The sequence below is a fragment of the Chionomys nivalis genome, chromosome 13 (genome assembly GCF_950005125.1).
Source record: "Chionomys nivalis chromosome 13, mChiNiv1.1, whole genome shotgun sequence".
Classification (NCBI taxonomy): domain Eukaryota; kingdom Metazoa; phylum Chordata; class Mammalia; order Rodentia; family Cricetidae; genus Chionomys; species Chionomys nivalis.
Window position 1 is genome coordinate 34,876,670 of NC_080098.1, and position 111,788 is coordinate 34,988,457.

The 111,788-nt window shown below is 45.5% G+C and overlaps 2 protein-coding genes and 1 pseudogene across 3 annotated transcripts; 2 read left to right on the forward strand and 1 right to left on the reverse strand.

Annotated features, from left to right (window-relative positions):
- The first annotated feature begins 5,045 nt into the window (after positions 1-5,045).
- Ero1b (endoplasmic reticulum oxidoreductase 1 beta) lies at positions 5,046-43,807 on the forward strand. Of its 2 annotated transcripts, XM_057786910.1 has the most exons (16): positions 5,046-5,324; positions 14,600-14,719; positions 18,915-18,998; positions 21,158-21,199; positions 21,899-21,981; positions 22,527-22,600; positions 26,773-26,893; positions 26,998-27,044; positions 29,357-29,368; positions 31,731-31,757; positions 33,625-33,717; positions 33,857-34,103; positions 34,931-35,000; positions 35,553-35,639; positions 37,016-37,149; positions 41,079-43,807. In XM_057786910.1, exons 1-16 carry the CDS (start codon positions 5,223-5,225, stop codon positions 41,137-41,139), a joined length of 1,404 nt encoding a protein of 467 aa, XP_057642893.1. In that variant the 5' UTR covers positions 5,046-5,222; the 3' UTR covers positions 41,140-43,807. The 2 variants fall into 2 exon arrangements, with proteins under 2 accessions (XP_057642893.1, XP_057642894.1); XM_057786911.1 differs by lacking the exon at positions 21,158-21,199.
- A 5,262-nt stretch (positions 43,808-49,069) lies between these two features.
- Positions 49,070-81,760, reverse strand: Gpr137b (G protein-coupled receptor 137B). The gene is made up of 7 exons (XM_057786912.1): positions 81,279-81,760; positions 61,730-61,779; positions 56,751-56,973; positions 54,352-54,501; positions 52,916-53,044; positions 51,125-51,249; positions 49,070-49,488 (listed from the first exon to the last, which is right to left on the reverse strand). Exons 1-7 carry the CDS (start codon positions 81,645-81,647, stop codon positions 49,377-49,379), a joined length of 1,158 nt encoding a protein of 385 aa, XP_057642895.1. The 5' UTR covers positions 81,648-81,760; the 3' UTR covers positions 49,070-49,376.
- Positions 81,761-88,709: 6,949 nt separating this feature from the next.
- LOC130886132 (60S ribosomal protein L7-like) lies at positions 88,710-102,108 on the forward strand (annotated as a pseudogene).
- The last annotated feature ends 9,680 nt before the right edge of the window (positions 102,109-111,788 follow it).

Consider the following 111,788-nt stretch of genomic DNA (forward strand, 5'->3'; position numbering starts at 1 on the left):
CTTGAGAGTTACAGGAAATAAAATCATGGCTTACCATCTGTCATATTTGGATATAAAATGTCCCCAGAGGTTCCTTCAGTTGAATCCTTGGTCAGATGGTAGCATTGTTTTGGGAGGTTGCAAGTCCTTTAGAAGGGGACCTGGCTTGAGGAAATCAGTTTCTGGTGTGTGTGTTTGTGTGTGTGTGTGTGTGTGTGTGTGTGTGTGTTAAGCGAGGGGAAAAATGGGTCTTATAGCCTGATGTTTCTTTTCTTTGTCTCCTAATTCACTGAGATATGAGCACACAGCCTCACACTCCCACTACTACAGATTAGAGCCTGTCCCCCTGCTTCTGTGGATCTCCCTAGCCCCATGATGGACTAACTTGTTTCCCTTGTTGCTTCTTGTTGGGTATTTGGTTATAGCAATGAGAAAAGTAATATATCATCTGTACTAAGATTGATTCTCCCACAGAATTAACTGTAATCTATCCCAACCACATCAATGAGAAATCATCACTGTTTGCCCTGAAGGAGTTGTACTAATTGACAAAGCTGGCCCTCACCCTTCCCAGAATTGATCTGGAAGGCTCATGTATTTCTTCTACTTAAAAAGATAATTTTCCTTCTGCTTAGTTCCAGATAATTAGGCTTGTCTAAGCCAGGTGGTTTGTAAATAATGAATTACATTATCTGCAAGAACATAATATTGCTACGTTTGGCTGGCCAGTATCCTGATGTATACTTTTCAGTGTACCTGAAGACCAGGACATCTGAGACGATTTAATGGATGTGTGAATGCAAGCCAAGGTAAATAAAAGTGAATTGAAAGCCAGACCTGATGGCACAGGCTGCGATTCTAGCTACTCAGGAGGCTTGAGGCAGGAGAATTGAAATTCCATGGCCTCTTTAGGCAACTTAGCAATAAAAAATAAGGGAATTGGTGAGATGGCGCAGTGGTTATCAGCACTTGCTGCTCTGACTGAAGACTCCAGCTCTGTTCCAAGCATCCTTATATAATCTCCTGTAATTCCAGTTCCGGGGGGGGATCTGATACCTTATTCCGTCCTCTGCAGACATGCACAATGTGCACAAAAAGTAGCCACATACACGTACATGTAAATACAAATAAAAATTATTTAAAAATTAAAATATGAAGAAGAGTGGGGATATGGCTCAGCAGCAGAGCACTCGACTAGCACGTGTGAGGCCCGAGGTTCAATCTCTACCACCACAGGGGGGAAGAGGTGAATTTGTACGACACACACAGTTATAGAATGGCTTCCTGAGGGAAGCAGTTATCGCTTCTGCGTGTCCAACCTCTTTCCCTCTGTTAACAATGGAAGAGTGGGTCTTGCTCTGCATCTGTGCACCTAGCCTCTTCCCATTCTTTGTAGTCCTGAGGGCTTGTCAATATTTTTTGTGCTCTCTGTTTCTCTTTTTTTTTTTTCTCTTCCCTTCTGTCTTAGTTTGGGTTTCATTTGCTGCAATGAAACACCATGACCAAAAAGAAAGTTGTGGAGGAAAGGGCTTATTTGACTTACACTTCCAGATTGGGGAAGTCAGGACAGGAACTCAAATAGGGCAGGATCCCAGAGGCAGGAGCTGATGCAGAGGCCGTAGGGGAGAGCTGCTTACTAGCTTGGTTCCCCTGACTTTCTCAGCCTCTTTCTTACAGAACCCAGGATCAGCAGTCTAGGGATGGCACCACCCATCATGGACTGATCACTAATTGAGAAAATGCCTGACAGCTGGATCTCATGGAGGCACGTCCTCAACTGAGGCTCCTTCCTTGGATGACTCTAGCTTGTGATAAGTTGGCACCCAAAACCAGCCAGTATGGCCTATCTTAGCTAAATTTGAGGGATTTGAATGGGAGAGAAAATGACAAAAAGTAACTGGAAGCAGTGAGTCAGTACAATGGCCATGTTCTGGAAAAGGCTAGCCAGTAGTCCCTACTCCTCTTGGTCCCTGAATTACACCCTGATGGACTCGCCTTTCTAGAGCCGTAAGGGGTGAGGCCTTGTTCAATCCCGTGAGTTGTCATTTTTTCTCTACTTACTATTATTTTTCTTTTTAAATTTAGTTGGATCTGAATTTTTCCTATACTTGCCATTAAAGGAATGTGGTTAGGCCTTCCTGTTTCAACTTCCAACCCCATCATTAGGATGGGAAGTTTGAAACTGAGGATGATAGGTAGGAAGTAAGGTTGGCATCATAGAGGCAATGCCTGCCCGAATGCTGGTTGCAGTGTAGTTGGTTTTAAGAAAAGCAGAAGTAACTTTCTCTCGGGCCCGTGGTGTTGGCAAGATGGGCAAGTGTTGTGGTCTCCGGACTGCCAGGAAGTTCCACAGCCACCGACGGGACCCGAAGTGGCATGATAAACAATACAAGAAAGCCTACTTGGGCACAGCCCTGAAGGCCAATCCTGGCGTCCGCTTTAAGGCTGTTAAAGTAGCCAATGTGTCCCTTTTGGCCCTGGACAAGGGCAAGAAGGAAAAACCAAGATCCTAAATTCTGGCAATGGAAGCACAGTAATAAATTTTCCTATTCTGAAAAAAAAAAAAAAAGAAAGAAAGCAGAAGTAAACAGCAAGGTAAAACTGTGGCAGCAGCTCGTTCTTCACAATCTCCTCATACTGCTCATTACAACAAACACGCAAACAGACCAGAGCACTGGTCAGCGTGACCCTCAGTACCTTCCTTTCTCATGGGAAGCACCTATTTCTGATTTTACTCACCAAGAGGGGAAAATGTCAAGTTTCTGAGCTGAAAGACAAATACTGTGTTCCATGTGACTCCATTATAACTTTTGCAAACGTTTATTGATTACTCAAGTGTTTCTTCAGTGACAGAGACCCTGAATTGCTCTGAATGATAGTCATAGCTTCTGCCCTTGATAGCAGATATTAAAAACTTGAGGTTTTAAAATAGAGCAATTTACACTGGGCGGTGGTGGTGCACGCCTTTCATCCCAGCATTCCAGAGGCAGAGGCAGGCGGATCTCTGAGTTTGAGGCCACTTTGGTCTACAGAGCAAGTTCTAGAACAGTCAGGGCTACACGTAGAAACACTATAAATATAAATATAAATAATAAATAATAAAATAGTACAGTTTATAACTAAAAAAAATTATGGCCATGTTCTATGATGTTACCAAGACCAAATGAAGCACAAAGGAGCTCATGGAAAGTCCCCCTGCATATCCAAAGCACAACAAAATGAGAAGCATAGAAAAAGACAGCTTTTTTTTTTTTTTTTTTTTTGGTTTTTCGAGACAGGGTTTCTCTGTAGCTCTGGAGCTGTCCTGGAACTAACTCTTATAGACCAGGCTGACCTCAAACTCACAGAGCTCTGCCTGCCTCTGCCTCCTGAGTGCTGGGATTAAAAGTGTGCACCACCACCCACCCAGCTAAAAGAAGCTTTGAGAAGCAAGTGGAAGTTGGTTGTGTAAGAAGGCCTGATCCAGAGTGGAAACAAAAGAATGGAGGAAGAAAGGACCAAGGGCGCTAGCTAGCTTCATGAGGAGACTGTGGAGTTGCAGGGCCTTGCACTTGGTCCATTGCTGTGCTGCCATTGTCTTGAAAGTTCTCACATTTTTCAAAAAGAGTCCTTGAACTTCCATGTCTAGCTGACCCTACAGATTACGCAGTAGGTCCGGAGGAATCCAGTATGTGAATACTCTCTGAAAGACACAAAGCAAGGCTGGGTTGATCAGTGGGCAGCCACTAATTAGTGTCCCTGCCCTAATCTCTGGAGCCTGTAAATGTGAGGTGGGAAAAGAATCTTTGAAGATGCGATGATTAAAGATTTTGAGATACAGAGATTGCCTGGATTGTCTGGGTGAGCCCCACACAATAGGTCTTTATCTGCAGGGGAACTAGAGATAGGGTCAGAAAGAACATGGCAACGGAAGCAGGCTATGCCACTGTGTTATGTGAAGTCCTGACTCTAGGATGCAAGTGGTTCTAGAAAAAGTTCTAATGGAAAAAGCAAGGAAATATGATTCTCTCTAGAATACTGCAAACAAATGCAGTACTGTGGATTCATTTTGAACTTTTGGCTTCCAGAATGTAAGATAATACATTTGTTTGTTTTCAGCCACTAAATTTCTGGTCATTTGTTACATCAACAATGACAAATTGATACATGCTACCTAATGTGTTTCCTAAAACCCAGGGATATTGACAAAGCTAGCGGTTACCATTTATCGAATACTTCCTATTTGCTAGGCACTACAGGAAACCTATGTACATAACCTTACATAGTCCTAGGACAATATTTGAGGTGTAATTAAGACCACGAGACTGACTTTGTGGTATTCCTTGGCTCCCGACTGCCAGGGTACCTTTCCATCTGAGCTGCAATGCTTGTAACTAACTAGAAGGTAGTAATTTTAGAATAGCCCACGTCGCTTCTAGTTTTTCTGTGCCTTTATCCTGATTCTTCCTTTTCGCTGTGTGGGTTTGGTGTTCTCTTCATGCTTTAAAGTGCGCTATAGATTTTCCGGTGCTAGTAGAGGAGTGGGGGAGACACCAGGCAATGGCATTCACTTCTGGGGCGTGCGACACGAAGGAGGCGCTGAAGCCACCTTGACAAGATGCCAGGTGGTTTTAGGTAACTACAGAGGTGAGAAAGGAGGCAAAGAAAGCTCTTGGGACAGCAGGTTAAGATCTTGCCTATTGAGAATGTCTTGACTCCAAAAGGACAAGCGGTGACAAGGAACAACCGGCACAATACCGGAAGCCCTGAGGGCCCCCCAGCCTCGTTTTCCAGAGCAACGAAACAGACGCTTCGTTGCCACAGCCTACCCCTAAAACAGTACTCGCTCTCCCGCCCGCTCTTGGGTGTTTTGGAGCCCTCGTGGTCCCGCCTCATTGGCCGCCGCAGAGCCCCGCCTCAGAGAGGCAGAGCACCTCCCAGCCCGTAGTTCTCCATTTTCAAGGCCTCCCGGGGCGCGTGAGTGGGTGGGAGGGGGTGGGGATGCCGGGACTACGACTCCCAGAAGGCTTTGCACAGAGGGCGTGATCACAACTGAGGACGCCGGGGGCGGAGCCTCCTGGGATGAAGCGGGGGCGCGCAGCGCTGGTACATCAGTCGCTGCTGCTGGGGACCGTAGAGCGTTTCCATCCTGAGGCCGGCGCGCAGACCTCGGGTCCTGGAGGCTCCCAGTTCCCGGGCACTGCCTCCAGCCGTCGTCATCGCGGCGGCCCGCCGTTCCCCAGCTCCGAGCGGCCGAGGTCACCATGAGTCCGGGGTTCCGCCGGGCCGTCGCCGGGCAGGGGGCGGCGGCCGCCGTGCAATTGCTGGTCACCCTGAGCTTCCTCCCAAGTCTCGTCAGGACCCAGGTAAGCCGGAGAGGCGGGAGGCGGGGGACGGGCCGCGCCGGCGTCGCCCAGAGGCCGAGGGGAAGGTACGAGTGGCTGGTCAGGGACTGAGAGAACCGCACCGGCTAGTGCGGGAAACGTCTATAAAGCGCGGCTGGCGCGGGGACGCGACACGCGTGGCGGAGGCAGACGGAAGAGGAAGATGGTGACGGCCAGTAAGCGCTAGCGGCTTTATCGTTGTGATGGTGACGGGGAGGAAAACCTCGGTGTCTTGAGCAAGAGGCGGGGGGGGGGGGGGGGGGCACCTTTTCCTCTGGAGATGTCAGGGAGGCTGTCCATCCTTTTCCTGAGAGGACTAGAGGGGGAGAGGGGGACAGGTCTTCACTTCCTTGAACTTGTGTACTAGAGATTGCTAGGCTTTACCCTCCTTATTATTGCCCACCTGTCCTACGTATGCAAAGTGGCGTTGCCAGGTGAGCCCACTTAAGGACACTGGAGGGTCAGGGCCCCTCGTAGAAAGGCTTGTTCCCTGGAGAGTCCGTTGGACTTTAGGGTTGCCTCGATGAAGTGGATATTACTGTAGAGTTCTCTGTATGCTAGAAAGTCCAGGGTTAGCTGATCTCAGTCTCTTGCCTTGAAGAGAGGTAGGTTTGTTGCTTTTTAAAGTAAGATTTGAATAGGTTGCCAGATGCTGCTGCATTTTGTCTGCACCTGCCGCAAAGTGTTAGCTCAAAGAGCCAAAACTGAATCAAAACAAGTGTCTCAGATGGCCTGGTAATGAGGGGCATGTAGTTTGAAGCAATTAACGCTCATTGCTAAAATAATAATAATTGTAACTATGAGGGTAACCATGTAAACATGTTTTTCTAACTTTGTTCTTGGTGTTAAAATGCTGAGCACTAATTCCTAGAATGCTTGAATATTCTGTTTGTGTCCATATGAGTGTTCTTTAAATGAATAAGTTGATTTTAAAAAGAAGCAACAGCTGGGAACAGTGCTGCACACCTGTAACCCTAGCACTCAGGAGGAAAAAAAAAAAAACAGGAGTGCCACAGGTTGGTTGCTAGCTTGGTCTTCATTCAAGTTCCAGGCTAACCAGGACGGCATAGAAAGACCCACTCTCAAAAAACTAAACACCGAACCAACCAGGTGTTTAACAAAGAGAAACTCTTTGTTAAACGTGGAGTTCTCTGACCCCCTTCGATATATTCTGAGTCCATCTGGAACTGAGCAAGGAATAAGCATTTTAAACAAGCCTTGCGAGTGTCTGTAATGAAGTTGTTTTTCCCACTACGTCTTAACCTGGTTTGGAAAACACTATGATAGAATTCTGGATGTATTTACTAGACTTAGCAAAAATAAATTTCCCAGGCCATCAATAGCAAAATTATTTTCTAGTTACTAGTTTATCAGGTTTGAGTGGACCTTACATTTAGATGTTTTTATAAAGTCTTATTTCTCATTTTCTTGCTTAATATGTCATATTTTAATTTGTATTTATATACTTTATCACCAGTCTGGAAGCTTCACTTAAGGTTTCTCCAGCTACCAATAATCATACTTATTAGTGGTTTATAATGCACCTGTAATTCTATTTCCTTATATCCAGGTGAACATATATAGCTCAACAATTAAATATTATTGCATTTCAATGTATCACTGTGCTAAAAAGTCTACAAAAGTGTATGTATATTTTGTTTTCAGTGGTTTGGTATATAGTTTTTAATAACATTTAGTATATAGTTTTTAATAACATTTAAGTGTAACATGCTTAATTATATATTACATTTTATTTGGTTAAGGCTGTGATGGTAAGTGAATTTCAGAGAGCTTAATTGACTTGTTAAGTGACATAAGCTGGGGCCCTGATGGAGCTGCTTCTGCTCTACACAGTAGTAATTGGCATACTTGCTTCAGAGTATAGAGACGCAGTGACCAGAAAATCAGAAAGTGGAACTAAGACTTTTTTTTTAAACTTCTCATGCATCCTAAACTTGGTAAGGAAAAAAAAAGAAAAACCCATAAAGATAAAAGGAAGAAATTAGAACTCTTGAAAAACACCTCTGTTCTCAAGAAATCAAAGTCGTTTAAGGAAATGAGTACTTTGCCTTCTATATTGAAAGCAGGAAAATATTCTTGACCATGTGAAAGGGTGTTCATTTGTATGTCTCATGCCCCATTTTCTTATAAATGAAATGCAAATATGATTCATGGCATGTTACATACGGTTTTCCTGTAAAAGGATATTTCAGTCAGATATATTTGAAATCCTTTAAAATGCCCATCTGTGGTGGCCTGAAATGAAGAAACACACAGCTCCCCACCAAATGGAAGTCAGAAATGTGGGCCTCATAGTGTCTAACTCCCATTACCTCAGGGTGTCTTTTAACCCCAAAGATCAAGCTTCTAGTCTCACAGCTTCACAGGGTGTGGAATGGTAAGAAATAACAGTAGTGTCTTCCCTAAGCTCCCCCCCACACACACACACAAATCCTGGACCCTAAGAGCTACATTCTTAGTGTAAGCGTGAATGAGAAATGAGTCCCATTTTGAGTAAAGGGGAAAACAAAAGAACTTATTAAAATAAAGGGATGAAAACTCAGTTGAGAATCTATGAGCAGCCTTCACAGGCCTTTTCAGGCAAAGGTTGTACCACTTGTGTGAGCTAGGATAAGCTTTGGTTAGAAGTTGAATTCACAGCAAGCCCAGGTTCATGTCCCCCAAGTTACCAGAAAAAGCAAATATCTCTTCCTCCTAGAGAAGTGTATTTTCAACTCAAGGACTTAAGATTTTTTTTCAGAGATAGTGTTCAGTAGAATAAACAGCTAACAGTGTGCCAAAAAAAAAGTAATCACCGAAACCACAAGGCAAGAGGGCACCGTGAATCAGATACAGATAGTCCCTGTGTTATGATGCTTGGATTTACAATGTTTTTTTAACTTTACAAATGTTAGAAAGCCATACCTGTTGGTAGAAACTACTTCATATTTTGATTTTTTTCTTCTTCTCTGACTAGCTACGTACTTTCAGTGCTGGGCAGGAACAGAGAGCCACAGTCTTGATCAGCTATGCCAACACAAGGGCAAACGACTGTACACCCCAAGTTGTGCCCTGTGTTTCTGTGCGATGATGTATGGCAGGCTGTGTGTCTTAACTGAGTTTCCGTTTGATATTTTTTGTTTTAGTGGGCTTATTAGGGAAGATTTCTCATAGGAAGTTGAGGAATATCTATAGTAGAAACACCAGAGACAGCCGGGTGGTGGTGGCGCACGCCTTTAATCCCAGCACTCGGGAGGCAGAGGCAGGCGGATCTCTGTGAGTTCGAGACCAGCCTGGTCTACAAGAGCTAGTTCTAGTTCTGGGACAGGCTCCAAAGCCACAGAGAAACCCTGTCTCGAAAAAACAAAAAAAAAAAACACCAGAGACAGGAGACAGTAAATGACTTTAGGTTCTGAAATTTTTAGGTAAGTAACTTACTATCAGTTTTAATGTATTTAAATAAAAAACCACATAGAAGTATGAAAAAAACAGATATAAAAGAATGACCAGAATATCAAAAATAATGAAATTGAAGTTTTCAAAGTAAAATTTAAGCCAAGTGTAGTGGTGTGTACCTATAATCTCTCTCAAGAGGTAGGAAGCAGGCTCAAGGTATCAGTTAGGTAGCTGGTTCCTTCTTAGCCTGAGCTGCCTCGGACTCTGTCTCAAAAAAAAAAAAAAAAAAAAGTAAAATTTGAAACTCAAAGGATGAATTAAATAGCTGATTACACCCAGCTGAAGAAATTTAAATTACAGATTTTTCAACTTAATCCTTCATCATCTGCTCTTCCTTCCTAACAAAGGAGAACTTGCTATAGAGTAATCGACTTTTTTAACTGGTTTCTGCCGGCTGTGTGATTGTTGGTTACAAGCGCGGATGAGTCACGTGTGCTCTTCTATTAGGGGCCATTTCTTCTTTCCCACTCAAGGGAATGGGTCCCTTCATGTCTTCTTTTTTCCCTAGGTCTTTAATTTTTCCTTCCCCTAATGGGTGCTGCTTACTGTCATCCTATGATCTCGTGTTCTTGGGATTGAACTCTGGTCCTCATCAAGCACATTACTGATTGAGCTACCTCTTCCTCCTTTTTAAAATTCTATAGCTAGAAAAATTCTCGAGTTGTTTCATTTTCTCCTGTTCTGTTTAGCCTAACTTTAGTCTTCCTGTTTTATTTAGCTTATTCGTTATAGTCAAACTCTTCTGCTACTACCCTGAAACTGCTCTCTTGTCAAGGTTGCCATGTCTTTATTGTCAATACATTAGTTGTGAAACCTCAGGTTTTACCTATCAGCAGATTTTTTTTTCACAGCTCAACTCTAACTCTTTTAAGTACTTATTTCTTGCTAATACTCCTGGTTGACTTCATCTGTAGTGGGCTGGTCAATCATTAGAACACTCTGCCCTAGAGTTTCAGGGTTTGTATCTTGTTTATCTTACCTAGATGTTAAAAACCCATCTATACCTTAGTTTCAGGTTTATGTTTGAAGACAAGAAATCTCAGTTCTAGATCACCATATCCAATTTTTTTTATTTGCCAGCATTTACATTTGGATGTCAAGCATCTCAAACTTCAGAATCAGAAAGCAATGAATGTAGTACATTAGGACAAAAATCCACTACTCCCTCACCTCTGTGTGGTTTCTTGATTGGTAAAATTTAAATCATAGATTAATATTAAGTATTCAGGAGGGCATGTCTCAACGTTAGCTCCTGATCATCGGTGGTGAGATACTAACTTGATATAAAAACTTTGGAAGTCAGCCTGCTGTTCCCCTGTAAAGCTGAACGTGTACTTTTACACCCAAGATTAACACCTTAAGAAACTCTTGCACATGTATCCGAAGATATATGTACAAAGATATTTGTGACCTTTGCTCTTTAGTCAAATTTATAATCAATATGGAATACATTTGTTTCCTATTTGCTGCTTTAACAAATCTCTACAATTTATTCACTAAAAACAATGTAATTTTTTAATCTTATAGTTTTGGGGGCCAAAAATTTGAAAATGAATTTTACAGTGATAAAATTATGACATCAACAAGGTGGGAGCTCTGGAGGGTGTAGCTGGGAACTGTTTGTACTTCTGTCAAGCTTCTAAAGGCATCTTTATCTCTGGCTTGTGACTTCTTCCTGTATCTTCAATGTCAGTACTGTATCCTCTTCTCATTTCTCCTGCCTCCTCCTGATTCTGCTAACTATTTTTTCCCCTGAGTAATATAGTATAATCTTCATGCCTTAAGATCTTAATCACATCTTTATGTTTTCCTTTTTTAATTTTCTGTGTCTATGTGCACACATGTGTATACCTGCTTGCCACAACATGCATGTAGAGATCAGAGAAGCTGGTTCTTTGTTTCCAACTTTACATGGATTCCAGGAATCAAACTCAAGTAACCATGTTTGCCTGGCAAGCATCTTTAACCCACTGAGCTATCTTACCTGTCCCTGATCACATCTGTAAAGACTCTTGCTTTATAAATCAATATCCTCTTAAGATTAAGTTTGTGAACTGGATAGTGGTAGCACACACCTTCAATCCCAACACTCAGAAAGGCAGAAGCAGGTGAATCTCTTGAGTTCGAGGCCAGCCTGGTCTACAGAGCAAGTTCCAGGGCAACCAGGGCTACATGGAGAAACCGTGCTTCAAAAAACAAAATAAAACAATAAAAGCAACAACAAAAAGATTATATTTGTGAACTAGAATCTTAGGAATTAGGACTTACATACCCCGGGCTGTTCTTCCTTCTGCATGGAGCAAAATAGAATAGATAAGCTGTTGGTCTTCATACTATACAGCATTTACAACAGGAAAGGTGAACGAGCTAGCTACAAATAAAACTCACTCTCATAGATAATGCCAAAGTAAAAATGTTAGCAAAAGCAGCACCTTGCAGAAGAATTGAGAGGAAATGATACTAATATTATGAACATGGGAATTATTTATGGATGCATTACAAAAAAATAGATCACAACAGTAAGCTTGATTTTAACCTCTTAGGTAGATGTAATTGAGAAGGAACTTCAAGGATACAGGCAATATTCACATCTACATTTCAAAATTTTGGTGACATAGGTTTTATCTGAGTAGTCTTTAAAAGTTACAGGTATGTATTAACAGCAATTTATCCTTCTTACAATGAAAATGGCGTGTGTATGCATACATGCATATGGAGGCTAGAAGTTGATATCAGGTGCCATCAATCTCTCTCTACCTTATATTTTGAGATAGTCTTGATGAAGCTGGAGCTCATCAATTCAGTGAGACTGGCTGACCAGCAAGCCCCAGGACTCCTCAGTCTTTGCCTCCCTAGTGCTGTCTCCCTAGCTTATTATGATATATTGGGGATCTGAATTTAGACGTTTATGCTTGTGTGGGCAGGCATTTTGCTGACTGAGCTATCTTTCCAGCCCCTGAAAACATTTAAAGAAAATATGATGGTTTACAAACCAAAAGTTTTCCGTTTCAAAAAACAAAAAAAAAATAACTAAGAAAGAACAGTTATTACATAAAGGGTTTTTTGTTTTCTTTTGGGGAGCAGTCTTTCTTTGTGTAACCCTGGCTGTCCTGGAACTCACTTTGTAGACCAGGCTGGTCTTAAACACAGAGGTCCACCTGCCTTTTTCTCCCAGGTGCTGGAATAGAGTCGTATACGACAATGGTAGTTTGAATAGCTGTGGCCCCATAGACTCATATCTCTGAATGCTTGGCCCATAGCGAGTGGCACTATTAGTGATGTGGCCTTGTTGGAGGAAGTGTGTCCCTGTGGAGGCAGGCTTTGAGGTCTCATATATGCTCGAGCCACAACCAGTGTGACAATCTCTCCTCCTGCTGCTGCATGATGTAAATCTTTCAGCTCCTTCACTAGCACCATGTCGGCCTGCCTTGATGATAATGAACTAAACCTCTGAAACTGTAAGCCAGCCTCAATTAAATGTTTTTCTTTATAAGAGTTGCTGTGGTCATGGTTGTCTCTTCACAGCAACAAAACCCTTACTAAGACAGCCACCAATACCTGGCTTAGAAAAAGTGTTTTAAAAAGCAGATATACACACACACACACACACACACTCACACTCCTAGATACCTGTCACTTGAGAACCTAGAAATTCAGTGAAATTTGGAGTTAGAGGATTCTAGGAAGTAGGGTGTTAAGTGCCGAATTTCCAGAGCCCAAATGCTGGACAGCCGGCCCTTGTTCTTCATGTAAAGGTAGCATTGCTGCCTCCATGTGGGAGGGAGTTGAAAGAGACACTTCTACTTTGGGAAAGAAAAAGAATTGGCTAGGTCTTCTACTTCCATTCACCACTTGTGTGTCTCCTTCCATCCAAAGCCTTCATGAATGGAACTTTTTGTTTTTGATTTTCGAGACAGGGTTTCTCTGTTTAGCTTTGGCACCTGTCCTGGAACTCACTCTGGAGACCAGGCTAGCCCCGAACTCACAGAGATCCACCTGCCACTGCCTCCCGAGTGCTGGGATTAAAGGCGTGTGCCCCCACTGCCTGGCTATGAATAGAACTTTTAATAGACAGAGTCCCATTCTGGTTTTTACTTAAAACCTTGAACTGAGATGCAAGTTGTTGTGCAATTGTAGGAAATGATACAGAGAAGTGCTACGTTCCCTTTACCAAGTTATCACAAAGATAACATCTTGTAAAGGTAGACTACAGAGTTAGAAACAGGACATTGCCATTGATAGAATGATTTGTATTTTCCTGACTGTGTACATTATTTGTGTGTATTCATATTTGTATTACATTGCAGTTTCATGCATTTACCACCATAGTGAAAATATGGATCAGGGTAATCACTTCAGTCATCTATGCTGTTCCTGTCTCCCCTCATCATTATCATTTCATGTGTGTTTGTGTATGCACACTTGTGTGTGAATGTATGAAATGTATGTGTTTCAAGCATCTATCCTGTTCCTAACATCTTTGTGTGTGTGAGTGCTTGTGTGTGTGAGCACATGTGTGCATGTATGCAATGTGTGGGTGTAGACACTCACTTCAAGCATCTATCCTGTTCTACCATCCTTATTTGTGTTTGTGTGTGTGCATGCATGCACAATCCACTTGTAGGTATGGACACATGCAGACATCAGATGACAACTTTTGGGAACTGGTTCTTTTTTTCCGCTGTGGGATCCAGGGTTTGAACTCCGGTATCAGGCTTTGGGGAGGATTTTTACCTGCTGAGCCGTCTCACTGTCTGTTGCCTTTGTATTACCACACTGTCTTGTTCCCATCCCAGCTCTTATACCCTACCCAGTCCCTGAACCCTGGAGACTAGCACACTTTCCACCATTCCTAACACTTTTCAGAACATTCTGTACATGAAACCATAAAATAACTTTGGGGAATGCTGTGTTTTACTTAGGATTACTATAGAGAATCATTTTTAATAAAATTGAAGAATGGCTCATGGAATTTTTTGGACTCAGAATTTACCTCTTATATACCTGTTTCTCTTTTTGGCTTCATGGGTATTCTGAGTGGTGAGGAAGAACAGACTTTAAAGCCTAATAGATTGGTAGTTAAGTTCCATGGGTATGTAAACAATTGTTGTAAGCTTGTTAAACGGTAATTCCTTACAATGAGGGTCATAATACCTTATTTGCAGGATAGTTTTAAAGAGTCAATGAGATGACACACTAAAGCTCTTACCACCATGCCTAGCACATAAATGGCAGCCAAAAAGAAAGATGCAGGTGGTCTCAACAGTGGCATTACAGGCTGTGACTTCTAGGTTAGTCTGGAATCCAGTGGCTACTTGCATTTTTATTGGTGGTTAGGCAGAGGAAAGGCAGAGAAGTGTCTCCTGTTTTGAGCCCTGAAAGGTTGGGTATTTCAAAGTAGATAATTTGTAATTTTCTTGGTTTTTGTTTTGTTTTTTATATTCAACTGTCATAGTTAAAAAGTAACTGCTTTAATGTTATGAATCTTAAAAGTATTTTTTACAGTTATTTCGTGTATTGTTGGGGGCTGAGTATACATGAGGCATGGCATGCATACAGAAGTCAGAGTTTTAAGAGTCCGTTCCCACCTTCCACCATATGGAGGGAGATTGAATTTAGGTCGTCAGACTTGGCAGCAAGCACTTTTACCCTCTAGACTCTTCCATTGACCCTAATGTTATGAACCTTAATCAGTAAAACTGGTCAACTTGAATGAATAAATTTTTTAGAATAATAGATTTATTAAGGTATAAACATTAGTAATTTGTCTATCTTGTAGTTGATACATTTGTACATTCTAGGTGACTGGAGTTCTGGATGATTGCTTGTGTGACATTGACAGCATTGATAACTTCAACACCTACAAAATCTTCCCCAAGTTAAAAAAGTTACAAGAGCGAGACTATTTTCGTTATTACAAGGTAAGATGGAAAATTTTAATTCTGTTAATCCAAAGATTTCTATGTAGTTATTTGCAGATGTGACTGTTTTATTATGTTTTTCAAAATAAATCTTTTAAAAATGAAATTTTATAAAAGCATCATAGTGGAAAAATGATTTTATTACATACCAAGAATCTGCACCCCCTTCACTTTTCTTTCAGTTTTGATTTTGAGATGGAAGACTCCTCCTTTACAGATGCTTCAAATGCCCACATGGACTTCGTCAGCCTCTGTGAGCATAGGTTCTGTGATCTGGACCGAGCTATCCAGGCTTCGTTGTATGAATTTTTTACTCTTTTGGCTTTTTTCGGGGGCCCACCATCCAGCTCCTAAATAAATAACACACAGAGGCTTATTCTTAGTTATGAATGCCCAACCTTAGCTTGGCTTGTTTCTTGCCAGCTTTTCTTAAATTAACTTTTTGCCGCTGGGCTTTTATATTTCTTAATTCTGTATACTCTCTTTACTTCTTTCTCTGCTTGCTGGGTAGCTGGCCCCTGATGTTCTCTCCTTGTTCTCTCTTGCTCTTCACTTCTCTGTTTATACTCTTGGCCTGTCAGCCCTGCCTATCCTTGCTACTACCTCGCTATGGCCTGTCAGCTCTTTATTAGGACCTTGGCGTTTTAGACAGGCACAGTAACAGATTCACAGAGTTAAACCGATGCAGTGTAAACAAAAGTCACACGCCTGAAAATAATATTCCCCAACAAGGCTTCAGTGGGGCATCGTGTTTGTGTAAGGGGAGTGTCGTAAGCAGTGCAGAGTAACAGACTGTCACTGGCATGCTTTGTGGAGGCTGCAAACCAAGAGATGTTACAAGGAGGATGCACCCTCATCGTATTTCTGTGGAATCTGTTTTTTAACCTAGTATGAGCTCTAGCGCTGCTGGAAATACAAGAAAAGCAATAGCAGTCTTCTAACTATGTCAGCAATCAGAACTCAAAGAAACAATTGTAGTTATACATTTTTAAGGAGAAAATGGTGTAGTCTAGGGAATTAAAAACAATTATTAGTGTATATTCATTGTACGAAGCAGTGGGCTTCTTGATGGCCTTTTGGTTCAAATACAGCACGTCCTTTGACCATATGCACTCCCCTGTTCCTCTAGTCCCTGTCCTCTGTGTGCGCTCACAGAATCTACTTGACAAATAGATATTTCTGGCACTAGCTCTGTAGACCAGGCTGGCCTCGAACTCAGAGAGATCCACCTGCCTCTGTCTCCCAAATGCTAGGATTAAAGGCATGCCCTACCATCGCCCAGCTACAACTACATTTTAAAGCTATGCCTGACTTTACTGTGGTCTTCTTGTTCTCAGAATTTAGTTGGTATATAATTTTCATTTTAATTTGTTCTAAAATTTAAACATGGTTTCCTTTTTTATCTTGATTCTGAATATATTATCTTAGCTCTTTAAATATTTTTGAGGATAAAAAATGTAGTCTTTTGGCAGTTGTAAGTTGTGTTTAAAAGATAAATTAGAAAATTACAGATTTGGAAACCCATTCCTTTGCCCACAGATACCAAGAATATCCAGAAAGGAATGAATGTCTCTCCTTTGCACTCCTAACAGAGTTTGTACAGTTGGTGAATCTATGCCTACACTGTGGCTGATCTTTAGGCATTTTTCATACAAATAAGACAGGTGCTTTCTGAACATGAAATCCCTGACAGTATGTGTAGCTGCTTCCTTCATAATACTAGAAAAATCATATGAAATGGTTAAACATACCGGTTTCATATAGTTGAGTCTAATAAGTAGAAATTGTGGGTGCTGTCAGAGACCGCCTTCGTTTGGGTGTCACAGCCTCACTCACACCTCCTTTTGGGTATCACATCTTCTGGTTTTGTATCCATACAAAGCCTGGCCCATTGAGGAATTGAGTATTTGGATGAATGGCTATCTCGTTTACTCTTCATATGAAAATTTCATTATCCACATTTTTAAAATGAAGAAATAATAGGCCCAAGTATCCTAAGTAGGGCACTCGTGTTGACTAAAAAATAGAAGTTTGAGAAAATAATTAAGTAGTTTACAAATTGAAAGACAGACTGAAGTAGTGCACTTCAGGGAAGCTGAAAGTGGAGCAGACGCTAGTGGCATTATCTTTAGGATACCACCAAAACTGTGGTGGTTCTAGACATTCAGGCAGGCACTGTTCCGCTGAGCTGTACCATCAGCCCTGCACCAAACTTCCAGGCCACATTAGCTGTTTTCCCATATTTTTTCTTCTTTATACAAGAGTCAAATTTCTGGAGGAGAAAATGATTGGTCTAGGTTGTCATGTGATACCTTTACCAAAAGAAGAAAGTATACTTTGGGTAACAGTGCCATTCAGAGACACGAGGAATGATTGTTTGTCAAGGGAATTAGAAGACTGCTACAGAAGAAGGAAAAATGAAAGTTAAGTAAGCAAAAATAACAGAGTTGATTTCAACACATGTGCAGACTTGGGATTCAGCCAACAAGGAGGTAGATGCAGCCGCTCACCTTCTCAGCTAGGCAATTGTCATATTGATGGCTTTGTGACAGACAGCCTCTAGTCTTAGCACTGTGGGTACAGCAGTGAATAGGGCAAAGCTTTGTTCTGCTTGGAGAGACAAACAATAAGTAAATAGACAGTAATGTCAGACGTAAGGTGAGTGCTGTGGAGAAGAAGCAGGGGAGGGTAAGGGGTATAGAGAGTAGCCTTGCTTTGATGAAATGGTCAGGAAAGAATGGTGTTTATGCTAATGTGATATTTGAGAAAGACCTTCCTAATGTGAAAGTGTGAGTTGTGGTAAGATCTGCAGAAAACATCCCAAGGAAATTGATGAGTAGATGTAAGAGTTCTGACACAGGAGTAAGTTTATTTGAAGAATTAGACCACAGAAGCAAGTGAATGAGGAGTAGGATTGGAGAGGTAGGTAGGTCAGCTTTAAAAACATGAGCATGTACACATGGCACATACACAAACATGTATACAAACACACAGAAACCATACAGCAATATATTGGGGGTGGTTGCATTCTAAGTACTACTTTAGAGGGTCTAGTCAAGGCCTGCTGCTGTTGAGAGACCTGAGTAAGGTGGAGAAAAAGCCCTCTGTAGGAGCAAAGCAGATAGAGAATGGGCAGTATAGAGGCATTGGGACTCCAGGAACCCAGCATGTCAAGCAGAAATGTAGTGTAATAGATGAGGGAAGGAGAGGCAGATGCCAGTGGTTACAGAGTAGGGCTTGTAGAGCTGCTGCAGGCTTGGATTTGCTCCAAGGGAGATGAAGTTCTGAGCAGACACTGGTAGGGACTGTCTTGGTTTTGATGTAACTGTTGCTGTGTGCAGAAGGTGGAAAACTATTGCTGTAGCTTAGGCAAGAGGCAAGTGAAGGTGGTGGAGGTGGTAAAAAGTAAGAGAGGAAACAGAAAACGTTGATTTTTAGCTTGGGCAATAACATCTGCAAGTCCTGTTGGATTACCAGCTTCCTGTTGTATGAAGAATTTGGAAATCGGTATTTACCTTTTGACCTCCGTCATTTTGGTCCATTCTTTACCCACTAAAAATGGTGGAACTGGTGGTTCTTCATTCTTAGCACCACAAAGCTCTCCACTGCTGTAGCCAAGTACACATGCCCACCACCTTCATCTTCCTAAAGTATGACTGCTTCAGAGGCTCCATCCATCAGCAGCACTACTACAGAACTCTGGGTTCTCCTTTGAAACATGTACTACAATGTGCGATTATTTGATTTCTCTTTTCTTCAGGATATTGTAAGTCCTAGGGAGAGAAAGCTCTCTTTTGACTTGAGCCTAACCTGGTGTCTGACAGATAGCCAGTGCTCAGTACGCACTGACTAAGTGGGTGTGGGAACCCCGATGCTAAGGTGACCGCAGGTATTTGGGGAATGCTAAGGTCATTCTAAAATGCTGCCCAATGACAACTGTGCTTCAGATGAGCAGTGAATTCAAGCTGCTCCTCTGCTCCAGTGTCAGAGAACCCTAGTCATTTTGTTTTAAAAGTTAACATGCCACCCAGGTGCCTGCAAAGCTGCAGTCATTTAATATGTGAGCTGTGTATGCACCACAGGGTCAAGAAGCTCGTCTCTCCTCATTGCTACCACGTCACCATAGTGACACTGGCAAACATTCTGTAATTATCATACCCAATTGCTAATGTTGATTTTTTTTTTTCCTCGAAAGGTTAATCTGAAGCGACCATGTCCTTTCTGGGCAGAAGATGGCCACTGCTCAATAAAAGATTGTCATGTGGAGCCCTGTCCAGAGGTACAGTAATTAAGAGTATAATAACGGAGGGGGGCTTCCTCATGGGCTTTAAAAATATCACAACCCTGTATCCTTGTGTTTGGACTTACCAGCAGACTTCATAGGCTTTCAGCTCGTATGACTAGACTCCTTGAAAGATGAGTTGAGGGATTCTTGTGTCCAGTGGTGTTGGTGATGGGGTGTGGACGTAGTCTTGATTCTAAAATGGGAGGGAGATCTGAGGATTATTCTAGCATTAGACCTGCAGTGGGCTTCATTGATCTTGTTTCATAGGCAAAAAGAGAAGTTCAGGACCTTAAATGTCACATTTAAAATGGGAATTTCAGTGCATGAAGTGAGCCATGAGTAAAGTCCAGCCTAGAGTAAAGTTTCATTGCTTTTTTTTTAACCTTTAAAAATATGTTTACTACCATATAAATAAAACATAAACATTATCATTCCTACCAAGATAATGTTACATTTTAGGGGGATGGGGGTGGGGTTTGTCTGACACACACACACACACACACACACACAGGAACCTACATTCTCACACATACTAGGCAGGTACCACTGAGATACACCCCAAGTTCTGATACTTCAGTTTTGACACATAACATAATTAACTTAAAATGATTCTCCCTCAATAACAATTAGTTTTAAGCTATAATTTAAATTTTCAGTTCTTTTCTTACCAAATCAGGCTAGTTTGTAAGCATTGAAAATAGTTTTTTGAAAGAGCGTCTGGACCACTGTCATCCTAAATGGAAGATTTTTGCAAAACTATCTTCTTTTTCAACAAGATAAGATGTTCATGGAAAGTGATCTTAGCCGTGCAGGAAAGATCTAAGAACGGTCCAAGCATCCCATGGACATGTTATCCAGATCCCCTGGATGCACACGGTTCCTTGTTTGCTGTACTCCCTGAACCATCTGAGCATGCTGCAGGCTGGTCCTTTAAGTCTGCATGCTCTAAATACTGCTGTATTCCTTAGAAGCAAGACTTTTTTTATATATAACATTAGCAAAATGAACTAAATCAGGATATTAATACCATTCTGAGCCTCATTTTGATAGACATTAGTCACATATCATTAGCTGACTACATACTTGCGCTTTGTAGCTTGTCCATCCAGTCAGATTTAAGTACTGCATTTTGTTGTCCGGTGTCTTCAGTTTCATTTTCTCCAGAACAGGAGCACGTTTCCTTAGCGCGGTAGGCAGCGCATCAGTCTCATAATCTGAAGGTCCTGAGTTCTCTGCAATGGGAGCCAGGTTGTTTTGTTTTGTTTTTCATTTGGTGCTAGTGCTGAGATCAGAACCCAGGGCCTGTACAGGCTGAACAAGCACCTTGCCACGGAGCTACACACCCAGGCCTGCATTATTTGGCTTTGTTTTTGTTTGAGTTAGGATCTCATTATATAGCCCAAGTTGGCCTGGGAGTCGATATGTTCCTGCCTCAGTCTGTGTCATATAGCTAGACCTGACTAATTTGACTTTGATACTCTGTATCTGTGTGTGTGTATGTATGTCTGTCTGTCTGTATCTGTGTGTGCATTTGAATTTTTGAAGGTAGGTTCTTGCCCTATAGCCTAGACTGGCCTTGAATTCATGGCAGTCTTTCTTCCTCAGTTTACTGAGTTTTGGGATCACAAGTATGAACCGCAGTGCTGGCTGGCTCATAATAGGTTTCTAAGTTGAGTGTTTAATTTGTAAGTTCAAATGATCAGGTACTTTCCATCTGTAGTGCATTATAACCTCATCTGTGTTACATTTCTAATCAGAAATGTAAATGAGTTTTTTATTGAAAAACTCAACAGAGACTGGAGAGATGTTTCGGGGGTTAAGAGCATTTGCTGCTCTTACACAGGTCCTGGCTTTAGTTACCAGTACTCACATGGTAGCTCAGAGCTATCCATGTCCACAGTTCCAGGGGATCAGTGTCTGTCCTCTCTGGCTGCCACAGACAGTAGGCATGCACATGGTGTTCATGCATCTAGGCTGCAAAACACTCAAACACATAATGTATAATTTTTTAAATAGAGAAGTCAAACATAGGAAACAAAGTAGATCAGTTTCTTTTTGTTCCCCTTCTTTCCCTCCATAGCAGCCATCCCTTCTGATTGTCTTCTAAGTAATGTTACTATTTTTCTAAGTAATGTTACTATTTTTCTTTTAAGAGTAAAATTCCAGTTGGAATTAAAGCTGGGCGTTCAAATAAGGTAAGTTACTTTTCTTCCTTGAAAATTTCTAGATACTGGGGGCAATAGAGAGCCATGAATTTAGCTGAGAATGGATCCACTTGGCCTCAGAATTCAAATTATTAACTCTTTTTTTAATATTTATTTATTATGTATACAATATTCTGTCTATGTGTATGCCTGAAGACCAGAAGAGGCGCCAGACCTCTTTACAGAAGGTTGTGAGCCACCATGTGGTTGCTGGGAATTGAACTCAGGACCTTTGGAAGAGCAGGCAATGCTCTTAACCACTGAGCCATCTCTCCAGCCCCCGACTTCATTGTGAGCACATGATAGTTTCCCTAGTCCTGTAAAGAGAAGTGGGATGCTGGACAGTAAGGTCTGTGTATCTCAGCATTTTAAAATGATACAAACACTAAGATGATGTAATATAAAAAAATGTTTCCTTGGGATATGGCCTAAGTTGAAGACTCCGTTCTAAGGACTTACATGTCTGTAAAACTCTAGATACATATTTATCCAGTTTCTTTCCCAGATGACATCATCACAGCACACACATGCTAACTGTTGTGGCTTTTTCTGCCTTTGCTCACTTAATAGGTACAGATTCAGGCCTTGTAAAAATCCACAGTAAGGATTTTCATGATAGAACACGTCAGCATTAATAGAGTCTGCTAAAGAAGAGCTAATCACTCTCACTTTGTATGAATTCTCTTGTAGTATTCACAGGCGGCAAACAATACCAAGGAACTGGAAGACTGTGAGCAGGCCAACAAGCTGGGTGCCATCAATAGTACATTAAGGCAAGTTTAATTGTACTTAGTTTGTTAATATCAGTGACTTTTTTTTTTCCCCAAGGCATGGTTTCCCTGTGTAGCTCTGGCTGCACTGTAACTCACTTTGTAGAACAAACTGGCCTCGAACTTAGAGCTCTGTCTGCCTCTGCCTCCCAAGTGCTGTGATTAAAGGTGTGCATCACCACAGCCCAAGTCATGATTTTAATATTTGGGGGTTCTATAAAAATAGAATAACTTGAATTTAAAGAATTCAGAAAATAAGCTGATCTTCTATTTTAGAAAAAAAAACATTACTGCAGTTTGTATGTCAGTTGTGGTGGTGACCTTGAGTGCTAACAAGGGCTAATAATCATTTCAAAGTAGTTAGGAAGTATAAACAACTCATTGAAATTGATAACTCTGTTTTTCACATGACTTTTTTATCATTCCTTCATTTACTACTGCTAGACTTTGTGGCATCTTCTGGAGAAATGGTCTCTATTTTTGTTCATTAGAATACAATGTTAACATTTCAGGTCCAAATATAATTTTTTTATTCCTCCTTCCCGTAGTAATGAAAGCAAAGAAGCATTCATTGACTGGGCGAGATATGACGACTCACAGGATCACTTTTGTGAACTTGATGGTAATAAAATAAGTTTCATCTTCACTTTAACCTTAAGCCTTTTCTGAGACACTTAAACTGTTGAAAATATGACCTAAATTAGTGTTTAACACTGGATCTCTCCCTGTGGAGACCTTACCATTGATACTGGCATTAATTGAGAGAGTTGTGTTTGAGGCCCAGTGCTAAGTGCTATAGATATTTCTTTCTGATCTTTATAGCTTCCTTAGTAGATTGTATACTGTTCCATGGCAGAGAAACTTTAGCCTCAAAAAGCAAATAAATTGCCCAAGATCATATAATAGCAAGTGGCTGAGACATGATACAGTTCTAGATCTGAGTCCCAAACCTGTATGAACATTCCAGCATGCCATATCCCATGGTCCTTCACATCAGATTACTTGGTTCTGTGAACAGGCCATAAAAATTTGGTGGAGGTCTCAATAAACCATAACGATTCCTGCAGTACTAGAGAGGACTCTGACTTGACTTCCTCGTAGCCCTCTCTTTCCAAGCATCCCTTAGAAGGGCACATGGGCAGAAGCGGTCAGACAAGTAACTACTGCCTCTCTTAGCAAAAGAAAATTACACAAATTGCCTGAGAATATTTCCACTGTGCTGTGCATTCAAGTCATTCATTTGGCCTCTCTTTCGTTTTTAGTGCAGAGTTAACTTGTGGGAAGTAGGAAAGAGCATGAGGCTCGACCTACATGGAAATGGACGGCAGAAACTTCCTAAGTCCTTTAGGGATCTAAGGTGGTCATACTGCTTTGTAATGATTGAAGAGGATTCCTAGACTGTCTTAGTTTTCTGTTGCTGTGGTTTAAAAAACAAAACAAAAAGTCTACGAAGGCAGCTTATACAAGATAACATTTTTAAAAAGCACTTAATTGGACTTAACAGTTTCAGAGGGCTAGAGCCCATGGTGGTAGAGTGAAGGCATGGTGGCAGGAATAGCTGAGAGCTTCCATCTTGATCCTCAAGCACAAGGCAGGGAGAGGGAATACCAGGAATGGCTGGAGTCTCCTGAAACTTCAGAGCCCACCCGTGACCCAGATCTCCCACGAGGAGGACTTGTGCTGTAGCAGAATCAAGATGAGGACTGAGGCGAAAGTGTTGCCGTGATAATCTAGATGTAACACATACAGAAGCAGAGCAGCGTCCTCATTGTGATGGGTGGAACTGATGGGTTGCCAGAGCCACCTTCTGTGAGTGGAAGCACCTCAAGTCGTTGTCGCTGTTCTTTTGTTTGCTCTGGTTGACACTCAGGTATGTTGAGTACTTAACACCAGAGGCATTTCTTAGGCCACAGCTCATGCCTGTGATCCTTGTGCTTGAGATACAGAGGAGGGAGGATCAGAAATTCACAGTCGTTCTTGGCTGCATAGAAGTCAAGTCTATCCTGGCTATGTTAGACCTCATCTTAAAAAGATGAGCCAACTAAACAAAACCCACTATAATCATTTTTTACATTAAAAGATTAAGCATGATTATTTTAGAGATTTTCGTATTCTGTGACTGTATATTACACTAAAAGAAGGCATTTCATAAAATTCTACTCAGAGTTAGAGAGATGGCTCCAGGATTTAGCCATACAGAGCTTAGTGCTAGGATCTGAGTTTGAATCTCCAGCACTCACATGAGGTAGGGCATGGTGAACAGTAAGAACCTTATCTCAAGGTAGAGGCAGAACAGGCAGCCGAGGTTACCCTCCGATGTCTACGTGGCTAGCATGATATAACAGAAAAGATAGCCGTTGGATAGCTTATCAACCCCCTTATTAGCATAAGTTAACAAATACTACCCATTCCATGATTTTAAAAAGTATTAAAAGATTTTTAAAATGAAGGAAAACCAAGAACAAAAGTTTTATTTAAGGAGTTTTTTTAAGCTGATGTAATTTGATTATACACCTTTTTAAAAGTTTCCTTAAAACACTTTATTAGATGATTTGTGTGTGTGCGCGTGTGCACGCATACACACATCTGTGGACTTTACACATGCTAGACAAGTATGCATTCACTGAGCTACATTGCCTGACCCACTAAAATATACTGTAAATTGTCATGGTTTGCTGTCAGAATCTTCTCCCTTTATAGTAGGGTGGGTTTTCTGTGGTGAGCAGATTGGTGTTAGTGTCGCCCACACATTCATAGCGTACCCTGAACATGTTTAGTTTCACATTTATACACTCAGAGTATGTATGTGTGCACGCATGTTTATATCAGAGAACACATTAATGACCTTCAGTGGTATTTAAGAAGTTTTATATATAACTAACCTGTTTTACAGATGAGTTTAAAAACTGCTAAAAGAAATTAAAAGTACATAACTGGGGCTGGAGACGTGACTCAGCAGTTAAGAGCACTGGCTGCTCTTCCTGAGGTTCCAATTCCCAGCACCCATGTGGCAGCTCACAACTATCTTAGCTTCTGCTACAGGGTATCTGACACCCCCTTTTGGCTTTTGTGGGAACTGCACATGTGTGGTGCACAAACATACATGCAGGCAAAATACCCATATATAAAGATTTAGAAATAAAAGATACAGAAGTTAGAAATAAGTGAGGCAGGCCATTCTGTTCCTGCCCTGGCCCTGTTCCCTTGAAAATACCCAGTAAACTTATCTTTTGTTGTACTCTTGGAAAAAAGTAGAAATTAAATAATAAATTTTAGCAATTCTTATTTAATTACAAAAAAAGGGGGAAAAACATACTTTTTTTCCTCTTAAGGTTTGTGTTTGTTTTGCAGGTATTAAAAACCACAACTTCACCAGTTCCTGTACCAATTAGCTACTTCCTGTATTTTTTTTTTTTTTTTTTTTTTTTTTGGTTTTTCGAGACAGGGTTTCTCTGTGGTTTTGGAGCCTGTCCTGGAACTAGCTCTTGTAGACCAGGCTGGTCTCGAACTCACAGAGATCCACCTGCCTCTGCCTCCCAAGTGCTGGGATTAAAGGCGTGCGCCACCACCGCCCGGCTACTTCCTGTATTCTTATACCTAAAAAGAAATGCTTTTTAAGACCTCATGACTTGGGGCTGGAGAGATGGCTCAGTGGTTAAGAGCATTGCCTGCTCTTCCAAAGGTCCTGAGTTCAATTCCCAGCAACCACATGGTGGCTCACAACCATCTGTAATGAAGTCTGGTGCCCTCTTCTGGCCTGCGGACATACACACAGACAGAATATTGTATACATAATAAATAAATATTTTTTAAAAAAAAGCCCTCATGACTTGAGGTTTTATTTTTTTTTTTTTTTTTTAATATTTATTTATTTATTATGTATACAATATTCTGTCTGTGTGTATGCCTGCAGGCCAGAAGAGGGCGCCAGACCTCTTTACAGATGGTTGTGAGCCACCATGTGGTTGCTGGGAATTGAACTCAGGGCCTTTGGAAGAGCAGGCAATGCTCTTAACCACTGAGCCATCTCTCCAGCCCCCGAGGTTTTATTTTTTTTTATTAGGGTTTTTTAAATTAATGACATCAATTCAAATTAAATTGCTTGTGAGTTTTTAATATCTAGTTGTAACTTGTTTCTTGTGCCTAATTTGTGTAGTGCAATATCTTTGGGATTAGGGTTAGAGATAAAACCTTGCATTCTGTAAAATCATGTTTCCATTACCTGTTTTATTCAGTTCATTTAATAGTAACAATTTGTTGTTACCTTTCTATTCCTCCTCCATCATGATAGCAGGTAGCCCTCAAATAGGCTGTTTAGTTGCCAGCTTCCCCTGTGATTATGGGAATCGTAGTCATTGAATAGCTAATGGATCTTGTTCCGTGACAGAAAAATACAATGTCAGGTAGGAAAGGAAGAGGAAGTTTAATGACCAGAGCATTCATTCTGTAGAGAATAATGGAAAAATCTTTGTGATAGAAGATGTAACAAAATAATGTTTCCTAGTCTTTGTTGAGATAGGTAATTATAGAAAGAAAAGAAATCACATAAATCTGATGCTATTTCTTTTTATTCCTGGGTGGTTATAACTAAGGTAGAGATGTTGCATTACTTGAGTGAACTTTGAGATGTCAAAGAAAGGAAAAAGTTGTTCTTTCCTCTCTTGAGTAACTTGTCCAAGTTGTACAAATTCAGGGTCAAGTGCGGTCACGGGGGTTAAGCACGCAGCAGTGTGAGCTGGAAGTGACGTGTAGGTGAGTAGTGACCCTGAGCCGTCTTCCTGCTGTTCCTGGCAGATGAGCGCTCCCCTGCTGCGCAATACGTGGACCTGCTGCTGAACCCAGAGCGGTACACTGGCTACAAGGGCACCTCGGCATGGAGGGTGTGGAACAGCATCTACGAAGAAAACTGCTTCAAGTAATGGAGGGCGGAGAGGGAGAAGCAGATGTCTGTTTCTGTTGGGAAATGGGATGTGTAACAAGCCAAACCGTTTTACAGCTGAGCTTTCTGCTCTTTTCCAGGCCTCGATCTGTGTATCGTCCTTTAAATCCTCTGGCACCCAGCCGAGGTGGGTTTTCCATACATTTCATGCTTTTTCAAATTGAAAAAAAGTAAACCAGCAATTTTATATTTTAATTTTAGTGATTAAAACAAGCATGAGTTAATAGACTAGATGTCTTCTGGTCTTAAGCTAGGAGCCTGGTTTTAGGATGTGTTGTTCAGATTTCCTGAGAAATTTCAACTTTGGAGGCTCAGGTCCTGCCCCACAGCAGTAAATTAAGAAGAGAGAGAATGAGGGCCTTGTCCCCTGTCCCCATTTTATTTTTATTTTATTTTTGATTTTTTTAAGACCAGGTTTCTCTGTGTAGATTTGGAACCCGTCCTGGAATTAGCGCTTGTAGACCAGGCTGGCCTCAAACTCACAGAGATCCGCCTGCCTCTGCCTCCCTAGTGCTGGGATTAAAGGCATGTACCACCACCACCCGGCCCCTGTCCCCCTTTTTAAACACTCTAGTTCAGTGGTTCTTAACTTTTAGTTCCTCATGTTATGGTGACCCCTCCCCAACCTCCATGTTTGAGCAGAACTTAGTCCAGAGCACATGCTACTGAGGTTGCAGTACCAGACAAACCTACTGTAAAAACATAGCTATTTAAGGTACATGTATGTATAGCTAATGTGCTGTTCAGATGGTGTAGCATGCTGTGGTCAGTGGGGACATCTTCATCCTCTTATCTAGGCGCAACTAATCCCTGGGATTGACCCTGTAGCAGACCTCCTATTCCAGAGTCCAGGCCAGGACTGAGTTAAAAGTTGAAATGCCTAAGTAGATTTATACCTTGGGCCCGAGACCTGAGTAGATGTGGAGTGGTTGACATAAGCACTGCTCTTAGATGATGACTCTGTCAAGGCAAATGCTATTCTCCAAGCTCGTTCTGAAACGGACTGGCAGAAGTTGGGACTGTGAGCAGAGTGGCCATGACTTATTTTTTGTCTCTTGATGTTTATGTCATAACTTTTATGTTTTCAACTTCGATGTCTTAATTACACAAAATGTTTTAAAAATTGACACTGCGGAAGCTGTATAAAGGACAGAAGGCCATCCCTCCTTCAGACCTTTTCTGTGGTGACTTTGTTTCAAAGTAGAAAATACAATTGTTTAACAAAAGATGTCAAATCCAAAGAAACACTTACCATTTATCATAAACTAGACTAGAAACTGTTACAAAGATGAGGAGAGTAAAAAAATCAACAATGCGACTAGGGAAGGAGGAAAAGAAAAAATAGGAGACCATTAAAGACAAGTGGAAGCAGTGAGTATGGAAGCAGCCAGTTTGGGCCGCTAAAGGAAGCGCAGCTCCCGCTGACAGATGGGGCTAGAAGGGCTCTCTACTGATGTGGCGGTAGAGGGCTCTGCCTGCTCAGCATTTCTTCCACTGTTCCTGAAGTAGTGCCAGCTCTAGGCTTCTTTTTTTTTTTTTCCTTCCTTCCTTCCTTCCTTCCTTCCTTCCTTCCTTCCTTCCTTCCTTCCTTCCTTCCTTCCTTCCTTCCTTTTTTTTATATGGTTTTTCGAGACAAGATTTCTCTGTAGCTTTGGAGCCTTGAACTCAGAGATCCGCCTGCCTCTGCCTCCCAGGTATTGGGATTAAAGGCGTGTGCCACCACCGCCTGGCAGCTCTAGGCTTCTATAACTATTTTTCCAAAAGTCTTTGAGAAACAACCTTTTTCTGAAAAATAAAGTGTTCTACCAGAATCTGTCAGGCAAAGGCACAAAGGTGAGCAGCATGGAGCCAGCTCAGCTCTTGGGCCTTTCCCCCTGCAGGAGAGTGTCGTTGACTCTGTCTGAGCAAAAGGGTAGTGATCTAGAGAAGTCCCAAGCACGGAGACTGAAGGGTGTCTGTGTATTGATAAGCACTGAGCCTAGCTGCCTCTGCCCACTTCAGTTGCTTCCTGATCTTTTAATGTGCTGGAGATGGAAACTAGGGCTTCGCGCACACTCACATTTTATCACAGCTGCATCCCCAGCTCCTCAGAGTTTCATTGAGCCACCACCCCAGCCTAGAACTCACCTTAGAGACCAGGCCTGCCTCAGCCTCCCAAGTGTCTGGGATTGTGCAGTGTCACCAGGCCCAGCTTCTTCTCCCTTGTCAGTTTCTTCCTGTCTCCTCCTCCCTCCTCCTGTTTGTTTTATGGAATGTGGGAATCTTGCCCTCTTTGGCCTGCAGACAAGGCTCATATTTGCAGGATGCCTGCAATAGTGATCAGAGTTCATGGTCCAGTGAAAAGTTTAGCAGGGAGGATAAGCTGTGTGTTAACATTAGTGGGACTGAATCTGGGCAGGGTAAGGCACTTTGTAATGTCCTTTCTCTTTTCTCCTCTAGGGGAAGATGACGGTGAGTTGAAACTTGTGTTTACTTCAACCATGGAAGGAACCTTTTTACTATTAACTTTTGGTGTTTTTCTTCTTTTCACCAAATGCAGGTGGCTTAGCCTTTTTTTTCTTCAGAAATGAATGGTGACCAAAAATGAGATTTTTTTTAATAATGAAGTTGTCTTAATGTTTTTTTTTAAAAAAAAGCCTAGAAACCATTTTACCATTTTACTTAAATGTTTAGTATAGAAAGTCCACTTCCCCATTTTCTGTTAACAAAATTTTGAAGGTTGGTGGTAAAGATATTTTCTGCCAAGCTTGATGTCCTGAGTCCATCCCCAGGACCCACACGATGGTGGAAGAGAGCAGATCCCTTTAGCTGTCCAGGGACTTCCACACAGCTGCGGCACTCAGGACCCCACCCATGTACACTATGGATAATTTGTTTAATCTATGTGAAGATTCTGAGGGAATGTAGCAAAGTTATTTTTACCAGATAATTTGTGACTTCTTTATTTACTTATTGACTTTGAAAGTTACATTCTCAGTTTTCAACGTAGTGCTTAATCTCATAAACACTAATTACTAGCATTTGGCTGCAAAACAGCCAGAAAATTATTTCTTTTTTTTTTTTTTTTTTTTTTTTTGCTCTCTCCTTACCTGTGTTCAGTAACATTGTGCAGACTGGGAGGATGTATAAAATGCACGCCTTCCCTTTGTGAGCCAAGGATGCACAGAGGAAAGCAAATGCAGTGCACAACCAGCACAGCATCATAGGGAAACTCAGACCCCAGCAGGTGTGACTCAGTAAGTACACACCGACACAGCAACATACAGAAACTCAGACACAGACCCCAGCAGGTGTGACTCAGTAAGTACACACCGACACAGCAACATGCGGAAACTCAGACACAGACCCCAGCAGGTGTGACTCAGTAAGGGTGCAACAAAGCACCTTATGTATGATGGGACATGATGAGAAAAGCTTCCTGGAAGAAGTGGCCTGTGAGGTGAATGCTGAAGTACAGGAGCAGGTATAGAGCAGTAGAACTGGCTAGTGCAGGCTTGTCGGAGGAAATGCATGAACCTGAGAGCTGAGCAGTAAGTGCCCTGTGACTGGTCTGCAGTGGAAAGACTGAAGTCGTTAAAGGGATGGGTTAAGAGGCCTCGTCTGTCCAAATGGGAGCTAGCAGTGGAGGTTAAGGAAGTGGGATGGTAACAGCCCTTAGCAAGGGGAGGAGGAGGTACTGCAAAGGCTGTTGGCTGTTTTGTGGTGGAATGGGGAGCACTCAGGAGGCAGAGGAGCTCCCGGGGCTTATCCCTGAGACTGGGCAGGACCTCTGGGCGAGGTTTTCTGTCATCCTCTCAGAAGTACAGCAGCACTTCCCTTTCTTTTTCCCTTCCTAACTTGGGAGAGCATTATTGAGCCAGAAGCTTCTGTCTTTTAATGACAAAATTTTGTACATTTATCAGCAGTGTTTGGAAGCATGTGTCATAGGGAATAGCTAAACAAGATTAGTGTTCTCTCTCTCTCTATATATATATACATACTTTTTTGTGGCAAAAACCACTTGAAATCTCTCCGCAGTTTGTAAGAACACAACACATTGTTGCTAACTCTAGTCAGCATGCTGTATAGCAGACCTCTGGTTTAGACAACTCACTGCTGCTGTGGAACCCAAGTTCTGTGCTCCTTACCACCTTCCTCTGGGTCCCAGGAGATGTCTTAGGTCCCATACAGTTGGGTCACAGTCACTCTAAGCAAGAATTACATTGAAAGTTATCCTTTGAAGTTTACTCTTAGATTGTTGAGGAAACACACCTAGCTTTATTGGCTTAGGAAAAATTGAGTAATTATAACTTAATTTTTGTATTTATTGTTTGCTGGTATAATACTATGCTCGTTACCTCCGACAGATTTAAGTTCATTAAGTGTTTGCTCCCATGCATTTGAATTTAAACTTTCAGTAAATAAGATATATTTTAGTGCTTATACTAAAATTATATATTTTAATAATTAAGATATCTATAAGGACACTCTCCAGAGTTATTTAAATTATATATGGGTTTTTCCTAGAAATGTATGTCCGTTTTACTATTTAAAGAAGTAGGCATCCCTAGGGGTAGTCCTTAAGTGACCTAAATTTGTTTTTTTTTTTTTTTTTTTTTTTGTTTTTCAAGACAGGGTTTCTCTGTGGTTTTGGAGCCTGTCCTGGAACTAGCTCTTGTAGACCAGGCTGGTCTCGAACTCACAGAGATCCGCCTGCCTCTGCCTCCCAAGTGCTGGGATTAAAGGCGTGCGCCACCACCGCCCAGCTAAATTTGTTTTTTATACACAAATGTTTAAAATATTTTAACCAAATTCTTTTTTTTTTTTTTTAAAGGAGAATCATTCTATACCTGGCTAGAAGGTAAACTTTTTATTTGTGGGTCATTGTTTAGACAACTGATACTCAACAATATTTGAAAGAAACTAACGTTTAGTTTATTATATTTTGTGATAAAATTATGTGAAAACCTTGAGGATGTTGGCAGTCAAAAATCAGTACCAGATGAATATGCAGACTAAACAGGTAATAGGGTTTTCCTTGATGTTAACCTATGTAAGTAGCAAACAAGTGTGCTTTTAAAGCAGGGGGATTTCTCTTAGGAAGGAAGCACTTGTGATGTGTAAAACAAGGCAATGAGAATTAAATGTAGAAGATGGTACGTATGTACCCATGTTCATACAGTCCACATTTGCCTAACGAAAATTTAAAGCAATATAGTTTATAGCACATTTTTCATTCTTCGTCTTTTCCATATTACCAATATAAAATACTATGAATTAAAAGCTAGATACTGTAGAAGTTTAACAGCCTTGGTTAGTAACTGGGATTATGATGCTTTTGAAATTACATTATACTGTTTTATATTGGTGGAGGATGAATTAGCAAGCTGAGTGGTAGAGGGAAGTCATTGTTTTATAGCCATAGCTTCCAACAAAGTGATAAACTCTAAGTAGTTGATTCTGTGAGTTGTTAGCTGCCTGTGTTTCTTATGAACATAATTTCTGTTTGTTCTTAGTCACTTACATGTATATATTGGTCATTTTAAAGTGAACATGTGTGACTACTATTATGAGTTGTGTTGGAAAATGATGCAAAGCTTAAGTTTACCTTAAAGATGAACAATGTGGAAAGTAAGATCAGGGGTGTCCAACATTTGACACTGTGACATGATACTGGGGTCTACAAGCATGTTGGACTGCATTTATAGATATCTGGGATGAGTTAACACATGAGTTATAAGTTGAACACTCCTGATTGAGATTCAGAGAGAGAGGCTTGAATGTTGAAAATGGAGGAGGAAAATGAAATCTGACAGTGTTTGACCTTAGGCCCTGTGCATCAACCATTCCACCCCACCGTGCTGCTTGGAAACACTGAATGTGAGTGTGTGGTTCCTAAGAGCTCATGTAGGTACAGGCAACTGGCTCAGTCTCTTCTGAGGTCATTTCCTCAGCTGCAGCTGTGACAGTAACTGCTGCCACCTACGCTGTTGGTGGAGAAGTTCTTGAAAACAGCCGGGAGATATTCTTATTCAGGGCAGCTGTGACAGCAGAAAATCCAACACTCTTGTGAGAAACATGATTACATATATTCAGTGTCCCCTGAATGCATCATTGAAAATTAATTTGAGTGCTCTTAAATATAGAAGTGATCTCCCTAAATTTGCTGGTCGAACTTGCTATGTATCATTAGAATAGAAGTTGGTAGAATTGCCTTTGTAGGACAGCTTTTTGTGTTACTTCAGAGCAAGAGGTAGAAGCTTTGCCTGCTCTTTGTGGGCACAGTCACCAGGTTGGGCCTGAAGGTCTAAGACCATTGTCTCACAGCACAACATGGCTGACAGAAACTTTCTACATGCAGAAGGATTAATATTGCTCAGAGTTTCAGGGGGTTCACTCGATGGCTACTTGGCCCTGAGCGTGTGAAAATATCCTGATGGAATGTGTGGCAGAGAGCAGTTGTACTGCAGGCTGGAGGCAGAGAGCAACAGGAAGCAGACAGGAATAACATTGCCCCTCAGGCCCTGTTCCCACCGCTGTATTTATTCCAGCTAGGCCCCACCAAAACAAACCTAAGAATCCCAAACCTAAGCCTGCAGGGATACTGCATATTCCAGCCATTAACAGTGCTCTTAAATATTAACCTAAAGCCCAGGTACTGCCTGTTTTGATTAAATATTCTGTATCTAATGGGCATGGTTTGTTTTTTTCTTTGTTTTTCTTAATAGGTTTGTGTCTTGAGAAGAGAGTATTCTATAAGCTTATATCAGGACTACATGCCAGCATCAATTTACATCTGTGTGCAAATTATCTTCTGGAAGGTAATCAGATTTCGTAAATGAAGACTGTTTTACTTCTAAGATACTGTAAAAAGTGTTGGAAAGTAAAATACATATTCTGCAGAGTGAAACAAAAAACGCTTTTTATACTAAAAGACAATATATTTCTCTTTATTTTCAGAAACCTGGGGTAAACCTAGTTGGGGACCTAACATCAAAGAATTCAAACGCCGCTTTGATCCTGTGGAAACAAAGGGGGAGGGTCCAAGAAGGCTGAAGAATCTATACTTTTTATACTTGATTGAGCTTCGTGCTTTGTCAAAGGTGGCCCCATATTTTGAGCGCTCAATTGTTGATCTTTACACTGGCAACTTGGAAGAAGATGCCGACACCAAGACTCTTCTTCTTAGCATCTTTCAGGACACAAAGTAAGACTTAAATGTCAGTTTTGGAGTCCTCCAGACATCAGCAAAGAGAGATGTAGAGCCGAGGAACACAGGAGCAATATTACCACAGTAGTTTTAGTGATGCTGAGTAAAAAGCCTTCCTGAAGCTTGGCTGCAGAAGGGTTTACACTTGCAAATAGGCTATGTATATTTTAATAAAGAACCAAAGATTTTATGTAGCGTCAAAATGCTCTACTGATTTGGTATTCTTTCAGTTACTGCTTAAACTTGTAGAGTCATAGTAAGTGCATAAGCATTACAGTGAGCATACAAGGTGCTGTTAGCTTCCTTCTGGAACATAACTGTTCACATCATCTGTAGTCTGTAAAACAATGCTCCCTGTGTTACAAAAGGCACGAAGGAAAAGGTAGATGGTGAAGCTACACATTAATGTATACAAGAATACGAATGTTGGCATATTTGGAGATTGCTTTTCACTTGTAAATAATTTTACTAATTTCCTTAAGATACTGCAGTCTTAGCGGGGTATTGGTAACACACGCCTTTAATCCTAGCACTTGGGAGGCAAAGACAGGCAGATCTTTGTGAGTTTGAGGCCAGCGTGGTCCACAGAGCAAGTTCCGAGACAAGGCTCCAAAGATACACAGAGAAACCCTGTCTTGAGAAAACAAACCCAAAAGAGAGAATAGCTTGCTGTAGTCTTACTGTGTATGCATGAAGTGTCTCCCTCCTACATAATAAATAGCAGATTTTAAATATGTGTAAGGTTATAAAATTTTAGCAGAGCTCTAGGACAAGCCCTTGGACTTTTCATTAGTAACTTACTAATAGTATTGTCATTTCATCAGGTCTTTTCCCATGCACTTTGATGAGAAATCCATGTTTGCAGGTGACAAGAAGGGGGCCAAGTCATTAAAGGTAACCGGGGCTATTGTGGGAGCCATTTGTTGTATTTTCATCTTATTCATCCAAACTTTCCTAGTTGTCCAATACTTTGATGCTAGTCTGATTAGATTTTCCTATAGTGATCACTGTTGATTGAGGACCCATGTCACAGCATAGCACTGAGTGGTTTACAATTGGATCGGTTCTATGGCCAACAGTCTGAGTTACGTTTTATACTCATTCCTTTTTCTGTTGCTGTGAGGAAATACCCCGACAAAGTAGATTTTAGAAGCCATCCAATGTAAGCCACAACTCAGTTCTTACAAGTAAAGGTCTCTCTCACACTGTTAACTTTCCAGCCCTTTGTTAGGTGCCTTCTCAGTAAAACGTATTAAATGTGCACCAGGGATATTGGCTTCTATTAATGTCTGTTGTGTGACATACTATGTTGTGTATACAGAGTAGAGCTTTTACTATTGAAAAACAACTTAATCGCTTGTAAACTTCAAAACTTTATTCCATAGGTAATTCAACCAAATGTAGCTTAATTTTAAAAGTCTAATTCTGGTATTTTCTGCACACCAGGAGGAATTCCGGTTACATTTCAAGAACATCTCCCGTATCATGGACTGTGTGGGATGTGATAAATGCAGGTTGTGGGGGAAATTACAGGTGTGTGTTGTCTTTCCTTTTCAGACTGTTCATAGCCTTACATTTTTCTGCTTGCTTTAGTTTTGTTTTTGTTTTTGTTTTTAGAGACAGGGTTACTCTGTATAGCCCTGGCTGTCCTGGAACTAGCTCTGTAGAACAGGCTGGCCTTGAACTCACAAAGATCCACCTGGCTCTGCCTCCCAAGTGCTGGGCTTAAAGGAATTGATCATCACTGCCCAGCTGCTTAGTTTTATCAAGATTTGTTCAATGAATTAGTGTTTGGAAACAAGGAGATCCAAGTATGGCTTCAGTATTGTTACTGAAAGACAACACTACTAAACTGGTTCATGAGCAAGCACATTTTTGTATTCCGTGTCTTAGTACCATCTTAGACTCATATTTAAAGTTGGTTATATAAGCCCTAAACATTAAATTTTGGACATGGTTTGTTTCAGTGGTAAAAGGCTGCGTAGCACAAAATGCTAAAGTTCTGTGGGTCAGGCCTTAATCTTTAGTGTAAAGAGGATTATTTGATTTCTACCTTATTTTCTTCCAAAGATGATAAGTACAGAAAGTCAAAAGGCAAAATTTTTGTTTGTGTGGGTATTTTTCTTTTCTTTTTTTTTAAATACAGGTCTTGCTTTGTACTCAAGGCATCATTAAATTTGTGATCTTTCTGCACCAGCTGGTGAGATAGGATTATTTTAAAGGAAGCTGTGCTGATATCAAGATTTTCTTTTCCTCTAGTGCTGAGAACTATCTTATTGTTGCAATACTCTTGGAACTTTGAATTGCTAAGGTTCTAAATGCAGCAACTGTGTTTAAGAAGTCTGGGGTACAGAGCTGAGGTAGAGCAGGTTTGATCCCCTAACACTACAAAAAAAAAAAAAATAGTAGTGCTTTCAAGATTCCGAGTCAGTACTGTGGTTCTGATGATAAAAACAGGCACCTCAGTCATCTGGAACAGAAACATGTTCAACAAGCATCAGGTTGCTCAAGTTTTCCTGAGCATTGTTGTGTTTATGTGCATGTGACCTGTGAGGGAATAGACACTGCTCCATGCAAAGCACAGCACCGTGTCGTAAAGCTCGGCTCATAGGATTTTAAAAAGAAATCATTTCCCTTGTTTATATTTAGGGCTGTGTGTATATGTGTGTGTGTGTGCGCCTACGCACACACATGTGCTCTCACATGCCCAGAGAGGCCAGTAGAAGGTGTCAGATTCCCTGGAGCTGGAATTACAGGTGCTTATGAGCCACTGGATAGAGCAGCAAGCATTCCTAGCTGCTGGGCCATGTCCCCGGCTCCCTCATGGGGTGTTTAGTGTCCTTACTGAGCAGTTCTTCATAGTAGCTATTGTATGACGGTAATTGTAAGTTTATGAATATTCTCTTTAGACTCAGGGTTTAGGAACTGCCTTGAAGATACTATTCTCTGAAAAAGAAATCCAGAAACTTCCGGAGAACAGTCCATCTAAAGGCTTCCAGCTCACTCGGCAAGAAATAGTTGCTCTTTTAAATGCTTTTGGAAGGTAAGAATTGTACCTACAACTGAGACTGACTCCCTCAAGGCTTCACTATACTACACAGATTGTCTTTTTCCCCAAAGGTATGCTTTGGTTTGGCTTGCTAACAGAAGATGAAAATGCTGGGTGTGATGGCACACACTCAACCCCAGCTTGAGGAGCTGAGGAAGGCAGATCATGAGTTCAAGGCCAACCTAGCCTAAGTAGTAAAGAGTGTGTCTCAAAACCAAACCAAACCAAAAAAAAAAAACTTAAATTGATTGCTTACAGTCAGTTCTCAGTCAGTCCCAGGAAGAACTGATAGTTTCCAGTACCAGTGCCTTTCAGTTTAACTTCTCAGTTTCATGGGGGAAAGAGTCCCTAATATTCTTTATTTTAGTTGGCTACTTGTAGTATGGAGGAGCTGCGGGCTGTGTCCCACCGGCTAGCTTATACCCGAAATAATTACACAGAAACTGTATTCATTTAAACACTGTCTGGCCCATTATTTCTAGCCTCTCATTGGCTAACTCTCACATCTTGCTTTAACCCATATCTAATAATCTGTGTTCACCACAAGGCCGTGGCTTACCGGGAAAGATTCAGCATGTCTGACCTGGCGGCTGGCTCCATGGCGGCTGTCTCTGCCTTCTTCCTCCCAGCATTCTGTTCTGTCTACCGTGCCCATCTAAGGGCTGCCCTATCAAAAGGCCAAGGCAGTTTTCTTTATTCAACCAATGAAAGCAATACATAGAAGGACCGCCTACATCAGCTACTGCCTGCTGTAGTATAGTAGTGGACAGGAAGAGAATGTGATAGAGAAGTAATCAAAGATATGAAGCCTTTCCCTGCCCTGTATTGCCTAAAGAGCATGCGGGAGTCCTCTCCCACATTCCTGCCCCATTTCTTTCTATATCAGGAAAATATACACACACATACACTGCTTCTTATATCAGAAACGGGCATAAAAATAATTTGAATTTATAGGGAGATTTATGCAGTGTTGAGGGTTATAAAGCAGAAGGAAAAGAATCAGGAAATTGTATGCAGTGTTGTAACAGTAGGGCAAAGTAAGTCACATCATGGAGAAAATTTATTTTGAAACTGGAACCAGATGACAGGGATTAATGTATATGTTTTATGAGTGTGATTTTAAATTCAAAGGAGACCGATCACTGAAAGATAAATTAGATATGTCCCACCTTAATGCCAAGCCTTCACCTGTTTCCTCCATGTGTTTTTATCTAGGCAGGGTTTTGCTCTTGTGCAAGCTGACCTGGGACTCTGATCCGCCTCAGCCCTGGGTGCTAGGGTGTGAGCTGCTGTGTCCAGCTCTTCTCTATGTGAAGATGTCTGTGCTAATTGAGATACAGCTCACAAGGTAGCAGCTGGTGATGTTTCACATCTCAGGATACATTCAGCCTACACATTTTTGAGGTTTGAAGAAAAATAACAGAAGAAACTAGGTAAAATGTAAATTAATTGAAATGAAAAATGTCTTAAATAACTTAAACATTTTAATATAAAAATTAAGGAAAAATCAAACTAAACATTCCATCAAAGTTTCACTGGCTCTCAAAAATGTCCCTCCTAGCTTCAGCTCTTGTCTAGAGCCCCTTCTCCTCTAGGGAATGCTGGCTAGGAATCAGGTTTTGGAGTCCTGGGCTCCCGACCTGCCATTTGCCAGCAGTGCATCTCAGCAAACCTTGGCTCCTCTTCAGAACCAACCTGCTAGCTGGCTGTCTTTTTTTTTTTTTTTTTTTTTTTTTTTTTTTTTTTTGGTTTTTTTTTTTTTGGTTTTTTGAGACAGGGTTTCTCTGTGTATCTCTGGCTGTCCTGGAATTCACTTTGTAGACCAGGCTGGCCTTGAACTCACAGAGATTTGCCTGCCTCTGCTTCCCGGAGTGCTGGGATTAAAGGCATACTGGAGTTTTGTTCGATTAACCCTGAATTTTTTACATTAGGAAAAATGAACTTGTAGGTTTTTCATTTCTTTGCATCCCAGAATTTTATTTCTGGGTTTGAGCTACTTATTTATTCATTGAGCCAGCAATTACTTACACAGTGCCATAAATGTAGATAGGTAATGGGAGTTGGGAGGGACCTTGTAGGACACAACAAATACTTGTGAGCCACGCATGGCACTGTTTCTGTCGTTCATCTACAGTCTTTGTTATTGTTTTGTTTTCAAGACAGGGTTTCTCTGTGTGGCCCTGGCTGTCCTGTATCTCACTCTGTAGACCAGGCTCCCTCCTAACTCAGAGATCCATTTGCCTCAGCCTCCTGAGTGCTGGGATTGAAGGCGTGCACCACCACACCTAGCTCTCATCTGTTGTCTTGATGTGAAGATGAATTGGCTTCCTTTGCCCTTCTAAGCAAGCCCAAAGAACCAAAGCCCTGTGATTTGTCACTTTTAATGGAATTACAGCATAACTATTTAAAGCGGAATTCTCATAGATTTGCTCCATCCTTTGTTTCTCTGTGCTCTCTCTGCACTTTCTATCTCTTGTCAAAAAAGGCATCCCATGAGTCACTTGTCAGTGAGGTGAACACGTTTCTCTACTCCTGACCGCATACTAGGTCGGAGTTGCCTTGGCTCCAAGAGAGCTACAAACAGTATACATCAGAGTCAGAACTGAATCATTTTACCACCCCTGGAGCCAGTTGCCATCATTGTCTAACAGTATAGTGAAAACGTAGTATATAATACAGAATTCGTTTTATAGTATAAAGAAAAATGATGTTATACCCTTTGTAGGGAAATGGATGGAACTCAAGACAGTGAATCACATCAGGTTTAGAAAGACAATGTTTTCTGTCATTTGTGGATACAGATTTTATATACACACACACACAACACAGATGATGTGGGAGTCCCCTCTGTATGCTATGAATATGTTTTATTACCATTGGTTATTAAAGAAGCTGTTTCAGCCAATGGCTTAGTAGAGTAAAGCCAGGTGGAAATCCGAACAGAGATATAGAGAGAAAGTAGGTGGAGTCAGGGAGATGCCATGTAGCTGCTGAAGGAGAAAGACACCACCTGCTGGCCAGAACCTTACCTGTAGGCCACAGCCTCATGGTGATATACAGACTAATAGAAATGGGTTAATTTAAGATGTAAGAGTTAGCTAGAAATATGCATAAGCTATTGACCAAACAGTGTTGCAATGTTGTAATTAATATAGTTTCTACATTATTATTTGAGTCTGGGCACTTGGGAAATGAATGAGCAGTTCCTGCCCCACACACACCATGTTTGTATAAATGACATTAAAGAAAACTATCTAGAGTAACAAAACATTAATGAGATGGGTGAGGGATGAGAATGGAGAAAGCAGAAGTAGGGGTAGAATATATTTAAAGCACATTGTATACATATATGAAAATAAATCCAGTTCCAATTAAAGTTAAAATCAAAACAAAAAATCAGAGGCCAGAGATTGAAAGACTTGATATAAGAATATAAGGTAACTTCCTTTTTCTAAAATATTCCATACAGGGTAGGCCTAGAAAGATTTTATTCTAGGCTTTCCCCCAATTGTCTGCTCAAGTAAGGGTTAACTTACCTTATAGCACTATACCTCCTTCTAAACACCTAGATCCTCCTGCCTGCGACACTTTGTATACTGGACTTGGTTCTTCAGACAGTGGAAGGGACTATACTCAGTGTCTCTGTGATATATAGATTTGAACATATGAATTTTGGCATTTTCTGTAGTTGGGAACTTTGTGGATGTTCAGCATTATCTCAGTTTTAGTTTTGCATGTTTTCCAGCAATGAAACCCAAATATATGCAATGAAAAATAAATAAAATGGAATTCTCAATATTTAATGTTTGGTTCCTTTAGATTTTTGGTTCCAGGTTATACGGCTCAAGGATCCGGTATCAGCTATTCTAATGTGTGCACTCATCGGCTGTCCTTACTAATATACACTTGTTTTCCTCCTGTAGGCTTTCTACAAGCATAAGAGAATTACAGAACTTTAAAGCGTTATTACAGCACAGGAGGTAATGAAGACTTTTCTATGTCTCTGTAGACATAATGGACTGTGTGAAGCCTTTTAGCTTTGGACATTGAGCAGACAAAGTGTCTAAGACTTCAAGAATTCTGAACTCTTAAAGAGAAAATTCAAATGTTCACTTGAATATTTATGATCCTTAATAGAATATCGATTAGAGATATTTATAAATGAAGTATATACTTTAAAATTGTAAGTTATACTAATCCCATGTTTGTTTCACATTGGTTTTGTTTGTATTGTATTACCCTGCATTCCTTGCTGTCAAACATAAATGACTGTTTCTCCTGAGAAGACTCTTCAGTCTGTGATAGAAGAACTAGGGAACCAGTGCTGCCTAGGGCTGGTCTCAGTGACAGAAAGTTGTCCGTGCTGTAGTGTTCTCACCTTGCCTGGCACTGTGTCATCTTCTGTGATACGGGGCTGTCACTATAATGAATAGGCCTTTCAGTGATTAGTGAGAGAGGTTCTGAATGATTTCCCAGGACTCAACCACTTTAAGATGTTTAATTGCTGTTGCTGCTTTGGTTTTGGCCCAAAGGGACCTGCCTTGGTGGAAGTGGGTAAGTGCCCTCCCGTGCTTACTTGGCCAGATGTCCTGTGTACACCAGGCCGGCTCAGAGGAGTGTCTGTTCCCTAAAGCCTACAGTTCCTCTTCTTTGGACTTCTTCATTCCTCTCCTAATTATAAACATTCTCAGTTACTTTATGAAAAGCCCTATTTATTTAATAGATTGTTTATTCATAAAATTTGAATGGGATCCTGTGGGTTTATAATGCTAATTGCATTATACACAAATTTCGCTGTTTTAAAGTAAGCATTTTCAATATTTGGTTTTGACACAATCTATGCAATCCTCTACCTCTTGGTGTGATTCTGTCTGGTGAGATGCTTTGGCAGGAATGTCACTTCCCCCTTCTCCATCTTCAGTTCATCCCAGATCAGCCGTCCGTGATGTGACTTAAGACAGTAGAGGACTGGAAGGCCCTAGACTGTCATTTTTTAAACCTGGGATTTAAAGTCTTTAAATATTTTAAATTTTGGTTCTTCTAAAGGTGGCAGTGGATAATGAGATTACTTGAAAGGTTTTTATCTGTGTGGAAGTAATGCAAGTCCAAAGTCTCGCTTTTCCTTAGATTCCGTCTTTCTGAAGTAAACAGTAAGTGCTCTTAAACCCATATCTTATCTGCCAAAGTCTGACCTGTCTTCCTTGTGACTTCATGGTGTGTGCCAGATTGAGCTGGCCCCTCCTCTCTCAGTGCTCCGTCATCCACTGTGGGGCGATGGGAGACCGCAGCCTCACTACTTATTTCCTCCCAATTTCTGACCTTTATAGACTTAATGTTTTATTGATAGTGGTGAATTTTGTAGATTGATTTTTTTTTTAAGCTGGCTTTCAGTTTTTCTTTGCTTTTTATTTTAAAGAGCTGCAAGTGTTGCCGTGTGATGGGAGTGGGTCACTGTAAGACAGAAAGCCCACAGAGTGAGTGCCAGTGACCTCGCTAGTGCGTCAGTAAGAAGTGTTCTGTAGTGTCCATTTAGAATGTAAGGAAATGTGAAAATTTTGCACTTTGTTTTTATTTTAAATGCAGAGGTCATTTTGGTAATGCTCCTTACCATTACTGCAATTAGATGCTATTGTTTTACACTATTGGCTTGAGAAAAAAAAAATCTTCATTTCCACTTGCTGAATTTTTCTTAACCGTGATTTATTTCAAGCTTAGGACACACAGTAGTATTGGAGTGTGTTCTAGGAAATTGAAAAGCTGTAGTTAAGTTAGAATGTACTAAAGGTTTCACTGAATTTCCTCAGTAAAGTATTCTTAAGTTGATGTTCGTTGGATAACTTTTACATCACGATTGTGTGCGTGGCCTGTATTTCCATGTATCTGAGGTCTGTGGAGACTGTCAGTTGCTGAGCTGGGCATGAGGCTGGTCCCTAGGAGGCTGCAGTTCTGCACTAGTGCTGGGAGATACTGCCTACACTGAGAGCGCTTGACAGCTGAGCCACAACGTGCTGTCTGTCTGTGTCTCATCACCCACTGTAAAACTCTAGCACCTGACAAGCAAGACGGATGGGAATGAGTATACCTGGTGACATAATCAACATGAAGAAGAGCAAGTATTTTCCTTGGTGGCCTACGCTTGTTTTCCTGTAATGGCATTCGTGTGAGACAGACTGTACATACTAAAATGGCCAGTGTTCAGTACACCTCCTGTTTTGGATTATGTGGCGGATCAGCCAGAACAAGATGTCAGTTTTGAAGTTGACAAGTCAAATGTTGAGCCTCTGTGTCATGTGTGTGAAACGCTATGCCGTATTTCTCGACTCTGCCTAGGTGCCACTGTGTATAAGGAAGGACAGCTGTGCTGGTCTTCTCAGCACTGCCTTCAGCTGGACATCTGGGCACGGTTCACAGTAGGCCTCCCCGCAGTTGCAGAAGCTAAGGCTAGTCACCAGAAGGCTCAGACCAGGTATACGGTGTCATGGAAATTCCGTGGTACAAGCCAAGCCCAGAAATCCACGTGTCCTTTATTTGAAGTAACATCTACAGGTGCAACTTTGAGTTTTCGGAGAATTCCATATAATTCACTGTTGTACCCACCAGAATCTAGACCATGAATTAAAGTACATGTTTCTGCAATCTTTGTTGCTTTGTTTTTTTCTCCTCCATTTCAAGAGCAGTCAATTATAACTTAAGAATCAGGAAGAAAATATACATCTACATCATCTGAGGGGGATCTTCTCGCAGTCACAATGTCAGGCGTTGGCAGCCTGTGCTGAGGGTGCCACATGCGTCAGCTCGTCACCAGCACACTAGGTGGTAAGTACAATTATTTCCTAAAGCATAAAAACAGATGAGTTGAGACTCAGCCAAAGTCACAACTCATGGCTGTGGAGCCTGAAAGTGCCACCAGAACCATCAGCTCCAGAGCCCCTACTGACGATAATGAGGGCCATTTGTGTCATTTCTGTAAAGGCCTATTACCATTCAAAGTATAGGAACCTTGGCATTCTTTGATTTGTATTGAGCCATAAGCTTTATAAAAAACCTTATTGTTTTATTTAACTTTCTGAATAGGAATAGGTGGTACATTCATATGGTTAAAAAATACATTTTATACCAAAAATACAGTGCTACAGTGCACACAGATGCCTTCTTCCCTAGGCTTTGTGTATTTCCATCCATACCTTTTTTTTTTTTTAAAAAAAATAGCCAACATATATAAATAGAAAGCCTTATTTCTCTCTATCCGGAAGTGACATCACATACACACCATTTGCTTTTTATCACCTGATATTGCAGTGGCCACACGGCACAGACACCTTTTCACTTTAGTGGTTGCTGGGCATCCTTACCATGGCTGTGTCATTATTTAGTTGAACAGTACCATTCTTGGGCATTGTCCACATGTCATGTCACGTTTGTACGTGCATCGCTATGGTAAGTATTGAAAAATGAAAGACTACACACATGTTGCGTTGTGAAAGGCACCGACAGAGTCTGCCCTCCAGAGGCTGGTTATGTTCACACGCCACCTACAGTCTGACAGTGCTGCTCACCCACAACATCCCTGTCAGAGACACTGTGGTCTGCCAAACTATATAAAATGAACAACTTTTAATAGATGAAGGCATCTCCTGGCTCTGCTTACTGATCTTTGTCCATTTTGACCACATGATTATAAGAACCTCACCTGTTAGTATTGGTCCTTCAAGTGTGATGAGCGGCTTAGTCTTCTAGTTTATTTGGCTTTGTTTGTTCTGATGGTTTTCCCATGCTGTTTTCTAGTCGGATTTACTGGTTCTTTGGTAGCTTCTATATTAACTCACAGAATAGCTTCCCCACTTCTGACCAAGACAGCAATCCACTGGTATTTTTTTTTTCTGAAGTGTTTATGGTTTTGCTTTATTCTTCTAACTTAGCCTCAACACTGGAAAGACCCTTTTAGATTTTAACTACCAGGAGAATTTGAGCACTCTTACTAAATGGAGCGATTCATAGAGGTCTGACACAGCACCCATGAAGTCAGAGTTCACCTGGTAAGTAAGACAAAGTCTCCAAGAATGATTTGGGACTTACCTTCATATAGTAAGACAAAACAACAAAAAAAATTCCCTCCTCCATTTATTTGTTAAAAAAAAATGGGTATCTGTTAAAGACTCATAGCTGGGGGAGCCCTTCAGTGAGTACTAAGCTTGGTAAAAGTGCTCTGAAAAGAACGGGATTTGACTCTCGAGGGGTCTGGGAATGTAGCAATGAGCGAAACAAACACTCCTGCCACCACACAGCTCAGCTTTCACAGCCCGACCAGATTCCATTCCATTTACAGTAAGACCACACCTTAAGAAAATGCCACTGAGGCCACGTGCCACCTAAAAGGTTCCCAACAGTCCAGGTAGCCTCCTGATGCTGTCAGAACACTGACTGGGGGAAGCGATTTGACAGCTACCAGTCAGGGCCTCATCAAACCACATAGGCCAACCTGCCTGGGATGTACCTACAGCTGGGCAAAGACTTTGACAGGCCTCTGCCCTGTAGACTTGAAGCCTGGAGGGGGCTGGTGAGTTTATTTATAGAGAACTTCAGGAAGGATGCTTAGCTCCACAGACACAGCAGCCCTGGGAAAGCACTATTTATCTGAATGCAAGCACCCTTTTATGCTTAGTTAGGGTCTTGAATAAACATCATGACTGGGAAATACTAGTGGGTGTCAGAAACCATGGGTAACAGTTACATGAACAAGGGTTGGTAGAAAGGGAAGAATTTTGAGGCTCATATAAGCCAAATAAAGTGGGCCTCTAAACTCCAGTTCTAACTGGGCTAAAGTGCAGGGACAAACGGTCTGTTGAAAGCATAGAAAGTCAGAATTTCAGGTGTTAACCAGATGAGACTTAGGGAAAAGAAGCCACCGGTGAGGTATCTACATCAGAAAACGGAGCAGGGGCAGATGAAGGTTTGGAGAAGGCAACTGTGGATATCCGTAGGAGCTGCCAAGACCCTACATTTGGATCCAAGGAGCACAAGCCTGGACTGCATGAGTCCATGCTAAACATAGTACCTACCCAGGGCAAGGACGAGGTAAAGGTATTGGGAGTCCAATAGTTTGGGACATAGGGATGGCTATGGCAAGTACCAGGCATTTTGTTCTTTGGGAGAGGGGCCTTCACGTCCCTACCAGGAGATAAGAGGAAGTTAATGTGTGATCCTCTTTGTGCTGTCTCAGGTCCAAAACTCATGACAACTGCAGTCAGTCCAGCCCAGTACAGCAGAGACACCCAGTGGACACTGAATTACACAGCTGGTCTTCACAGTCCCATTTTAAAAGTTTTCTCACTTTGTCTTATTGGTTTAGTCTTTGCTGAGAGCGGACTCGAGCCTGTTCCGTTCAGTAGCTCCCATCTGGTCCCATCAGTTGTGGATAGCTCACACTGGAAAAAAAGGAATGGACATTGGTGCATTTCTGCACCAGTCTGCTAGATCTCTGACCGAAAAACGTGAGAGGATTCTTTTTCTAAAATAGTTGTCTTCACTTGTAAATTTGGTAAGTTATTTGTAACCTTGTAGAACAAACAAGGATGGGATGTATGTAGCTCAGTGGCAAAGCACTTGCTTAGCGGGTGTAAGGCCTGATTTGACGGCCACTGCAAATACACATGCATATGGGTACAAAACGTTCTAGTAATACATAATACACTACGCAGATCCGAGTGAAATTCTCATAGTGCTTCTCAAGCGCCCACAGTAACTAACGCTGCTTTTGTTCTTCATAGGGGTGACATGTTGGTTCAATACTATTGTTCACAAAAAGCAGTTGAGAGTTTGGGAGGCACTAAGGTTTGCTCAATCTATGCAGATAAACATAGGACCAGAACAGCTATTATGTGTCTGACACAGTCAAGACAGAGTTGACAGTGGTAGAGCATTGGCCATATCTGAGTAAGGCCCTGGATTCCATCCTTGCTGCAGCCACAAGGAAAACAATGTGACCTGGATGTATGCTGTACTAACTTGTAGCTCACAACTCCTACCACTTGGCTGTTAACCGTCTAATGGAATATATGCCAGACAATGACAGCTATGAACATAGCTTGGCCAGATCCTTAGCTCTGTGGGCAAATGACTTTCCCAGCAGTCCAAGTCGTGTGTGTCCTGTTCTTGTTACGGCAGACCTCAGTGCTGGTACGACATTTTTGGTGGGATTCCCTCTGTCCCGTGTACCTGTTCATCTCAGAGTACTGCTATAGCTCAGGCTGGACTCAAACTTGACCTAGTGCTGAGACTCCAAGCATAATACCCGGCTTGACCCTGTGCAGCACTTCAAGCTGTAATATTACCAGGATTTTAATTTCATGGTGGTGTAAACATGAACTTTTTTTTCCCCAGGTTTAATCTAACACATTAGGAGCAGTTTTGTTCCTCTTTCCCTACATGGGATCCATGGCCACCGTGTTTATACTCCAGCCTGTGGGGACAGCCTTTAAGAGTAAATAGTCTTTTTAAACAATGGTGAGTTTCCATAGACATATCATTTTGTCCTTTCCAATAAAAAAAAATAGCTGGCATGAAATGCTGACAGCATTATTGTAAAAGTGGATCATAGCTTGGTTAATGCTGGGTGCCTTGTCTTCTCCCTGACAAACTGTAAAGTGTGCATGTGCTATAAAATGAGTGCATACAGAACTATCTCGATGCTGCTGTGCTCTTCAGAAAGTCCTGCCCTCGGCTGCTGCTGGAGACGACACAGGCACTGGCTGCAACAGTGAACACTTGCAGGTACAGTGACAGGTAAGCTGTCTTATACACTGTTATTGTAAACTACTGAGTCAGGCCTCCATGTGCAGTTCACCCTGGCAAATAAGCATTGAGAATGGCTTATCACCCAGATGTTTGCTCATGCTCGAAAGTGAAGATGTGGTGAGGGGCTGTGTAGGTCTTCAACATGGTGTTCTATCCAGTCACGACCCATTTGAAACCAACTTTAAATACATCTAAATAGGAGGGAGTGGGTTTGTCCCTGTTAAATCCCCGAACTCTAGGACAGCAGGAGAGATGTGTGAAGTGGGCTAGAGCCTATGAGCGAGACTAGTCTTCCGGCCCTGGTGACCAGATGATGCAGTTTGTGAGAAGCCAGAGCATCGAGCCTCTGGGATTGCCATTTTGGTTCTAGGGTACACCCAGGGGAGCCCTGAGATAGCACATGGGAACATTGTCTGGGAACACTATCTGGCTGAGACAGGGGTCCTGCTACCACATAGGCAGAACCCACTTTTTCACACCCGTAGCTTTCAACAGACGGCCAGAGAACTGTTTAAAAATCACAGGCAGTGAGCACCATGTCAGGCTCATACAATAACAGGCATGGTTTACAGAAAAGCTGTCAGGAGTCCACAGTCCTTTAGCTTGAGGGCCAAAAATGTTTATTGTTAACACTCTGTGGGAAGCCTGTGGCTTACTGTTGGCTATAGCGAGCACTGGCTGAGTCAGGAGGAAGGCAAGAGTGCCTTCCCTGAGGTAGTGAGTATTCAGTTAAACTGGGCTGAAGAAAACTACAAAGTGGCTACCCACACGGCCGAGGCAGCCGACTAGTGTTGGCGAGTGCATCTCGACAGCTTCTGTTTGTTCCTGGAGTGCGTACAGTAGTGCCATCAGTGAAGAAGCACCAGGCTGTGGGCAGGGTTCAGGAGACACTGCTGCTGTGGAGCCTGTTACTACAGACCACGGTCCTCTGCTTCCCTAGACTTTCAACACTGGAGTGGCAGTTACAGGCGTCACAATCACTGGGACCTTCAATGACCTTCAGACGGAAGGATCTTATAACTGTTAGACCACGTATTCTATACGTTTTAAAGTGAATTATGCATGAAAATCTGTGCAAACTACAACATACATTGCAATAACAATCAAGGAAAAAACCTAGTATACTTTAGCATTAGTATTTAAGTTATATAAAATACATCTTTATAAAAGTACAGAATCTCTTTTAAAAGTTTAAATTATACCCACTGAAATAGCCAGGCTCTCTGCTAGTTCTAAAGTTAAGAGTTTATCATCACTCCGAATTATTGCTTAGTCCTATCTAGCCTTGAGAAAGCTATTGCAAAAAAACAAAACAAAACTGGAGTCCTGTTTCATAAGGAAAAGTGCCCTAAAAACTCAGCAGTCATCCAGTCTGTCTGGCTGAAGGTTTCTGACAGAGGACTCTTGCACAGGACTGTCAGCCGGTACTACCCTTGGCTGGCTTTGTCTGGATCCAAAGTGGAGTCTTGCTGCAGAGTTCCTGCTTGGGCCAGGGAGCTGTTACTTTGTTGTCCCCAATCATAGTAGTCTGGAGCAAAACTTTAAACAAACAAACAAAACCAGTTCAGTGGCTTGACATTAGCAACAGACCCGAGTTCTTCACGAGGTGTCTTGAAGTCCATTTTTCCAACCAACAGCTACACACAGCTCTGGCAGCCGATGTTCAAGTCTACTGGACTCTGCAGTGCTCAGAACTTGAACTACTAGAACCTAAAACTAGCCACTGTTGAGAACATAGTTTTAGCAAAAAAAATTGTGTCTGAACCCTAAGGTGGCATTATAGTGCACTACCCGTACATTTTGGACAGACAACTTCTAAGTCTCAAGTTCCTCATCTGTGGGACAGGGGTGACATTAGTAACTGTTGTCAGGGCTGAGTGGACACCTGCAACAGTTCTCACTAGAACTCAGGGGAAAATGAAAACAGTATTCTATCATGGAATATGGTCTTTTCTTTCTCTGTGTACATGGTGAGTACTCTCCTCTCTGTTCTTGTGAACTTCTGGCAAGAAAAAGTTAGGGATGCTCCAGCAGGGTAACTAGGTAAGAGAACAACAGTTTTAGGCAGAAGTGGAGCCCAAACTCTGGGAGGGTAACTTTTGCCCTTGAGAAATCTTTGCACATTGGCTTGCTTCCAAAGACTGTACTCTACACACGGCTGCTCTTTGCTTTCCCTTAACTGCTACCTTGCTTTTAATTTTTATATGATCGTGGATCCCTACCCAGGGAGACAGGAATGTGTTCTGTTTCAGCTTTGTATCCCAAACCAAGGTCCTCTCAGAGCCCTCTCCTCATTCCCAAGGACTTTCTCTGTTATACAGAGAGCAAAGCAAGCACCACGTTCTGAGCACTGGGCAGATAGTGCACAAGGTGAGGAGGAACCGAAGCCATGAGGGCTGCTCCTGGCCCTGGCGGGCAGGAACTGAAACCATGAGGGCTGCTCCTGGCCGGCAGGTGCTTCCCATTCTCCCTTTCCTAGCTGTTATCCAGACTGGAACTAGTTGAAGGCAGCCAGGTACAGCTTGTTTACTGCTCTGAGCATACACACCACTGTGAATGCTAACGTGTAAGCGTCCACCCCAAAACAGACTGAGCCCAGTCTGCTAGTGAGTTTTCAAGAAAGGGAGGCAGTTTCCATGTGCTCTGAAAGAGTGTGCTCCAGGGCCAGCCACGCTGCTTACCCAGCAAAGGGACTCCCACAGACAGGTCTTAAACCATGAGAGCTCAATTATACTGGCCAATCATAGGGTTGTAGCAAACACTGAATGAGGCGCTATTTGTGAATATCTTACTAAACTGTTTAAGAATGGCAAATTTCAAAATTTTGGTTCTTAAAATATATTTATATTTACTCTAGTGATTATTGTTCGTGTATTCTCTGGCTCTAGAAGAGGATCAGAGATGTCTGCCTGAATGTCCCAGTTCACATTCCACTGAGTGATTCGAGCAGCAAATGCCCTGGCGCTCTCTGGGGAGGCTCGGAGGAGTCCTCTAAGTAAAGGTTGATTTCTTTACAATCAGCACAGCTATCAAGCATTCCATGGAATACTGAGTAGGAAGAATGCTGGGGGAGGGGATACTCTAAAGACCGTTGGTTTTCTCTCACCCCTGGCTACGTCCCATGCAGGGCAGTTCTGTCAGGGGCAGTCTGTCTCCACCAGAAGCAGGCTCTTACCTTCCCTGAAGTCCCTGAGGAGCAATGTTCCAGGCAAGATCATCATCACTGTCGTATCTTCGGGGGTTGTCAAAGAAGTAAGACCTGGGGCTGAATCCATGGCTGGGGACCATCCCAGGGCTGGTCTGGAAGAAGACGTTATCATTTAGCATCCACAACAGCCTACTAGCATGAGGAAGGAGTGCCGCCATTGGCTAGAGTTTTTAATGTGCCTATTTTCTCTTTTCCTTCTTGTCAAGACAGGGACTCATGAATCCCAGGCTTGCCTCAACTTCAGTAGCCAAAGATGACCTTCAATTGTTGATTTTCCTCCCTTTACCTCTCAGGTGCTCGGGATTGAACCTAAGGTTCTCTGCATGCTAGGCAAACATTTTGCCAATTGAGCTACCATCCCCAGTCCCCAAAATACATCATGGAGGAGGGAGGGACTGCTTTCTTTAAGGATCTATAGGCAGTTTGTAAAAGGACCAGAAAGCAGGAAGAGGACAGACTAGTTGGTGAGACAAAGGAGATCAGGAGCAGGGGTAACAGGGAGAGAAGAGGGGCAAAAACATCACAATGGCGTTCTTAGTTCCAACGGTGAATTACTGTTCATAGGATTACATATCCTCACAGATACGTCCAGATAGCCAGGCATGGCCGTTCACTCACAATCCCAGCACTTGGGAGGCTGGGGCAAGAGGTTCTGTCTCAAGGTCTGCCTGTATTCTACAGCAGGACTGTCTCGAAACGACAAAGAGTTCCCCAAACTGAAGCAGACAGTCCATGTGGAGACACACCTGTATAATCACATGGGCTCTCGGGGTCCCTCCTCGATCTTTCATTCTTTTGCCCCAAACTGACTCCTCAAAAAAATGCACATGGGCATTGCTGGAGTCCATCCTGGCAGGGAAGGCCTAGAGCCTGGCTGGACTCCATCTCCCTCTTACCTTGGTCTGTTTCCTGTGCCTGGCTCAGCAGTGACCACCCAGAGGTATGGACCAGGAGCTGTGTTGTGTCTATGTGCATCATTCTGTGACGCCATCGCTCATGACGCCCCTCCCCCCAAGCGTATGACTCAGGAAGACAAAGCTGTACCCCAGTTTGTACAGTGCGGCAAGGCTTCCAGGGGATTCTGAACTTGACTTGGTTTTCTCTTCTAGAGGGTTGGCTCAGCAGATGTGGCCAAACACAAGTGGGTGACTTTAGTAAGGTCACTGATGCCACTGCCTTGCTCTCCCACTCCCTGATGAGCTGCTATCACTCTGGGATAAAGTGAGTCTCCAAACAGTCTTTTTCAGACAAAGTAAAGTATCATGTAGCTCAGGCTGGCCTTGAACTAACTACGTAGCCAAATATGACTGAAACTCTGATCCTCATGCTTCTATCTCCCCGGTGCTAGGATTACATGCCTGGTTTATGTGGTATTACGGGTGAAACCCAAGGCTTCATGCATGTCAGGCAAGTACTGGGGGGACAGTGAACACTGTGTGGCATTAGGAATCATTAGTCTGCTCTTGAAAACCCTTCAGTGTATGATAACCACCTCTGATCACCCTCTGCTTAAGGTCCAAGATTCTGACTAGTTCCTGAGCCATGAGACGTACCTTAATTTTCATTTCTTTTATAAAATAAAGAAAATGCGTTTGGGGGTTTAGCTTTAAGAGAAAGAAGATCCTACTCGAAAGAGTCGTGGAGAGCCTACCTCACAATGGTCACTTTTCACCGAAAAACTAGGAGGGAAATTCTACTTGCTGGTTTCAAGAGGATTAAGGGTGCTGGGGTGCCAGGAAACAGAGACTGAGTACTTACAAGGTCCTTCGTGGGGCTTCTGACTCGGAAGAAGTAGACCACCAAGGTGGTGGGTAGGAGCTCCCACACGAAAAGCACCACGCCGAACACTACATAGCCGGCATCACCCAGCTGGCTCTTCAGGTCTGCCTGTTCCAGAGTGGGGAAAATGAAGTCAGGAGACCTCAGGCAACCAGTGGTGGAGGACACAGCAGAGATCACCCCTAGGTACAGTGATATGCCCCTCCTAAAGCCTGCACTTTGAAACCTGGTCTCAGTGATGGGGACAGGGGAGATCATTTAGATGGCTATTTATGACTGGCCACTCTTACTTTTGCAGCTCAGGGGATGAACCCAGAGCCCACACCCAGCCCAGACTTCTCCTAAAGGAGAGTAGCTTGTCTGTCCAGATTCATCTTCACAATAGCCACGCCCTGTTCTCCACAAGCGCTGACCACAGGCAAGCAATTTGTCCAAGAAAAGTCCCCTGAGCAAGGAGTTGCCCAAGGGGAGGGCCACGGGGGCTTCATGGAGGGGAAGGTCTTAGAGAGGAACCGACTGTGGCAGCTTCTCAGCCCGTTACTGGGAAGAGAACACTGAGCCACAGCCTGGTCCTCAAGCCTTCTGCACATCATGCTGAAGGCTGCCTCACTCCTCCCCAGGGAGATGGCACTCATGTCTCCTACGTCTCCTCCCATTCCCCAAGGAGGTGCAGGTACTTGAAACCACCAAAACCATCGCACCCAAACATAGAGGTTTTAAGCTCTTGGCTGAAAGAAAAACGGAAGTAACTTGTTAAAACCAAATCTGTTGCTTCAGTTTGGGAAGAGGAAAAGGTCAAGTGGGCAGTAGTGACGGTTTGAATGGTGTGCACCAGCTCTACTTGTCTGCTCTTGAAAACCCTTATGTGAATGACAAACTCCTCTGGAATCCACCACTGCTTAAGGTCTACGATTCTCATGTCTGGTTTTCCTTAAACGGCACGTGGACCTGAGCATCCTTGCCCAGCTTTCTCCCTGCTGCACCTGTGGGACAGGGTTGGCCAGGGTTGCTAGGTTACAGCCATGGTTTCATCTTTTCCAGGGATAGTATGTGTATAGCCATTGTGGATTTAGCTCACTGAAGTCATTTTATTTTTATCTCACGGTCTTAAATCAGCTCCAGCTGTGAGCACTGCTGGCATCTCATACCTGGACTTACACACTTTTGGGTATCTGCTGCTTTTCCAGATAACACTAAGGAGTATTGCAAAGCAATCCAACAGAGTCCTACTAGAGGGGTTCCTTTCTCTACCACAGAGGTTCATCTGTGTCTGCACATCAGTGGGCCATCAACTCCCACAGGGCAGGACTGGACAATAGCAGAAACGGGGAGTCTGGCTTTCCAGCAGGCAGCACTCACTGTTTCCTACTAACCTGGTCCCCACTGAGGCAGCACCTTGTCATGCCCCCACTGACCTGGTCTGATACATTGTACCAGTCATAATCAAAGGAGTGGACATTCTTGATCTGAGAAAACGACAAGATGAACAGATTGTAGCAGGCCCGGGAGGTGTAGAGCAAGATGACAGTGACGCCGACGGCAGTCACCTGACACACTGATGAGCCCTGGAAGACAAAGCCAACAGGAGTGGGCCACTGAGATGCATCAGCCCGTCCCTGGTGTCACCCAGAGCTGCAAGAGCACCCCACCCCAGGCCCTGCTGCATCTGCACCCCTTCCTCTCAGATTTCTATTCCCTTCATCTAAAACATGGGACTGGGACAATGCCACTAAGAGGGTCAACTGTGGGCCTCTTGCTGCGTGTGTCTCTTGGGTCACACTCTCCCCTGTGCTTGAGAAAGGGTCCCACTGCACCTGGAGCTTGCTGGTCCTCCTGCCCCCTCTGCTGAGCACTGCGAGCGCATGCTGCTGCGCTCCACATTTAATGTGGCTTCTGGGGGAGTCGGAGTCAGGTCCTTACGCTTCACTGGCTGGGGCATCAGCCCAGCCCCCAAGGCCTTAATCTTAAGAGCCAGAGTGTCACAAAGCTCATGGGATTCCTTAAGTCCCATGGTTCAGTGACAAGATCCTGGCTGACTGCCTGGCACAGCCCGCAAGCCCCGGTCAGGATGCACATGGCCTTGTTCAAGGCCTAGAACCTTCAAGGCTGGGAGCACAGGGGTCCTGCTCGGCCTCTGGGATGGGGTCACGGGTTGTCTGTGACTTATTCCTCTTTATGAAGCTTTATCAGGTTCTGCCTCAGTTAAAGGACCACAGGAAAGCAGAACTGACTGCGTCCTGCACTGAAGAAGAATCATTAAATCAAAGGACCATTCATCTGTCACAGGGGTCAGCTAATATCTGACATCCACCGTTTAAGCCTCCCTTTAAAAAACAGCTTTTTTTCAAAATTTTATGCACAACTCATGTATTAGAAGTAAGATAATAAACTTGATGGCAAAAATTAAATGTAAAATGGCCCAGCTAATGGAGGATTTTTGAGTCCAGCTGAACCACGGGGTGCCCTGTGAGGGCTAGAGGTAGGGATCTTCATCTACTGACCCCTCCCCTAAAGACAACCCTTGCGGTTTTCAGGCCAAAGGCACACTGAGACCCGGAGAGTTCCAGAGGAAGGCTGACAGCAGGTCTGTCACAGGGCAGCTAAAATACAGATGCTGGAGAAATCCCAGGCTCCTCACAACTGGCAGGGCCAGGCCAGAGGAGTGATCAGAGTGAGGATTGAGGTGAGGGGCCAGTGCCCCTGGCTGTCCCAGAGCAAGCGCTGGGAACATTCCACCGGCAAGGAAAGGCTGAATCGGCGTCACCATGGAGGCCATGAACCCTGGCCCTCATTTGCTTACCTGGGACAAGCTTCCTGACCTCTCTGGGCGTGTCTCTGCTTCCTTATCCATTAAGTGGGATTTAACACTCCCACTAAAAATGCTTGTCAAGTCAGGCCTGGAGGTGTAAGCCCATAATCCCAGCTATAGTGGTGGCTGAGGCAGGGTTTCACCAGTTAAGTGTAGCCTGGGTGACAGTGAGTTCAAGGCCTGCCGAGGCAACTCAGCGAGACCCTGTCTTATGATTTTTGTTTTGTTTGTTTTTTTTAAAGGCTGGGGACAGAGATGAGTGGTATAGATTTTGCCTAATATACACTACGCCCGGAGTTTGAGCCCATTACCCCATCCCCAAAAGGGTGTTTATCAAGGGACCAAGGACAGTCAACACTAGACACATGGATGCTATTAGTGTTGTTGGTACAGCTATACTACTAGACAATTAAGATGTGGGTTCCGGCTGGGCGGTGGTGGCGCACGCCTTTAATCCCAGCACTAGGGAGGCAGAGGCAGGCGGATCTCTGAGTTCGAGACCAGCCTGGTCTACAAGAGCTAGTTCCAGGACAGGCTCCAAAACCACAGAGAAACCCTGTCTCAAAAAACAAAAACAAAGATGTGGGTTCAGCCAGGCCTAATGGCACATTCTGCTAGTCCTAACTACTCAGAGGCCTAAGGGGCAGGACCACAAGTTTGAGGCTAGCCTTTGCTGAATTCAAAGCCAGCCTGGGAAACATCAAAAACCTTGTTTCAAATAAGAATTTTTCAAATGTGCAAGGTTGCAACTCAGTGGGAGATGCTGCCTAGCATGCACAGGCCCTGGGTTTGATCTCCAGCACCACAAAAATAGTTAACAGTTAAACAGATGTAGCTCTAAACCAGACTGAGCTTTCCCAACTTTACACACTTAACGTAAGCCACCCGGAAATAAAAGTTCACACAAAGTTCAGTGAGCCACAAGGCAAGCAAGATCTGTTGTGCCCTAGGTGCAAGCCAGGAAGCCGTTTTTAGAATAAGGAACTTGCTACATTCCCACCTTACCTTTGACTCCAGGTAGATGTTGGCTAGGGACATCTTGGAGATTTTGTAGAGGCAGATGGAGAGAGAGACGGCACACAGCACAAAGAGTGTGTCATTGATGGCCACTCTCACAGAGACGATAACCTTCCTTTCCCAGGTTCCCGTCTTCACCAACACAGCGCAGGTCAGATTCACCAGCAGGAACACAAGGCTGATGAAGAGCGAGGCCAGGTAGAGGGGTAACCTGGGGACAACGAGACACCAGGATGTTACTTGAGCGCTACATTCTGGGTCGCAGAACCGATCCTTCGCAAATGCTAAGGGACAGCTGGATGTAGTTAACCCATCATTTGCATATGTGTTGTAGGCCTCCCCACACTCACCAGCTGCAGAGAGCTCCCATCAGCAAAAACCTGCCACCGGGGCTGCAGACAGAGCTCGGCAATTCTTCCTTCCAGAGCACCTGGGTTCAATTCCCAGCAACCACATGACAGCTTACAACTGTCTGTAACTCCAGCCCAAGAGTCACCACCTGGCCTGTACTGGAACCAGGCCCACATGAGGCATACACACATACACTCAGACAAAACACTCATACATAAAATGAATACAGGCTTAACCAAATGAAACAAAAAAAAAAACCCTGCCACAGCTGAGGCTGGGAACTTAGCTAAGTGGCAAAACCCTTGCCTAGCACAGAGAACTGGATTTGAGCTCGAACAGTGCAAGGAAACCACAACACAAACCTGCAGGCAACTAATAAATGATAAATGGATTATTCTTATCAAACGGCAGAGCCAAGCCGTAGATGGTTCATTTCCCTGGCAGTTCCCGCTTACAGTTTCTCAGAGCTACAGACGTGTAAGAGACCACCATGGGAGACGGAGCCTGCTACGCCTCACTGGCGCTGGGGTCACGCCTCAGGCTCCTCCCACAGCTCCCATTGTAGCTCTTCCCGCAGACCCACATGGTAGAATGCAAAAGAGTGAAATCGTGTGGCTCAAAAATGGACTAGCATCGAGGGCTTCGCTCAGCCCTAGTTCACATCCCCAGAACATTCACAAAATAGGCATGGCCATACACACCTGTGACTGCAGGTGGCTAGGGTGACAGATGGGAACTGTCTGGCCTAGTTCCAGATTCAGTGGGAGACGACCTCAAGAGAATAAGGATTGGAACGCACCATATCAATGTCCTCCTCTGGCCTCTGCATAAGTGGACACATATACATGCACATACCCCGCCCCCTGCACGCATGGTACACATACACACACTAGACTGGTGCAAGTGACCTATGCTTCTAGTCTCAACACCAGTTAGAAGCCATGATCCCACAAAGCCTTTTGCTCTTTGGCTTCCAGAACAGCCTGTAGCTCAGCTCAGCAGCTGCTACAGAGACCTTTGTTGCCTCTGACCCTCATGTACACTCCATTTTCTCTGCTTTCCTGGGTCCCTCACACTTAAATTCCACAGTTTTCTCATGACTGACAACCAGAGAGATTTAAGAACCAAGTCATGCCTGCCCCCACCTACACAAGGTTCAGAGCCTGAGGCCTGACTGTGCTCACGGCACCGCAGGCGGGGTTTCCTGCCGCTGTTCTGTATGTTCTAAGATGGAAGAACATGGCTCAGCTGCTAGTGTACTCGCCTGGCACGTATGAGGCCCTGGGTTCGATTCCCAGTGCTGAGTTAGCTGGGAGTGCTGGTGCACGCCTGTGGAACCAGGAAAGGATCAGCGGTTCACAGCCATCTTCAGTGACAGTCTAATGAACTGGAGGTCAGCCTTGAATACATGAAACCTCGCCTCGGAAGGAAGGGCTCAGGCCCAAAACCCTGCGTGAGATACCTGAACCTGGCTCCCTCTGGTTCCCAAACTACAACATCCTCTTGCTGGAGACAATTTGGCATGAATGAAGGGTATCTTTCCAGGGGACCGTGGATGCCTCCCCGCACAGCCTTGTACCCAGAGCCACACACACCCCCAGCTCATCTGATGAAAAGGGGAAACCACATAGGCCAGCCGGCTCTAAAGACAAGGAGCTCAGAGTGTGTATACCCTGGAAGGAGGAACATGTGGCCCAGAGAAATGAGATCCCGACACACCAGAAGGAGTATGTGATTGGGGTTGGACACAGGCACTGGGGCACTGAAACTCCATCCCAGACTCCCACCCCTACCCCACATAACAGAAGAGGTCAGACTGCTCTGTCTGGAAGACGCAGAACCTCAGCGGCTCACATCACTGCAGGTCCTGGGAGGTGGAGGAGCTGCAAGTGGAAGCAGCATCGTTTTCATTTCTTCCCATGTTGAGCATCACTAATCCAGAGGCCACAAAAGCTAAGCAGGGTCAGCCTGCTTAGCACCGTAATGTTTACCATAAAACAGCTTTCTGCTTGTTACAAACCGAGTATCCTTCATCGAAAATGCTTGTGACTAGGTAAAGCCCTGGTTTAATCCCAAGTACAATTAATTATAAAAATTAAGTTGTTTTGGCAAGCGGTGGTGGCGCACACCTTTAATTCCAGCACTTGGGAGGCAGAGGCAGGCAGATCTCTGTGAGTTCGAGACCAGCCTGGTCTACAAGAGCTAGTTCCAGGACAGGCTCCAAAACCACGGAGAAACCCTGTCTCGAAAAAGCAAAAAAAAAAAAAAAAAAAAAAAAAAAAATTAAGTTGTTTTAAAAGCTGGGAATATAGGGGCTGGAGAGATGGCTCAGCGGTTAAGAGCATTGATTGTTCTTCCAGGGGACCCGGGTTCAATTCCCAGCACCCACATGGCAGCTCACAACTGTCTGAAAGGGATCTGACACCAATGCACATAAAATAAAGTTAAATAAACCATAAAAAATATTTAAAAAAAAAAAAAAGCTGGGAATATAAATTAGAGTAAGGTATCTCAGGAACAGACCCCAAGTGTAAACAACAACAACAACAAAACAATTATGTTTCATCAGCACAGTCAGGTGCTCTGGTGTTGAGGGTATTTGTAATTTTGAGATGAAGGATACTCTACCTCCTGGCCCCAACACCTCAGCATCTAGGGGATAAAGCTCCAGCTCAACAGTGTGGAGGAAACACACAGAGAACGACACAGCAGCAGTGACAGAATCAGAACAGACAAACTGCAGGCAGGCAGTGTTGGGCACAGACTCCCAATCCATGCACAGTTTTCTGAACTTGTTTCCCGGATATAGACTGGAGATAAAAAAATAACTCTTCTGATGGCCAAAGAGATGACTCTGCGGTTATGAGAGTGTACGCTCATTCACAGGACCTGGGTTCAATCCCCAGCACCCACAGCGGGCAGCTTACAGCACCTAACTCTAGCTCCAGAGGGAGCCAACACTTCCAGCGTCCTCGGGCATCCCCACAAACACAAACACACACATACACACTCTAAAGATTTAAATAGATTGAGCGTTGAATAAATATTGTAGAATCCTCATTATATACACAGTCATCTCTCAGTATCTATAAGAGATTCATTCCACGACACTAAAGACACCAAAATCCAAGGATGCCTGGACAACCCTTACATAAAAAGGCCTATTTGCATAGAACCTATGCACATTTTCCTGTATAACCTAAATCAAGTCTGTGTCATGCAGGACAACCAATATACAGCAATTGACTGACAAGAAAATATGTGTGTATATTTAGTACCAATGCAATTTCTTTCTGGGAGGTTTTTTTTTTTTTTACAGGGGAGTGATATTTTTAGTGTGCATGGGGGGGGGGTATATAATGTGTGTATGTGGGTACATGTGCCACAGCACACATGTGGAAATCAGGGGACAATTTATGGTAGCTGGTTCTCTTTACACTCTCTACATGTGGGTTCTGGGGATAGAACTCGGGTCCCCTGGATGAGCAGTACACTCTCATAACCACAGAGCCATGACATCAGCCTATTTCTGAGTATTTCTGACCCACTGATGTTGACTCCACGGATGTGGAAGGCCAACTGTATGGAAGTGAAATCTGTGTACATTTTTGTGGTGACACAAGGATTCACTTTTCCTGTGTTTTGTGCCCGTGGTGGGGGAGTGCTTGGGGCAAGCCCACAAAGATTGCAATGTGCCCCAGCCCTCTTTGAGGCCTTTTTTAAAACTCTGTCCCCATAGCCAAATTTGATCATTATTGCTCGTCTTTGATGAAATGGGTCTCGTAAGCCCAGATTAGCTCAAAATTCACAGCACAGGAGGCCACAAACACAGGATCCTGCCGCAGGAGCCCAAGAGCTGAGATTACAAGTGTGCACCATCACACCCGACCCAAATCTGACCTTTCTGAGCTCTGGAGTATGACCAGTTTCTCTGACAATGCAAGGAAGGTCACAGACCATCAGGAGGAACATACACAATCACCTTTTCCCATAAACTGAGCACGTCACTCGAGGAGTCCCTCAGACCATGGCCTTCTCCTGGGCTTCTAGAATAAACCAGAACGGTCTCAAACTTGGTATCTAGCTGAGATGACTTTGGACTTCTGATCTTTCTGCTTCCTCCTCCAGAGTCCAGAGATCATAGGTGTGCACCACATCTGGTTTTTACAGTACTGGGAGTTGAACTCAAGACTTCATGCACGCTGGACAAGTACTCGACCAAAAGTTACATTGTCTTAAATAGTGTTTGAAGCAAGCATGATAGTACATACCTGCAAAGCCAGCAAGCAGGAGGCTGAGGAAGGAGGATAGAAAGTTCAAGACAAACCTGGGGTGTGTGTGTGTGTGTGTGTGTGTGTGTGTGTGTGTGTGTGTGTAAACTGTTCCACAGGACTCCAGCCTGGTGTGTGTGTGTGTACACATTGTTCCACAGGACTCCAGCAAACCCAGCAATGTGCCGGCTCTCATGAACAAGGAGAGCACTCCATGAGGCATACAGGACCACTGCAGGGCTGTCTGGTGTTTACAGAGGGTAAGTGTACACACTCCAGCAGATGAAACAGGTTTCATGTATACTTTGACCTTTTGTCTGAGAAGCAACGTTCTGGGGTACTTACCGATACTTGAGTAATTCTGGAGAATATTTTGACTTGGCTTTGAAAATCACCTGCAATGACAGATAAACATGGAAGATTGGGGCATAAAGTGTTTAGCAACAAGATGTCACCATCTCTTAAAGTCCCCTTCCTTTTACAGCCAGGTACCGGGCACTTTCCCTGACACTGAGAAGCTCTTGTAGTTCTCAAAAGGCTGAGGTGAAGAGGGTACCAGGTTCCAGGACTACCCAGGCTACAAACTGAGTTTAAGGTCATCTTCAGCAGCTCAGTGAAACCTTGTCTTTTTCTTTTTTCTTTTTTTTTTTTTTTTTTTTTTGGTTTTTCGAGACAGGGTTTCTCTGTAGCTTTGGTGCCCGTCCTGGAACTAGCTCTTGTAGACCAGGCTGGCCTCGAACTCCCAGAGATCCGCCTGCCTCTGCCTCCCAAGTGCTGGGATTAAAGGCGTGCGCCACCACCGCCCGGCCGAAACCTTGTCTTGAAACATAAAATAAGGACCGAGGATGCATACTAATAAATACCTGAGCTCAGTCAAGTGCTTGCCTAACATGAACAAGATATTGGGCTTAGTTCCCAGTACTGCAGAAAACCAAAACAAAAAAAAAAAATGGGACTTCATTAAAGTAGCCAATGAAGAAAAGACAGAAACTACATGACTTTTAAGGGGTGTTATTTTTTTTTAAGATTTATTTATTTATTATGTATACAACTTTCTGCCTCCATTTATGTCCACATTCCAAAGAGGACGCCAAATCTCATTACAGATGGTTGTGAGCCACCATGTGGTTGGTTGCTGGGAACTAAACTCAGGACCTCTGGAAGAGCAGTCAGTGCTATTAACCACTGAGCCATCTCTCCAGCCCCTAAGGGGTGTTTCTGAAGCAGGCATGGTGGTATATGACCACCATCCCCACACTCAAAGGTTCAGAGCCAGCCAAGGCAAGACTCTTGTTACATACAAAAAAGGTACTTGATCCTATCATAGATTTTGTTTGACATTGTGCTACAGTCAACGTATGTAGCTTTCTTTAACTCACTATCTACAAGTCCCTAACGCTCTGGTGGCTTTACCGTGAGACTAACCATCCCTACCTATGGTGCCTCTGGGAGCTACACTGCCAGCCTGGACACAAGTGAGTGGTCCTATCCCATGAGCTCGGCTCCATGCATGATGCTGTCAGCAAAGAGAAGGCCAAGACCAGCCCTGCCTTTGATGGCTTACAGTCCCACCGAAGAAAATGTGTCCAGATATGCAGACCTACTAAAAGAGTCTCTAACTGCAGCTGGTGGGAGCACAGACTTACAGGCTGCGGACTCAGTCTCAGACTGGGCCATCATCATCTCTGCCCTCAGTAGTGCTGCAGGTGTGGCCTAGGTCACACGAAGACATGGGAAAGACTATGAATGGATGGCCCAGGGCTCCTGTGGGATTCCAGCTTACTCCCAAGCCTTGGCCAATGCTGTGTCTGCTTTCTCTGGAATGTGCAGAATGATGTCCTCACTCAAGAGATACAAAATAGTCCCCACAATCCCTTGGTCAATACAGCCCCACCAACTATGTACCTTACAAATAAGGAAATGCTTTTTTTGCTTCTAGAAGTCCCTGGCCCTGCAGCTCTGCCTGCCCACTTTCAGTGACGGACACACTGAATGAACTCGGGAAAGACCCAACAACCCTAGCTAAAACCCGTGAAAATCCTTTCCCAGCCACACACAAAGGACAGGGTTCCCATTTCCAGCACACACATCTTGGAAACATTCTCCTGCTTCATCACAGCAACCCACGTGTGAGGAATAGTTCTGAGGCAGAACCTTTACACTGTTCCAACAGTACTGGCAATCAATAATAAATAGTATTGGAGGGCTGGAGAGATGGCTTAGTGGTTAAGAGCATTGCCTGCTTTTCCAAAGGTCCTGAGTTCAATTCCCAGCAACCACATGGTGGCTCATAATCATCTGTAATGAGGTCTGGTGCCCTCTTCTGGCTTGCAGACATACACACAGACAGAATATTGTATACATAATAAATAAATATTTAAAAAAAATAAACAGTATTGGAAACTGAGAATATGGTCATGTGAGCAAATACATTTAGAAACATTAGAAAACATACTTATCTTCTTAAATCATTTGTGTGTGCATGTATATGGGCACAGATGTGCCGTGCATGCAGGTAGAGGTCAAAGAGCATCTTTGAGTCTGTCACGTGGGTCCCAAGGATCAAACCCAGGCCATCAGTCTTGCCAGCAGGCATCTTGACCCACTGACCTGTCTTGGGGTCCCAGAAAATACCTGTTCCCTACAGGAATTCTCAGAGCCTTTAAAAAAGACTGCTATAATGTCAGTCTCTAAGAGAAACATGCTGTAAGTCAGTTTTCCAAACTGATTTCATCACTCAGTCTTCCTAATGGCTGCTCAGAGACCAGATGCCGGGGAACACTGCCCTGCGGTAGAGACGGGGTGTTCACGGCAGCCTGAGAATCAGTAACACCACCAAACAAGAATGGCAACAACAATTAGGAAGAGCAGCTGGGCAGTGGTGGCGCACACCTTTAATCCCAGCACTTGGGAGTTCGAGGCCAGTCTGGTCTACAGGAGCTAGTTCCAGAACAGGCTCTAAAACTACAGCGAAACTGTCTCAAAAAACCAAAAAAAAAAAAAAAAATAATAATAATATTGATTAGGAAATGATGGAGGAGGGCCATCTTTCTATCTGTTGCTTTTATTGGTTAATTAATAACGAAACTGCTTGGCCTCTGATAGGGTAGAATTTAGATGGGTGGAGTAAACAGAACAGAATGTTGGAAAAAAAAAAGCCGAGTCAGTGAGTCGCCATGATTCTCCCACTCCAGACAGATGCAGGTTAAGATCTTTCCTGGTAAGCCAGCTCATTGTGCTACACAGAATATTAGAAATGGGTTAGATCAATATGTAAGAGCTAGCCAATAAGAGGCTGGAACTAATGGGCTAGGCAGTGTTCAAAAGAATACAGTTTCCGTGTAATTATTTTGGGGCATAAGCCATGCGGGCGGCCGGGTGCCAGGGACGCAGCCCTGCTGCTCATATTACAACAAGGAAGAGCAAATTTAAAATGTATCCAAGTTTTAGCCCCTGGACATGAATCCAAGGAATACACTAAATAGGAAAGCCGCTCCTCTCACCTGCTGCTATCAAAGATGACACTAAGCTGCCAACCCTAACTCACCACTAAGGTCTCCTCGCTGCCTGAAGGGAAGAAGTCATCCCAGATGATAGAAGGACACCACCATGATCCTCCCAAGCCAACAAATCAAACTCAAAACAAAAGCCCCACCCACTTTGCATGTGTGGCAACGGCATCTCGTCTGAATGCAGCCAGGCTCCTCAGACTGTGCTCAGAACTCTTCCCTCATCCTAAAACTTAAGTTCCCTAAAGTTTACAGAAATGACTGACGACTGAAACTGAGATATTAGTAACGTGAGAACGGATATTTGATAGATAGCATACCGATATATCAATGCAAATATAAAGATTTTGAACATAATTTTGTCCTCATTAATTAAAAGACATACACTCTGCACTAAGTTGTAAAGCGGTAATAATTCCAGGCTGTCCTGTGCACCCACTCTGTCTGCAGGCCTTCGTTAAAGATTGATGGAAACCAGCCTCACGCGACGACTTGGTCCTTGGGGCCTCTGTGAGCCTGCACTGACTCTAGGAGCTTGGCTGGGAATACAAGAAACTCCTTGGTGGGGAGGCAAAGATGAATCACTCTGTTGCAGTTTACAGAGCTGTTGACAGCACATATATCCTGATGGATACAAAGTCAGAGCCACAAAAGGTGCAGGAAGGAGACCCCACCACCTGACCGCTTAAGGGGTGAATTCAACAAGAGATTAAGGAAGCAATTGTAACAGGCAGACAAAGGACTGCCAGAGTGGGCAGCAGGCATTTGGCTGGCCTCTGAAGAACTGTGGAAAGGAAGAGCTGGTTCCTGACCTGAAGACAAACAGGCATTACCCTAAACAGACACCAGCGAAGAAAGAAGAGGGAAGAGAAGATGGAGGGTGTAGGAATGGGTGAGAGGAAGAAAGACATTGAATCAGGCATGAGGACGGGTAAGGAGGCGTGGAGGGTTGTGAGACCCAGGAAGGTCTGAGGGGAAGTGAGGAGACGGGAGGTGCAAGGGTCTGAGGACAAACGGGGAAGTGTGAGGGCGGGGAAGTCTGAAGGGAATACAAGCCGGGGCAGGGCAGGCTGACAGGGATCTGAGAGGTGTGAGGAGGTGAGAGACCAAGGGAGGTGTCAGATAAAAGAGGGGATCAAAGGCAGGGGTAGGGAGGTGTGAAGACACGGGGTACAGAGGGGTCTGAGGAGGTGAGGGAGAGGTGGAGGGGTAGGGTACAGGACGGTCTGAGGAGGTGAGGGAGGGATGGAGAGGTGGGGTACAGGACAGTCTGAGGAGGGAAGGGTGGAGAGATGGGTACAGGATGGTCTGAGGAGGTGAGAGAGGTGTGAGGTTGTAGGGAGGTGTGGGACAGCATCAAGATGCGAGTGTATGAAAATGAAGGAGATGAGAAAAGGTAAAATGTGAGGAGGGAAGAAAGGAAGGGAGGTGAGGAGAGAGAACCGGGGAAGTATGTGGAGAGTGAGGTTGAGACGTGGAGTGTGAGCAGACATGGAAGGCGTGAGGAGCTAAAAGATATGAGGTTACAGAAGGGGGGCACTTGGATTTGTGGGTTCGTGGGATTTGACAGGATGTAGGTAGGCAGAAGGTAGAATTACAGGGAGGTGTGAAGACATGGGTGTGGGGCAGAGATGGGAACTGTGAGGACACAGAGGAGCGGAGTTGGAGGTGGAAGTGTGGCACAGCAGGAAGGCTGGATCAGGGGCCAGGAGACACCAGCCTGGCCCTGTCTTGGGAGAGTACATTCCCAGGTTAAAACCATAGAAGGGTTCAAGGAGAACTGCTCTCGGCAGAAGCAAAAATGGGCAAACCAGATCCATGCTGTAGATGGATGGCTGTCTGGGCAGTTAGGTGGGGAGAAAGGGACTTCCTTTTGGGGTGACAAGCGATTGTAGTAATAGCTGTACCACTCTAAATGCAGTGCCCTTTTAAGTAGGGGAATCGTGGGATGTGAATTATCCCCTAGTTAAGCTGTTGTTTTGTTTTGCAAGAGCAAAGAGGAACAAAGAGGAGTCAGACGGGCCTATTCAACAGTCAAGGTCAGTCTGCAGAAACACGGGACTAGGAGGGTTGTCACGTGTGTGGAGAGGTGAGGCCTTATGACTGTGGCCATTGGGTCTGGCAGCTGGGGAAGGCCGGAGAGGGAAGTGCATACCCAGAACCCCAGGCAGAGGGAAGTGGGAGCCATGAGTCAAATCTGGACATAACCACTCTTTAAAAATGGATGCAGGTGACATGTCAGGCAGAGGTTATTTGAGGGTGTGAGTTGGCCCTGGTTAAAATTTTAAGACTGAAGATCTGAGCAGGACAGAGGCAGGAGACCCAGCAAAAGGATGGAGTAGCCACCCAGGCCATGGCCTGGGGTGGTTTGAGTAAGAGCGGCCACCACAAGGAAACAGAGTCCAGCTGGCCATCTCCTGTCACCAAAAAGCTTCCAGTACCAGGACTGGGTTACATCTAATGGAGCTGTTGGCCAAAGGAGCCCCACTGGAATCCCCAAACAACTCAGGCTGTTACCAAGACTATAGTTTGTGATTGATTGCTCTCCACAACTAACAGCAAGGCCCGGTTGCTGAAGACAACACCCACACAAACTCACTGAACACAGAGATGTCCAGCTGGGACCTGCACTGAGCCATCATTCCCTCCGTTCCAGGGTCTCTGTCATAGAGAAGTCCTCCGCACATTTCCATAGAGAAACGTAAACACCAAGCCAGCCACAAACGCTTTATCTTCAATGGTGCAAGATACGTAGGGTAATGCTGGTGCAAAGCCACCACTGATCATATAATAAATCATTTAACCTTGAAGGCCTACTCCATGAGATGGAACCCATACCCTGAAACTAGATAGCCCAGGGACTAAGGTAAAACCAAAAAACTATTCTAAAAAAGAAAAAATAATGTAGTGATAAAATGATTCCTAATGATTCTGCTACACTCAGAGATCAGTGCCTTGTTCAGCCATCATCAGAGAGGATTCCTCCTGCAGCAGATGGGAACAAGTATATACACTCACAGCCAGACATTACGAAGAAAGTGAGAGACCTTGGCACACTCCATCAAATTCCTCCCCTCAGAGCTCAGGAAACCATGTGGAAGAGGCAGAAAGAGTAAGAGCCAGAGGGGATGGAGGACACCAAGAAAACGAGGCCCTCGGAATCAACAGGGGTTCATCTGAGCTCACAGAGCTGAGTTAGCATGGGTCTGGGTATATATTACTGCTTCCAGTTAAGTGTTTTTATGGGATTCCTGAGTGTGTAAACAAGTGGGTCTCTGGTTGTTATGCCTTCTTTCCGTCTGTGTTGTCCAGCTTTGATGTGATAGTTTTTGTTTTTGATAGTTCTTGCTTTATCTTACTATATTTTACTTTGTTGCATTTTTTTAAAGGAAGGAAGGAAAATCTAGCCCCTATGGTAAAGGTTAACAACTGAGTTGTCACTTACACCTGCTGGAACAGGGAAAATCAGTTTTCTCTATTGGATTGACACTGGACGTATCAACCACTCCAGGACAGGTTCAGGAGTAGTTGACCAGCATATAATGGATGTCACTGTTTTTTGTATGCTTTTAATTGGTTGCAGTTTGGCGTTTCGTTTTGCTTCTTTTTGGGTGGTGGCTTATTTTGTTTTCTTGGTTTTGGGGGGTTTTGTTTTTTGAGAAAGAACTTCAAATTGGTTGGGTAGAGATGGGGAAAGAATCTGGAAGGACTTGGGGAAGTGGAAGAATATGATCAAAATATATTTCAAGTTAAAAATTCTTTTATATAGTAAAAAATATAATAAAAATTATTTAAAAAGAGTAGCTTCGTAGATTCATATATTTGAATACTTAAGTCAGCAGGAAGTGGAACTGTTTTGAAAGGATTGGAAGGATTAAAAGGTGTGGCCTTGTTAAAGGAAGTGTCACTGGGGGTGGGCTTTGAGCTCTCTCTCTTCCTGCTACCTGAGGATCAGGATGTAGAATTCTTAGCCACTTTCCTCAGCACCATGTCTGCCTGTGTGCTTCCATGCTTCCTGCCGTGACAATAATGGACTAACCTCTGAAACTGTAAGCCAGCCCCAATTAAATGCTCTCTTTTATGAGTCATCTTGGTTTGCTGTGGAATAATCCTTTTGTCCACTGTGAAGATTTGTCACTTAGACTGGTTTAACAAAGAAGCCGAATGGCCACTAGCTGGACAGGAAAAGGTTAAGTGGGAAAGCCAAACTAAGAATGCTGGGAAGGAAAAGGGTGAAGTCAGAGGAGATGCCAGAGATGGAAAGGAATCAGGATGTATAGAAAATGCTGTAACAAGACATGAGCCGTGTGGCAGAGGGCAGATAAGAAATATGGGTTAATTTAAATTCAAGAGTTAGATAGTAACAAGTCTAAGCTATTGGCTGAGCATTTATAATTAATATTAAGACTTTGAGTGGTTCTCTAGGAGCAAGCGGCCAGGACAGAAACTTCCACCTACATTGGTCATGTGTTTCTTCACAGCAGCAGAACACTGACCAAGACAGGCTCCCAGACACCCTGAGAAGCTGGGTCAGGAACTGGGCATTTCCTCCTTCCCCTCCCAACACTGAGACAGGGCTTTCAGGGGATTCACCCACAGTGGGGAGAGAGAGGCAGCAGGAGTGGCCTGAAGGAGGAGGACACCAGTCTCATCAGAGACACCACAGGTCTGTCACCTCAGGTCTTACACGCCTGTCACTCGGGCCTTTTCCAAGACAAAGGGGCCTGCAAATTCCTCTTAGTTTTAGCTTCACTTCATCAGCCTTTTGTTATTGCGGGGAGGGGGTGTCAGTTAGCACAGGCTGGCCTGAAAGGCTCAAGCCCCTTCTTCTGTCTCTCAAGCACAGAGCTGACAGCCCCACAACCACCATACCCAGTTCCTCTGCTTCCTTAAGTTCTACCTGGAACTGGGCACTTTGATGCTGGTCACTTAGGAGGCTGAGATAGGGATCTAAGTTCAAGGTCTGCCTGGGGTACAGAGTTGAGTCCAGGGCCACCCTGGTCAACTGGGTGAGGACTTGTCTGAAAATGAAAAGAAAAAAGGGGCTGGGTTCGTAGTTCAGTGATAGCATGCTTGCCTCACATTCAAAAGAACTCGGGTTCAATCTCCAGTAAGAGGAAAGGGAAGGAGCGGAAAAGACAGTAATAAGTCCCCTCAGTGTCTGTCTGTCCTAGCAGAACCAGGCAGGGTGTCACACAGGTCTTAGGTGGCACTCAGTGACTTGTTCTCTATGGTGAAGGCTGTACATCTGAGTTTCAGCCTTAAAAGGCTGCAGCTGACAGATGACAGGAATGTGGCGGTCCTGCATGCTTCCCTGAACTGGCTTCTTCACTACCCTCAACTATAATTAACCCCAAGACCCCCCAGGAACCCCGGGCCCTTCGCCACACCCTTCCAGATGACAGGCCCCTGTGTGTGACGCAGTTCTTTTGAGAAGTGGCTGACCTCTGCCTCTCTCCCCTAATAAATCTCAGGCTGTTGATGTCACAGATCGGCTCACGCCCTCTGAACTCCCCATAACCCGTGTTTTCAACCACTACTTCACGCTGGCATTGCCATTCTCTCTCACTAAAGTCACAATAGTTGGTCCTGGTAGAAACAGCCCGCACCGCCTACCTTTCCACGTGTGACAGTGTCCTTTGCAAACCTGCTGTCCCCGGAGACACAGCCGTTCCCACTATGTTCCAAGAGCTGCTCCATGACATTTCCTAACTTATACTTGATTTGGAATTCCTCCTTTGTTTTCAGGGTGTGGGTACGCACCTGTAATGTCAGCATTTGGCAGGCTGAGGCAGAAGGATCATTTCGAGTTTGAGCCTAGCCTGGGGCTGTATATTAGGATCCGACCTGCAAATCACCCACTCCCACAAAAAAAAAAAAAAAAAAAAAAAAAAAATTCTTCTACAGAAACCTTCAAAATCCTTCCAAAATATAACCTTCTTAAGAGTCTGTACCCAATCCCGTGAAAAGATAGGCTTGGGGCCACAGCACAATCCCCTTACCCTCTGCTTACCCTCTGCAAGCCATGGTCCTGCCTTGTGGGCTGAAGGCACTGGGGAGCCCTTAGAAGTAGCTGAGAAGTTAGACATGCACACGTAGGTTTGTAAATGTATGTATGTGCGCTGGTCTGGGAATTGCATCTTTCCCGCTCAATTACACATCCTTTACATTCCTCCCGCTTTTTATTTTGTGACAGCGTCTCAGTAAGGTGCTGAGGGTGGCCTTGAACTTACTCTGAAGACCAGACAGGCTGTGAACTCCAGACCCTCCTGCTCATCCTCCAGGGTAGCTGGGATGGCAGGCCCGCACCATCACCTCTAAGGCCCATACATCCTTTTTTTCTTGGTGTGTACATATGCTATACAAAGAGCGCTACCCCAGCCACTTTATTTTATTTCAAAACATTCCGTATGCACACATGCACAGAGAGTAATTCATATGCCCAGCATTCACTTCCAATAGTAACGCTTTGTATGTCTGTTCCAAGTACGAGAGAGGAAGGGAGAACGTGAGTGTGTACGCCCCAGAGCTCAGCATCACAAGTCTTCCTAAACCAGTGTCCAACTTACTTTTTGAGACAGTATCTCTCACTAAATTTGGCAATGTCCAGTTAAGCTAGGCTGGATATGTAGGCAATTTCAGGGATCCTCCTGTCTCTGTCTCCCCAGTGCTGGGATGACAGGCATGTGTTACTATGTATGCCTGGCTTTTTTTTTTTTAATGTGGATGCTGAGTATCAGAAATAAAGTCCTCACATTTGTACAGCAAGCATTTGACTGACTGAGCCACCTCTCCAGCTCTGCACTTTGATTTTAATAAATAAAATTGCCACCATTGCCAGTTAAGCCCTGCTTAGTTCTGTTCCCTGCCAGGGTGATTCCTTCCCTGAGGCTGTTTTCAACCCAGGCTGGTTTATACTTTTACTGTGTTTATATATGTATGCAGAAGAAACTATGGGGCTGTCACACACCAGTTTGTGTTTCTTTTTTCTTCTTCTTTTTGTTTTGTTTTTTTGAGACAGGGTTTCTCTGTGTATCTCTGGCTGTCCTAGAACTCACTCTGTAGACCAAGTTGGCCTCAAACTCACAGAGATCCGCCTGCCTCAGTCTCTCTGAGTGCTGGGATTAAAGGTCTGAGCCACCACCAGCCGGCTGTGTTTCTTATGAATGTCTCTATCCCTCCTGCAGTCTTCTACAGCTGGCGTGTCCACCCACAACACTCAGTGGACCGGCTCTCTAGTTCCTGCGTCTTCACCTAGTGCCACATTCACCGTGCCTTCACAGGCCACCTGTACACATCCATCTCAAGCAGAGGAACAAGGGGAAGAGTGGGGAGGAGCTGAATCCAGGCTTGAACCGCGATAGCTTCGCCAATTATCAGCTGTGCATCTGGGATAGGTGCCTGACCTCACTACTCCTCCGGTACCCATAAAATAGGATGGGTAACAGCACCTGCCTGGTGCATTTCTGAGGCCTCGGTGAGTGAAATGCCAAACACCTGCCTATTGATAGGCACTATGGAGTCCTGTGGCGCCCATACGGCTACTAGGACTCAGGATCACCAGGCTTGTCTTCAAACCTCAATTCTAAATGCCCAAAGACTAGCCTGGATGCTTTCTCGACCATAAAAGGAGCTCTCTTACTCAACCAGGTGAGGGACTCAGCGGCACGTGAGCGCCTACTCATGGCCCTGCTGCACTGCCCACTTCCTGATGCACTGGGGAAATTACATAACCCCCGAGGCCCTGGTCTTCTTCCTTCTTCCCTTGCCTCCCAGCACCAGCATCACCCCATTGCCTCACTATGTGTGTCTACGGGCCCTGAGCATCCCACTTCACTGAGCAGGACGGCAGACGGTCAGGGTCCCTGAAATCAGATGCAGAGCGTGGCCCTTCCTATAGGATTCCCTGGAGAATTCGGAGTCGCCCTAGGGGATCTGCAGTTGAGGTCAGCAGTGCAAGGCAGTAAAGTGAGAGTGTGCTTCTGCACTCTTTGTTAGTTTTCCTTCCAGAGATACAGCTTTGGGATCAGAGAGGGTCTGCAGCCCCACACCTAGCCTGTGTCCATGGCAACAGAGCTGGGCCTATAGAGGCGACACTGTACGCATGGTCCCCCAGGACAAACTCATCCCGTCACTTAAGAAGGGCAGCTAGGGGCTGGAGAGATGGCTCAGTGGTTAAGAGCATTGCCTGCTCTTCCAAAGGTCCTGAGTTCAATTCCCAGCAACCACATGGTGGCTCACAACCATCTGTAGGGAGGTCTGGCGCCCTCTTCTGGCCTTCAGGTATACACACAGGCAGAATATTGTATACATAATAAATAAATAAATATTTAAAAAAAAAAAAAAAAAAGAAGGGCAGCTAGAAGCTAGACATGGTGGTACCTGTCTGTAATTCCAGTCTTAGGGAGTCTGAGGAGGGAAGGTGATGAGTTTGAAGCCAGCGTGGGCTACACAGTGAGGTCAAGGCTACCCTCCTATGGAAAGTTCTCCAAGTTGAACCCAAGGGCACGCCAAATGCTTCTCCTTATTCTTGTCCTGCTGAGAGCTGGATCCAGAGTCAGCCCAGTCCCAGGCTCAGACGGGCTCGGCATCTGCCATACAATTGAGGTGGACAGATGTTCATCTGGGTGCTGTCCCAGAGATATCTGTACCCTCTGTCCTCAGGTACCCACGACCATCAGTCCAGCCTCATTCTAAGGAGACATGCATGCCTCATGGGCTCTGCTGTCCAGTGAAGAGGCAGAGGTGACCTCGCTGACTCAAGGACCGCTTCAGTCTGAGCTGTTACACACTGCCCTGCCCTCCTGTTACTGCACATCCCAAGCTGACCGGGGAAGCACCGTCCACCTGCCTCGGCATACAGACTAACATCTGAGGACAGCCTCCCTCATGAGCTCTCTTCTCAGTCCCAGGAGTGACCGGGCTGTAGTACTATGATCATATTCTCACAGGGAGCCACGATCACACCTTTAGTTCAGTAGCCGGGACTCCTCAACTGTCACAGGATCCAAAGGAGATTAACCAAGTGACTGGCGGAACTAGTTAGTCAAGCCCAAGGGCTCCACAAAGGAGGGTCATCTGGTCAGCACACAGCAGCGACACACTGTATTTTACCACAGGATTCCTTCCTGCAAAGTAAATTATGTAAAACCTACGAAACAAGTTAGCACCAAAAATGCCCAGGTTTCCCCCACGGAGGAGCCTTCTGCTTCAGAAATAAGGCAAATGTGGAGGTTTATAGACTTTCCCAGGAACCCGTGACCTTGTGGGTCATGTGGTGTTGGATGGAGTTCCTCGTGTTCTACAAAGAATGAATAGCTATGGGAACTCCTGAAGAGGAAGCAGCCTGGCTGAGGCTTTTTTTTTTTCTCCTCCCCCCACCTCTCACACTAGGGATGGAACTTGGGGCTTTAAGCATTCGGAGCAAGTGCTATTCCACTGAGCTATATCCCCAACCTCCTTTTCTATTTTTATTTGAAGACAATGACTTTCCAAGCTGCCCGGGCTGGCCTTGAACTCATTCTGCAGCCCAGGTAGGCTTTAAAATGTTGATCCTCCTGCCTCAGTCTCTTGTGTAGCAGGGTTGATAGGCCTGTGCCAGCAGGCCCAGCTCCTGGGTAGGACTTTAAAGGACAGAAACCAGGAGAAAAGGAATACGTCCATATCGTGTCAGGAACAAGGGAGGGCACCAAGGATGGCTGGTCCCAAGTAGAAAGGCAGTTTTGCCTCGTGGTACAGGCCTGTCATCCTAGCTACCTGGGAAGATGAGACACAAGTTAGCCTGCCTGGCCCTACAGAATGAGTTCAAGACAGCCCAGGTAACTTAGTGAGATCCTGCCTCAAAATAAAAAGTAAAGAGAACTGAGGATATAGCTTAAAGGGAGTGCTTATATGGCATCGGTTCAATTCCCAGCACTGTGAAATGAACAACAAATACGTAACAGACTAAGTGTGAGAAGCTGGACAAAGAGGGTCACACTCTGTATGACTCCTTTGCTGTGTAATGATGTGTAATGTCCGGACAGAAAGGACAGCCTGAGGCTGCCGTGAAGAGGAAGAGGTGACTGTTTAATGGAAGCCACGGGTTGGATATGATTTGCCCCCAAAGATCTGTCTGTATGTTGGAAGTGTGGCCCTCCTGGGAAAGAGGTAGTAAAAACTTGGGCGCTGAATGAGTGATACTCTCCTGAGCAAAGCCAAGGCTTGCGATTTGCCTGCAGGACTTGCTCCAACAAACCCTACAGACTAAAGGTGGCGTGAGAGCCAGGAAAACAAACAGGTTTGTCCTAACCCCGGGGCTAGCGAACTACAGTCCACAGACCAAGTCCATCCCGAAGGCTACTTTTACAACCTGTGTGCTAAGGACGGTTTTTACGTTTATAAAGGATGATTTGAAAATAGAAGGAAGGGGCAGAGGGCTATGTGACAGAGACCACATGTGGCTCAAAGGCCTGATGTCCTGGCCAGTACCTGACACCCCTTCCTTTCTCCCCATCTTCCACATGAAGTCTGAGGACTGGGTATCTTGGCGAAGACACTACTAGGCTTCACTCGTCCCTCCCAGGTAAAGACCTCAGCTGAAGAATGAACTAGAATTTCTGAGCTCCCGCAGCCCCTATAGGTGCTTCTTGAGCCAGCCACTGGTGCAGCTGTTTTTCTCTCTTAGGAGCCCTGGCTACCTGGAGTTCGAGACAGGCAGGGCTTCCAGTCTGGAAGTGGCTTCCTCCTCACAAGGAAATCCAAGATGACCAGGAAGGGCTGAAGGAAGTGAACACAGATCAGATCTTCCCCAAACCCCAGACACCCTGGCGAGGAGGTGCTGCAGCCCTTCGCACGCTCCCTGCCCATGCTGGGCTCAGTGCTGAGCAGCTAGCAGGAGGAACATCTAACAAGCGAGGGATAGGGATGGGGCCTCAGAGGTGAGCCTGAGTGCGGGCAGATGCACCCTGGTATGGGTCACTGAGCTCATCTACACAATGACACCAACTTAGGACAGGGCTCTGCCCTGATGTCTCCTTGTGTGACCATGCAAAGGCAGGGACTGAGATGTCAGGGACCAGCATTGGGAGCTCCTAAGGATAACAACTGCCGCGTAGTCTCCTCAGCCAAGCCTCTGCTGGGGCCAGGGTCAGAGGACTGGAACCACTGAACAGAGCCGGGGTCAGAGGACTGGAACCACTGCTACAGAGCTGTCTTCCTATTCCCAGAGTGCCAAGCATGCAAAGGAAGTTTGGGGAAAGAGAGGAAAACAAGATGCTAAAGTCACATCTGGTAACCCAAACTTGCCATCACAGCTACTCAGGAGCCTGAGTCAAAAGTTCAAGGCCAACCTTGACAACCTGAGGAGATCCTGTCTCAAACAAAACAAAATAACAACAACAAAAAAAAAAAACCAAAAACAACAACAACAAAAAAACATTGCTAAAGGGGCAGCAGAGGAACCTGTCCTGCTCAAACAGAAGGTTCTACCCAGGAGGTACTGGGGACAGGAGCAGTGACAGTGAGTGCAGGCTCTCCATGAGCATAGACACACAGACAAACACAGACAGACATGTACACTGACACACACATACCGGTATTCAAGCACTAGCGCATGCAAACATGCAGAGGCATACACAAACATATTTAGAGACACACACGAGCATTCTTAGCAAGTATGTACTCAAAAACACACATAAGCATGCATCCTGATGGGGACATAGGTGTTCACACAAAGACATGCACAGAAGTGTACACACAACACAAAGACAAGCATGTACACACAGACGAGTTTTCACAGATCTACACAGCTGCCCACACACAGGCATATACACAAACGTGCGCGCTGACACACATAGGGTTCACATTCAGGCACACGGAGACACAGGTACATGTATATGCAAGTATTTGTACACAGAGACACACAAGCATCATGCATAAACAACTTCTCACAGACGTACACAGACCCTGACAGGTAAGTAGGGCACAGGCGCAACAGAGTAGTGTGGGCAAAACCTCTGCACCTGTGGTCACACAGGCAGATGCACAAATGCACACCTAGAAATGCACACAGCTCTGGCTGACCGAGAGCCTGGGGTGTGAGCACAAGGGCCAAGGCACATGGACCATGTGGGGTGCATAGCCCAGGCTAGGCATAGTCCCAGCTCTGACATGAGATACCCGGAGTCAGCAAGATCTGTCTTGTCTGTTTCCCAAGCTTTAGACCATTTCACAATCACCAAGAGGCCTAGAAGCTTCTCCCTCCCAGCTCCCAGAGGCCTGACACACAACAGGTATTTGATAGATAAATTCTGAATAAACTGACTGCTAGGAAGTCACAGTAAGAACACACTCTGTCCAAAATCCACTACCCCGTTCTCCTGGTGGCGTGGTGACATAGTCCACAGACTCCATTTTCTGGTGGCTCCTACTTCCCAAATCAATGTCCACTCGCCACGCCACCTCTCCCCACAGAGAGTTCACTCCTCCATTCCTCTCCTCAGACCACAGAGGGTCCAAGAGAAGCCTGTACCCTTTCATCCAACCAACCCCAGGAGCCTCCAAAATTGGAGTCCTGGACTGGAAATTCCTAGGAAGGTGTCTGGGACACACAGCAAACAGAGCCCCAACCACCTCATGACCCTCTGCTCTACAGATAGGCCTGCACAGGCCTGTGCAGAAGCTGAGAGACCTCTTTGGACCATCTGCCCTATAACCTGGTGAGAGGGACAACACAATGCCCCCACACAGGGACTTTCACGGTCGCAGTCTTATCCTGCCCTAACCATTAAAAGCGTGATCTGATGTGGAGCTTGTCAGACTCCGGGTCCAAGGCTTCTGTGCACGTCTGGTCCTCACCCACAAGCTGTGTGTACCTCAGCCAGCCCCTGGAGCTGGTGCAAGGACTCATTACAGGGAACAACAGGTCTATCGAATAGAGTTCAGACATTTAGGGATAGCATACACACTCACACTGCACATAGCTTCTTCCGATTAGCAGGCCAAGCCAACCTCCATCTTCCTGACTACCTCAGAAGGCGAGGCTGAGATGGAGAGTCTCATGAGCCCACTGGCATGACAGCCCCTTCCTCCCGGTCCCCGAGTAGCCTCAACAGGCACCTATTGATCTGAGACTGGGTGGCCCAATGGGTATAAATAGCAATGGAAAGTGGATTTCTTAAGAGAGTTCTGGCAGAGCTCACCCTGCCAGGGTCTAGCGCCTGGCTCAGTTTTCTGCGCATGCGTGCAAGATGGGGGTACATTTCTGTCTGGTAAGGGAAAAGGGCCCAGATGGGGGATCCGACCGCCAGCCCAACATCTGTGTGACTAAGCAGTGCAGGGGATCCTACCACCACTAAGGCTTCATGCAAAAAAAGCAGAAAGTGGGCCGGAATGAAGCAGAGGCTCACCTCGCAGACAAAGCAGTCACCCACAGGGGCAGAGCGAGAACAGGACCAGGGCAGACAGGTTGAGCTACCAGGCAAGGAATACCTATGCTCCTCATAGGACAGCAACAGGCTGAGAGCAGGCACGCCCTTCTCCAAACCGCTCTTTGTGTAAAACAGAAATACCGTGGGGCATTCCAGGGGTGGGGGCACTCCACACAGGACGCTGACTTCGTGGTAATGCCGCCTCTTTCTGAGTCTTGGGAGGAGGAACAGTTCATGGGTTGTAAGTGACATGAGCGTGCCAGGCCTAAGGATGTGACAACCGGAAGGCAGCTCCCTCTACCTCCCAGACTCCCTTCTTGATCATTTCCAACCCCTGGGCCTTCTAGCTCTCCTCTATCCAGTCCCCTGCCTCAGGACCCCCATCCCTGGGGATGTAGGCATCGCATTGTGCGAGTCTTCCAGCCCTCACTCTTTTCAGCCCCTCAAGTCATGACGCAGGTGCGTGTACAGAACTTATCGCCTCAACTGGATTTGACTACTTTTAGGCGGACTGAGATAAGTCTCATTCTGTAGTCTACCCTGGCCTTGAACTTTCAGCATTCCTCCTGTCTCCACCTCTGGAGAGCTGAGACCACAGACCCGCACACAGACCCAGCCAGCACACAACTTCTCCCCCACAGTTGGATTTACGTGGTCTGAAATGAGCTCAAGCACAGGGATCCTTGGAGAGCCACATTCCTGGCACTTCTCGTGACTGAGAACCCATGTCAGAGAACAAGAGATGGCACGGCAGGCTGGAGTCCAAGAGTCAGCTTCCTAACTCTCCAGAAGGACCAGAATTCTTGTCAGGAAGCTAGGAACGTTCTCACTGTGGTGCTGTCTGCTACCAGCTAGTCCGAGCCCTCAGACAAACGCCCCCTTGCTATTGTGTCCTCCCACCTGGGGGACATAAAGAAAACAAGGATGGTGGCTTGGAGCCTCCTGACAAGTGGCTCTGTCTGCCTGGTCACTTTTCCCCTTGCTCAGCATTTACTCAACAACCAGCAGATGGTGCAGAAAATGCGCCGGCCGGCCCCTAATCTGGCTCTAAGAGCAGGCTTGGCGTGACTGCCGGAGAGACAGGGCAGCACGCTCCAAAGGAACCAGAGATAAGATCTCCATCTGAGACCCGGTTCTCCAAATGACACTGCCTTACCTCACATTGCCATCTTGCAGGAACCACCCATTTCTACTCAATTACAAAACCTGTGTGTCATGAAGCCAATGGCCTGGACTGGTTCTCGAGTTTAAAGGCAGCACCAGAAAAGCCACACCCATTACTCCTGGACTGGAAAATATGCTGACCCACAGGACCACTAAGAAGGCGCCAAGGGGCTGGAGAGATGGCTCAGTGGTTAAGAGCATTGACTGTTCTTCCAGAGGTCCTGAGTTCAATTCCCAGTAATCATATGGTGGCTCACAACCACCGGTAATAAGATCGGGTGCCAACTTCTGTCTGCAGGGACACATGCAGGCAGACCATTGTATACATAATAAATAAATCTTTTTTTTAAAAAAAATGAAGGCTCTAAGCAGAGACCATATATATATATATATATATATATATATATATATGTATATATATATATATAATTAAATAGCACTACATAAACATACATACTCCGTTAAATATTCCATCTGATTGGAGGAGAGGAAGCAGGGTCTCATGCTGTTGCTCGGGCTAAGCTAGAACTCATAGCAATCTTCCTGGCTTAGTTACCCAGGTTCTAAGGTTACAGGTACAAACCACCACACCTGACATGTCCGGTATCTTTCCTCTTCTCCCCTTTAGTTTCCTTCAGACTCCCTACAAGGTCTCATATACCTCAGGGTGGCCCCAAACTTACTATGTAACTGAGGCTGGCCTAGAACCCCTGACCCAACTGCCTCCACTCAACAAGTACCAGGATTTCAGGTGTGCACCAACACATCTGGTATTTGTTAGGCAAAACTATTTCTTCGACATTTTCAGGCAGCAGTTTCTACGATACCAGGACAACTCTGCCCCGGCTAGTCAGACCCCTTATTCATTGCACCCCTGACCTGCACCCCAACAAGCACATGTTTCTTTTCATCAAAACATTTTGAAAACAGAGCAACTGTTCAAAGGCACAGAATGCCTGCTTGCACGAGCCTCTGCCACGAAGAAGACACTTAAATCACTCCCATCAGGTGACACAGAGCTTGCCCCCTGGACAGGGCCCTTGTGAAAATGGACATTTTAGTGCCTGGAAAGCTAAAGGGAACTGGAGAAGGAAGGCAAGGATAACGCCGCAGTGTCATTAAAGCCTTGGAGAAGTACTTGGCTGGGTATTTGTAAAGCCTCCTACAATCACTGTGTTTTCACTAAGTAAAGACACAGCCACGGGAGCCCTCCTGCAATCCTTTAGCTTATTGTCTCCAGGTCTCATAAAACGAAGCTGGTGAGCCTGTAAAAAGAGCCCAGGTTCAGTTTTATGACTTATTTCTTGGGGCTTCTACGATGAGCTCAGACAGCAAGCCAAAAACCTCCTGCAGCTGGGGAGCTGGGCGTGCCACCAGACGGCCCTGGTGAAGCAATCCTGTGGAATGAGTTACTAATTCACAGTACAGTAGGGCTCCTAATCCCAAAGGTTCAAAACATCTCATCAAAACCAAGCCCGCCCCACCATTACTCCCAATAGGCCGTGTCTGGCCCCAAAGTGGAGTCAAGACTCAAATGGCCTACCAGACTAAGGGGTGTCTAAAGACGAGCAAGGGAGACAGGGGAAACTAGAGTTCAGGCACCTCTTGCATCAGCACCGAATACGATGTGCACGGAAGACTCCCGGTATCCGGTGAGTCCTCCCTACTTTCAGAATAGAGTGGGGTCACTGCAAGTAGAGTCTGAAGATAGGATGGTCCCAAGACCCGCGCCTCGCCACCACCCTCTCCACCTGTCCTCGCCTGAAGGATGGAGGACGACCCCAGCAGATAAGCGACTCTCTCGGGACTCACCTGGGTGAAGTATAAGTTCATAAGCGTGAGGGTGAAGAACTGCAGACACACGGGGAAGCAATAGAGCAGCCAGAAGACGAAAGGGCTGAACGAGTTGGCCGCCACGAAGTCTCGGAAGTAAAAAGAGAAGAGCACAGTACGCAGCGAGGCCCAGAAGAGGCAGAGGAAGAGGAAGACGCTCTGGTAGCTGAGTCGTTTGTGGCGGTAGCGCAGCACCAGCCAGAGCTGCGCGTAGATGAACACGAAGAGGAGAGCATAGAAGGCGGTGTAGACCGCAGTCAGGCCAAGCTTCACATAGGGCGGCACGGCCGGGCTCAGCGTGGGTGGCAGCGAGTCGTTGCGCACCGGCTCCCACGGAGGCGCCTCCATCGGGCTGGGGCCGCTCGGGCTTCATCGGGGCTCGCAGCCGTCCGCTCCCGGGTACCCGTGCATCGCGCCGCACCCGCCGCTCCAGAGCCCAGCCGGGAAAACAAGCCGCACTTCCTCCCGCCGCACCACATGATCTGCTGGGCGGCCTTTGTCTGCGATTGGCAGCGCCGCGCCCCCAGGAGCGCGCGCCCGCACCCGGCCCGCCCATCCCGGTCCCGCGCGCCCCTGGTGCGCGCGTCCCGGGGACAGCGGCCTGAGAGCTGAAGCCGGGTCGGTATTTGCGTGCCAAGTACCCTTGTGACTGTGCTCACCCACGGCTAAGACTAGGGGTGATCCGTACGCGGGTGCACTACATCTCCTAACTTGGGTTCACACGCCTCTCAGGACCCAAACCCTAGGGTTACAGAAAATCTGTGCCCCGACCTGTGTGCTCCCCATTATCCCGTGGCTGGGTCTGGGGATGGGACTAGGGAACATCCATAACTGGGATCCGTGTGTTCCCCCAATCCCATCGATGGCGCTAGAGAGCATCCGCGTGCCCCCGCACTGTGCGCCGTGCGCCCTCTTATAGCACGCACTCCTGATCAGTGCATCTCTTTGACTTCTCGTGCCTTCTGGTAACGAAGGAAATCTATGCCCCCCCGACCTGAGCATCTGTTCTCTCACACACAAACTACAAGCCACTGACCCCACCACGAGTTTGCGCGCTCCAGACGTGGGAGTCCGGCGCTGGTGTTTCGTTGGAGGTGTGTCTTGGGGGCGTGCCTGCTCTCTTGACCTCGCGTTTTCTGCTGATGCCTGGTTTTGCAGTTCACTCTTTTATTTAAAAACCAAACCACTTTACAAGTTCCTTCTCCCGTGCACCCACGCGGTCACCCGCCTTTAAAAGTAAAATTGTGACCTCGAACTGGCCAGCTTCTGCGATGCTGCTAAAGTCTAAATGCAAATGGTCAAAAGGCTGGAATTTCTCGCCGGTCTGTGCTGGTAGCTACTGCTTTTAGTCCTAGCCTCACAGTGTTCTCCCGGAACACCTAACTGCACGCCCTAGTGCGGCTGCGCTCTTGTCGTCAGCGCAGAGGAGCAGCAAGGACTAGGTGAGACTAGTGCAATCTGATCCACCCAGATACCCTGTCCTTCCTCTCAGCTGCTGCTGCTCAGAGGTTCTCTGTCTCAGATGAAGCTGTTTATCCCAACCCTGTGCCACACTACTTTATAGTGGTAGGGTTGGGAGTTGATGACTTCTGAGCTCTCAAGAAACCAAGTTGCCAGAGTGCAGATGTAACTAGGTGAGCAATTAGAATTAGCAGAAGGAAAGAGCAGATTTTCCAAGAGACAGCTCCATCTCTCCTGATTCCCTTTCTCATTTTTGATCAATATTTAATTTCATTCCCAATTGTATATTCTTTTAGCTCAAAAAGCCAGAAATAACATGAAGCTGGCTTTTCCTCAAAATTGCGATTTACACACTCGCTTCCAACTAAACAAGGTCAGTGTGCCTTCGCAGTACAATTCCTTATCTGATTCTAATCTTCTCCGGTAGGTGCCCAGCAGATCTGCCTGCTTCTGACTTGATCCACTCCAGTGGGTTCTGCACAGCACAGCTGCGTCTAGCTTTCTAAAAAGATCACACCTGCCTGTTATTCTCGAGCTTGAGTCTCCTTAACTGCACTTGCACCTCACTTACCGAATTCCCGAGGAAGGGCAAACAGTACCAACACCTGCCAACACCCTGGGCAAGACACTTTCATGCCTTCCTCAATCTCTGGCCCAACCCTTTCACCTATCTGTATGGAACATTTCCTCCAGAAACTATTTTCAAGACAAGGTCTTGATTTGTAGCTCAGGCTATCCTGGAACTCACTGGGCTTTGAGCTCAAAACCGCCCTGCCTCTACCTCCTGGAGCACCAATGCATTTAGTAGACAACAACATCTATCACGTGCTGATCACCTAGGCTAAATGTTCTGTGTCTTTCCAGAACACCCCTGCCTAATTATCAGTCATCGTGACGTCTGCGTAAGTTTCCTTGGGATAGAAACATTGTCTTGTTTACCACTGGCTCCCTTGACCCATTGTAAAAACAACCCTCTCTTTTATTATACTGAAGGAACATAATTTGTCCTTAGAAAACAACCTTTAGAGCCGGGCGGTGGTGGCGCACGCCTTTAATCCCAGCACTCGGGAGGCAGAGGCAGGCGGATCTCTGGGAGTTCGAGACCAGCCTGGTCTACAAGAGCTAGTTCCAGGACAGGCTCCAAAACCACAGAGACACCCTGTCTCGAAAAACCAAAAAAAAAAGAAAAGAAAAAGAAAACAACCTTTAATATTTGTCCTGCACTGTGCAGACTATCTCTTGATCCAAGGTGGCTGCTTGCTCACCAACTTGATCCAAGGTGGCTGCTTGCTTGCTCTCCAACTATTGTGGCCCCAGCCATGCAGGCATCAGAAAGAAGAGAGGACTGAAGAGCATTTGACCCCTCTGGTTTATGGAGCCATCCTAGAAATTATGTACATGCATCTGATTTCTGCTCGGTAGAATTTGATTGCCTTAGTAGGCGAGCTGCAGAAGAGGCTGAGAGAGAGTGTTCATTCTATACGGTGCTCTACAGCTCTGAAAGGCATACTTTTGATACTCTGCATGAAGGGAGAATGAACTGAGAGAGGAACAATCCATCTACGCCACATGTTCAAAAGGATGTCAACAATAGCTAGGCATGGGGTGACGTGACGCTTAATATTGGCTGTTGACTGGACAGGATCCCCAGTTACCTAGGCAACATACTTCTGGGCGTGTCTGTGGAGAAGGTACTGGATTGAGTTAACTGGGTTGGAAAGACTCATCCTAAACATGAATGGCACCACTCTATGGACTGGAGGCACAGGCTGTGTAAAAGGAAGAAAGCAGGCTGAACACCAGCATTAATCTATTTCTGCTCCTGGACTATAGATACAGTGTGATCAAATATTTCACATTCCTTTTGCCGTGCCTTCTCCAATGTGGTAGTCTGCATCCTCAAACTGTGGGTCCAGGCAAACCCCTCTTTAAATAGTTTCCATCAGGTATTTTTTCACCACACCTAGAGAAGTAACTAACCAGATGGTTGCTTTTATTAAGTACTAAGATGTCTATCACTAGTTGGTCCTGTTTTTAAAAAAAAGTAGAAAAAAACAAGTGGAAAAGTATGATTACATCAAACAGAGAAACTTACCTATGACATGGCAAGGAAAAAATAAAGCAAAAGTTCGAGTCCTTGTTATGCAGATGGTCTTAAAGCTAGGGATGGTGTTAGTGACTCCTCACTTTGAGGTACACTGTATGATCTCCATTTCTTTTTCATTTTATTTTATGTGTTGTGGATAAAACCCAAGGTGTGGTGAGTACTAGGAAAGTGCTCTAACTTTGAGCCACAGCTACCGTCCTCCCTTTCTCTCTATCTGTTCCCTTATCAGGGGGAATCCTCATGAGGGTCTTAGCTTGTGAGTGTTTGCCCTTGGGTCCGCCACTAAAGGGAGGTCACATTTCCATGGCTGGATGCCATTCATTCACCTCCTTTCACTCATGACATAAGCACAACCCTTAATCATCACTAGCATCAGAGCAAAATGGTCACCATAGTAATGATAGTCATCACAGTCATTATCATCACCACAATCCATACTGTCATCCTAACCATTACCATCATCGGAGCCTTCACGGTCACCACAGCCATCACCCTCATCTTAGTCACCACTGCCATCATCATAGTCAGTACTCAAACCACAGCCAATGCCATCACCATAGCTCTCAAAGTCAACAGTCATATCCCACGATCATAATCACAGCCAGTACAACCATCTAAGCCATCACAGCAACTACAGCCACCACAGCCACCACAGCCACCACAGCCACCACAGTCACCACAGCATCCACAGCCACCACAGTCACCACAGCCATGACAGCCATCACAGTCATCACAGTCACCACAGTCATCACAGCCACCACAGCCATCAGTCACCATAGCCACCATAGTCACCACAGTCACCACAGCAACCACAGCCATCAGTCACCACAGCAACCACAGCCATCAGTCACCACAGCCAACACAGCAACTACAGTCACCACAGCCACCACAGTCATCACAGCAACCACAGTCACCAGTCATCACAGACATCACAGCCATCACAGCAACCACAGCCACCACAGCCATCACAGTCACCACAGCCATCACAGTCACCACAGCCATCAGTCATCACAGTCACCACAGCCACCACAGTCATCACAGTCACCACAGTCATCACAGTCATCACAGCCATCACAGCCACCACAGTCACCACAGTCATCACAATCATCACAGCCACCACAGTCACCACAGCCATCAGTCACCACAGCCACCACAGCCACCACAGCCACCACAGTCACCACAACCACCACAACCACCACAGCCATCACAGTCACCACAGTCATCACAGTCATCACAGCCATCACAGCCACCACAGTCACCACAGTCATCACAGTCACCACAGTCACCACAGCCATCAGTCACCACAGCCACCACAGCCACCACAGCCACCACAGCCACCACAGCCATCACAGTCACCACAGCCACCACAGCCACCACAGCCACCACAGTCATCACAGCCATCACAGTCATCACAGCCACCACAGTCACCACAGTCATCACAGCCATCACAGCCATCACAGTCATCACAGCCACCACAGTCACCACAGTCATCACAGCCATCACAGTCATCACAGCCACCACAGTCACCACAGTCATCACAGCCATCACGGCCATCACACTCATCACAGCCACCACAGCATCACAGTCATCACAGACACAACAGTCAGTCTCATAGCCACCACAGTCAGATCAGATCAGATCATAATGGCCTGTGGCATTGTCTGTGAGCAATTGTCTTCAGTGAGGATGTACGAGGGCCCAGTGGTACTATCCTGAACCTAAAGGGCCTAGACTGTATAAGAAAGCTAACTGAATATTAACCATGCATGTAATCCAAAGAGCCAGCAAACAATATTTCTCTGTTCTTTTTCATTCAAGCTCCTTCCTTCAATTCCTGCCCTGAATTCCCTGAATGATAGACTGTGACCTTGAAGTATATGATCAAAACAAGTCCTTCCCTGAGTTGCTTTTGGTTATAGTGTTTGTCACCATTCCCAACAGCCTCACACTAGGAGAGCCAGAGGTGAAAGAATAGAAACAGGAAGTTGGCAGGTAGATTGAGAAGTGCCATTCTCTTTATCTTACAGCCATGTGTCTAGATTTTTGTGCTGCGGGCCCATCCATATTAGTTCCTTCTTGTGTTGCTGTGACTGAAATACCTCCAAGAGCAACTTGAAGGTACAAGAACTTCTTCTGCCCATTACAAAGGCTTTGGTTCACTGTTTCTGTCCTAAGCACTTGAGTAGAAGTGTGCAGGGCAGCACTGTGTTGAGAAGATTCTTTACCTCATGACAGGTGTGAAGAAGAGAGGAGCAGGAAGGAAGTAGGGATGAGGGGATGAGATATACCTCCAAAGGCCCGCCCCCACTGACCCAGTTCCTCCAGGTAGACCCTGTTAAATATAAAAGACATTTTAGAAAAGGAACCTGAGGCAGCACGACCCTTTACAGGATCTGTATGAGGAGAGTTATTAGAGCGTGGCCAGAGGAAGCCACAATGAGGCTCTCAGATATGAGTGAGTAGGAGAAATAGCTTCCGTGCATAGTATAACAGGGGTCCTGAGGGAGGAGTGACAGGCTCTTTAGTTCCTGGAATACCAGGAGAGTTAGAGCATCATAGACAATGTGGTAAGGTCTTCACGGGAGTCTTTAAATCTGTAAGACAAAGGGAGTTCCATCACCCTTAGAGGTTTTCAAGGGTAAACAGGCAAGCTCCATGCCACATGATCTGGTTTGGCCCAGCCTATGTGCCAGGAATCGCAAGGCTAGAAGGCCCTGGATAAAAGAAAAGTTAGTGAGAGTTCAAGGCTGTCTTGAGCTTGCCTGCAACTCCAAGAGGGAGAGAAACTGCAAAGTTACAGCATAGCACAGTGTCTTATAAACTCTACCAGGAAAGAGACTGCAGGGGATGTGTGGCCTGCAGGCGCATGCTTGTAATGCCAGTTCCCTGGGAGCTAAGGCTAAGGGATTCCTCAGCAGGCCAAACTGTCCTCAGGCTCAGAGCAAGCCTCCTGCCTTAGCTTCCTGAATGCTGGGATTGCAAGAGTGGGCCATCACATCCAGCTTTCTTTCTTTCTTTCTTTCTTTCTTTCTTTCTTTCTTTCTTTCTTTCTTTCTTTCTTTCTTTCTTTCTTTCTCTCTCTCTCTCTCTCTCTCTCTCTCTCTCTCTCTCTCTCTCTCTTTCTTTCTTTCTTTCTTTCCTTTTTTCCTTTTTGGTGTTTTGATGTAAGGTCTTACAGCCTAGCCTAGTCTGGCCTACAAAAGCACAATCCTCCTGCCTCAGCCTTTGAAGGGCTGGGATCACAGGTATGCACCAGCATGCTCAGTTATGTCTGGAGAACTTCAAGTAAGCCTTACTTTAGTTTGCCTTCAATTCTGATCCCTAAGTTTTAGGGTATCTCCGGTTACCTTGGGCAGTGGTGAGTGTCCTGCCCTTTGGGTTGATAATACTCATAAGCCAGCGTATGACTATGCTCACACGCTCACATACTACAGTTGTAAGTATGTAAGTAAGTATGACCCTCACAGTTCAGCCCTCTGAAAAAGAAAACAAGGGCAGGCCAGCTCTGGGGCCCCAGGGACCGGTCACACCCGGGACTCCATTTACATTTTCCTTTGGTACAGAGCACAGTGAGGGCTTTGTGCTTTTGAAGGAGAGTGACCTCTCAGCCCACAGGCCAGGGAGCGCCCAGTTTGCTTCATCTGAGGACAAGGAAGGGAGGGAGAGGAGGCGAGCTGAGGGGAGCATGCGCCACCCCAGGGCTCCAGGGGTAGAATCTGATAGATGTCCTCAGGATGGACTAACCCTTCCAGACTACAGCAAGAACTTAAGATGTAAAGGCCATCTGGCTGCAACACTTGACACCCCATTGATTGCCAGGATCAATACTAATGATCGGGCTAATGGTGCCCCTTTCCTCCCTAACTCCAAGTGTGTCCACTCCAGAGTGGCGCACTCAGTCAGAGTGGATGACCTTCACCACAGAGGAGGACCAGTCGTTGGCCAAGGGTAGGTGAGTAGCTGCTAGAACCTCCAAACAAGCTCTCAAGTATCCTCAAGGATGCAGTGGTCCAGCCTGAAGTAAGGGCTTACTGGCTGTACCTTCAATACAGGAACATGATGAGGGATCCCATTCCAAAAAAGAATAGCATGGGTTTTTTTCCATAAGTAATTCAGTCAAAGAAGTTGTTAGACTGGGAAGGAAGGCACCTGGGAAGCCATGGGCTTTTTTTCAGAAGTGGAGGTCTGGGAGTTAGGAGGCAATACAGGGGTCAAGGGGTGAGTGTTCCCTCTACCCATGGTAAGAACTCAAAGCCAAGCTAGGTGTAACAAGGAAGGCCCATAATCTTAGCAATCAGGAGGTGACAGCAGGAGGGTCAAAAGTTCAAGGACAGCCTAAACTATGTAGCAAGTCTGAGGCCAACCTGGACTACAGGAGGCTCTGTCTCAGGAACCAGGAAAAAAGAAAACAAAATCACCCTGTGGCTTCAGGGGTGACCTTTAATACAGGAGGCCGCCTCACCATGGCTTGGCTGCTGGGTCAGCAAGAGTCCCTTACTAGGTGGGAGCCAGAGGCCACTTGCTGTGCCCCATGGGTGAAGGGAGGAGGCGTGCTGAGTCAGAGAGACTTCTGGAAGCAGTGGGGTCTGTAATGGTCTGCTCTGTCCCTTTAAGAGACAAGCCACACCCACTTCCTCCCTTGTCTGCTGAGGCAAGCTGATCTTCAGCTTCCAGCCTGAGTCCTTTCCTTTCTGTCTGCCTCTTGAAGAGGCAGCTTCTATATCTCCCTTCTCCTGACTTCTTCCCTCTCTGTCTCTCTCTCTCTGTCTCTTCCCCCTCCTCTTCTTCCCTTACATAACCCACTAAGTAAACATTCAACTTCACTCTGTATGGTGTGCCTATCCGTCTCCGTCTGTCACCTGCCACATGGCTTCCTGCCCGGGACCGGGCTGCCTTCATGGCCTACCATGGCCTCAGCACCTGCTGTCTGCCACCTTTTGGGGGCCTGTGGTGTATTCTCATGGCCTGCTGCCCGCTGCCGCCACTCAGGGACCTGCAGCATTTTACTTAAACCATAACAGGGTCCACAAGGGAAGAACAAGAAGTAGCTGGCTCTAGGCACAGGTACAACAGACAAGAACTATCTCTGGTTTGCTGCAAGCCTGTAAGAACCCCAAGCCTGCACTCCAGTGAACCTCAGCATCTATGAAAATGATTGACCTCGGATATGTGTGCCTCCAGGATAGTGCCCACAGTACAAGGTCCCAGGTACAGCAGATTATATCATCTAGATACAACCCATGGAATAAGAACTATTAAGCAAACTTCAGGCATAGGGCTAGCCCACAGAGGAAGTCTTTTGTAAAAACATTTGAGTCTAGAAACAAAGCCACATGGGTGAGAACATCAGTGGACAGGAAAGGGTGACTGAGTCTTATCAGAGGAAGTTCCTACTTGACTCTGTTAGCAAGTCCACTTGTGTACTTTTCCTGGGTGTCTCCCCACTCTGAGCCATCCCCAGTCCCAGACGTTCCCATACGCTGTATGCTGCTCCTTCTTGGTTTTAGAAGCAATGAGTTTTACTCAGTTCTCTGGGTAGCTCCTGTGGATCTTGGATAACTAACCAGGGGGCCACTTCTTCATTCTTTACTTGTTGATCTCTTTTATGTTATGGGATCCACCCAAACTAAGAGCTATAAGGGAAAAAGGGAAAATAGTTTTTCTCCTGACACGGTCAGTTATTAGGAGAGTCACAGTGGCAAGAACATGGTTCGGTGGGGAGACTGAGAGCTTCGAGCAATTGTTGCATTAGTGGTAATGAGTGGATTTGGGTCTGTGTTCCTCTTGTCCAGCTCTCTGTTATGGTAAAACCATGTGGTGGTTTGAAAGAAAATGGCCCCCAAAGGGAGTGGCGGGAGTGGCTTTGTTGGAGTAGGCATGGTCTTAGTGGAGGAAGTGTGTCACTGTTGAAGAAGGCTTTGAGGTCTCATGTGCTCAAGATACCACCCAGTGTCTTAGACCACTTCCTGCTGCCTGTGAGTCAAGATGTAGAACTCTCAGCACCATGCCTGCCTGTATGCTGCCATGCTTCCCACCATGACAGTAATGGACTAAACCTCTGAACTGTAAGCCACCCCCATTAAGTGTTTTCCTTTATAAGAATTTCCACGGTCATGGTGTCTCTTTGCAGCAACAGAAATCCTAACTAAGACAGCACTCTAGGACACAATGGCTATGACATGACAGTCACTTGAGGGCTGGCAGCTTCAGGGCTGGGTGTCCCAGGATGGAGCGAGAGGTAAGGAGGCTCCAAGGACAAGCAGGAAGCGGTATGGAAGGATGAAGAGTGTGGGGACTGGAGAGGTATCCCATACACCACTTGTCACACGAGCTTGAGGACCCAAGTCTGATCCCAGGCACCCATGTGAAGAGCCCAGCATGGCAGTAATCCCAGAGCTGTGTAGTTGGAGACAGGGACATCCTGGGTGCTTACAGACCAGCCAGTCTAGCCTAGCTGGTGATCTTCAGGTTCAGTGGGAGGTCCTGTCTCAAGGTGTAGGGCAGTTGGGGATGATACCTTTCATCAACCTCTTGCCTTCACATACCTTCATGAGTGTAAGCGCGTGTACACACACACACACACACACACACACACACACACACACACGAGGAAGACAGGAAGGAAGGGTTTGAAGAGAGCAGCCGCAGAGAGGTCTGGTAGTGAGCTAACAGTGTCCCAGGCAGTCAGAGCTGGGATAGCTTAGGCGTAGAATGAAATAACTACAGGAGAACAGAATGAGCAAGCGAGCACACTAAAACCATTTTCTCTTTCAGGATCTCCCTGTGGGGTTCACGCTGTGCTAGAAGTCATCATCTTCCAGCCACAGCTTTCCAGTACAGGGGCGCCAGGTATGCACTACCATGCTCAGCTCAAAGCCAACTGCTGTTCGCAAGGGTTCTTTGTTTTGTTGAGGTAGGGTCTAACTATGTTGCCCCAAAGATGACCTTGAACTCCTGAACTCCTGATCCTCCCACCTCTACCTCCCAAGTACTAGGATTACACCACCTCTCCCAGCTAAAACCAGTTATTTTTTCAGGTCTTAGAATGAAATTCATCAGCCGGGCGGTGGTGGCGCACGCCTTTAATCCCAGCACTCGGGAGGCAGAGGCAGGCGGATCTCTGTGAGTTCGAGACCAGCCTGGTCTACAGAGCTAGTTCCAGGACAGGCTCCAAAGCCACAGAGAAACCCTGTTTCGAAAAACCAAATAATAATAATAATAATAATAATAATAATAATAAAAAAGAATGAAATTCGTCACAGTGTTCCCTATATCCCCTTACTTTACTGTCTTGCTCTCCTGGCTCACAGATGGTTAGAGGAAGGTCTGAGAAGTTAGAGGCCCTCACCCAACGATACCCAGCTCCCAGACAGCAGAACTGGCCTAGCACACCCTGTGTCTAAGTCTGGGCCACTGGGCAATGCTGCCTGTTGTAATCACCAGCCCATTAAACCTGGATGAGGCCATGCCTGTTCCTGTGGCCCCCAGAGCTGGCAGCTTTCCAAGCTGTAGTTCCCCACTGTCCCCACTGCCCTAGGAACTGGCCTGTTGTCCTTTAATGTACAACCAGATGCTGGACTCTGTTCAGCCCCATGAGGTGGATGGGGGTGGGGGCTGGGACCAGCAGCAGCCAGCTCTGTTCTGCTTGGGTAAGGACAGTTCCTGGTGACCACTTAGCAAAGGCATTGTAGCTATGAGAGGTTGCTCTGGTCTGGGTTCTGGCTCCATGACCCTTGACCCCACAACAGCAGGCTGTAAGGGACCAAGTGCTAGACTGAAAACGCCATTTCTGTGCACACCATGGGACCTGTGGGAGCTGAAGGAATGGCTGTTCCAGGCGGTGTGTGTGTGTACTACTTAGATGCAGTACATACACTGGCCACCATGGCCAGCTCTGAGACTATGGGATAATTATAACTCCCGATAGGCAGGCAGGCAGACAATACACACATGCTTAAAAATCTTTTTAAAATTTTAACAACGGGGCTAGAGAGATGGTTCAGTGGTTAAGAGCACTAGTTGGCTTTTGTAGAGGATGGGGTTTGATTGACAACACCCATGTGGTGGCTCACACATGTGATCCTAATGCGCAGGAGGTGGGAGGGTGGCTTGAGGCCGAGGACACACGGGATTTGAATGGATTCTGGGCCAATCTCTGCTGAGTGGACCTTAAGGATGTGGCTTAGAGATAGGGCACTTGCCTAGCATGTGTAAGGACCTGGGTTCCATTGTGAGGACCAAGATGGTGGGGTGAAAAGGAGGAGGACAAAGAAGAGGAAGGAAGGAAGGAAGGAAGGAAGGAAGGAAGGAAGGAAGGAAGGAAGGAAGGAAGGAAGGAAGGAAAGAGGGAGGGAGGGAGGGAAGGAGGGCATGCAGGCAGGCATTGGCTTACTGGTTGTTTGTTAGTATGATAAGTTAGGGTAGATGATGTCAGAAGAGCAAGCGGGATTATAACCATGTGTGCTTGTTGGGGTTCAGTAAACATTAGCCTAAAGCGTGATAAACTAAGGACACTGGAAGGTCTCAGAGTCAAGGGCTCGGTCTCCTGTTTCTATTCTCCCCAAGAGTAACACTAACCAGAATTACTCTGCGGTCAGAGGGTACAAAATCAAGGTAAGGTAGGGAGTTGGAATTAAACAGCCCCAAGGAATATTTAACAAACAAGCAAATACATCAATTCCTCATTACGTCCTGCAGTTTATCATTCTGTTCCCCTGATGTACGTGGTTAGAGGAGGCTTTGAGAGGTTAGAAGTGCACCCCAAAGACACACAGCCATGGACAGAAAGGTTGGTCCCAAATGCTCTTCATCTCACAATGATCCACTGAGAGATGCCACCTAAAGTGCCCTTTGGTGTCCAGCCAGCTCCCTGGGGCCAGCTTGGGGACATTTGACGTCAGTTTCTTAGTTTGTAAATCTTTTCTTTCTCCCCGTCATGACTTCAATGTTGCAAGAAAGGGATGTAGGTAGATCCTACACTATGGCATGTAGGAGATAGGATGTTGGCACTGACCCATAGTTCAGCAGAATGGCATTCTGTGGGCCTCCCTGGGGGCTCCAGGGTAAGCTACCCTGGAAGTCATAGCCAACTTGAATTAACAGTCTTGTCTAAATAATCAGTATTTAGGTGAAATCAAAGTCACTTGTGAAGGAAGCCCCTTTCCTCCCTCTCTCATTGTCTGTCTGTCTATCTCTGTCTATCTGTCTATCTGTCTATCTGTCTGTCTGTCTGTCTGTCTATCTATCTATCTATCTATCTATCTATCTATCTATCTATCTACTCCCTCTTTCTCTCTCTCTCTCACACACTTCTCTGCTCTCTCCATTTTCCTCCTTCCTCTCTTCTCTTCCTTCTTACTCTTCCCACCCACTTCCCTAGTCTTTACTACTTTTCTTTCCTCTTCAATCTCTCTCCTTCCCTCCCTTTTCCTCTTCTTTCTTCTCCTTTTTCCCTTTTGTCCTCCCCCTTTCTCCTCTTTCTTCCCTCTCTCTCCTCTCCCCCTGACATTTTTTTCAAGATAAGGTTTCTCTGCGTAACAGCTTTAGCTGTCCTGGAACTTGCTCTGTAGACCAGGCTGGCCTCAAAATCACAGAGATGCACCTGCCTCTGCCTCCTCACATGCTGGGATTAAAGGCTTAAAAACATGGCGGCATACCACGCCCAGCCTCCTCCTGACTTTGTAAAGACAGGGTTTCACTATGAGCCCTGGCAGGCCTGACATTCACTACATAGGCTTGGCTGGCCTCAAACTTACAGAGTTCCACCCACCTCTGCCTTCCCAGTGTTCCAATTAAAGGTGTATGCCACCACAGCCTGTCACCTCCTCCCCTCTTTATGTCAACATCAAGTCTTGAGCTCTTGCTGGTCAAAGGCAGATCCTGAGCTCCAGAGTCATTAAATTTAGTTATATTTGTAATTCAAATATATTTGCAAAGGAAATGTACAAGTGTGTTCAACTCCTGGACTGGGTCCCTTGCTTGCCATTAGCATACACAGCCTATCTATGAAAGAAATGCCTTCCCACCAAAGGGTCTTTGAATTCCAACACCCTGAGACTCAGTATTTAGTACTGGGAATGCACGTGGTCAAGAAAGAAAAGTAAAATTATCAGCACTAGCATCTAGAGATATCACTCACAAATATCTTAACTCATTTTCTCCAGATTTATACACATACATAAAATGTATATTACTTTTTAGACATCTAACTCAACATTACAGGAATAGTTTTCTTGTCTTGGTTTTATGAGCCATGGGCTTCAGTCAAGGAATAATCTTAGTTGCAGTCTATTTCACAATGCAAATGTGAGGATTTTTTTTTCTTAAGACAGCATCATGAAGCCCAGGCTGACCTTGAACTCCTTATGGGTGACCTTGAGCTCCTAAGCATTTACCTCTATCTCCTCAGTTCTGAGATTATAGGAATGTGCCACCCACTCAGGCTCCTGGGTGTGTTTAGATTGGAAAAGATGGAGGAAGAGAAAAATACGCTAGCTTTCCCTGTAGGAAAAGGGCTTGTTGCCTAAGAACTTTTGAGTCTAAAAGATGTTTTTCTCTTTTCTTTCTTTTTTTCAGTGATTAGTAGAAGATCTGTTTATTCTAGAATAGTCACTCTTGCCAAACTTAATAGGAGAGGTGAAACATTCAGTTAATTTTCCTTCCCAGGGAAGTCTTTTCTTCTCTCTTCTGTATGTTTTGAAAACATAATACCAGAGAACAGGGGCCCACTACCCAGCACAGCTCCGAAAAATGCATTCTCAGAAGTGGGTCTGAAATTAGGATAAACCTTTGCTAATCTTGTACAGGTCCAAAGAATCAGAGCAGGATCTTCAATGTGCTCTGGGCATTTGGGAGTCATCATATTGAAGCAGATACTCCCATGTAAGCTGGGCCCTTCTGCTAGATCACTTGGCTTGCACCTTCTGAGTCTATACGTCTCCTGAGAGACAGTCCAGGGATAGTGACCAGGGGCACAGGATTATGTTCAGTTTATAGTCTAGGCTTCTTGCATACATCTGTGCTTGCTCTGAAGCCCGCCCTCCTTCTCCTCTCCCCTTCAGGACTAACCGGCTAACACCACAGGGTCTAGCTACAAAGGAAATATTAATAGACATTAGCAAGTGAATGGACAAATGAGCAAATAAGAATCGTGTCTTAACAGAAAGGACCCTCAGATATGCATGGATCTAATCTACAAGGGAAGTAGAGAAAGACAAGATCTCCTGAGCAAATTGGGAGCATGGGGATCATGGGAGGGGAAAGAAGGGAGGGGTGTGAAGAAAAATATATAGCTCAATAAAAACAATTTTTAACAAAGCAAAAAAGAAAGAAAGAATCGTGTCTTGCCAGGTGAAGTGGCTGACACTTTTAATCCTAACCATTGGGAGGCAGACACAGGCAGATCTCCGAGTTCGAGGTCAGCCTGGTCTATGTAGTGAACTCCAGGACAGTCAGGGCTACACACACACACACACACACACACACACACACACACACAGAGAGAGAGAGAGACTTTTTTTTTTTTTAAAGAAACCATCTTGTGGATTTCCCATCAAATTTGGATTCACAAGGCCTCCTCACTGTGCAGCAGGTTTCAGACACTCCGTTGTCTTGGTGTATAGTTGGCTTTTACCAGACAGAAGCTACTTCTTGGCTCAAGGTTCAAAAAGAGCAGCCCAGGGCTGGAGAGATGGCTCAGAGGTTAAGGGCACTGACTGCTCTTCCAGAGGTCCTGAGTTCAATTCCCAGCGACCACATGGTGGCTCACAACCATCTGTGCTGAGATCTGGCGCCCTCCTCTGGCGTGCGGGCATACATCGAGGCAGAATGTTGTATACATAATAAATAAATAAATCTTTAAAAAAAAAAAAAAGAGCAGCCCATCATGGCGTGAAAGCACAGTGTCTGGAAAAGCGCTTTACATCAGGGTAGGAGCTGCAGCTTGCTTACATCTGGGCTGATGTTTCCTGAGCTTAGCCCTAAAGACAAACAAACGCCTGTTATCCCAGTAGGCCATCAGCACCAGACCAAAGAAACACTTCCACTCAAGTCTAGCTTGGTGAAATCAGTGAGTTTAATTAGGGCTAACTTAAAGGAGGATGGGCCAGAGGTTACTTACAGTAGTGTGAGCAACTTAGAAGAGGCAATACCACCCAAGAATGTCTCTCCCTCCGGGCAACCATTAACTACGTAAGTCCTCAGGGAGGTGTGGGGCAGGTGAGGCCTCTCACCTCCTCTCCAGGATGGAATGTTAATGGGAAGGTCTCTTTTCGGTGTCACAGGGATAATCACACCTGCTGTGAGTTCCAGAAAGCCGTGGCTGTGTTAAGGCCAGAGGACAGCATTCCACAACAGCAGCTCAGACAAACACATCTCCAGCTGGAACCAGACTCTGAGCACCACCTTCAAAGACCCTCCTCAGAGAACGTCAAAGAGAGCACGACCTTGAACACAACCGTAGGGCACTGTCCTCCCTGTCCTGACTTTAGAGGTGTGTGCCGAGGAGGAATGGGGGTAGGGGCTGGTGAACGTTTGATCTTCTGCTCTGGGCACGGGGTGGCAATCTTGCTAACAAAGGTTGCCAGTCTGCCAGTTTCTCCCCTGAATATTCCAAGGGTCACAGGTTTCCCCTGGGCCTTAATTTTCCTGAAAGGCAGGACCCACCTAATGTACAGTTTTTACACTGAGGTGACAATGTATTCAGGGAACACTGTAGGAAGGATGACACGGCTATTTATTTAGCTGTCTCAGTTTCTGGTTCCCTTGATTACCAGTCCTCCACTCCTGGATTTGGGGAGCCCTTCCAACCTGACAGGCCACACCCTCTCCTATCTCTACATCTGGATCCTGGTGGAAGTTTGGAATGGAGCTGTGGGCCTAATGGAGCCAGGGAGCCTTAGGGGGCCAAGGACTTCAGCTGCCACAGTCTGGTAAAGCCAGCCTAAGTGTCCCGAAGGTTTGGGCTGTTTTTTCTATGGGAGCAAGGCAGGTGGTGGATGTGAGGCCCCTCTACAGGGCCATCTAACTTCTGGTTATGTTTCTTAGAACTACAACTTTTGTGACTTTTTGTTTGTTTGTTTTTTGTTTTCAAGACAGGGTTTCTCTGTGGTTTTGGTGCCTGTCCTGGAACTAGCTCTTGTAGACCAGGCTGGTCTTGAACTCACAGAGATCCGCCTGTCTCTGCCTCCCGAGTGCTGGGATTAAAGGCGTGCGCCACCACCGCCCGGCCGTGACTTTTTTTTTTAAAAGACCATTTTATCAGAATTTTCTTCAGTGGCACAGCTCGTGTGGGTGAAGAATCTTTGTTTTCTCAAAGGTGGGTCTGGGATTGTGTGAAAGGTGGATCTTGGCGCCATCTGCTGGAATTTTATGGTTTTTCATCATTTGGGCAACCAATAAACGGTAAATTGAATTCTGATCTTTAACACAGAGTCAATTCTGAAAACCTTTTTATAAGAGAAATGTAGAAAAGATAATTTTAATGAAGTATTATTTAGATCCTGGAAGAGGTGCAGACCTGTGATCCCAACTCGAGAACCTGAGACAGAAGAATGGCAAGCTCTGAGTAGGGGGTCACTTAGACCATGTAGTCATCCATGCTAACCCTGCCTCAGTATGCATATGCATACACACACCACACACATACATGCATACACACACAAACACACTCACATATATATGCATACACACATACATGCATACACATATATATGTATACACACATGTATATATGCATACACACACACACGAAGGGTCTGGGGAGATATTTTGAGTTGGTAAAGTGCTTGCCTAGCAGGTACAAGGATCTGAGCTTGGTCTCCAGAACATGTGGAAAAGCCGGGCATAGTGACCTGCATTTGCAATCCCAGCACTAGACTGGCAGGGAGGAGCAGGTCCCTGGAACTCACTGGTCAGCTGGTCTGGTCTAATCAGTAGCTCCAGGTTCCAGTGAAAGAGACTGCCCCAAAACTGGTGAAAGCTCCTGAGGAAGCACCCCTGAGGTTGATCTTTGGCCTTCACCTAGAAGGAAGGCACACATATATAGACATGTGTACCCCCCACACACATAAGCACAAATACAGATGCACTACTCAAACACTAACATCTCTACTGAAGAATGTATCAAATCTGCTCTCTGCAAAACATGGACAGTTAAATTAAAAATTTGTTTCCTTGCACTTCTTAAAGCAGTGTGAACTCAGAATCTTCTGCATGTTAAGCAAATACTCGAACACTGAGCCACACTCTCCATCCACCAAATACTTGAGTTTTTAACTTGACTTCTTCCCCTCCCTTACAAATACAGAAGGTCAGGACTTCTGATGGCCTGGTGTGACATTCTGACTTTCTAATTATGCGAAAGTGACAGGCAGCCATGTTTCACGTTCCAAACTTTTATCCTGGGCCAGCAACACTGGGTGAGAGTCACCCCAAGACTTCCAGGAAACCATGGAACACTCTCCAGCACTAACAGTCAGTTCAGTGGGTTAGTGGGTTGCATGCATTTTCAGCTTACAAAATTCTCATCTTTCCATGGGCTTATGGGAATGATGCTCTATTGTAAGTCTAAGTTGAGGCACACTTGCCTTAGTGCACAGAGAGAAGGGTCAGCTAGCAGCATGTGCGCAAATCCACGTGGAAAGATCCCTGACAGCTCCTTCTCCAGTGGGGACCCTGGAGGCTGTGCCGGAGAAGGGAAGGAAGGTTTCTGCTGCTGTGCCAGAAACCCTTAAGAAAAAGTGATGAGATTTTGCAGAGTTCAGGGGAAAGCACCTTTGGAAGAAGTTTGGCCTAAAGATGCTTCAGAAGCTTCTCTGTGGCAAGGAGGGCCACTTGTTTGTCCCGGCTGCCTGACTAGCTTAGCCCCAAAATAACCACACAGAAACTGTGTTAATTAAATCAAGCTCTGGTTTCTTTCCTTTTCTTTTCTTTTTTTTATTTTTGAGACAGGGTTTCTTTGTAGTTTTGGGTGCCTGTCCTGGAACTAGCTTTTGTAGACCAGGCTGGCCTTGAACTCACAGAGATCCGCCTGCCTCTGCCTCCCGAGTGCTGGGATTAAAGGCGTGTGCCACCACCACCCAGCTAGCCCTGGTTTCTTATTGGCTAATTCTTACATCTTAATTCAACCCGTTTCTTCTTTCCTTCCTTCCTTCCTTCCTTCCTTCCTTCCTTCCTTCCTTCCTTCCTTCCTTCCTTCCTTCCTTCCTTCTTTCTTTCTTGTCTGTAGCTTTGGAGCCTGTCCTGGAACTACCTCTTGTAGACCAGGCTGGCCTCGAACTCACAAAGATCCACCTGCCTCTGGGATTAAAGGCGTGTGCCACCACCGCCCGGCTAATTTAACCCATTTCTATTAATCTGTGTATCGCCACGTGGCAGTGGCTTACCAGGGATCCATGGTATCTCTCTCCTACTCTGCCTTTCTTCCTCCCAGCATTCAATTCTGTCTTCCCCGCCTACCTAAATTCTGCCCTATCAACTAGGCCAAGGCAGTTTCCTTATTCATTAACCAATGAAAGCAACACATGGACTGAAGGACCTTCTTCACCACTTCTCTACGAAAGCGCAAAGCACTGTCACAGGGAAATCTATAGGCAGATGTACAGGACTGAGATCTGAATAGCTGGAATGGCAAGGAAAGCTGGGAACTTCTATGTACCTGCAAAAGTGAACTTGGCGTTTGGCATCAGAATCCGAGATGCCCTTGGTGTAAGCCACAAGGTACTACAGCTTCTCTGTGCTAGATCTTCAATTGCACCTTTGTTAAGCTCAACCAGGCTTCAATGAATAGCCTGGGTATTGTTGCATTTGCTACACAACAGTTTCCTCCATATTGAAACATTTCATCCTTCAGGGAAGCTCCTTAAACAGAAATGTAAACAATTCAAGGCAGCTTCAGGAAGTCCCTGAAACTGACCAGATTCACTAGGCCCTTCCCTGTTAGAGTAAGCAATAAAAATTGAGAGTGCCTAAAAGACAAACCAAACTGCAAAGAAGACTCTGAAACCAGGCCTGGACCAAGCAGAAACCTGGCAAACTGCCTGGAAGAGTTTAGACCAGAGTCACTTTGAAAGGACCCTCTTCAACCTGCTGAACTGCCTGTTGCATGCCCCAGGTTCCCACCTTCTGTGAGATGTCACTCATACTGGGGTGGGCTTTGGTGATAAAGCTGTCTTTAAGAGGCTGGAGAGATGGCTCAGTGGTTAAGAGCACTGACTGTTCTTCCAGAGGTCCTGAGTTCAATTCCAGCAACCACATGGTGGCTCACAGTCATCTATAATGAGACCTGGCGCCCCCTTCTGGAAATGCGGGCACACATGGAAGGAATGCTGTACACATAATAAATAAATCTTTTATAAAAGCTGTCTTTAAGTTCTGTTACTTTAAGAAACACCTCACCCACTGTGGTGGTTTGAACAAGAATGACCTCCATGGGCTCATAGATTTCAATGCTTGGTCACCAGGAGTGGCACTATTAAGAGGTGTGGCCTTTGGGTAAGTGTGGCCTTGTTGGAGGATGTGTGTCACTGGGCATGGGCTTTGAAGTTTCAAATGCTCAAGCCAGGCCCAATGTCTCAGTCTCTTCCTGCTGCCTGCCAATGTGTAGGTAGAACTGTCAGCTACCTCCCTAGCACCTACATACTACCATGCTTCTCACAATAACGATATAGGACTAAACCTCAGAGTGTAAACAAGCCCTAATTAAATGCCTTCCTTTATCAGAGTTGTCATGGTCATGGTGTATCATCACAGCAATAGAAACCCCAAGACTTCCATATTCCCGTTAAGTAAGCCTAATAAAACTCATTGGTTTACCAAGCTGGACTTTGGTGGTATCTACACTATGATCTGCCTCTCTGGGCTGAGTCGACGTGTGTGTTGCATCTCTCCCAGGAGAAGTTTGTCACACAGCTTTGCATAGGGTACCCCAATGTGAATTCAGCAAATGGGCTCATCTACAAGTGCGGCTACGGCAAGCGGTAAGAAGCAAACTGCCTCCGCAGATTGCCTTCATTGCTCAATCTCTTAGTAAATGTGGCGTCATCTGCATGAATGATTACAGATGAGACGGGATCCATACAGTCAGAAAATGCCCCAAGGAAGTGAATAACTTCCTGAAGTTATCTGTGAAATTCTTATCTTCTCCACAAGGTAGAGTGAAGGAAAAAGACGACTCATTTTGTGGAAGGTAGAGATGCTGGCAACATGGAAGCCCAGACAAGCAGGATTAGACAGACCAACTAAGCGTCACCTATGGTACTTTTATATCTAGTCAGTTAATAAACAGGGATTTCTTGGTGAAAAAAAGAAAAAGAAAAAGGAAAAAAAGGACACCTTGTATCATTAAGAAAACACAAATCAAACCAGGTGCTAGTGGCATATACCTTTAATCCCAGCACTCAGGAGGCAGTGGCAGGCAGATCTCTGAGTTGGAGGCCAGCCTGGTCTACAGAGTGAGTTCCAGGACAGTCAGAACTTTACACAGAAAAACCCTGTCTCAACCCCCCCACAAAGACCCCACAAATCAAAGCTACCTTAGTCCTAACACTCTGGAGGCAGAGGCACAGGATTGCTGAGAGTTCAAAGCTAGCTTTGGTTACTTGGAAAGTTCCAGGATAGCCTGGGCTAGATGGGACCTACGTATGAATCCCCAGAACCCACGTAACAAAGGCTTGGATATACATGCCTGTAACCCCAGTGACGGAGCAGACACAGGCAGCTCCCAGTAATTCCTTGACCAGCCAGCCTGACTAGACCCTAAGCTTCCAGATCACTGAGACTCTGTCTCAAAGGAATAAGGCAGACAATACGCAGTGTGCAGTAGAGGAAGACACACTCTGTCATCCTCTGATCTTTACATGTGCACTTACCACACACGCACAAATGCATAACCAAGTAGAATATAACAAACCAAACCCCTAAAGAAAAAAGCCCTAAACAGTAACCTCGCTCCACATGAAATGGAATAGGCACAATAAAAAGACATAATCACAGCCACATGTGTTGGTAAGGATATGGAGTGTCTGCAGCCCCCAAACATCGCCAACAGCCAAGCACCACGGTGCACTTACTATGGACAACAGTCGGACAGTTCCTTGTCACGTTCAGTTTACAGTATTTGCACAGCTTAGCAGTCTTCCTCCTAGATATTTGCCCAAGAGAAATAGAAAATGTGTATGTTCACAAAGAATGTGTACAGACATTTATAGCAGCTTTATCTGTGTCCGCAAAAACTGGAAACAGCTCAAATGTCCATCAATTGTGAATGAACAAACATTTGCACACCCAAAATATAAAACAGCATGTGTAATGGTCTGTCCCATCCCTTTAAGAGACAAGCCCCGCCCACTCCCTTCCCTGTCTCCTGCAGAGGCTGGCGGATCTTCCGCTTCCAGACTGAGCCTTTCATCTCCCCCTATTTTCTTCCCCCTCTCTTTCTCTTTGTTTCTTTCCTTATCCCCTTCTTTCTCCCTCTCCCCTTACCTTCCATAACCCACTAAATAAATATCCCACCTCACTCTGCATGGCATGCCTAGCTGTATGTCTCTCACCCACCATATGGCTCCCTGCCTAGAACCCACTGACTCCCATGGCCTGTGGCCACTTGGGAACCCCCTGCCTGGGGCCTGCTGTCTTTGTGGTCCACCTTGGTGTCAGGACCTGCTGCTCGCTGCAGTTACTCAGGGATCTGCAACATTTTACCTTTACCATTATCACATGTATTAATTAGACAGTGGTGTGAGCTATGGGCACATTTTGTTACATAGCAAGGAAGAATCTTAAAAAAACAATGTGCTCAGCAAAAGTCAGATTCCAAAAACCCATGTAAGATTCCAAAAATCCAAGTACTTGTAACTCTAGGCATTAAACTGTAATGACAGAAAGCAGATCCCTGGTTGTTAGTGCTAGGGTCAGAGTGAGGGTTGGCTCTCTGGGAACAAGTGATTAAAATGCTCCCTATCATGATGACAATAGTCATCACACAACTGTTCACGTCTGTGAAAACCTGGGAACTCACATTCTCAACGCTGGTGTATTTTACTGCATAGAAATTGCACAGTAATAAAGCTGATTTAAGGAAAGCTTCCAAACAAAGGCAGAAAGTGGGCAAGGGGCAGAGCTCCCCAGAGCAGTGGGTGTGTGCTTAGCTTTCATGAAGCCTGAATTCAACATGGGGGGTTGGGTGGTAAAGGAAGAGGAAGAGGAGGAGGAGGAGGAGACAGAAGCAAAAGAGAAGAAAGAAGGGGGAGGGGAGAAAGAGGAAGGGGGAGAAGAAGGGAGGGAGGAAAAAGGCCTTGGAAGCTATGTTACTGGAAAAGTTACATACAATTGCCCCCATGTTTCAATGTCCACATTTAGACAGTAAAACCAATAATCTCTGGGTTTCAACAAGCACTGAACTCTTTTTTTTAAATTTTATGTGCAGCTAGGCAGTGGTGGCACACACTTTTAATACCGGCACTCGGGAGGCAGAGGCAAATGAATCTCTGTGATTTCAAGGCCAGCCTGGTCTACAGAGAAAGTTCCAGGACAGACTCCAAAGCTACAGAGAAACCCTGCCTCAAAAAAACAGTAACAACAACAACAACAAACGAAAGAGCGAAAAGAAAAAGAAAAAAAATTATGTGCATTGAATGCCCTAGAACTGGAGTTATAGAAGGTATGAGCTGCCATGTGGGTGCTGGGAATGGAACCCGGATCCTTTGGAAGAGCAGTCAGTGCTCTTAACCACTGAGCTGTCTCTCCAGCCCTAGGTTCTGTCTTCTTGCTCTTATTTTTCTAGACCAACAGTCTAGAAAATAACAATAACATAACATAAATAGAATAACAGCGATGAACCCATCGCTGTCTGTGGGCTGGTGGTATTGGTAGTCCCTCCTTCAAATGCATCTATCGTCTCTAAAGAGGCTCCCTCATCTTCAGAGAAGAGGGCACATGGCAGACTTGCTGGGCATATTAGGGAACACAAATAGACACACCCTTTTCAAGATGTTATTCATAGTGTGTACTAAAATCTAGTGCACAAGCCCTTCCCCTTAGCAGCCCACTTCTATGAAGAAGCTCTAAACCAGGCATGCTAGTATGCACATCTGTAATCCCAATACTTGGGCAGTAGAGCCAGGAGGATTGTGGTAAATTGGAGGCCACTCTACGTAGTGAGACCCTATCTCAAAACACAACAAAACAAACAAACAACAAAAAACCAAACAGAGGCTGGAGAGAGAACTCAGTAGTGAGGAGCAAGCAATTGCTGTTCTTGCAGGGGACACAGGTTTGGTTCCAGCACCCACCTGGTAGCTCACAACCTTCTTTAACTCCATTTCCAGGGACTATGTCCTCTTCAGGCCTCTGTGGGCACTGCATATGCATACACACAGGCAAAACATTCACACACATAAAATAAATAAACAACAATAACAAAGATGCTATCTATAGAAGTGCTAGCCAAGGGGCCAGCAAGATGGTTTAGGGAGTCAAGGCACTTGCTGGACAAGCCTGGAAACCTAAGTTCAATCCGCAAACCCATACATTGGTTGATGTGGAAAGACCCACCCTAAAAGTGGGCAGCATCTGCCTTGGTTTAGGTCCCTGGGTTGTATAGGGGTAGAGGAAATGGGCTGAATGTTAATTGTATTGGCATCCATTCTCTGCTCTTGACCACATATGACTGTTTCAAGTTCCTGCTTTGACCTCCCCTCGCTGATGGACTGTAACCTGGAGCTGTGGGCTAAAATAAACCCTTTCTCCATATTTCTTTTTGTCAGGGCATTTATCCCTGCTACAAAAGCCAAAGGAGGACGGGGCCCAGACCTCTGTGGGGTCGAGCACGGATCTGAGCTTCCTGATCCTCCATGATGTGCGGACATCCTCCTCCTCCCGCTGCTTCCATCATCAGCTCCACCTGCCTTCCGTGACATGGTGGACTGACATGAACCAGAGGAGCCCCTCCCTCTCCGAAGGTCTTCTGTCAGGTGTGTGTCACAGGGACAAGAGTAAGTGATGAGCTTAGTTCAGGGTTCTTTCTTTCACTCATGGTTCTAGGGTCTGCTTGCCTTCAAGTGGGCAGCTGCCACCTGCCTAGGTTTGTATTCTGTGAACAACCAGGAACAGCATAACCGATCTGACCCTACACATAGGAGCCCAGTCAGCACCTCCCTTTGGTGCCTGCAAGAGTGAGATACAAGCCGGGCGATGGTGGCGCACGCCTTTAATCCCAGCACTCGGGAGGCAGAGGCAGGCGGATCTCTGTGAGTTCGAGACCAGCCTGGTCTACAAGAGCTAGTTCCAGTACAGGCTCCAAAGCCACAGAGAAACCCCCCCCCCCAAAAAAAAAAAAAAAGAGTGAGATACAACATAGAGGTCACATCCTTCTGAAGAAAGTTCAGGATCTCTGTCGCCCTCCTGTGACTGGACTCCAGGATCAGGCCTTAATGAAAACAGGGCCTCCGGCAAGGGGAGGGGAACCCTGGAACAGAGAGGCACCTGCCTCTCCTAGAGCATGCTACCATTGCTTCTAGTAAGAATGCACTGAGAATGACCTTGACCTTCTGCTTCTCCAGCCTCCACTGCCCATCTTCTGGGATTGCAGGTGTGCCCCACTATGCCCAGCTTATTCAGCCCAGGGCTTCATGTGTGCTAGGCGAGCGCTCTACCAACTGAACCACATGTTTTGAGAAGTCTCACTCAAGACCCAGTCAGTGGTCTTGAACTCACAATAGTCCTCCCATCTCAGCCTCTCTGGTGCTGAGATCCCAGGCCTGTGTCACTAGATTAGTTCACATATTCATGTGAAAAATCAATGTAAGGCTGGATATGGGCACACTCCTGTAGTTCCGGTGTTTGGGAAGCAGAGGCAGGACAGTTAGCTCAAGGCCAGTCTGGATTATACAGTGAGACTGTGAATCAAATGTAAGGGGAAAGGGGAGACAAGGAAGGAAGGAAGGGAAATGAAAGGAAAAAAGGAAGGGGCGGAAGGTGAGAGGGAAAGGAGTACAAAGGACAGAAAGAAAGGTGACATGGGGGCAGTAGCATTTGCTGAATATACAACTTAAACATCACGCTCAGCTGGCTGGCAGGTCCGGGCTGCAGAGGGTGGCCTGGAGCAGTAGAGAATGGAACATTTTTGCAGATGGGCTGAGGAGCCAGCTGCTGCCCTGTTATCTAAACGGCAGCACAGACACAGTTATTTCCATCCTTTCTTTTGTCATAAAGCATCTCCATTGTAAACCCAGAAAGTGTAGTGGGATATTGCTTGTATTTTGATAAATAAATCTTGCCTGAAGACCAGATGCAGAGCTAAAGCCACTAGGGATCAGGCAATGGTAACACACACCTTTAATCCCAGGATTTAAGAGAGACAGTCTGACCCCATGTTTCAACACTAGGGTCCACAGCACAGAAACACAGTGAGCTAAAGTGGACAAGTGGCTGCTGGTGTCCTCTGGGTCTTCCTGCTGGATAGAAGGGACAGATGGTCACACAGCTGCCTGGTCCACCACAAGTGGGCTCAGGCATCTGCTCGTTTCTGAGTATGTACAGCTTTTGGGTTGGAGGGACCAGCATGGGTGTGCCCTATAGCTCCCCCACGAGAGAGAGAGGAGAGCTGGGGGCTAGGCATGTGGTTTAGTTGGTAAGGTGCAAGGTGCTTTTTGCAGCATTCATTAAGTTGTGGGTTCAATCCCCAGCACGGCATGAACAGGTGTGTTCTGTAATCCCAGCACTCAGGAGGTGAATTCAGGAGTATCAAGACTTCAAAATCTTGCTTGGCTACATAGTGAGTTTGAGGCCAGCTTGGGCTACATGAAACCCTATATCAAAAAATAATATCTATTTTCTAAAAGCTGTATGGTATCCCACAGCTATAATCCCAGTGCTGAGTGTTAGGAATTTTTCCTAATGCGAGCTCTATGCCTACGCAAAAATCCCAATCAAGCCAAATCACAACAAGCCAAATTAAGAAATATCCAGGTTTAATGGGATTCCTGCGCTCTTGGGTAGCCCCAAGAGGGAGCCGGGAGGCCACAAACGCAACCACTGGAAGGAGAGGAAAGAAACCACCTGATTCTCCTTTGAGAGCTATCTTAAATACCCTGTGGGAGTGCCCTCCCAGACCAAGACAACTCTCAGGCCTGGGGGCAGGGGGCTATGCTCCCAACTTAACACTGAGGCTGAGTGAGACAGGAGGTCCATTCATCACTCAGAGCCCAGCATAGGCTGGCCACGCTGGAATTTCTGGCCACCCTGGACTACATTGTTGCTGAGCTATGCCCTCGCCCCTTGATTAAAAAAAAAAAAGTTTGAATATATTATTTTGAGGCAAGCTCCTGTGGTCCTCTGAGCATAATAGCTCAGAACAGCATCTTAACCAGCAACAGCTGTAATTACCTCAAAGGGGCCTTCACTATCAGACTGCTGTTTCTTCAAGGAGGAAGGAGGTAGGAGGATCATTAGCCCCTCACCTGAGTTAATAGTTGCTCCCTCCTGTACGGCCCAAAGCCCTACCCAGCTGTATCTCATTCTGCCCCAGCTGCCTGTGCCCGTGAGGTAGAAAGTGGGATGTGGACCGTTAGCTAACGTGGAGTTCTATTATGGAAAGTTGTCATCCATGCTCCTGTAAGCAAGTCCATTAACTCATTGATTCACCAGCTTGGGTGTGGCTGGAATTGTTCCTTCCATCTGCGGCTACTACCCTGTCTGGGTAAGAATGGCTCTCCTCAGGAAAAGTGAGCAAACGGCCGGGCGGTGGTGGCGCACGCCTTTAATCCCAGCACTTGGGAGGCAGGCGGATCTCTGTGAGTTCGAGACCAGCTAGTTCCAGGACAGGCTCCAAAACCACAGAGAAACCAAAAAAAAAAAAAAAAAAGGTTTCCATCCCTGCTAGAAACCATGCTTATAGAGTAGAGCTTGAGGACTGAATTCGCACTCCTCTGCCTTGTAAAGACCACTCCTCTGCCTTGTAAAGACCGCAAAGGGAGGCTCACATCAGTGGTCCTCACTTTGATCTTGGTCTTCTCAGCCGTTGGCGCTGTGAGACATGGATCTGTTCTGGGGGAGGCTGCAGTAGTATAAGGCTCGAGGGGTCAAGCCTGCCTTCCCAGGGGCAAGAACAAAGCAAGCAGCGATCCAGGGAACACCGGAGCCTGTGAGCAGGGTTTATAGACGCTAGGAGGAGATCTGGGAATGAAGACCCAGAAAGGATCCAAGCAGAAGGGACCGGGCGATGGGAGGGTGGGAGGCATAGGCTGGGGACAGGTCAGGTGGTTCAGAATGGCTGAAACAGGAAGTGGGGGAGGAGGGACGAAGGCAGAGCCCGGCTTCGGCAGCCACAGGCTCCTGGCAAGCACACGTGGTCTGTGAGAAAGCTTTAACTCACCTGCGGTAAAACTGTTAAAAATTACACATATTCTCATTGAGTATTATATATAATTGCACATTCTCTCTCTAAAATCACACCATTACATATGTAATTATTACACAGACATACGTAATTTATAAAGTGGGGGTTGAGCCTATATAGTTAGAAGGACCCTGGGTCTGATGTCACTTCTCTTTGGGAATTTAGCTACACTACGTGACAGTGCATGCCTGTAATTCCAGGACTTGGGAGACAGAGGTTAGAGGATTCTCCCCTCCCCCCCCCAATTAGGAGCACACACTGGAGAGGGCGTACTGGCATCTTCTCTCCCCCCCCCCATTTGGAGCACTCACTGGTGAGGGCACACTGGAATCTTCTCCCCCCCTCCCCCCATAGGAGCACTCACTGGGGAGGGCACACTGGCATCTTCTTCCCCCCCCCATTAGGAGCACTCACTGTGGAGGGCACACTGGCATCTTCTCCCCCCCCCCCATTAGGAGCACTCACCGGGGAGGGCACACTGGCATCTCCCTCCCATTAGGAGCACTCACTGGGGAGGGCACACTGGCATCTCCCACCCCCCATTAGGAGCACTCACTGGCATCTTCTTCCCCCTGTATATTCTGATTTAGGGTGGTTTTCTTGCCTCAGAACAGGACCGCAAGGCAGGAACCTAGAAACAGGCACTAAAACAGAGATCATGGAGGAATGAAGACTTGCTCAGCCTGCTCTCTTATATAACCAAGGCCTACCAGCCTGGGGGATAGCAATGCCAACAGTGGGCTGGGCCCTCCCACATCAATCAGGCTGGAATGTGGTGGGTGGCCTTTAATCTCAGCACCTGGGCAGTGGCAGTGCAGGTAGGTTTCTATGAGTTCCACACCAGCCAAGGATAGAAAGAGATGGAGGGAGGGAGGGAGGGAGGGAGGGAGAGGGAGAGAGAGAGAGAGAGAGAGAGAGAGAGAGAGAGAGAGAGAGAGAGAGAGAGAGAGAGAGAAAGAGAGAGAGAGAGGCCCCGCCTTAAGAAAACCAATACAAGCTGGGCGGTGGTGGCACGCCTTTAATCCCAGCACTTGGGAGGCAGAGGCAGGTGAATCTCTGTGAGTTCGAGACCAGCCTGGTCTACAAGAGCTAGTTCCAGTACAGGCTCCAAAGCCACAGAGAAACCCTGTCTCGAAAAACCAAAAAAAAAAAAAGAAAAGAAAAAAAAGAAAAAAGAAAACCAATACATGAATTAATAAATATAAATAAATAAATAAATAAATAAATGTCTCACTGACTTGCCTACAGTGAATCTAATGGGGGCACTTTCTCAATTGAAGTTCCTTTTCTCAGGCAGTGGTGGCAGTCTTTAATCCCAGCACTCCCAAAAGCAGAGGCAGGCCGATCTCTGAGTTCAAGGCCAGCCTGGTCTACAAAGCAAATTCCAGGACAGTCAGGGCTTCACAAAGACACCCTGTCTCAAAACAAAACCCAAAACAAGAAAACAAAAACAAACAAAAAACAAAAAGCTGACAAAACTAACCAGTACAGACTCCGTGGTCGACTGTGCCAGAGTGGTGAGCAGAAGAGAAGCCACCTGCAGGCAACCACCAGCTCCCCAGGAGGAAGCTAATCCCTATCAGGGTGGAGCCCCAGTACCTGATTGCCTCCCACCTGGCCCTGCCTCTTAAAGACACAGCGCTTAGCCCAGCCAGCACATTCTCTTCCTGCTTGTTTGCCGGCCCCCTCAGCAGGAGTGAGGAAATTTCACTATCAAACGTCCACCTGCTGAGACCGGAGGGCAACGATTGAGAGTCTTTAGGCCAGATAAATACCACCCGCGTTTGCGCCACCTGCAAAGGTTTTTATATTTTAAAATGGGAAAAGCATTACTCTGGTGGGAAAAGTTATTAGAAGGGTTAAGAATTTTGCCTTGTGACCCACAAAACCTAAACATTTACCATCTGGCTGGCCCTTTATATAAAAGGTTTCCATCCCTGCTAGAAACCATGCCTAGCACACAGTAGGTCTGAGAGACTGAAGGAACCGGATGAGAGATCTTCACATTCCACTGAAAGAACTCAAGCAGGAGCTGGGAGGCGGCTCCAGGGAGAACCGATTTTCAGAGGCATATTTATTCACGGAAGGGTCAGACAGCGGGGACTGTAGAGGGTGGGGCGAATACAGAATCAGGACCAGTGGCCGGAAGAACAAAGAGGAGCTGAAGGGAACTAGGGGTGGGGAACGGGAAACTGGGGACCGGCGCTCGTTCTGGAGCAAGAAGCCTCTTGCTGAGAAGGGAGCTTTCCAGCGCAGTTAGCGGCCTTAGCTTAAGACTTTCCTCCCTTCCCAGACCGCAGCCTGCAATCTTCAGCCCTCTCCCCAGAAACTGAATTTACAGTAAAAGTACGCCGCCTAACCCTACGTAACCTTACGCAACCCTAGTGGCTCCTGCTTTTATCTGATCAAATTGTAATACCGTATAAGCGGCTTCTGAAGGCCACCCTGTAATCTCAGTTTTGGAAAAAAAAGAAACAGATGGAGGAGGGGAGGCCCCTTTGGAACCTGTTAAACAACCAAATTCCCA

Excerpts from the sequence above, each read along its gene's own strand:
- Ero1b (XM_057786910.1), top strand. The coding sequence starts at position 5,223 with ATGAGTCCGGGGTTCCGCCGGGCCGTCGCCGGGCAGGGGGCGGCGGCC. Across the intron at positions 34,104-34,930 it reads AGCATCTTTCAGGACACAAA|GTCTTTTCCCATGCACTTTG; the intron begins GTAAGACTTAAA and ends TCATTTCATCAG. Across the intron at positions 35,640-37,015 it reads GGTTGTGGGGGAAATTACAG|ACTCAGGGTTTAGGAACTGC; the intron begins GTGTGTGTTGTC and ends TATTCTCTTTAG.
- Gpr137b (XM_057786912.1), bottom strand. The coding sequence starts at position 81,647 with ATGGAGGCGCCTCCGTGGGAGCCGGTGCGCAACGACTCGCTGCCACCC. Across the intron at positions 54,502-56,750 it reads ACATCTACCTGGAGTCAAAG|GGCTCATCAGTGTGTCAGGT; the intron begins GTAAGGTGGGAA and ends TTTGTCTTCCAG. Across the intron at positions 51,250-52,915 it reads GAAGCCCCACGAAGGACCTT|ACCAGCCCTGGGATGGTCCC; the intron begins GTAAGTACTCAG and ends GTCTTCTTCCAG.